The 121,896-nt window shown below is 50.1% G+C and overlaps 4 protein-coding genes and 1 long non-coding RNA gene across 14 annotated transcripts; 3 read left to right on the forward strand and 2 right to left on the reverse strand.

The window, feature by feature from the left end:
* Positions 1–38,785: 38,785 nt before the first annotated feature.
* LOC142360713 (uncharacterized) lies at positions 38,786–40,487 on the reverse strand. Of its 2 annotated transcripts, none has more exons than XR_012763307.1 (3): positions 40,139–40,487; positions 38,979–39,324; positions 38,786–38,892 (listed from the first exon to the last, which is right to left on the reverse strand). It is a non-coding gene; the product is annotated as an uncharacterized LOC142360713 (long non-coding RNA). The 2 variants fall into 2 exon arrangements; XR_012763306.1 differs by lacking the exon at positions 40,139–40,487 and adding an exon at positions 39,703–39,768.
* A 13,198-nt stretch (positions 40,488–53,685) lies between these two features.
* On the forward strand, positions 53,686–62,794 carry LOC104327980 (cytochrome P450 2H1). The gene is made up of 9 exons (XM_075415345.1): positions 53,686–53,923; positions 55,356–55,518; positions 57,161–57,310; positions 59,071–59,231; positions 59,614–59,790; positions 60,227–60,368; positions 60,658–60,845; positions 61,320–61,461; positions 61,951–62,794. Exons 1-9 carry the CDS (start codon positions 53,744–53,746, stop codon positions 62,130–62,132), a joined length of 1,485 nt encoding a protein of 494 aa, XP_075271460.1. The 5' UTR covers positions 53,686–53,743; the 3' UTR covers positions 62,133–62,794.
* On the reverse strand, positions 60,538–95,198 carry LOC104327981 (biogenesis of lysosome-related organelles complex 1 subunit 2). 8 transcript variants are annotated; one of them, XM_075415348.1, is made up of 7 exons: positions 94,840–95,198; positions 93,315–93,371; positions 75,680–75,789; positions 72,519–72,635; positions 71,532–71,651; positions 70,865–71,037; positions 69,733–70,389 (listed from the first exon to the last, which is right to left on the reverse strand). In XM_075415348.1, the coding sequence occupies exons 4-7, from the start codon at positions 72,559–72,561 to the stop codon at positions 70,312–70,314; spliced, it is 414 nt and encodes a 137-aa protein (XP_075271463.1). In that variant the 5' UTR covers positions 72,562–72,635; positions 75,680–75,789; positions 93,315–93,371; positions 94,840–95,198; the 3' UTR covers positions 69,733–70,311. The 8 variants fall into 8 exon arrangements, 6 of the variants coding, with proteins under 6 accessions (XP_075271463.1, XP_075271464.1, XP_075271465.1 ...); XM_075415349.1 differs by lacking the exons at positions 93,315–93,371; positions 94,840–95,198 and adding exons at positions 75,876–76,224; positions 76,603–76,658; XR_012763358.1 differs by lacking the exons at positions 75,680–75,789; positions 93,315–93,371; positions 94,840–95,198 and adding exons at positions 60,538–66,503; positions 73,453–73,713 and having other exon boundaries at positions 70,240–70,389.
* On the forward strand, positions 82,106–93,572 carry CCDC166 (coiled-coil domain containing 166). Its single transcript, XM_009939381.2, has 2 exons — positions 82,106–82,217; positions 91,930–93,572. The coding sequence occupies exon 2, from the start codon at positions 91,962–91,964 to the stop codon at positions 92,880–92,882; it is 921 nt and encodes a 306-aa protein (XP_009937683.2). The 5' UTR covers positions 82,106–82,217; positions 91,930–91,961; the 3' UTR covers positions 92,883–93,572.
* An 89-nt stretch (positions 95,199–95,287) lies between the features above and the next one.
* Positions 95,288–121,643, forward strand: MAPK15 (mitogen-activated protein kinase 15). 2 transcript variants are annotated; one of them, XM_075415343.1, is made up of 14 exons: positions 95,288–95,427; positions 98,210–98,308; positions 98,760–98,789; positions 101,448–101,538; positions 102,091–102,221; positions 102,378–102,541; positions 103,444–103,583; positions 104,926–104,983; positions 109,933–110,070; positions 110,316–110,421; positions 114,389–114,689; positions 115,152–115,303; positions 118,513–118,743; positions 120,122–120,202. In XM_075415343.1, the coding sequence occupies exons 1-13, from the start codon at positions 95,359–95,361 to the stop codon at positions 118,717–118,719; spliced, it is 1,686 nt and encodes a 561-aa protein (XP_075271458.1). In that variant the 5' UTR covers positions 95,288–95,358; the 3' UTR covers positions 118,720–118,743; positions 120,122–120,202. The 2 variants fall into 2 exon arrangements, with proteins under 2 accessions (XP_075271458.1, XP_075271459.1); XM_075415344.1 differs by lacking the exon at positions 118,513–118,743 and having other exon boundaries at positions 120,122–121,643.
* The last annotated feature ends 253 nt before the right edge of the window (positions 121,644–121,896 follow it).

Raw genomic sequence — 121,896 nt, forward strand, 5'->3', positions numbered from 1 at the left:
AGCCGCAGCCCGGCCACGGCTCCGCTCCTCCCTCGGCTCGCACCGGCGCCTCCACGGCCACCCGGGCCACGGCAGCACCGGGCCCTCCACCGGCAGAGGGAGGGGCCGTCGCCGTCAGCCCCGCTGCCCGCACCCGGGGCTCCCCCGGCCCCGGCCCACGGCTGGAGCCCGGCAGGAACAGGGGGCCGTCGCCCCAGCCCCACAGCCCGTCCCCTCCTCCCCTGGCCTCTGGTGCAGCCCCTCGTCCCGTGCAAACCAAGCACAAACGCAGCCGCGAGGGCAAAAGGGACCGCAGGTCTTTATTCAGTCACGCACCCAGCCAGTCCCAGGAGCCGCTCTGCGCCGGGGCTCGGGGCCCCCGACGCTCCCTCTGCCCCTCCGACACCTCGGCAGTCCTTCCCACAGCTGCGCCCGTTGCTCCAGCGGGGAACAGTCGGTCAGTCGGCTCCAGGAGCGACGCGCTGCTCGGCAGAGGCTGCCAAAAATGAGGAGCAGGGTGCAGGCCACTACAAGAGAGGAGAAGTGACAGATGGCTGGACAGCGGCGGTGTAACGAGAAAGCACGAAGCAGGGAAAGGGACAGCGAGGACCCGGACTGAGACAGACGGGGAAAGACTAAAAAAAAAGCTACAAAAACAGGGCAGAGAGGGTGGAATGAGACAACCTGGACGGGGAGCCGGGACCGCAAACGACGGAGGGAAGGGGCGAGGGCGGGCAGGACAGCACGAAACAAACCACATAGCTACACGCTACAGGGAAAAGAGGGAAGACTTAAGAAGTAGGGAGCGGGAGCTGAACAAAAGAGAGCCAGAGAGCAAAAAGCCCAAGAGCAATGTGTACAGAAAGAAAGGGGGGGATTCTAAAACAGGGTCATGAGGGAGACAGACACAAGTAAGAAGGACAAAGGACAAAAGCAACAGGCTACGAGGTGGAGAGGGAAGAGTCGATGAATAAGGACAGAGCGCTGGCCAGAGCGAGACCGAGAAAGGCAAAAGATGGCACGGGTGACAGGGCAGAGAGGGAGGAATTTAAAAACCAGGCACAGGGAGTTGGACAGAGGGAAAGGCAGAAATAAAAGGAGAAGAAGTGACGGGGCACGGGGCAGAGAGGGAGGAATGGATAAAGAGCAACAGGGGACCGGACAGAGCACAGTGGAGAATGGAAAAAAAGGAAAAAGCACGCTCCAGGCAAGACGGAGGGATTGAAGAACAGCGACCAGGAGCTGGACAGCGAGACACAGAGGAAGACCAAAAAACCAACGAAACAAAACCAGTGATGGGCTACAAGATGGGCTGGGGGAAACCAAAAACAGCGCCAGGGAGCTGGACACAGAGAGATGGAGACAGACAGACCAATAGCGTGGGGCTACAGGGGGCAGAGGGACGAATTAAACACTGAGGACGGGGAGCCACACAGAGAGAGATGGGGATCGCAGAGAACAGCGGTGGGTGCAGGAAGAAGAGGCAGGAGTTAATAAATGGGGACAGGGAGCCTCACAGGGAGGGACCGAGAAAGGCAAACACAGCAGCAGGGCACAGGGCAGAGAGGAAGAACTAAAAAACGGGGGCAGTGAGACACACGTAGAGAGATGGAGAAAAGAAAAAAGCAATGGGTGATGTGGCAGAGAGGGAGGACTTAAAAAACAGGCACGGCAAGCAAGAAAGAGTGAAGGGGGGGGGAGGGGCAGGGCTGAATCCAACAGGCAACAGGACGGAGAGGGAGGACTTAGAAGTGAGGGACGAGGAGCTGGGAAGACAGAGAGGTGGAGAAAGAAACAGAGTCACAACACGCTACAGTGCCAAGAAGGAAGAAGCTGAACAACAGGGACAGGGAGCCAGACAAAGAGAGCTAGAGAAAGAAAAAATACCGACGGGCTACAGGACAGAGAGGGAGGAATGAAACAAAAGGGATCCGGCGCCAGGCAGTCAGAGCGGGAGGAAGAAAAAATAGCCAGGGGCAGTAAGGCAGAGAGAGAAGGCGGCAAAAACAGCGATCTGGACCAGAGAGATGACAAAAGACAAGGCTATAGGGAGGAGAGGGAGGAATGCAAAGACAGGGACGAGGCGCCAGATGCGGAGCAAGGCATACGGGAAGTACAGCGACAGCTAGAGAGCAGAGAGGGAGGAATTAAAACACAGGGATAGGGAGCCGGGGAGGGAGCTGGAAAAAGGGGCGGGGGAGGGGAGACGAGGAGGAATTAAAAAATTGGGATCCAGAGCCCGAGAAAGAAGTAAAATTGCCACAGGCTAAAGGGCCCAGAAGGAAGAAATTGAAACCCAGGGAGCAGAAGCCAGCCAGAGAGAGACGCAGAAAGGAAAAACCACGGTGGGCTCCCAGACGGAGAGGGAGGAATTTCAAAAAGGAAGGCAGCGGGAGCCATGCAGAGAGAGACAGAAAAAGGGAAGATAGCAACGGGCCACAGGGCAGCGAGGGAAGAATTGAAAAGCAGGGACAGGAAGCCGGACAGAGCGCAATGGCGAAAGAAATGGCCGGGGGGGAAACACACCACCAACCACCTGCGACAGGCTACAGGGCTAGCCCAAGCTGGCCAGTGGAAATACTCCGTACCACAGACGTCACGCGCAGCTTAGGAATGGGGACTGGCTGCGGGGCAGGCATCGGCTCTTCTCGTTGCCGCGAGTTGGAACCCGCTCTCGTCCGGGAGGTCAAACTATTTTGGAATTTAGCGAAACTTGCGATTTCCGGGTTCCGCAATCGCTGCTCGGGGACTGCCTGTGCACCGGTCATCGGGTGGTGAGAGAAACTGTACTGCGTATAGTTTGGTTCGCATGTGCGTTGTTGCCATTATTGTTATTATCATCGTTATTAGCATTACCAGCAGTATTTCCTTTGTTGCCTTACTAAACTGTCTTTATCTCAAGCGACAAGTTTTACCTGTGGTCCATGTCTCCTCCGCGTCCCGCTGGGGAGGGAACGGGGCGGGGGTGGGGGCTGTGAGCGAGCGGCTCTCTAGTGCTTAGTTGCCGGCTGCCGGGTTAAACCACGACAGACAGAGAGGGAGGGATTAAAACAAACAGGACTGGGAGCAATCTACAGAGAGACGTCCGGGAACGAAAGTGTAAACAGCACCGCGTACGTGGCAGAGAGGGAGGAACTCAACAAAAATAATAAGTAAAGACAGGGAGCCGGACAGAGGGACACAGAGACAGAGAAAACAGCAACGGGCTACAAGACAGAGAGGGAGGGATTAAAAAATCCTGGCAGGGAGCCGGACCGGGAGAGACGGCAAAAGAAACGAAATCGCACCGTGGCACAGGGCCGAGGAGGACAAAATTGAAAACCAGGGCCTGGGAACTGGAAAGAGAGAGCCAGAGAATGAAAGAACTCCTGACGGGCTCTAGGGCAGAGACAGGAGGAGTGAAAAAACAGGGGCGGGGAGACAGAGAGAGAGAAATAAGAGGGGGGGAAAGCAACAGGCCACAGGCTCCAGAGGGAGGAAGTGCGAAAGAGGGGCTGGGAGCCGCACAGGGAGAGGGTGGAGAAACAGACCTGCAGAAGTGACAGGCTACGGGGCAGAGAGGGAGGAACTTAAAAAAATCAGGACCTTGAGCCAGACCGAGAGAGACAGAGAAAATAAAAATGGCGACGGGTAACAGGGCAGAGAGGGAGGACCTAAAAGATGGGGACAGGGAGCTGGTCAGATAGAGATGGAGAAAGCAGGTACACGGGAGAAGGGAGGGGGTTGGGGGAGGCAGGGAGAAAAAAAAAGAACAAAAATCACAGCAGTGTGGGAAAGAGAGGGATCCAGGGGAAAGCCTGGATGCAGAAGAGGGGCGACGGGGCCCCGAGGGCCCGGCACTCACCGCAGCTCTCGCTCTCGGCGCTGCCGGGAGACTCTGCCGCTTCAGACACTTCTCTCTCCTGCTCTCCTCCACTCCTCTTCCGTACCTCCGGTCGCTTGGCTGTCCCCCACCTAAGAGAAAACGTCCATGTCTCGCAGCTCTTACGAGACGAGGCTCCCTAGGCACGTAGCCTCGCTTGCTCGCGCACTACGCGCAGGAACAGGACAGAGGGAAAGAGAGAGAGACAGAGAGAGAATGACGAGCGGGCAGCAGAACTGACGGATCGAGAGAGAAACTGAATCAGGGGAATAAAGAACGCTGGAGGGAGACACAAGTAGAGGGAACAAGCCAGATGGACGGGGGCAGGAGACACACAGATCAGGCCAAGGAGGTGGAGAAAGTAAAATCAGTGATGGGCTAGAAAAAAGGCCAAGGAGCAGGACAGAGGAGAATAACGGGACAGCAAGCTGGACACGGGCATATAGCGAGAAACAAAGGGACAGGCAGCAGTATGGAGATACACAGACAAAGAGTTACGGGGAGGATGGAGGACAGAGAGAAGAAGAGAAAAGGGACAGGGAGGGGGCACAGATGGAGAAAGAAACACTGCCCAGAGAGAGAGGAAGAAAGCGACAGGACAGAGGCAGAGAGGTAGAGAAAGGAAGAAAAAAGTAGCGACGAGTAGGAGGCCAGAAGGACAAGGAAAAGACAGGAGGAAGGACAGAGTGACAGAGAAAACAGGTGAGGGACAGGACGCCAGAAAGAAAGGTACTGTGAAAGAGAGAGCACGACAGGGAGCAGGACGCTGGGACAGACAGCAAACGAGAGCAACAGAGAGAACGGCAGCGAGGCGGAGCACGAGAGAAAACAGGGACTGAGAGCAAGACCGAGGGGTGAAGCAACAAATAATGGGGCTGGGGAGCAGGACAGCAGAAAAGAGACACAGAGAAGGGGGACACATAACACAACTCCAAATTGAGAAGGAGAAGAAGAGCACAGAGGGTCACAGACAAAAAGAGAGGGATGGCAGAAAGAGAAAAAACAAGACGAGGGAGAAGGACTGAGGAGCAGAGAGAAAAAGGGTACAGGGAAAAGGACAGAGATGCAGAAAACAAGGAAAGACTGGAGCCAGAGCACAGGGCAAAACTGACAAGGACAGGGAGCGGGACAAAGGGACGGAGGAGGAAAAAACAGCGATGGGCCGCAGCACAGAGGAAGAGAGAGAAAAAGAGCAAGAAGAGCAAGGGAAGAAGAATGACAGAAGGGTGTTGACAGGGACACGTACAAAGGGGGCTCGGGGGACACACACATCGGAAGGGTAGAAAGGAAAGGGAGGGATGGGGAGCAAGACAGCGTGATAGAGCAAGACGGAGGAAGTGGAGTGCAAGGACACAGAAAAGCAGAGGTACTGGGAAGAGGACAGAACGTCAGGGAGAGAAAGGCAAGGGTGGGGAGCAGGAGAGAGAGAGGTAGAGAATGAAAAAACAGCCATGGTCAGAAGAATAGAAATGCAGAGAATAAAAAATTACTTCCAGGCAGCAGGACAGAGGGACAGAGCAAGAGGAAAAAAAAAAAAACAACAGGGAGAAGGATGGGTAACACACAGCAGGACACTGCGAGAGTGAGAGGACAGAATACACAGAGCAAGGCAGAGGAATGAAGTGAGAAAAAAAAAAAAAAAACAACCCAGCAAACAGAAAGGGAACTGGACAGAACTAGGCAGCAGGGCAGAGAGATGGAGAAAGAAAAAACAGGGACAGAGGGACAGAGAGGCAAAGAGAGGGATGGGGACCAGGACGGTGGGATACAAACAGGGAGTAGGACGCGAGATTGCAGAGAGAGTGAGGTCCAGGGAAGCGGAAAGAATGACAGAGAGAAAAAGGAGGGAGGGACGGGGAGCAGGGCAGAGAAACGGAGAGAGAAAATAAGCGATGGGGAGCAGGGCAGAGCACGAGGAAGAGGAAAATAAGACAAGGGAGAAGACCGAGGAGCTCAGAGAGAAAGAAAGGTCGAAAGAAAACGCCAGAGAGGTAGAGAAATCAAGAAAAACAGGGACGAGGAGCCTTGCAGAGACGGAGCAAGAAAGCGTAGGGCCGGTGAGCGCGAAAGAGGGAGAGAGAGATGGGGGCAGGGGGAGGAGATGAAGAAGAAAGGAGAGACAAAGATGGCAACAAAGCACACGACACAGAGACAAAGAAAGGGTCAGATCTAGACAAAGAGACCCAGAAGGGGTGTGGTGGTGGTGGGGTGCCGGGGAGGGAACCCCAAAACAAACCAGCAAGGAGCTAGAGGACAGAGAGACAGAAGAAGAGAAGAAAGGACAAGGAAGCAGGACAGAGGAGGAGAGAAAGGCAAAAAGGGAGAGCCGGCTGGACAGGGATGTCTAGCAAGAAACAACCAGACAGGCAGCAGGACAGAGAAACAGAAAAACCAGGGCACAGGAACCAGGACAGAGGGACGGCGAGAGGAAACAAGGGCCAGGGAGCAGGACAGCGGTGGAGAAAGAAGCACTGCGGCAGCAGGGTAGAAAGAGAAGGAAGAAAGGCCAGAAGAAGGATGGGGAATGAGAGAGAAGGGAAAGCGAAGGACAAGGAGCAGGACAGATTGTCAGAGAAAGGGAGTGGGACAAGGTGATACTGAGAGAGAAAAAGGGGACAGGGAGGCAGGATAAAGAGAAAGACAGGCAAAAATAAGAGACAGGGGAGCAGGACAGAGATGGAGGGGGAAAAGCCTCAGTGGGCAGCAGGAGAGAGAGGCGGAGAAGGGAAAAAACAGCACCGGGCTGAGGGACAGTGAGGGAGGAATTAAAAAAACAGACACAGGGAGCAGCACAAAATGACAGAGAGAGAAAAGGGACAGAGAGCAGGACAGCATGGGCGGGCGGGGGGGGGAAGTGACCGTGACGGGCAGTGGGAGAGAGGTATGGAGACAGAAAAAAATACCGAGGAAGAGAGAAAGGAAAGAAGGGACAGCTATCTGCACAGGGGGATAGAGAAATAAAGGATGGGAGAGGGAATGGTGCAGAGAGAGAAAGGCAGAAAAAACAGCAAGAGGAAGCAGGGCACCAGGACAGCAAGAAGAGAAAGGAAAGGGACAGGAATCTGGACAGAGATGGGGAAAAAAGCAGCGGGGACACACGAAGAGAGACAGAAAGAGAAGGGCATAAAAGGATAGATCAGGACAGCTGCAGGATGGAGACGCAGAACAAAACCTGGGAAGGTCAACCAGGGTCGGGGGGGAGCAGGTCAGAAAGCTGGAGAAAGGAAAAACACTGCTGTGGAGCAGCAGAGGGGGATGGAGAAAGAGACAGAGGGTGGGGGAGCAGGGCAGAGAAACGGAAAGAGAAAATAAGCGATGGGGAGCAGAGCAGAGCACTAGGAAGAGGAAAATAAGATAAGGGAGAAGACCGAGGAGCTCAGAGAGAAAGAAAGGTCGAAAGAAAATGCCAGAGAGGTAGAGAAATCAAGAAAAACAGGGACGAGGAGCCTTGCAGAGACGGAGCAAGAAAGCGTAGGGCCGGTGAGCGCGAAAGAGGGAGAGAGAGATGGGGGCAGGGGGAGGAGATGAAGAAGAAAGGAGAGACAAAGATGGCAACGGAGCGCAGGACACACAGACAGAGAGAGAAAAAGGACAGCGAACAGGAAAAAAGGGACCGAGAAACAAAGAAAGGGTCAGATCTAGACAAAGAGACCAAGAAGGGAGCGGGGGTGCAGGAAAACCCCAAAACAAACCAGCAAGGGGCTAGAGAACAGAGAGAGAGAGAAAGACAAGAAAGGGCCATGAAGCAGGACAGAGAAGGAGAGAAAGGCAAAAAAGGGAGAGCCGGCTGAACAGGGACGTATAGCAAGAAACTACCGGACAGGCAGCAGGACAGAGAAATAGAGACAGGGAGCCAGCTAGAGAAATTCTGGAGAGACAAAAAGAGGGAGAGGGAGCAGGACACAAACACAGACAGAAGGCGGGAGGTACAGGGAAAGGAAAAGAAAAAGAAAAAAAAAAAAATCACAGCAGCGTGGGAGAGAGAGGGATCCAGGGGACAGCTCGAGACGCAGAAGAGGGGCGACAGGGCCCCGAGGGCCCGGCACTCACCGCAGCTCTCGCTCTCGGCGCTGCCGGGAGACTCTGCCGCTTCAGACGCTTCTCTCTCCTGCTCTCCTCCCTTCCTCTTCCGTAACTCCGGTCGCTTGGCTGTCCTCTACCTAAGAGAAAACACGCATGTCTCGCAGCTCTGACGAGACGAGGTTCCCTACGCACGTAGCCTCGCTCGCGCGCTCCACAACCGTACCATGCTGCTGCTGGTGACACATACAGACCCTGCGGGGCACACTGGCGGCCTGGCCTGCTGCGGGCTACCGAGAGGGAGCCTTCCTCACCCGCAGAGGCAGGCTCTCTCCTGCCTGCAGCGCCAGGCAGCTGCCAGCCTGGTGGCCTTCCATTTCTTCTTCAGCCTTCTCGGGACTCTCCAGCTTCAGCCACGCCAGCTCCTGTCCGCAGCCACTCAGCGCTCCGCCTCTCCCTTTTCGCCACCAGGAGAGCGAGGCCCGGCACACGCAGCCCACACAAGCCTGGAGCGGGCGCAGCCAACGGCATCCCCAGGGCAGGAACGGACAAACGCGTCCTCAGCGCGGCCCCTGCCACACAGAAAGAAGCAGCGGCGACCGCGTTAAGGGAGACTGAGGCACGCTCGAGGGCCAGCGTGCCGCCCGCACCACGGGCCTTGGGAGAGGCCGGGGGCTCCGGGACAGGCTTCAGGGGACGTGCTGGAGCTGGCGGCGGCTGCGCGGGGCGAGCGGGGCCGGGGGAGCGCTGCCGAGCTGCGGGGGGTGCCCGCCTCCTTCCCCTCTTCCCTTCCATCACCTCCCGCCTCTGGCCCCGGGGCTGCCCGCACCCGGCTCGCCTCCAGCGCACCAGCAGCCCGCCGCAGCGGGCGGCTCGAAGCTTCCCGTCCCACCACCCTCGGGCAGCCACCATGCACCCCCGCACCCGCCGGAGGGGAGCCCGCGCCTCACCGCTGGCCTCTCTGCTCCCCCGCCGCCCTAGCACCCGCTACCCGGCCGCCGCCATGCCGCTCAGCCGCACCGCGCATGCGCCACGCGCCGACGGCGCGCCGGCGGGGCCAGTCCCTGCGCGGAGCGCCGGGCTGCAGTACCGCATTGCGGCCAGAGGGCGGCGACAGCGGGTACGGCGCGGCGCCGCCGCCCGGCTCCGGCTCCGGCTCCGGCTCCGGCACCGGGCAGCCCGCGCCGCCGCCACGGGGCGGCACCCCCGCACGGCTCCGGGCAGCGCCCTGCCGCGCGCCTCCCCCTCCGGGCAGCCCCCGACTCGCGGCTCCGACACGGCGCCGCACCCCCGCCGCTCCTTGCCCCCGACACGGATCCCGCCCTCCCGGGGGCTTTTCCCCGGGACCCGCCGCTCCATCCACCCCTTCCCACACCCCGCGCTCACCTTCTCCCTCGCTGCAGCCGCAACCCGGCTACGGCTCCGCTCCTCCCTCGGCTCGCACCGGCCCCTCCACAGCCACCCGGGCCACGGCAGCACCGGGCCCTCCACCGGCAGAGGGAGGGGCCGTCGCCATGAGCCCCGCTGCCCGCACCTGGGGCTCCTCCAGCCCCGGCCCACGGCTTGGAGCCCACGATGCCGTCATTGGGCAAACACAAAGACTCTCTGAAGCCGTTTGGGCATTTCAGCAAGCAGGCAGGCGTTCTTTATTGCAGCGCCGGACACACGGGGCACGGCTCCTCTCAGCGCGCACAGCACCTGCGCCACTCGAGCGGCAGTACCGAACTTTGCTCACCGGGTGGCAGCAGCGAGCGCTTGACACGGCGCACCGCGCATTGGCGCCTCCCGAGCCGCAGTACTGAACTTTGGTCACCGGGTGGCAGCAGCGAGCTCTTGGACTCGGCGCCACCGCGCATTGGCGCCACCCGAGCCGCAGTACCGCACTTTGCTCACCGGGTGGCAGCAGCGAGCCCCGCGGCACGCGCTCTCCAGGCGCGGCCGCACCGCTTTCCGGGGACCGGGCGCAGCGGGAAGGATGCAGAAACACACGGAACCGGCCACAGAACTACCCTTCGTCCCGCGCAGCGGGGGCTGTGGCGGGACCAAGGACGACGCTTCGCCGCACATGCCCGAGAGCACTGCGGCTGCCCGCCAGCCGGGTCCCTGAAAACGACACCTCCCGGCATGCCCTGGCCAGCGCGGCTCGGCCGCCCGGCAGCCCGAAGACTACACCTCCCGGCATGCCCCGGGGAGCAGCGCGGCCGACCGCGCGCCCCGCGCCCCAGCACTACAGTTCCCAGCACGCCGCGGGAGCTGCGGGCCTCGGCTTGCGGGGTCACCGTGCCCGAAACGGAGCCGGACCCCCGCCGGCTCCTCGCCTCCCACACGGACCCCGCTCGGCAGGTATCCCCGCCCGCCTCCCGGAGGCTTTCCCCGGGACCCGCCGCTCCATCGGCCGCCCCGCCCACCCCACGCTCACCTTCTCCCTCGCTGCAGCCGCAGCCCGGCCACGGCTCCGCTCCTCCCTCGGCTCGCACCGGCGCCTCCACGGCCACCCGGGCCACGGCAGCACCGGGCCCTCCACCGGCAGAGGGAGGGGCCGTCGCCGTCAGCCCCGCTGCCCGCACCCGGGGCTCCCCCGGCCCCGGCCCACGGCTGGAGCCCGGCAGGAACAGGGGGCCGTCGCCCCAGCCCCACAGCCAGTCCCCTCCTCCCCTGGCCTCTGGTGCAGCCCCTCGTCCCGTGCAAACCAAGCACAAACGCAGCCGCGAGGGCAAAAGGGACCGCAGGTCTTTATTCAGTCACGCACCCAGCCAGTCCCGGGAGCCGCTCTGCGCCGGGGCTCGGGGCCCCCGACGCTCCCTCTGCCCCTCCGACACCTCGGCAGTCCTTCCCGCAGCTGCGCCCGTTGCTCCAGCGGGGAACAGTCGGTCAGTCGGCTCCAGGAGCGACGCGCTGCTCGGCAGAGGCTGCCAAAAATGAGGAGCAGGGTGCAGGCCACTACAAGAGAGGAGAAAAGTGACAGATGGCTGGACAGCGGCGGTGTAACGAGAAAGCACGAAGCAGGGAAAGGGACAGCGAGGACCCGGACTGAGACAGACGGGGAAAGACTAAAAAAAAAGCTACAAAAACAGGGCAGAGAGGGTGGAATGAGACAACATGGACGGGGAGCCGGGACCGCAAACGACGGAGGGAAGGGGCGAGGGCGGGCAGGACAGCACGAAACAAACCACATAGCTACACGCTACAGGGAAAAGAGGGAAGACTTAAGAAGTAGGGAGCGGGAGCTGAACAAAAGAGAGCCAGAGAGCAAAAAGCCCAAGAGCAATGTGTACAGAAAGAAAGGGGGGGATTCTAAAACAGGGTCATGAGGGAGACAGACACAAGTAAGAAGGACAAAGGACAAAAGCAACAGGCTACGAGGTGGAGAGGGAAGAGTCGATGAATAAGGACAGAGCGCTGGCCAGAGCGAGACCGAGAAAGGCAAAAGATGGCACGGGTGACAGGGCAGAGAGGGAGGAATTTAAAAACCAGGCACAGGGAGTTGGACAGAGGGAAAGGCAGAAATAAAAGGAGAAGAAGTGACGGGGCACGGGGCAGAGAGGGAGGAATGGATAAAGAGCAACAGGGGACCGGACAGAGCACAGTGGAGAATGGAAAAAAAGGAAAAAGCACGCTCCAGGCAAGACGGAGGGATTGAAGAACAGCGACCAGGAGCTGGACAGCGAGACACAGAGGAAGACCAAAAAACCAACGAAACAAAACCAGTGATGGGCTACAAGATGGGCTGGGGGAAACCAAAAACAGCGCCAGGGAGCTGGACACAGAGAGATGGAGACAGACAGACCAATAGCGTGGGGCTACAGGGGGCAGAGGGACGAATTAAACACTGAGGACGGGGAGCCACACAGAGAGAGATGGGGATCGCAGAGAACAGCGGTGGGTGCAGGAAGAAGAGGCAGGAGTTAATAAATGGGGACAGGGAGCCTCACAGGGAGGGACCGAGAAAGGCAAACACAGCAGCAGGGCACAGGGCAGAGAGGAAGAACTAAAAAACGGGGGCAGTGAGACACACGTAGAGAGATGGAGAAAAGAAAAAAGCAATGGGTGATGTGGCAGAGAGGGAGGACTTAAAAAACAGGCACGGCAAGCAAGAAAGACTGAAGGGGGGGGGAGGGGCAGGGCTGAATCCAACAGGCAACAGGACGGAGAGGGAGGACTTAGAAGTGAGGGACGAGGAGCTGGGAAGACAGAGAGGTGGAGAAAGAAACAGAGTCACAACACGCTACAGTGCCAAGAAGGAAGAAGCTGAACAACAGGGACAGGGAGCCAGACAAAGAGAGCTAGAGAAAGAAAAAATACCAACGGGCTACAGGACAGAGAGGGAGGAATGAAACAAAAGGGATCCGGCGCCAGGCAGTCAGAGCGGGAGGAAGAAAAAATAGCCAGGGGCAGTAAGGCAGAGAGAGAAGGCGGCAAAAACAGCGATCTGGACCAGAGAGATGACAAAAGACAAGGCTATAGGGAGGAGAGGGAGGAATGCAAAGACAGGGACGAGGCGCCAGATGCGGAGCAAGGCATACGGGAAGTACAGCGACAGCTAGAGAGCAGAGAGGGAGGAATTAAAACACAGGGATAGGGAGCCGGGGAGGGAGCTGGAAAAAGGGGCGGGGGAGGGGAGACGAGGAGGAATTAAAAAATTGGGATCCAGAGCCCGAGAAAGAAGTAAAATTGCCACAGGCTAAAGGGCCCAGAAGGAAGAAATTGAAACCCAGGGAGCAGAAGCCAGCCAGAGAGAGACGCAGAAAGGAAAAACCACGGTGGGCTCCCAGACGGAGAGGGAGGAATTTCAAAAAGGAAGGCAGCGGGAGCCATGCAGAGAGAGACAGAAAAAGGGAAGATAGCAACGGGCCACAGGGCAGCGAGGGAAGAATTGAAAAGCAGGGACAGGAAGCCGGACAGAGCGCAATGGCGAAAGAAATGGCCGGGGGGGAAACACACCACCAACCACCTGCGACAGGCTACAGGGCTAGCCCAAGCTGGCCAGTGGAAATACTCCGTACCACAGACGTCACGCGCAGCTTAGGAATGGGGACTGGCTGCGGGGCAGGCATCGGCTCTTCTCGTTGCCGCGAGTTGGAACCCGCTCTCGTCCGGGAGGTCAAACTATTTTGGAATTTAGCGAAACTTGCGATTTCCGGGTTCCGCAATCGCTGCTCGGGGACTGCCTGTGCACCGGTCATCGGGTGGTGAGAGAAACTGTACTGCGTATAGTTTGGTTCGCATGTGCGTTGTTGCCATTATTGTTATTATCATCGTTATTAGCATTACCAGCAGTATTTCCTTTGTTGCCTTACTAAACTGTCTTTATCTCAAGCGACAAGTTTTACCTGTGGTCCATGTCTCCTCCGCGTCCCGCTGGGGAGGGAACGGGGCGGGGGTGGGGGCTGTGAGCGAGCGGCTCTCTAGTGCTTAGTTGCCGGCTGCCGGGTTAAACCACGACAGACAGAGAGGGAGGGATTAAAACAAACAGGACTGGGAGCAATCTACAGAGAGACGTCCGGGAACGAAAGTGTAAACAGCACCGCGTACGTGGCAGAGAGGGAGGAACTCAACAAAAATAATAAGTAAAGACAGGGAGCCGGACAGAGGGACACAGAGACAGAGAAAACAGCAACGGGCTACAAGACAGAGAGGGAGGGATTAAAAAATCCTGGCAGGGAGCCGGACCGGGAGAGACGGCAAAAGAAACGAAATCGCACCGTGGCACAGGGCCGAGGAGGACAAAATTGAAAACCAGGGCCTGGGAACTGGAAAGAGAGAGCCAGAGAATGAAAGAACTCCTGACGGGCTCTAGGGCAGAGACAGGAGGAGTGAAAAAACAGGGGCGGGGAGACAGAGAGAGAGAAATAAGAGGGGGGGAAAGCAACAGGCCACAGGCTCCAGAGGGAGGAAGTGCGAAAGAGGGGCTGGGAGCCGCACAGGGAGAGGGTGGAGAAACAGACCTGCAGAAGTGACAGGCTACGGGGCAGAGAGGGAGGAACTTAAAAAAATCAGGACCTTGAGCCAGACCGAGAGAGACGGAGAAAATAAAAATGGCGACGGGTAACAGGGCAGAGAGGGAGGACCTAAAAGATGGGGACAGGGAGCTGGTCAGACAGAGATGGAGAAAGCAGGTACACGGGACAAGGGAGGGGGTTGGGGGAGGCAGGGAGAAAAAAAAAGAACAAAAATCACAACAGTGTGGGAAAGAGAGGGATCCAGGGGAAAGCCTGGATGCAGAAGAGGGGCGACGGGGCCCCGAGGGCCCGGCACTCACCGCAGCTCTCGCTCTCGGCGCTGCCGGGAGACTCTGCCGCTTCAGACGCTTCTCTCTCCTGCTCTCCTCCACTCCTCTTCCGTACCTCCGGTCGCTTGGCTGTCCCCCACCTAAGAGAAAACGTCCATGTCTCGCAGCTCTTACGAGACGAGGCTCCCTAGGCACGTAGCCTCGCTTGCTCGCGCACTACGCGCAGGAACAGGACAGAGGGAAAGAGAGAGAGACAGAGAGAGAATGACGAGCGGGCAGCAGAACTGACGGATCGAGAGAGAAACTGAATCAGGGGAATAAAGAACGCTGGAGGGAGACACAAGTAGAGGGAACAAGCCAGATGGACGGGGGCAGGAGACACACAGATCAGGCCAAGGAGGTGGAGAAAGTAAAATCAGTGATGGGCTAGAAAAAAGGCCAAGGAGCAGGACAGAGGAGAATAACGGGACAGCAAGCTGGACACGGGCATATAGCGAGAAACAAAGGGACAGGCAGCAGTATGGAGATACACAGACAAAGAGTTACGGGGAGGATGGAGGACAGAGAGAAGAAGAGAAAAGGGACAGGGAGGGGGCACAGATGGAGAAAGAAACACTGCCCAGAGAGAGAGGAAGAAAGCGACAGGACAGAGGCAGAGAGGTAGAGAAAGGAAGAAAAAAGTAGCGACGAGTAGGAGGCCAGAGGGACAAGGAAAAGACAGGAGGAAGGACAGAGTGACAGAGAAAACAGGTGAGGGACAGGACGCCAGAAAGAAAGGTACTGTGAAAGAGAGAGCACGACAGGGAGCAGGACGCTGGGACAGACAGCAAACGAGAGCAACAGAGAGAACGGCAGCGAGGTGGAGCACGAGAGAAAACAGGGACTGAGAGCAAGACCGAGGGGTGAAGCAACAAATAATGGGGCTGGGGAGCAGGACAGCAGAAAAGAGACACAGAGAAGGGGGACACATAACACAACTCCAAATTGAGAAGGAGAAGAAGAGCACAGAGGGTCACAGACAAAAAGAGAGGGACGGCAGAAAGAGAAGAACAAGACGAGGGAGAAGGACTGAGGAGCAGAGAGAAAAAGGGTACAGGGAAAAGGACAGAGATGCAGAAAACAAGGAAAGACTGGAGCCAGAGCACAGGGCAAAACTGACAAGGACAGGGAGCGGGACAAAGGGACGGAGGAGGAAAAAACAGCGATGGGCCGCAGCACAGAGGAAGAGAGAGAAAAAGAGCAAGAAGAGCAAGGGAAGAAGAATGACAGAAGGGTGTTGACAGGGACACGTACAAAGGGGGCTCGGGGGACACACACATCGGAAGGGTAGAAAGGAAAGGGAGGGATGGGGAGCAAGACAGCGTGATAGAGCGAGACGGAGGAAGTGGAGTGCAAGGACACAGAAAAGCAGAGGTACTGGGAAGAGGAAAGAACGTCAGGGAGAGAAAGGCAAGGGTGGGGAGCAGGAGAGAGAGAGGTAGAGAATGAAAAAACAGCCATGGTCAGAAGAATAGAAATGCAGAGAATAAAAAATTACTTCCAGGCAGCAGGACAGAGGGACAGAGCAAGAGGAAAAAAAAAAAAACAACAGGGAGAAGGATGGGTAACACACAGCAGGACACTGCGAGAGTGAGAGGACAGAATACACAGAGCAAGGCAGAGGAATGAAGCGAGAAAAAAAAAAAAAAAAACAACCCAGCAAACAGAAAGGGAACTGGACAGAACTAGGCAGCAGGGCAGAGAGACGGAGAAAGAAAAAACAGGGACAGAGGGATAGAGAGGCAAAGAGAGGGATGGGGACCAGGACGGTGGGATACAAACAGGGAGTAGGACGCGAGATTGCAGAGAGAGTGAGGTCCAGGGAAGCGGAAAGAATGACAGAGAGAAAAAGGAGGGAGGGACGGGGAGCAGGGCAGAGAAACGGAGAGAGAAAATAAGCGATGGGGAGCAGGGCAGAGCACGAGGAAGAGGAAAATAAGACAAGGGAGAAGACCGAGGAGCTCAGAGAGAAAGAAAGGTCGAAAGAAAACGCCAGAGAGGTAGAGAAATCAAGAAAAACAGGGACGAGGAGCCTTGCAGAGACGGAGCAAGAAAGCGTAGGGCCGGTGAGCGCGAAAGAGGGAGAGAGAGATGGGGGCAGGGGGAGGAGATGAAGAAGAAAGGAGAGACAAAGATGGCAACAAAGCACACGACACAGAGACAAAGAAAGGGTCAGATCTAGACAAAGAGACCCAGAAGGGGTGTGGTGGTGGTGGGGTGCCGGGGAGGGAACCCCAAAACAAACCAGCAAGGAGCTAGAGGACAGAGAGACAGAAGAAGAGAAGAAAGGACAAGGAAGCAGGACAGAGGAGGAGAGAAAGGCAAAAAGGGAGAGCCGGCTGGACAGGGATGTCTAGCAAGAAACAACCAGACAGGCAGCAGGACAGAGAAACAGAAAAACCAGGGCACAGGAACCAGGACAGAGGGACGGCGAGAGGAAACAAGGGCCAGGGAGCAGGACAGCGGTGGAGAAAGAAGCACTGCGGCAGCAGGGTAGAAAGAGAAGGAAGAAAGGCCAGAAGAAGGATGGGGAATGAGAGAGAAGGGAAAGCGAAGGACAAGGAGCAGGACAGATTGTCAGAGAAAGGGAGTGGGACAAGGTGATACTGAGAGAGAAAAAGGGGACAGGGAGGCAGGATAAAGAGAAAGACAGGCAAAAATAAGAGACAGGGGAGCAGGACAGAGATGGAGGGGGAAAAGCCTCAGTGGGCAGCAGGAGAGAGAGGCGGAGAAGGGAAAAAACAGCACCGGGCTGAGGGACAGTGAGGGAGGAATTAAAAAAACAGACACAGGGAGCAGCACAAAATGACAGAGAGAGAAAAGGGACAGAGAGCAGGACAGCATGGGCGGGCGGGGGGGGGGAAGTGACCGTGACGGGCAGTGGGAGAGAGGTATGGAGACAGAAAAAAATACCGAGGAAGAGAGAAAGGAAAGAAGGGACAGCTATCTGCACAGGGGGATAGAGAAATAAAGGATGGGAGAGGGAATGGTGCAGAGAGAGAAAGGCAGAAAAAACAGCAAGAGGAAGCAGGGCACCAGGACAGCAAGAAGAGAAAGGAAAGGGACAGGAATCTGGACAGAGATGGGGAAAAAAGCAGCGGGGACACACGAAGAGAGACAGAAAGAGAAGGGCATAAAAGGATAGATCAGGACAGCTGCAGGATGGAGACGCAGAACAAAACCTGGGAAGGTCAACCAGGGTCGGGGGGGAGCAGGTCAGAAAGCTGGAGAAAGGAAAAACACTGCTGTGGAGCAGCAGAGGGGGATGGAGAAAGAGACAGAGGGTGGGGGAGCAGGGCAGAGAAACGGAAAGAGAAAATAAGCGATGGGGAGCAGAGCAGAGCACTAGGAAGAGGAAAATAAGATAAGGGAGAAGACCGAGGAGCTCAGAGAGAAAGAAAGGTCGAAAGAAAATGCCAGAGAGGTAGAGAAATCAAGAAAAACAGGGACGAGGAGCCTTGCAGAGACGGAGCAAGAAAGCGTAGGGCCGGTGAGCGCGAAAGAGGGAGAGAGAGATGGGGGCAGGGGGAGGAGATGAAGAAGAAAGGAGAGACAAAGATGGCAACGGAGCGCAGGACACACAGACAGAGAGAGAAAAAGGACAGCGAACAGGAAAAAAGGGACCGAGAAACAAAGAAAGGGTCAGATCTAGACAAAGAGACCAAGAAGGGAGCGGGGGTGCAGGAAAACCCCAAAACAAACCAGCAAGGGGCTAGAGAACAGAGAGAGAGAGAAAGACAAGAAAGGGCCATGAAGCAGGACAGAGAAGGAGAGAAAGGCAAAAAAGGGAGAGCCGGCTGAACAGGGACGTATAGCAAGAAACTACCGGACAGGCAGCAGGACAGAGAAATAGAGACAGGGAGCCAGCTAGAGAAATTCTGGAGAGAGAAAAAGAGGGAGAGGGAGCAGGACACAAACACAGACAGAAGGCGGGAGGTACAGGGAAAGGAAAAGAAAAAGAAAAAAAAAAAAATCACAGCAGCGTGGGAGAGAGAGGGATCCAGGGGACAGCTCGAGACGCAGAAGAGGGGCGACAGGGCCCCGAGGGCCCGGCACTCACCGCAGCTCTCGCTCTCGGCGCTGCCGGGAGACTCTGCCGCTTCAGACGCTTCTCTCTCCTGCTCTCCTCCCTTCCTCTTCCGTAACTCCGGTCGCTTGGCTGTCCTCTACCTAAGAGAAAACACGCATGTCTCGCAGCTCTGACGAGACGAGGTTCCCTACGCACGTAGCCTCGCTCGCGCGCTCCACAACCGTACCATGCTGCTGCTGGTGACACATACAGACCCTGCGGGGCACGCTGGCGGCCTGGCCTGCTGCGGGCTACCAAGAGGGAGCCTTCCTCACCCGCAGAGGCAGGCTCTCTCCTGCCTGCAGCGCCAGGCAGCTGCCAGCCTGGTGGCCTTCCATTTCTTCTTCAGCCTTCTCGGGACTCTCCAGCTTCAGCCACGCCAGCTCCTGTCCGCAGCCACTCAGCGCTCCGCCTCTCCCTTTTCGCCACCAGGAGAGCGAGGCCCGGCACACGCAGCCCACACAAGCCTGGAGCGGGCGCAGCCAACGGCATCCCCAGGGCACGAACGGACAAACTCGTCCTCAGCGCGGCCCCTGCCACACAGAAAGAAGCAGCGGCGACCGCGTTAAGGGAGACTGAGGCACGCTCGAGGGCCAGCGTGCCGCCCGCACCACGGGCCTTGGGGGAGGCCGGGGGCTCCGGGACAGGCTTCAGGGGACGTGCTGGAGCTGGCGGCGGCTGCGCGGGGCGAGCGGGGCCGGGGGAGCGCTGCCGAGCTGCGAGGGGTGCCCGCCTCCTTCCCCTCTTCCCTTCCATCACCTCCCGCCTCTGGCCCCGGGGCTGCCCGCACCCGGCTCGCCTCCAGCGCACCAGCAGCCCGCCGCAGCGGGCGGCTCGAAGCTTCCCGTCCCACCACCCTCGGGCAGCCACCACGCAGCCCCGCACCCGCCGGAGGGGAGCCCGCGCCTCACCGCTGGCCTCTCTGCTCCCCCGCCGCCCTAGCACCCGCCACCCGGCCGCCGCCATGCCGCTCAGCCGCACCGCGCATGCGCCACGCGCCGACGGCGCGCCGGCGGGGCCAGTCCCTGCGCGGAGCGCCGGGCTGCAGTACCGCATTGCGGCCAGAGGGCGGCGACAGCGGGTACGGCGCGGCGCCGCCGCCCGGCTCCGGCTCCGGCTCCGGCTCCGGCACCGGGCAGCCCGCGCCGCCGCCACGGGGCGGCACCCCCGCACGGCTCCGGGCAGCGCCCTGCCGCGCGCCTCCCCCTCCGGGCAGCCCCCGACTCGCGGCTCCGACACGGCGCCGCACCCCCGCCGCTCCTTGCCCCCGACACGGATCCCGCCCTCCCGGGGGCTTTTCCCCGGGACCCGCCGCTCCATCCACCCCTTCCCACACCCCGCGCTCACCTTCTCCCTCGCTGCAGCCGCAACCCGGCTACGGCTCCGCTCCTCCCTCGGCTCGCACCGGCCCCTCCACAGCCACCCGGGCCACGGCAGCACCGGGCCCTCCACCGGCAGAGGGAGGGGCCGTCGCCATGAGCCCCGCTGCCCGCACCTGGGGCTCCTCCAGCCCCGGCCCACGGCTTGGAGCCCACGATGCCGTCATTGGGCAAACACAAAGACTCTCTGAAGCCGTTTGGGCATTTCAGCAAGCAGGCAGGCGTTCTTTATTGCAGCGCCGGACACACGGGGCACGGCTCCTCTCAGCGCGCACAGCACCTGCGCCACTCGAGCGGCAGTACCGAACTTTGCTCACCGGGTGGCAGCAGCGAGCGCTTGACACGGCGCACCGCGCATTGGCGCCTCCCGAGCCGCAGTACTGAACTTTGGTCACCGGGTGGCAGCAGCGAGCTCTTGGACTCGGCGCCACCGCGCATTGGCGCCACCCGAGCCGCAGTACCGCACTTTGCTCACCGGGTGGCAGCAGCGAGCCCCGCGGCACGCGCTCTCCAGGCGCGGCCGCACCGCTTTCCGGGGACCGGGCGCAGCGGGAAGGATGCAGAAACACACGGAACCGGCCACAGAACTACCCTTCGTCCCGCGCAGCGGGGGCTGTGGCGGGACCAAGGACGACGCTTCGCCGCACATGCCCGAGAGCACTGCGGCTGCCCGCCAGCCGGGTCCCTGAAAACGACACCTCCCGGCATGCCCTGGCCAGCGCGGCTCGGCCGCCCGGCAGCCCGAAGACTACACCTCCCGGCATGCCCCGGGGAGCAGCGCGGCCGACCGCGCGCCCCGCGCCCCAGCACTACAGTTCCCAGCACGCCGCGGGAGCTGCGGGCCTCGGCTTGCGGGGTCACCGTGCCCGAAACGGAGCCGGACCCCCGCCGGCTCCTCGCCTCCCACACGGACCCCGCTCGGCAGGTATCCCCGCCCGCCTCCCGGAGGCTTTCCCCGGGACCCGCCGCTCCATCGGCCGCCCCGCCCACCCCACGCTCACCTTCTCCCTCGCTGCAGCCGCAGCCCGGCCACGGCTCCGCTCCTCCCTCGGCTCGCACCGGCGCCTCCACGGCCACCCGGGCCACGGCAGCACCGGGCCCTCCACCGGCAGAGGGAGGGGCCGTCGCCGTCAGCCCCGCTGCCCGCACCCGGGGCTCCCCCGGCCCCGGCCCACGGCTGGAGCCCGGCAGGAACAGGGGGCCGTCGCCCCAGCCCCACAGCCAGTCCCCTCCTCCCCTGGCCTCTGGTGCAGCCCCTCGTCCCGTGCAAACCAAGCACAAACGCAGCCGCGAGGGCAAAAGGGACCGCAGGTCTTTATTCAGTCACGCACCCAGCCAGTCCCGGGAGCCGCTCTGCGCCGGGGCTCGGGGCCCCCGACGCTCCCTCTGCCCCTCCGACACCTCGGCAGTCCTTCCCACAGCTGCGCCCGTTGCTCCAGCGGGGAACAGTCGGTCAGTCGGCTCCAGGAGCGACGCGCTGCTCGGCAGAGGCTGCCAAAAATGAGGAGCAGGGTGCAGGCCACTACAAGAGAGGAGAAAAGTGACAGATGGCTGGACAGCGGCGGTGTAACGAGAAAGCACGAAGCAGGGAAAGGGACAGCGAGGACCCGGACTGAGACAGACGGGGAAAGACTAAAAAAAAAGCTACAAAAACAGGGCAGAGAGGGTGGAATGAGACAACATGGACGGGGAGCCGGGACCGCAAACGACGGAGGGAAGGGGCGAGGGCGGGCAGGACAGCACGAAACAAACCACATAGCTACACGCTACAGGGAAAAGAGGGAAGACTTAAGAAGTAGGGAGCGGGAGCTGAACAAAAGAGAGCCAGAGAGCAAAAAGCCCAAGAGCAATGTGTACAGAAAGAAAGGGGGGGATTCTAAAACAGGGTCATGAGGGAGACAGACACAAGTAAGAAGGACAAAGGACAAAAGCAACAGGCTACGAGGTGGAGAGGGAAGAGTCGATGAATAAGGACAGAGCGCTGGCCAGAGCGAGACCGAGAAAGGCAAAAGATGGCACGGGTGACAGGGCAGAGAGGGAGGAATTTAAAAACCAGGCACAGGGAGTTGGACAGAGGGAAAGGCAGAAATAAAAGGAGAAGAAGTGACGGGGCACGGGGCAGAGAGGGAGGAATGGATAAAGAGCAACAGGGGACCGGACAGAGCACAGTGGAGAATGGAAAAAAAGGAAAAAGCACGCTCCAGGCAAGACGGAGGGATTGAAGAACAGCGACCAGGAGCTGGACAGCGAGACACAGAGGAAGACCAAAAAACCAACGAAACAAAACCAGTGATGGGCTACAAGATGGGCTGGGGGAAACCAAAAACAGCGCCAGGGAGCTGGACACAGAGAGATGGAGACAGACAGACCAATAGCGTGGGGCTACAGGGGGCAGAGGGACGAATTAAACACTGAGGACGGGGAGCCAGACAGAGAGAGATGGGGATCGCAGAGAACAGCGGTGGGTGCAGGAAGAAGAGGCAGGAGTTAATAAATGGGGACAGGGAGCCTCACAGGGAGGGACCGAGAAAGGCAAACACAGCAGCAGGGCACAGGGCAGAGAGGAAGAACTAAAAAACGGGGGCAGTGAGACACACGTAGAGAGATGGAGAAAAGAAAAAAGCAATGGGTGATGTGGCAGAGAGGGAGGACTTAAAAAACAGGCACGGCAAGCAAGAAAGACTGAAGGGGGGGGGAGGGGCAGGGCTGAATCCAACAGGCAACAGGACGGAGAGGGAGGACTTAGAAGTGAGGGACGAGGAGCTGGGAAGACAGAGAGGTGGAGAAAGAAACAGAGTCACAACACGCTACAGTGCCAAGAAGGAAGAAGCTGAACAACAGGGACAGGGAGCCAGACAAAGAGAGCTAGAGAAAGAAAAAATACCAACGGGCTACAGGACAGAGAGGGAGGAATGAAACAAAAGGGATCCGGCGCCAGGCAGTCAGAGCGGGAGGAAGAAAAAATAGCCAGGGGCAGTAAGGCAGAGAGAGAAGGCGGCAAAAACAGCGATCTGGACCAGAGAGATGACAAAAGACAAGGCTATAGGGAGGAGAGGGAGGAATGCAAAGACAGGGACGAGGCGCCAGATGCGGAGCAAGGCATACGGGAAGTACAGCGACAGCTAGAGAGCAGAGAGGGAGGAATTAAAACACAGGGATAGGGAGCCGGGGAGGGAGCTGGAAAAAGGGGCGGGGGAGGGGAGACGAGGAGGAATTAAAAAATTGGGATCCAGAGCCCGAGAAAGAAGTAAAATTGCCACAGGCTAAAGGGCCCAGAAGGAAGAAATTGAAACCCAGGGAGCAGAAGCCAGCCAGAGAGAGACGCAGAAAGGAAAAACCACGGTGGGCTCCCAGACGGAGAGGGAGGAATTTCAAAAAGGAAGGCAGCGGGAGCCATGCAGAGAGAGACAGAAAAAGGGAAGATAGCAACGGGCCACAGGGCAGCGAGGGAAGAATTGAAAAGCAGGGACAGGAAGCCGGACAGAGCGCAATGGCGAAAGAAATGGCCGGGGGGGAAACACACCACCAACCACCTGCGACAGGCTACAGGGCTAGCCCAAGCTGGCCAGTGGAAATACTCCGTACCACAGACGTCACGCGCAGCTTAGGAATGGGGACTGGCTGCGGGGCAGGCATCGGCTCTTCTCGTTGCCGCGAGTTGGAACCCGCTCTCGTCCGGGAGGTCAAACTATTTTGGAATTTAGCGAAACTTGCGATTTCCGGGTTCCGCAATCGCTGCTCGGGGACTGCCTGTGCACCGGTCATCGGGTGGTGAGAGAAACTGTACTGCGTATAGTTTGGTTCGCATGTGCGTTGTTGCCATTATTGTTATTATCATCGTTATTAGCATTACCAGCAGTATTTCCTTTGTTGCCTTACTAAACTGTCTTTATCTCAAGCGACAAGTTTTACCTGTGGTCCATGTCTCCTCCGCGTCCCGCTGGGGAGGGAACGGGGCGGGGGTGGGGGCTGTGAGCGAGCGGCTCTCTAGTGCTTAGTTGCCGGCTGCCGGGTTAAACCACGACAGACAGAGAGGGAGGGATTAAAACAAACAGGACTGGGAGCAATCTACAGAGAGACGTCCGGGAACGAAAGTGTAAACAGCACCGCGTACGTGGCAGAGAGGGAGGAACTCAACAAAAATAATAAGTAAAGACAGGGAGCCGGACAGAGGGACACAGAGACAGAGAAAACAGCAACGGGCTACAAGACAGAGAGGGAGGGATTAAAAAATCCTGGCAGGGAGCCGGACCGGGAGAGACGGCAAAAGAAACGAAATCGCACCGTGGCACAGGGCCGAGGAGGACAAAATTGAAAACCAGGGCCTGGGAACTGGAAAGAGAGAGCCAGAGAATGAAAGAACTCCTGACGGGCTCTAGGGCAGAGACAGGAGGAGTGAAAAAACAGGGGCGGGGAGACAGAGAGAGAGAAATAAGAGGGGGGGAAAGCAACAGGCCACAGGCTCCAGAGGGAGGAAGTGCGAAAGAGGGGCTGGGAGCCGCACAGGGAGAGGGTGGAGAAACAGACCTGCAGAAGTGACAGGCTACGGGGCAGAGAGGGAGGAACTTAAAAAAATCAGGACCTTGAGCCAGACCGAGAGAGACAGAGAAAATAAAAATGGCGACGGGTAACAGGGCAGAGAGGGAGGACCTAAAAGATGGGGACAGGGAGCTGGTCAGATAGAGATGGAGAAAGCAGGTACACGGGAGAAGGGAGGGGGTTGGGGGAGGCAGGGAGAAAAAAAAAGAACAAAAATCACAGCAGTGTGGGAAAGAGAGGGATCCAGGGGAAAGCCTGGATGCAGAAGAGGGGCGACGGGGCCCCGAGGGCCCGGCACTCACCGCAGCTCTCGCTCTCGGCGCTGCCGGGAGACTCTGCCGCTTCAGACACTTCTCTCTCCTGCTCTCCTCCACTCCTCTTCCGTACCTCCGGTCGCTTGGCTGTCCCCCACCTAAGAGAAAACGTCCATGTCTCGCAGCTCTTACGAGACGAGGCTCCCTAGGCACGTAGCCTCGCTTGCTCGCGCACTACGCGCAGGAACAGGACAGAGGGAAAGAGAGAGAGACAGAGAGAGAATGACGAGCGGGCAGCAGAACTGACGGATCGAGAGAGAAACTGAATCAGGGGAATAAAGAACGCTGGAGGGAGACACAAGTAGAGGGAACAAGCCAGATGGACGGGGGCAGGAGACACACAGATCAGGCCAAGGAGGTGGAGAAAGTAAAATCAGTGATGGGCTAGAAAAAAGGCCAAGGAGCAGGACAGAGGAGAATAACGGGACAGCAAGCTGGACACGGGCATATAGCGAGAAACAAAGGGACAGGCAGCAGTATGGAGATACACAGACAAAGAGTTACGGGGAGGATGGAGGACAGAGAGAAGAAGAGAAAAGGGACAGGGAGGGGGCACAGATGGAGAAAGAAACACTGCCCAGAGAGAGAGGAAGAAAGCGACAGGACAGAGGCAGAGAGGTAGAGAAAGGAAGAAAAAAGTAGCGACGAGTAGGAGGCCAGAGGGACAAGGAAAAGACAGGAGGAAGGACAGAGTGACAGAGAAAACAGGTGAGGGACAGGACGCCAGAAAGAAAGGTACTGTGAAAGAGAGAGCACGACAGGGAGCAGGACGCTGGGACAGACAGCAAACGAGAGCAACAGAGAGAACGGCAGCGAGGCGGAGCACGAGAGAAAACAGGGACTGAGAGCAAGACCGAGGGGTGAAGCAACAAATAATGGGGCTGGGGAGCAGGACAGCAGAAAAGAGACACAGAGAAGGGGGACACATAACACAACTCCAAATTGAGAAGGAGAAGAAGAGCACAGAGGGTCACAGACAAAAAGAGAGGGATGGCAGAAAGAGAAAAAACAAGACGAGGGAGAAGGACTGAGGAGCAGAGAGAAAAAGGGTACAGGGAAAAGGACAGAGATGCAGAAAACAAGGAAAGACTGGAGCCAGAGCACAGGGCAAAACTGACAAGGACAGGGAGCGGGACAAAGGGACGGAGGAGGAAAAAACAGCGATGGGCCGCAGCACAGAGGAAGAGAGAGAAAAAGAGCAAGAAGAGCAAGGGAAGAAGAATGACAGAAGGGTGTTGACAGGGACACGTACAAAGGGGGCTCGGGGGACACACACATCGGAAGGGTAGAAAGGAAAGGGAGGGATGGGGAGCAAGACAGCGTGATAGAGCAAGACGGAGGAAGTGGAGTGCAAGGACACAGAAAAGCAGAGGTACTGGGAAGAGGACAGAACGTCAGGGAGAGAAAGGCAAGGGTGGGGAGCAGGAGAGAGAGAGGTAGAGAATGAAAAAACAGCCATGGTCAGAAGAATAGAAATGCAGAGAATAAAAAATTACTTCCAGGCAGCAGGACAGAGGGACAGAGCAAGAGGAAAAAAAAAAAAACAACAGGGAGAAGGATGGGTAACACACAGCAGGACACTGCGAGAGTGAGAGGACAGAATACACAGAGCAAGGCAGAGGAATGAAGTGAGAAAAAAAAAAAAAAAACAACCCAGCAAACAGAAAGGGAACTGGACAGAACTAGGCAGCAGGGCAGAGAGATGGAGAAAGAAAAAACAGGGACAGAGGGACAGAGAGGCAAAGAGAGGGATGGGGACCAGGACGGTGGGATACAAACAGGGAGTAGGACGCGAGATTGCAGAGAGAGTGAGGTCCAGGGAAGCGGAAAGAATGACAGAGAGAAAAAGGAGGGAGGGACGGGGAGCAGGGCAGAGAAACGGAGAGAGAAAATAAGCGATGGGGAGCAGGGCAGAGCACGAGGAAGAGGAAAATAAGACAAGGGAGAAGACCGAGGAGCTCAGAGAGAAAGAAAGGTCGAAAGAAAACGCCAGAGAGGTAGAGAAATCAAGAAAAACAGGGACGAGGAGCCTTGCAGAGACGGAGCAAGAAAGCGTAGGGCCGGTGAGCGCGAAAGAGGGAGAGAGAGATGGGGGCAGGGGGAGGAGATGAAGAAGAAAGGAGAGACAAAGATGGCAACAAAGCACACGACACAGAGACAAAGAAAGGGTCAGATCTAGACAAAGAGACCCAGAAGGGGTGTGGTGGTGGTGGGGTGCCGGGGAGGGAACCCCAAAACAAACCAGCAAGGAGCTAGAGGACAGAGAGACAGAAGAAGAGAAGAAAGGACAAGGAAGCAGGACAGAGGAGGAGAGAAAGGCAAAAAGGGAGAGCCGGCTGGACAGGGATGTCTAGCAAGAAACAACCAGACAGGCAGCAGGACAGAGAAACAGAAAAACCAGGGCACAGGAACCAGGACAGAGGGACGGCGAGAGGAAACAAGGGCCAGGGAGCAGGACAGCGGTGGAGAAAGAAGCACTGCGGCAGCAGGGTAGAAAGAGAAGGAAGAAAGGCCAGAAGAAGGATGGGGAATGAGAGAGAAGGGAAAGCGAAGGACAAGGAGCAGGACAGATTGTCAGAGAAAGGGAGTGGGACAAGGTGATACTGAGAGAGAAAAAGGGGACAGGGAGGCAGGATAAAGAGAAAGACAGGCAAAAATAAGAGACAGGGGAGCAGGACAGAGATGGAGGGGGAAAAGCCTCAGTGGGCAGCAGGAGAGAGAGGCGGAGAAGGGAAAAAACAGCACCGGGCTGAGGGACAGTGAGGGAGGAATTAAAAAAACAGACACAGGGAGCAGCACAAAATGACAGAGAGAGAAAAGGGACAGAGAGCAGGACAGCATGGGCGGGCGGGGGGGGGAAGTGACCGTGACGGGCAGTGGGAGAGAGGTATGGAGACAGAAAAAAATACCGAGGAAGAGAGAAAGGAAAGAAGGGACAGCTATCTGCACAGGGGGATAGAGAAATAAAGGATGGGAGAGGGAATGGTGCAGAGAGAGAAAGGCAGAAAAAACAGCAAGAGGAAGCAGGGCACCAGGACAGCAAGAAGAGAAAGGAAAGGGACAGGAATCTGGACAGAGATGGGGAAAAAAGCAGCGGGGACACACGAAGAGAGACAGAAAGAGAAGGGCATAAAAGGATAGATCAGGACAGCTGCAGGATGGAGACGCAGAACAAAACCTGGGAAGGTCAACCAGGGTCGGGGGGGAGCAGGTCAGAAAGCTGGAGAAAGGAAAAACACTGCTGTGGAGCAGCAGAGGGGGATGGAGAAAGAGACAGAGGGTGGGGGAGCAGGGCAGAGAAACGGAAAGAGAAAATAAGCGATGGGGAGCAGGGCAGAGCACGAGGAAGAGGAAAATAAGATAAGGGAGAAGACCGAGGAGCTCAGAGAGAAAGAAAGGTCGAAAGAAAATGCCAGAGAGGTAGAGAAATCAAGAAAAACAGGGACGAGGAGCCTTGCAGAGACGGAGCAAGAAAGCGTAGGGCCGGTGAGCGCGAAAGAGGGAGAGAGAGATGGGGGCAGGGGGAGGAGATGAAGAAGAAAGGAGAGACAAAGATGGCAACGGAGCGCAGGACACACAGACAGAGAGAGAAAAAGGACAGCGAACAGGAAAAAAGGGACCGAGAAACAAAGAAAGGGTCAGATCTAGACAAAGAGACCAAGAAGGGAGCGGGGGTGCAGGAAAACCCCAAAACAAACCAGCAAGGGGCTAGAGAACAGAGAGAGAGAGAAAGACAAGAAAGGGCCATGAAGCAGGACAGAGAAGGAGAGAAAGGCAAAAAAGGGAGAGCCGGCTGAACAGGGACGTATAGCAAGAAACTACCGGACAGGCAGCAGGACAGAGAAATAGAGACAGGGAGCCAGCTAGAGAAATTCTGGAGAGACAAAAAGAGGGAGAGGGAGCAGGACACAAACACAGACAGAAGGCGGGAGGTACAGGGAAAGGAAAAGAAAAAGAAAAAAAAAAAAATCACAGCAGCGTGGGAGAGAGAGGGATCCAGGGGACAGCTCGAGACGCAGAAGAGGGGCGACAGGGCCCCGAGGGCCCGGCACTCACCGCAGCTCTCGCTCTCGGCGCTGCCGGGAGACTCTGCCGCTTCAGACGCTTCTCTCTCCTGCTCTCCTCCCTTCCTCTTCCGTAACTCCGGTCGCTTGGCTGTCCTCTACCTAAGAGAAAACACGCATGTCTCGCAGCTCTGACGAGACGAGGTTCCCTACGCACGTAGCCTCGCTCGCGCGCTCCACAACCGTACCATGCTGCTGCTGGTGACACATACAGACCCTGCGGGGCACGCTGGCGGCCTGGCCTGCTGCGGGCTACCAAGAGGGAGCCTTCCTCACCCGCAGAGGCAGGCTCTCTCCTGCCTGCAGCGCCAGGCAGCTGCCAGCCTGGTGGCCTTCCATTTCTTCTTCAGCCTTCTCGGGACTCTCCAGCTTCAGCCACGCCAGCTCCTGTCCGCAGCCACTCAGCGCTCCGCCTCTCCCTTTTCGCCACCAGGAGAGCGAGGCCCGGCACACGCAGCCCACACAAGCCTGGAGCGGGCGCAGCCAACGGCATCCACAGGGCACGAACGGACAAACTCGTCCTCAGCGCGGCCCCTGCCACACAGAAAGAAGCAGCGGCGACCGCGTTAAGGGAGACTGAGGCACGCTCGAGGGCCAGCGTGCCGCCCGCACCACGGGCCTTGGGGGAGGCCGGGGGCTCCGGGACAGGCTTCAGGGGACGTGCTGGAGCTGGCGGCGGCTGCGCGGGGCGAGCGGGGCCGGGGGAGCGCTGCCGAGCTGCGAGGGGTGCCCGCCTCCTTCCCCTCTTCCCTTCCATCACCTCCCGCCTCTGGCCCCGGGGCTGCCCGCACCCGGCTCGCCTCCAGCGCACCAGCAGCCCGCCGCAGCGGGCGGCTCGAAGCTTCCCGTCCCACCACCCTCGGGCAGCCACCACGCAGCCCCGCACCCGCCGGAGGGGAGCCCGCGCCTCACCGCTGGCCTCTCTGCTCCCCCGCCGCCCTAGCACCCGCCACCCGGCCGCCGCCATGCCGCTCAGCCGCACCGCGCATGCGCCACGCGCCGACGGCGCGCCGGCGGGGCCAGTCCCTGCGCGGAGCGCCGGGCTGCAGTACCGCATTGCGGCCAGAGGGCGGCGACAGCGGGTACGGCGCGGCGCCGCCGCCCGGCTCCGGCTCCGGCTCCGGCTCCGGCACCGGGCAGCCCGCGCCGCCGCCACGGGGCGGCACCCCCGCACGGCTCCGGGCAGCGCCCTGCCGCGCGCCTCCCCCTCCGGGCAGCCCCCGACTCGCGGCTCCGACACGGCGCCGCACCCCCGCCGCTCCTTGCCCCCGACACGGATCCCGCCCTCCCGGGGGCTTTTCCCCGGGACCCGCCGCTCCATCCACCCCTTCCCACACCCCGCGCTCACCTTCTCCCTCGCTGCAGCCGCAACCCGGCTACGGCTCCGCTCCTCCCTCGGCTCGCACCGGCCCCTCCACAGCCACCCGGGCCACGGCAGCACCGGGCCCTCCACCGGCAGAGGGAGGGGCCGTCGCCATGAGCCCCGCTGCCCGCACCTGGGGCTCCTCCAGCCCCGGCCCACGGCTTGGAGCCCACGATGCCGTCATTGGGCAAACACAAAGACTCTCTGAAGCCGTTTGGGCATTTCAGCAAGCAGGCAGGCGTTCTTTATTGCAGCGCCGGACACACGGGGCACGGCTCCTCTCAGCGCGCACAGCACCTGCGCCACTCGAGCGGCAGTACCGAACTTTGCTCACCGGGTGGCAGCAGCGAGCGCTTGACACGGCGCACCGCGCATTGGCGCCTCCCGAGCCGCAGTACTGAACTTTGGTCACCGGGTGGCAGCAGCGAGCTCTTGGACTCGGCGCCACCGCGCATTGGCGCCACCCGAGCCGCAGTACCGCACTTTGCTCACCGGGTGGCAGCAGCGAGCCCCGCGGCACGCGCTCTCCAGGCGCGGCCGCACCGCTTTCCGGGGACCGGGCGCAGCGGGAAGGATGCAGAAACACACGGAACCGGCCACAGAACTACCCTTCGTCCCGCGCAGCGGGGGCTGTGGCGGGACCAAGGACGACGCTTCGCCGCACATGCCCGAGAGCACTGCGGCTGCCCGCCAGCCGGGTCCCTGAAAACGACACCTCCCGGCATGCCCTGGCCAGCGCGGCTCGGCCGCCCGGCAGCCCGAAGACTACACCTCCCGGCATGCCCCGGGGAGCAGCGCGGCCGACCGCGCGCCCCGCGCCCCAGCACTACAGTTCCCAGCACGCCGCGGGAGCTGCGGGCCTCGGCTTGCGGGGTCACCGTGCCCGAAACGGAGCCGGACCCCCGCCGGCTCCTCGCCTCCCACACGGACCCCGCTCGGCAGGTATCCCCGCCCGCCTCCCGGAGGCTTTCCCCGGGACCCGCCGCTCCATCGGCCGCCCCGCCCACCCCACGCTCACCTTCTCCCTCGCTGCAGCCGCAGCCCGGCCACGGCTCCGCTCCTCCCTCGGCTCGCACCGGCGCCTCCACGGCCACCCGGGCCACGGCAGCACCGGGCCCTCCACCGGCAGAGGGAGGGGCCGTCGCCGTCAGCCCCGCTGCCCGCACCCGGGGCTCCCCCGGCCCCGGCCCACGGCTGGAGCCCGGCAGGAACAGGGGGCCGTCGCCCCAGCCCCACAGCCAGTCCCCTCCTCCCCTGGCCTCTGGTGCAGCCCCTCGTCCCGTGCAAACCAAGCACAAACGCAGCCGCGAGGGCAAAAGGGACCGCAGGTCTTTATTCAGTCACGCACCCAGCCAGTCCCAGGAGCCGCTCTGCGCCGGGGCTCGGGGCCCCCGACGCTCCCTCTGCCCCTCCGACACCTCGGCAGTCCTTCCCGCAGCTGCGCCCGTTGCTCCAGCGGGGAACAGTCGGTCAGTCGGCTCCAGGAGCGACGCGCTGCTCGGCAGAGGCTGCCAAAAATGAGGAGCAGGGTGCAGGCCACTACAAGAGAGGAGAAAAGTGACAGATGGCTGGACAGCGGCGGTGTAACGAGAAAGCACGAAGCAGGGAAAGGGACAGCGAGGACCCGGACTGAGACAGACGGGGAAAGACTAAAAAAAAAGCTACAAAAACAGGGCAGAGAGGGTGGAATGAGACAACATGGACGGGGAGCCGGGACCGCAAACGACGGAGGGAAGGGGCGAGGGCGGGCAGGACAGCACGAAACAAACCACATAGCTACACGCTACAGGGAAAAGAGGGAAGACTTAAGAAGTAGGGAGCGGGAGCTGAACAAAAGAGAGCCAGAGAGCAAAAAGCCCAAGAGCAATGTGTACAGAAAGAAAGGGGGGGATTCTAAAACAGGGTCATGAGGGAGACAGACACAAGTAAGAAGGACAAAGGACAAAAGCAACAGGCTACGAGGTGGAGAGGGAAGAGTCGATGAATAAGGACAGAGCGCTGGCCAGAGCGAGACCGAGAAAGGCAAAAGATGGCACGGGTGACAGGGCAGAGAGGGAGGAATTTAAAAACCAGGCACAGGGAGTTGGACAGAGGGAAAGGCAGAAATAAAAGGAGAAGAAGTGACGGGGCACGGGGCAGAGAGGGAGGAATGGATAAAGAGCAACAGGGGACCGGACAGAGCACAGTGGAGAATGGAAAAAAAGGAAAAAGCACGCTCCAGGCAAGACGGAGGGATTGAAGAACAGCGACCAGGAGCTGGACAGCGAGACACAGAGGAAGACCAAAAAACCAACGAAACAAAACCAGTGATGGGCTACAAGATGGGCTGGGGGAAACCAAAAACAGCGCCAGGGAGCTGGACACAGAGAGATGGAGACAGACAGACCAATAGCGTGGGGCTACAGGGGGCAGAGGGACGAATTAAACACTGAGGACGGGGAGCCACACAGAGAGAGATGGGGATCGCAGAGAACAGCGGTGGGTGCAGGAAGAAGAGGCAGGAGTTAATAAATGGGGACAGGGAGCCTCACAGGGAGGGACCGAGAAAGGCAAACACAGCAGCAGGGCACAGGGCAGAGAGGAAGAACTAAAAAACGGGGGCAGTGAGACACACGTAGAGAGATGGAGAAAAGAAAAAAGCAATGGGTGATGTGGCAGAGAGGGAGGACTTAAAAAACAGGCACGGCAAGCAAGAAAGACTGAAGGGGGGGGGAGGGGCAGGGCTGAATCCAACAGGCAACAGGACGGAGAGGGAGGACTTAGAAGTGAGGGACGAGGAGCTGGGAAGACAGAGAGGTGGAGAAAGAAACAGAGTCACAACACGCTACAGTGCCAAGAAGGAAGAAGCTGAACAACAGGGACAGGGAGCCAGACAAAGAGAGCTAGAGAAAGAAAAAATACCAACGGGCTACAGGACAGAGAGGGAGGAATGAAACAAAAGGGATCCGGCGCCAGGCAGTCAGAGCGGGAGGAAGAAAAAATAGCCAGGGGCAGTAAGGCAGAGAGAGAAGGCGGCAAAAACAGCGATCTGGACCAGAGAGATGACAAAAGACAAGGCTATAGGGAGGAGAGGGAGGAATGCAAAGACAGGGACGAGGCGCCAGATGCGGAGCAAGGCATACGGGAAGTACAGTGACAGCTAGAGAGCAGAGAGGGAGGAATTAAAACACAGGGATAGGGAGCCGGGGAGGGAGCTGGAAAAAGGGGCGGGGGAGGGGAGACGAAGAGGAATTAAAAAATTGGGATCCAGAGCCCGAGAAAGAAGTAAAATTGCCACAGGCTAAAGGGCCCAGAAGGAAGAAATTGAAACCCAGGGAGCAGAAGCCAGCCAGAGAGAGACGCAGAAAGGAAAAACCACGGTGGACTCCCAGACGGAGAGGGAGGAATTTCAAAAAGGAAGGCAGCGGGAGCCATGCAGAGAGAGACAGAAAAAGGGAAGATAGCAACGGGCCACAGGGCAGCGAGGGAAGAATTGAAAAGCAGGGACAGGAAGCCGGACAGAGCGCAATGGCGAAAGAAATGGCCGGGGGGGAAACACACCACCAACCACCTGCGACAGGCTACAGGGCTAGCCCAAGCTGGCCAGTGGAAATACTCCGTACCACAGACGTCACGCGCAGCTTAGGAATGGGGACTGGCTGCGGGGCAGGCATCGGCTCTTCTCGTTGCCGCGAGTTGGAACCCGCTCTCGTCCGGGAGGTCAAACTATTTTGGAATTTAGCGAAACTTGCGATTTCCGGGTTCCGCAATCGCTGCTCGGGGACTGCCTGTGCACCGGTCATCGGGTGGTGAGAGAAACTGTACTGCGTATAGTTTGGTTCGCATGTGCGTTGTTGCCATTATTGTTATTATCATCGTTATTAGCATTACCAGCAGTATTTCCTTTGTTGCCTTACTAAACTGTCTTTATCTCAAGCGACAAGTTTTACCTTTGGTCCATGTCTCCTCCGCGTCCCGCTGGGGAGGGAACGGGGCGGGGGTGGGGGCTGTGAGCGAGCGGCTCTCTAGTGCTTAGTTGCCGGCTGCCGGGTTAAACCACGACAGACAGAGAGGGAGGGATTAAAACAAACAGGACTGGGAGCAATCTACAGAGAGACGTCCGGGAACGAAAGTGTAAACAGCACCGCGTACGTGGCAGAGAGGGAGGAACTCAACAAAAATAATAAGTAAAGACAGGGAGCCGGACAGAGGGACACAGAGACAGAGAAAACAGCAACGGGCTACAAGACAGAGAGGGAGGGATTAAAAAATCCTGGCAGGGAGCCGGACCGGGAGAGACGGCAAAAGAAACGAAATCGCACCGTGGCACAGGGCCGAGGAGGACAAAATTGAAAACCAGGGCCTGGGAACTGGAAAGAGAGAGCCAGAGAATGAAAGAACTCCTGACGGGCTCTAGGGCAGAGACAGGAGGAGTGAAAAAACAGGGGCGGGGAGACAGAGAGAGAGAAATAAGAGGGGGGGAAAGCAACAGGCCACAGGCTCCAGAGGGAGGAAGTGCGAAAGAGGGGCTGGGAGCCGCACAGGGAGAGGGTGGAGAAACAGACCTGCAGAAGTGACAGGCTACGGGGCAGAGAGGGAGGAACTTAAAAAAATCAGGACCTTGAGCCAGACCGAGAGAGACGGAGAAAATAAAAATGGCGACGGGTAACAGGGCAGAGAGGGAGGACCTAAAAGATGGGGACAGGGAGCTGGTCAGACAGAGATGGAGAAAGCAGGTACACGGGACAAGGGAGGGGGTTGGGGGAGGCAGGGAGAAAAAAAAAGAACAAAAATCACAGCAGTGTGGGAAAGAGAGGGATCCAGGGGAAAGCCTGGATGCAGAAGAGGGGCGACGGGGCCCCGAGGGCCCGGCACTCACCGCAGCTCTCGCTCTCGGCGCTGCCGGGAGACTCTGCCGCTTCAGACGCTTCTCTCTCCTGCTCTCCTCCACTCCTCTTCCGTACCTCCGGTCGCTTGGCTGTCCCCCACCTAAGAGAAAACGTCCATGTCTCGCAGCTCTTACGAGACGAGGCTCCCTAGGCACGTAGCCTCGCTTGCTCGCGCACTACGCGCAGGAACAGGACAGAGGGAAAGAGAGAGAGACAGAGAGAGAATGACGAGCGGGCAGCAGAACTGACGGATCGAGAGAGAAACTGAATCAGGGGAATAAAGAACGCTGGAGGGAGACACAAGTAGAGGGAACAAGCCAGATGGACGGGGGCAGGAGACACACAGATCAGGCCAAGGAGGTGGAGAAAGTAAAATCAGTGATGGGCTAGAAAAAAGGCCAAGGAGCAGGACAGAGGAGAATAACGGGACAGCAAGCTGGACACGGGCATATAGCGAGAAACAAAGGGACAGGCAGCAGTATGGAGATACACAGACAAAGAGTTACGGGGAGGATGGAGGACAGAGAGAAGAAGAGAAAAGGGACAGGGAGGGGGCACAGATGGAGAAAGAAACACTGCCCAGAGAGAGAGGAAGAAAGCGACAGGACAGAGGCAGAGAGGTAGAGAAAGGAAGAAAAAAGTAGCGACGAGTAGGAGGCCAGAGGGACAAGGAAAAGACAGGAGGAAGGACAGAGTGACAGAGAAAACAGGTGAGGGACAGGACGCCAGAAAGAAAGGTACTGTGAAAGAGAGAGCACGACAGGGAGCAGGACGCTGGGACAGACAGCAAACGAGAGCAACAGAGAGAACGGCAGCGAGGTGGAGCACGAGAGAAAACAGGGACTGAGAGCAAGACCGAGGGGTGAAGCAACAAATAATGGGGCTGGGGAGCAGGACAGCAGAAAAGAGACACAGAGAAGGGGGACACATAACACAACTCCAAATTGAGAAGGAGAAGAAGAGCACAGAGGGTCACAGACAAAAAGAGAGGGACGGCAGAAAGAGAAGAACAAGACGAGGGAGAAGGACTGAGGAGCAGAGAGAAAAAGGGTACAGGGAAAAGGACAGAGATGCAGAAAACAAGGAAAGACTGGAGCCAGAGCACAGGGCAAAACTGACAAGGACAGGGAGCGGGACAAAGGGACGGAGGAGGAAAAAACAGCGATGGGCCGCAGCACAGAGGAAGAGAGAGAAAAAGAGCAAGAAGAGCAAGGGAAGAAGAATGACAGAAGGGTGTTGACAGGGACACGTACAAAGGGGGCTCGGGGGACACACACATCGGAAGGGTAGAAAGGAAAGGGAGGGATGGGGAGCAAGACAGCGTGATAGAGCGAGACGGAGGAAGTGGAGTGCAAGGACACAGAAAAGCAGAGGTACTGGGAAGAGGAAAGAACGTCAGGGAGAGAAAGGCAAGGGTGGGGAGCAGGAGAGAGAGAGGTAGAGAATGAAAAAACAGCCATGGTCAGAAGAATAGAAATGCAGAGAATAAAAAATTACTTCCAGGCAGCAGGACAGAGGGACAGAGCAAGAGGAAAAAAAAAAAAACAACAGGGAGAAGGATGGGTAACACACAGCAGGACACTGCGAGAGTGAGAGGACAGAATACACAGAGCAAGGCAGAGGAATGAAGCGAGAAAAAAAAAAAAAAAACAACCCAGCAAACAGAAAGGGAACTGGACAGAACTAGGCAGCAGGGCAGAGAGACGGAGAAAGAAAAAACAGGGACAGAGGGATAGAGAGGCAAAGAGAGGGATGGGGACCAGGACGGTGGGATACAAACAGGGAGTAGGACGCGAGATTGCAGAGAGAGTGAGGTCCAGGGAAGCGGAAAGAATGACAGAGAGAAAAAGGAGGGAGGGACGGGGAGCAGGGCAGAGAAACGGAGAGAGAAAATAAGCGATGGGGAGCAGGGCAGAGCACGAGGAAGAGGAAAATAAGACAAGGGAGAAGACCGAGGAGCTCAGAGAGAAAGAAAGGTCGAAAGAAAACGCCAGAGAGGTAGAGAAATCAAGAAAAACAGGGACGAGGAGCCTTGCAGAGACGGAGCAAGAAAGCGTAGGGCCGGTGAGCGCGAAAGAGGGAGAGAGAGATGGGGGCAGGGGGAGGAGATGAAGAAGAAAGGAGAGACAAAGATGGCAACAAAGCACACGACACAGAGACAAAGAAAGGGTCAGATCTAGACAAAGAGACCCAGAAGGGGTGTGGTGGTGGTGGGGTGCCGGGGAGGGAACCCCAAAACAAACCAGCAAGGAGCTAGAGGACAGAGAGACAGAAGAAGAGAAGAAAGGACAAGGAAGCAGGACAGAGGAGGAGAGAAAGGCAAAAAGGGAGAGCCGGCTGGACAGGGATGTCTAGCAAGAAACAACCAGACAGGCAGCAGGACAGAGAAACAGAAAAACCAGGGCACAGGAACCAGGACAGAGGGACGGCGAGAGGAAACAAGGGCCAGGGAGCAGGACAGCGGTGGAGAAAGAAGCACTGCGGCAGCAGGGTAGAAAGAGAAGGAAGAAAGGCCAGAAGAAGGATGGGGAATGAGAGAGAAGGGAAAGCGAAGGACAAGGAGCAGGACAGATTGTCAGAGAAAGGGAGTGGGACAAGGTGATACTGAGAGAGAAAAAGGGGACAGGGAGGCAGGATAAAGAGAAAGACAGGCAAAAATAAGAGACAGGGGAGCAGGACAGAGATGGAGGGGGAAAAGCCTCAGTGGGCAGCAGGAGAGAGAGGCGGAGAAGGGAAAAAACAGCACCGGGCTGAGGGACAGTGAGGGAGGAATTAAAAAAACAGACACAGGGAGCAGCACAAAATGACAGAGAGAGAAAAGGGACAGAGAGCAGGACAGCATGGGCGGGCGGGGGGGGGAAGTGACCGTGACGGGCAGTGGGAGAGAGGTATGGAGACAGAAAAAAATACCGAGGAAGAGAGAAAGGAAAGAAGGGACAGCTATCTGCACAGGGGGATAGAGAAATAAAGGATGGGAGAGGGAATGGTGCAGAGAGAGAAAGGCAGAAAAAACAGCAAGAGGAAGCAGGGCACCAGGACAGCAAGAAGAGAAAGGAAAGGGACAGGAATCTGGACAGAGATGGGGAAAAAAGCAGCGGGGACACACGAAGAGAGACAGAAAGAGAAGGGCATAAAAGGATAGATCAGGACAGCTGCAGGATGGAGACGCAGAACAAAACCTGGGAAGGTCAACCAGGGTCGGGGGGGAGCAGGTCAGAAAGCTGGAGAAAGGAAAAACACTGCTGTGGAGCAGCAGAGGGGGATGGAGAAAGAGACAGAGGGTGGGGGAGCAGGGCAGAGAAACGGAAAGAGAAAATAAGCGATGGGGAGCAGAGCAGAGCACTAGGAAGAGGAAAATAAGATAAGGGAGAAGACCGAGGAGCTCAGAGAGAAAGAAAGGTCGAAAGAAAATGCCAGAGAGGTAGAGAAATCAAGAAAAACAGGGACGAGGAGCCTTGCAGAGACGGAGCAAGAAAGCGTAGGGCCGGTGAGCGCGAAAGAGGGAGAGAGAGATGGGGGCAGGGAGAGGAGATGAAGAAGAAAGGAGAGACAAAGATGGCAACGGAGCGCAGGACACACAGACAGAGAGAGAAAAAGGACAGCGAACAGGAAAAAAGGGACCGAGAAACAAAGAAAGGGTCAGATCTAGACAAAGAGACCAAGAAGGGAGCGGGGGTGCAGGAAAACCCCAAAACAAACCAGCAAGGGGCTAGAGAACAGAGAGAGAGAGAAAGACAAGAAAGGGCCATGAAGCAGGACAGAGAAGGAGAGAAAGGCAAAAAAGGGAGAGCCGGCTGAACAGGGACGTATAGCAAGAAACTACCGGACAGGCAGCAGGACAGAGAAATAGAGACAGGGAGCCAGCTAGAGAAATTCTGGAGAGAGAAAAAGAGGGAGAGGGAGCAGGACACAAACACAGACAGAAGGCGGGAGGTACAGGGAAAGGAAAAGAAAAAGAAAAAAAAAAAAATCACAGCAGCGTGGGAGAGAGAGGGATCCAGGGGACAGCTCGAGACGCAGAAGAGGGGCGACAGGGCCCCGAGGGCCCGGCACTCACCGCAGCTCTCGCTCTCGGCGCTGCCGGGAGACTCTGCCGCTTCAGACGCTTCTCTCTCCTGCTCTCCTCCCTTCCTCTTCCGTAACTCCGGTCGCTTGGCTGTCCTCTACCTAAGAGAAAACACGCATGTCTCGCAGCTCTGACGAGACGAGGTTCCCTACGCACGTAGCCTCGCTCGCGCGCTCAACAACCGTACCATGCTGCTGCTGGTGACACATACAGACCCTGCGGGGCACGCTGGCGGCCTGGCCTGCTGCGGGCTACCGAGAGGGAGCCTTCCTCACCCGCAGAGGCAGGCTCTCTCCTGCCTGCAGCGCCAGGCAGCTGCCAGCCTGGTGGCCTTCCATTTCTTCTTCAGCCTTCTCGGGACTCTCCAGCTTCAGCCACGCCAGCTCCTGTCCGCAGCCACTCAGCGCTCCGCCTCTCCCTTTTCGCCACCAGGAGAGCGAGGCCCGGCACACGCAGCCCACACAAGCCTGGAGCGGGCACAGCCAACGGCATCCCCAGGGCAGGAACGGACAAACGCGTCCTCAGCGCGGCCCCTGCCACACAGAAAGAAGCAGCGGCGACCGCGTTAAGGGAGACTGAGGCACGCTCGAGGGCCAGCGTGCCGCCCGCACCACGGGCCTTGGGAGAGGCCGGGGGCTCCGGGACAGGCTTCAGGGGACGTGCTGGAGCTGGCGGCGGCTGCGCGGGGCGAGCGGGGCCGGGGGAGCGCTGCCGAGCTGCGGGGGGTGCCCGCCTCCTTCCCCTCTTCCCTTCCATCACCTCCCGCCTCTGGCCCCGGGGCTGCCCGCACCCGGCTCGCCTCCAGCGCACCAGCAGCCCGCCGCAGCGGGCGGCTCGAAGCTTCCCGTCCCACCACCCTCGGGCAGCCACCATGCACCCCCGCACCCGCCGGAGGGGAGCCCGCGCCTCACCGCTGGCCTCTCTGCTCCCCCGCCGCCCTAGCACCCGCCACCCGGCCGCCGCCATGCCGCTCAGCCGCACCGCGCATGCGCCACGCGCCGACGGCGCGCCGGCGGGGCCAGTCCCTGCGCGGAGCGCCGGGCTGCAGTACCGCATTGCGGCCAGAGGGCGGCGACAGCGGGTACGGCGCGGCGCCGCCGCCCGGCTCCGGCTCCGGCTCCGGCTCCGGCACCGGGCAGCCCGCGCCGCCGCCACGGGGCGGCACCCCCGCACGGCTCCGGGCAGCGCCCTGCCGCGCGCCTCCCCCTCCGGGCAGCCCCCGACTCGCGGCTCCGACACGGCGCCGCACCCCCGCCGCTCCTTGCCCCCGACACGGATCCCGCCCTCCCGGGGGCTTTTCCCCGGGACCCGCCGCTCCATCCACCCCTTCCCACACCCCGCGCTCACCTTCTCCCTCGCTGCAGCCGCAACCCGGCTACGGCTCCGCTCCTCCCTCGGCTCGCACCGGCCCCTCCACAGCCACCCGGGCCACGGCAGCACCGGGCCCTCCACCGGCAGAGGGAGGGGCCGTCGCCATGAGCCCCGCTGCCCGCACCTGGGGCTCCTCCAGCCCCGGCCCACGGCTTGGAGCCCACGATGCCGTCATTGGGCAAACACAAAGACTCTCTGAAGCCGTTTGGGCATTTCAGCAAGCAGGCAGGCGTTCTTTATTGCAGCGCCGGACACACGGGGCACGGCTCCTCTCAGCGCGCACAGCACCTGCGCCACTCGAGCGGCAGTACCGAACTTTGCTCACCGGGTGGCAGCAGCGAGCGCTTGACACGGCGCACCGCGCATTGGCGCCTCCCGAGCCGCAGTACTGAACTTTGGTCACCGGGTGGCAGCAGCGAGCTCTTGGACTCGGCGCCACCGCGCATTGGCGCCACCCGAGCCGCAGTACCGCACTTTGCTCACCGGGTGGCAGCAGCGAGCCCCGCGGCACGCGCTCTCCAGGCGCGGCCGCACCGCTTTCCGGGGACCGGGCGCAGCGGGAAGGATGCAGAAACACACGGAACCGGCCACAGAACTACCCTTCGTCCCGCGCAGCGGGGGCTGTGGCGGGACCAAGGACGACGCTTCGCCGCACATGCCCGAGAGCACTGCGGCTGCCCGCCAGCCGGGTCCCTGAAAACGACACCTCCCGGCATGCCCTGGCCAGCGCGGCTCGGCCGCCCGGCAGCCCGAAGACTACACCTCCCGGCATGCCCCGGGGAGCAGCGCGGCCGACCGCGCGCCCCGCGCCCCAGCACTACAGTTCCCAGCACGCCGCGGGAGCTGCGGGCCTCGGCTTGCGGGGTCACCGTGCCCGAAACGGAGCCGGACCCCCGCCGGCTCCTCGCCTCCCACACGGACCCCGCTCGGCAGGTATCCCCGCCCGCCTCCCGGAGGCTTTCCCCGGGACCCGCCGCTCCATCGGCCGCCCCGCCCACCCCACGCTCACCTTCTCCCTCGCTGCAGCCGCAGCCCGGCCACGGCTCCGCTCCTCCCTCGGCTCGCACCGGCGCCTCCACGGCCACCCGGGCCACGGCAGCACCGGGCCCTCCACCGGCAGAGGGAGGGGCCGTCGCCGTCAGCCCCGCTGCCCGCACCCGGGGCTCCCCCGGCCCCGGCCCACGGCTGGAGCCCGGCAGGAACAGGGGGCCGTCGCCCCAGCCCCACAGCCAGTCCCCTCCTCCCCTGGCCTCTGGTGCAGCCCCTCGTCCCGTGCAAACCAAGCACAAACGCAGCCGCGAGGGCAAAAGGGACCGCAGGTCTTTATTCAGTCACGCACCCAGCCAGTCCCGGGAGCCGCTCTGCGCCGGGGCTCGGGGCCCCCGACGCTCCCTCTGCCCCTCCGACACCTCGGCAGTCCTTCCCGCAGCTGCGCCCGTTGCTCCAGCGGGGAACAGTCGGTCAGTCGGCTCCAGGAGCGACGCGCTGCTCGGCAGAGGCTGCCAAAAATGAGGAGCAGGGTGCAGGCCACTACAAGAGAGGAGAAAAGTGACAGATGGCTGGACAGCGGCGGTGTAACGAGAAAGCACGAAGCAGGGAAAGGGACAGCAAGGACCCGGACTGAGACAGACGGGGAAAGACTAAAAAAAAAGCTACAAAAACAGGGCAGAGAGGGTGGAATGAGACAACATGGACGGGGAGCCGGGACCGCAAACGACGGAGGGAAGGGGCGAGGGCGGGCAGGACAGCACGAAACAAACCACATAGCTACACGCTACAGGGAAAAGAGGGAAGACTTAAGAAGTAGGGAGCGGGAGCTGAACAAAAGAGAGCCAGAGAGCAAAAAGCCCAAGAGCAATGTGTACAGAAAGAAAGGGGGGGATTCTAAAACAGGGTCATGAGGGAGACAGACACAAGTAAGAAGGACAAAGGACAAAAGCAACAGGCTACGAGGTGGAGAGGGAAGAGTCGATGAATAAGGACAGAGCGCTGGCCAGAGCGAGACCGAGAAAGGCAAAAGATGGCACGGGTGACAGGGCAGAGAGGGAGGAATTTAAAAACCAGGCACAGGGAGTTGGACAGAGGGAAAGGCAGAAATAAAAGGAGAAGAAGTGACGGGGCACGGGGCAGAGAGGGAGGAATGGATAAAGAGCAACAGGGGACCGGACAGAGCACAGTGGAGAATGGAAAAAAAGGAAAAAGCACGCTCCAGGCAAGACGGAGGGATTGAAGAACAGCGACCAGGAGCTGGACAGCGAGACACAGAGGAAGACCAAAAAACCAACGAAACAAAACCAGTGATGGGCTACAAGATGGGCTGGGGGAAACCAAAAACAGCGCCAGGGAGCTGGACACAGAGAGATGGAGACAGACAGACCAATAGCGTGGGGCTACAGGGGGCAGAGGGACGAATTAAACACTGAGGACGGGGAGCCACACAGAGAGAGATGGGGATCGCAGAGAACAGCGGTGGGTGCAGGAAGAAGAGGCAGGAGTTAATAAATGGGGACAGGGAGCCTCACAGGGAGGGACCGAGAAAGGCAAACACAGCAGCAGGGCACAGGGCAGAGAGGAAGAACTAAAAAACGGGGGCAGTGAGACACACGTAGAGAGATGGAGAAAAGAAAAAAGCAATGGGTGATGTGGCAGAGAGGGAGGACTTAAAAAACAGGCACGGCAAGCAAGAAAGACTGAAGGGGGGGGGAGGGGCAGGGCTGAATCCAACAGGCAACAGGACGGAGAGGGAGGACTTAGAAGTGAGGGACGAGGAGCTGGGAAGACAGAGAGGTGGAGAAAGAAACAGAGTCACAACACGCTACAGTGCCAAGAAGGAAGAAGCTGAACAACAGGGACAGGGAGCCAGACAAAGAGAGCTAGAGAAAGAAAAAATACCGACGGGCTACAGGACAGAGAGGGAGGAATGAAACAAAAGGGATCCGGCGCCAGGCAGTCAGAGCGGGAGGAAGAAAAAATAGCCAGGGGCAGTAAGGCAGAGAGAGAAGGCGGCAAAAACAGCGATCTGGACCAGAGAGATGACAAAAGACAAGGCTATAGGGAGGAGAGGGAGGAATGCAAAGACAGGGACGAGGCGCCAGATGCGGAGCAAGGCATACGGGAAGTACAGTGACAGCTAGAGAGCAGAGAGGGAGGAATTAAAACACAGGGATAGGGAGCCGGGGAGGGAGCTGGAAAAAGGGGCGGGGGAGGGGAGACGAGGAGGAATTAAAAAATTGGGATCCAGAGCCCGAGAAAGAAGTAAAATTGCCACAGGCTAAAGGGCCCAGAAGGAAGAAATTGAAACCCAGGGAGCAGAAGCCAGCCAGAGAGAGACGCAGAAAGGAAAAACCACGGTGGGCTCCCAGACGGAGAGGGAGGAATTTCAAAAAGGAAGGCAGCGGGAGCCATGCAGAGACAGAAAAAGGGAAGATAGCAACGGGCCACAGGGCAGCGAGGGAAGAATTGAAAAGCAGGGAGAGGAAGCCGGACAGAGCGCAATGGCGAAAGAAATGGCCGGGGGGGAAACACACCACCAACCACCTGCGACAGGCTACAGGGCTAGCCCAAGCTGGCCAGTGGAAATACTCCGTACCACAGACGTCACGCGCAGCTTAGGAATGGGGACTGGCTGCGGGGCAGGCATCGGCTCTTCTCGTTGCCGCGAGTTGGAACCCGCTCTCGTCCGGGAGGTCAAACTATTTTGGAATTTAGCGAAACTTGCGATTTCCGGGTTCCGCAATCGCTGCTCGGGGACTGCCTGTGCACCGGTCATCGGGTGGTGAGAGAAACTGTACTGCGTATAGTTTGGTTCGCATGTGCGTTGTTGCCATTATTGTTATTATCATCGTTATTAGCATTACCAGCAGTATTTCCTTTGTTGCCTTACTAAACTGTCTTTATCTCAAGCGACAAGTTTTACCTTTGGTCCATGTCTCCTCCGCGTCCCGCTGGGGAGGGAACGGGGCGGGGGTGGGGGCTGTGAGCGAGCGGCTCTCTAGTGCTTAGTTGCCGGCTGCCGGGTTAAACCACGACAGACAGAGAGGGAGGGATTAAAACAAACAGGACTGGGAGCAATCTACAGAGAGACGTCCGGGAACGAAAGTGTAAACAGCACCGCGTACGTGGCAGAGAGGGAGGAACTCAACAAAAATAATAAGTAAAGACAGGGAGCCGGACAGAGGGACACAGAGACAGAGAAAACAGCAACGGGCTGCAAGACAGAGAGGGAGGGATTAAAAAATCCTGGCAGGGAGCCGGACCGGGAGAGGCGGCAAAAGAAACGAAATCGCACCGTGGCACAGGGCCGAGGAGGACAAAATTGAAAACCAGGGCCTGGGAACTGGAAAGAGAGAGCCAGAGAATGAAAGAACTCCTGACGGGCTCTAGGGCAGAGACAGGAGGAGTGAAAAAACAGGGGCGGGGAGACAGAGAGAGAGAAATAAGAGGGGGGGAAAGCAACAGGCCACAGGCTCCAGAGGGAGGAAGTGCGAAAGAGGGGCTGGGAGCCGCACAGGGAGAGGGTGGAGAAACAGACCTGCAGAAGTGACAGGCTACGGGGCAGAGAGGGAGGAACTTAAAAAAATCAGGACCTTGAGCCAGACCGAGAGAGACGGAGAAAATAAAAATGGCGACAGGTAACAGGGCAGAGAGGGAGGACCTAAAAGATGGGGACAGGGAGCTGGTCAGACAGAGATGGAGAAAGCAGGTACACGGGACAAGGGAGGGGGTTGGGGGAGGCAGGGAGAAAAAAAAAGAACAAAAATCACAGCAGTGTGGGAAAGAGAGGGATCCAGGGGAAAGCCTGGATGCAGAAGAGGGGCGACGGGGCCCCGAGGGCCCGGCACTCACCGCAGCTCTCGCTCTCGGCGCTGCCGGGAGACTCTGCCGCTTCAGACGCTTCTCTCTCCTGCTCTCCTCCACTCCTCTTCCGTACCTCCGGTCGCTTGGCTGTCCCCCACCTAAGAGAAAACGTCCATGTCTCGCAGCTCTTACGAGACGAGGCTCCCTAGGCACGTAGCCTCGCTTGCTCGCGCACTACGCGCAGGAACAGGACAGAGGGAAAGAGAGAGAGACAGAGAGAGAATGACGAGCGGGCAGCAGAACTGACGGATCGAGAGAGAAACTGAATCAGGGGAATAAAGAACGCTGGAGGGAGACACAAGTAGAGGGAACAAGCCAGATGGACGGGGGCAGGAGACACACAGATCAGGCCAAGGAGGTGGAGAAAGTAAAATCAGTGATGGGCTAGAAAAAAGGCCAAGGAGCAGGACAGAGGAGAATAACGGGACAGCAAGCTGGACACGGGCATATGGCGAGAAACAAAGGGACAGGCAGCAGTACGGAGATACACAGACAAAGAGTTACGATGGAGGACAGAGAGAAGAAGAGAAAAGGGACAGGGAGGGGGCACAGATGGAGAAAGAAACACTGCCCAGAGAGAGAGGAAGAAAGCGACAGGACAGAGGCAGAGAGGTAGAGAAAGGAAGAAAAAAGTAGCGACGAGTAGGAGGCCAGAGGGACAAGGAAAAGACAGGAGGAAGGACAGAGTGACAGAGAAAACAGGTGAGGGACAGGACGCCAGAAAGAAAGGTACTGTGAAAGAGAGAGCACGACAGGGAGCAGGACGCTGGGACAGACAGCAAACGAGAGCAACAGAGAGAACGGCAGCGAGGCGGAGCACGAGAGAAAACAGGGACTGAGAGCAAGACCGAGGGGTGAAGCAACAAATAATGGGGCTGGGGAGCAGGACAGCAGAAAAGAGACACAGAGAAGGGGGACACATAACACAACTCCAAATTGAGAAGGAGAAGAAGAGCACAGAGGGTCACAGACAAAAAGAGAGGGATGGCAGAAAGAGAAAAAACAAGACGAGGGAGAAGGACTGAGGAGCAGAGAGAAAAAGGGTACAGGGAAAAGGACAGAGATGCAGAAAACAAGGAAAGACTGGAGCCAGAGCACAGGGCAAAACTGACAAGGACAGGGAGTGGGACAAAGGGACGGAGGAGGAAAAAACAGCGATGGGCCGCAGCACAGAGGAAGAGAGAGAAAAAGAGCAAGAAGAGCAAGGGAAGAAGAATGACAGAAGGGTGTTGACAGGGACACGTACAAAGGGGGCTCGGGGGACACACACATCGGAAGGGTAGAAAGGAAAGGGAGGGATGGGGAGCAAGACAGCGTGATAGAGCGAGACGGAGGAAGTGGAGTGCAAGGACACAGAAAAGCAGAGGTACTGGGAAGAGGAAAGAACGTCAGGGAGAGAAAGGCAAGGGTGGGGAGCAGGAGAGAGAGAGGTAGAGAATGAAAAAACAGCCATGGTCAGAAGAATAGAAATGCAGAGAATAAAAAATTACTTCCAGGCAGCAGGACAGAGGGACAGAGCAAGAGGAAAAAAAAAACAACAACAGGGAGAAGGATGGGTAACACACAGCAGGACACTGCGAGAGTGAGAGGACAGAATACACAGAGCAAGGCAGAGGAATGAAGCGAGAAAAAAAAAAAAAACAACCCAGCAAACAGAAAGGGAACTGGACAGAACTAGGCAGCAGGGCAGAGAGATGGAGAAAGAAAAAACAGGGACAGAGGGATAGAGAGGCAAAGAGAGGGATGGGGACCAGGACGGTGGGATACAAACAGGGAGTAGGACGCGAGATTGCAGAGAGAGTGAGGTCCAGGGAAGCGGAAAGAATGACAGAGAGAAAAAGGAGGGAGGGACGGGGAGCAGGGCAGAGAAACGGAGAGAGAAAATAAGCGATGGGGAGCAGGGCAGAGCACGAGGAAGAGGAAAATAAGACAAGGGAGAAGACCGAGGAGCTCAGAGAGAAAGAAAGGTCGAAAGAAAACGCCAGAGAGGTAGAGAAATCAAGAAAAACAGGGACGAGGAGCCTTGCAGAGACGGAGCAAGAAAGCGTAGGGCCAGTGAGCGAGAGATGGGGGCAGGGGGAGGAGACGAAGAAGAAAGGAGAGACAAAGATGGCAACAAAGCACATGACACAGAGACAAAGAAAGGGTCAGATCTAGACAAAGAGACCCAGAAGGGGTGCGGTGGTGGTGGGGTGCCGGGGAGGGAACCCCAAAACAAACCAGCAAGGAGCTAGAGGACAGAGAGACAGAAGAAGAGAAGAAAGGACAAGGAAGCAGGACAGAGGAGGAGAGAAAGGCAAAAAGGGAGAGCCGGCTGGACAGGGAGGTCTAGCAAGAAACAACCAGACAGGCAGCAGGACAGAGAAATAGAGACAGGGAGCCAGCTAGAGAAATTCTGGAGGGAGAAAAAGAGAGAGAGGGAGCAGGACACAAACACAGACAGAAGGCGGGAGGTACAGGGAAAGGAAAAGGAAAAAGATAAAAAAAAAAAAATCACAGCAGCATGGGAGAGAGAGGGATCCAGGGGACAGCTCGGGACGCAGAAGAGGGGCGACAGGGCCCCGAGGGCCCGGCACTCACCGCAGCTCTCGCTCTCGGCGCTGCCGGGAGACTCTGCCGCTTCAGACGCTTCTCTCTCCTGCTCTCCTCCCTTCCTCTTCCGTAACTCCGGTCGCTTGGCTGTCCTCTACCTAAGAGAAAACATGCATGTCTCGCAGCTCTGACGAGATGAGGCTCCCTAGCCACGTAGCCTCGCTCGCTCGCTCACGCGCTCCACAACCGTACCATGCTGCTGCTGGTGACACATACAGACCCTGCGGGGCACGCTGGCGGCCTGGCCTGCTGCGGGCTACCAAGAGGGAGCCTTCCTCACCCGCAGAGGCAGGCTCTCTCCTGCCTGCAGCGCCAGGCAGCTGCCAGCCTGGTGGCCTTCCATTTCTTCTTCAGCCTTCTCGGGACTCTCCAGCTTCAGCCACGCCAGCTCCTGTCCGCAGCCACTCAGCGCTCCGCCTCTCCCTTTTCGCCACCAGGAGAGCGAGGCCCGGCACACGCAGCCCACACAAGCCTGGAGCGGGCGCAGCCAACGGCATCCCCAGGGCACGAACGGACAAACGCGTCCTCAGCGCGGCCCCTGCCACAGAGAAAGAAGCAGCGGCGACCGCGTTAAGGGAGACTGAGGCACGCTCGAGGGCCAGCGTGCCGCCCGCAACACGGGCCTTGGGGGAGGCCGGGGGCTCCGGGACAGGCTTCAGGGGACGTGCTGGAGTTGGCGGCGGCTGCGCGGGGCGAGCGGGCCCGGGGCAGCGCTGCCGAGCTGCGGGGGGTGCCCGCCTCCTTCCCCTCATCCCTTCCATCACCTCCCGCCTCTGGCCCCGGGGCTGCCCGCACCCGGCTCGCCTCCAGCGCATTAGCAGCCCGCCGCAGCGGGAGGCTCGAAGCTTCCCGTCCCACCACCCTCGGGCAGCCACCACGCAGCCCCGCACCCGCCGGAGGGGAGCCCGCGCCTCACCGCTGGCCTCTCTGCTCCCCCGCCGCCCCAGCACCCGCCACCCGGCCGCCGCCATGCCGCTCAGCCGCACCGCGCATGCGCCACGCGCCGACGGCGCGCCGGAGGGGCCAGTCCCTGCGCGGAGCGCCGGGCTGCAGTACCGCATTGCGGCCAGAGGGCGGCGGGCGCGGCGGCAGAGATGGTTTATGAGTTTGAGACAAAAAGAGGAATCGATAGGAGCCCAGCCACTTTCAGGGAGATTGGATGCCGTGGTGATACTGGTATTAACTGCCGTTAAGAAAAACAAAGATGGAAAAAGCAAGATGTTGGACCTTCGCAAATCCCCGATTCATGGCAGACGAAAATCCCAGCATGGCCAGTACCAGCCAGGAGAGGACACAGGGATCTCATAACACGTGGAGGAGCCTGAACACCTCACACGATCAGTGGTGGGACCCAACAGGAAAAGGCCATCCTCTCTCCTGCATCGTCCCATTCTGATGAGAAATTATTAGCAAACTAGCCAAGCAGCAGATGTTGTCAATTTCTCAAAATAATACAGTATCAGTTAACACAGAGGATTCCACCAATGGTAGTTTGGTTTTATTTTTGCCACTCGCACCTACCAGCCTTTCAATGGGCTGTTTAATAACAACACCATTTGCAAACACTGTTCCACACTATGTCTCCTCTGGCAAGGAGAATGCATTGGCAGTGGGCAGGAACCCAGCCACCTCCCATAAATTACCTCTGCAATTGTTCTGCAATCCCCCAAGACATGCCTGTCTGATTCCAATAACTCCAGTGGGCATATAGGCAGTCATCTAGGATATAGATGTACTGGCTGTGGAGCCTGTTATTTTAATTTTTGAGACATAAGGGAAAGGCCCATAGTTTTTGCCAGTGGAGAGTTGAGGAAAAAGTGGAGACAGGTCAGAGAAGAAGCATGTAAAGAAAGAAATTTGTATTGCTTTTCTGATTTTTCTTAACTTTTTGCCAAAAATTTGCTTAACTAACCCAGCACAGCCATAAGCAATTTATCATATTATTACTTACCAGATTATCACACTGACAGAGTGCAACTATATATCCATGACACCACTAGGTGATATATTTCCATATGCATCAATAAAATTATGTGAAAAAACAATGGGTGAGGCAAGTAGTTTAAAATCCTTTTAAAATTTGTATAGCATGGTTATAAATTATCCAGATAGCTGTATTTGGTTTTATAAATATTTGCTTTATCTCATCTAAGTTTTTTCATTGCTTTCAATTGCTCTTTATATCAGCCAAGATTTGTTTCCATTCATGGCAGAAGGGGAAATGCCTCAGAAGTGCCTGCTTGACCTTTGTAAATCCCTTGCTTTCCAGCAGCAGAGTGTGGCTGGGTCTAAGGAACTAAATGGAACCCCTTGACTGGACACCTACCAGTATCTCTCCCTATTTCTTCCTCCTTTGCAGACCATAGTCCCCTGCAGGCTCTCAGAAGTGGAGCTACTACTACCCTCTTCCCAAGAGACCTGCTGCGCACAGGCTGCATCCTCATCCTGCCTTTATTGTGCCGCATACTGTCTTTTAACCCTGCCTATCTGCTGTCCCCAGATAGTTCTTCCTTACTGGCCAGGTTTTTGTGCTGATGTTTCCTGCCAACAGCACCCAGAGACCTCTGCCTCTGACACATCTTCTTCGAGGAAAGATGACAGACCCATGCTGCTTGGAGTTGCTTTTCTGGGGAAATATTTTACATAGAGCCCTGTCATGGTTTAACCTGACAGGTGGCAACTAGGCACCAGACAGCCACTTGCTCACCCTTCCCCCCTCAGTGGGATGGGGAGGAGAAATGGACAAAAGGGGAAACTCACAGGTTGAGATAAAGACAGTTTAGTAAAACAACAAAGGAAATAATAACATTCATATAATAATGAATATGCAAAACAAGAAACACAATAAAATTTTTTTCTCACTGCCCATTGACCAGTTCGTAGCCAGTCCCAAAGTAGCGATCGCAGGACTCATGGATTTCGTGGAACTCCTGAAAAAGTTTGAACTCACAGCAAAGACCAAATTCATGGAAAAAAAGAGACGATTCCTGCCCTCCAGCCAACCCCCATTCATAAACTGAGCATGGTATATATGGTAAGGAATATTTCCATTGGCCAGTCTGGGCTAGCTGCCTGGCTATGCTCCCTCGCAGTTCTCGCACACCTGCTCATTAGCTGAATATGGGAGACCGCAAAAAAATCCTTAATTTCTTAGCAACAACTGAAAATATCAGTGTTACCAACTTTCTTTTTGTACTAAATCCGAAACACAGTAGCTACAGGGAAGAAAGTTAACTCTGTCCCAGATGAAATCAGGACAAGCCCCCTCTCCTCTCTGCCTGTGAACCATTCAAAATTCAAGACCTGCACTTAGTGGTTGGGCTGATGATTTTCTGCCTTAATGTCTCATTTTCCCAAAGGCAGCAGTCTGCAGTCTGCAAAATACATTCAGATGGACCCATGGAAAGCAAAACTAATTATTCTGCCTCTAATAGTGGCACAAACCACAATGTCATAAGCATGAATCCAGTATTGAGACCAGGGCTTGGGGAAACTCAATTCAGACTTACAACAAACACTTTATTATTTAAAAAGAGGGTGGTGATGTTCCTTTTTATTTTTTAAATTTTATTTTATTAAGGCGGATGTACTTTTGGGAAAGCATTCACTCTAACTTGATCTATAGGTCCTCTCAGGTCCACCTGGATCAAATAATAAATTGCAGTCCTTCCTTAATAGTTTCTAGTCTGAAGGGTCAATGTTCCTTACATTGAAAAGTACCTTGAAAGATGTCATGAAAGTTCAGTCTTCGTGACGTTTAAGTCTTTCAGCTGATGCATGGATTAACTGAGTTCATTAAGAAATATTTAACCAATCCATTTGCAATGATAAATCAAATACCCTTCTTGCCAAGTCCTTGTGAAATATCAGATATGCTTTGCAATGTGTCTGGTTAGTTCTTATTTATACATTATTTTGCTTCCAGCAGCTGTATTATCTGAGCTATTGAACACTCACAGAATGTATTGTACTATACTATGTGTGCATCACTGTGCATCTTTTGCTATAGCACTACTGGGAAGTTTACTTCAGTTAATAACTCTATCTGAAAGTCACACAGAGAGAAGGAAGGGGTACATATCCAGATTTTTTTTTTTTTAATTGACAGCTTTTCTTTGAAATGTCATATATTTCGCACCTCTCAAGTGCGGAAAGTAAATCATAGTTGATATTCTCCTCTTCCGCTATTCCAAATGAGTTTAAGCCAAAAGCTAGGGGACAACTTCATGTTTATGAGAGACAATGCATTAGGCACCATCATTTCCAGAGGAGGTGATATATGCAGGAGAAGATGATGGCTAAGAGGAGGGCATGAGCCATGCCTCACACTTAACCGAGGCAGGGACAAGAGCTGCAGCAGAAGAGTCTTTACATGGGCCCTGTTCACCCAGTGGGCCCATGCATGAAACCTGCAGTGGGGGAGGAGTGGAAGAGCTTGTCACATACATTGGCTATGGGATGGGGCAAAAGAATCAAGATCCGAACCTGGACAGCTGCTACAGAATAGAATGGTCCCTATGGGTTCTGAACCAATCCCTAGCAAACATTAAGTGAAACTCAAATACAATTACTAGCTTAGAAACTACGACTTCAGCACAAAGTACACACATTATTTTGCTTTAATCAGGTGAACTCTGTCTTTAGTTCATTGACAAGTTCATCTTTTATGTAACCTTCCAAGCCATTGCTGCTTATGTCCTGCCAGGAAAGCACTGTCCGTTCATCTGCTGCTCAGGTACTGGTTGAGAGGTCATGCAAGTTCTTGTTCCTCATGGGATGCAGGTCATGAAAGGTCAAGCTGTGTCAGTTCACCATTTACTGCCAGAGCTTTTCATGGCTGGTTTCCACCGCAGTGAGTGGAAAAGACATCACAGAAACTCCACCTCGACCCTGCAAATTCTCCTTTTCCCTGTGTCACCAGGCAGCTGGAATTTATATTGTCAGTTGGGGTATTTTTCCATCATCATCATTTTTCTTTATGATATGCACTGTTTTCAGCACATATAAACTATTAACTTTTTAAAGTTGCTGAATATCTCTAGTTAAGGGCCTAGCCCGAGTTTCAGCAGGTCTATGTTCAGGTCCTCTTCGTACTGCAGATTCCTGGCTCAGCCTTTGGAAAGGCAGGGTGGGCACTCTGCTCTGTGATGATGATGTCGCTGTTGGGGACATCTGATAAAGTTGCCTCTTCTTTATCTCCCAGGGCATGGACCTTTCAGATGACCTGTAGTCTATGGTGGTTCTGCAGTTGGTTCAGGAGGAGCTCCACTGCCCATACAGCCAGCTGGGAGCAGCAATCCCAGGAGCCCTACTAAGCTCATCCATCCTCTTTGCAATTTGGCAGCGTTCACTCCTGTGCTGCTCTTTACCACGTGTAGCACTGGGACAGACTTCCCATTTCCTGAGTTTTATCTGCCTGGCATGAGGAAGGGTCTGTTCGTTCTTAATACTGACCATAGTCTAGAGCTAAGCATCTTGGCTTTATTCAAAGATCACGGGTTATAGCAGCAAGATAGTGATTTACTGTTGGAGTCACAGTACAGGTCACAGGAAGGCTGTTATCCGCTTAACTTCCTTGCCCTTTTGGAGACTAAACAAGCAATTTGCTATGTATTGCAAATGACTGATGAACTCAAAATCTGCATGTGCGACCTGGGTAAAATTGCATCATTTCATTCCAGAAATGGAGGTGAAATGCTTAGGAAGAACGTGGAGTGATGTCCTTTTTCAACTCAAACACCTCCTTCCACTGTGCTCAGATACTAGAGTGGCTGGCAGATGTCAACCTATGCATGAGGGCAAACAGCAAGAGTTTAAGCATATACATAGCAGCTAGGCTCTAAATATTTCTGCATTTTGAGTTTGTTAGACAGAACTAGAACATGATTTCTTTAGTCCCACATAAATGATTACTCAAAAGAACACAAGCTGAAGAGGTAAAAAGTCAGTATGCAAACAAGGAGTTCATCCCTAGTGCAGATTAATCAATAATCTCATTTCTCAGCAGGAACAGGGAGACACTACTGGCTAATTTCCCCCATGTGCTTTGGCATCACAGCATATAAATAAGCATTGATTTACAGGTCCAACATCAGGCTCTTCTGACACTTGACTTCTCTTCCTCAGACCACCATGGATCTCTTGGGAATGCCCACTATTTTCTTGCTGGTCTGTATCTCATGCCTTCTTCTCTTTGCCACATGGAGAAGCATATCACAAAAAGGGAAGCAGCCTCCTGGTCCCATCACACTCCCCATTGTTGGAAACATACTCCAGCTGAACCCGTGGAACTTGCCTGAAAGCTTGAAGAAGGTGAGAGACTGTCTCCTTTCCTATGTTGTCTCCATTGCATATAAGCCAAAGTCCACTCCAGACTCTTTCAGCTTAATTCACGAGCTTAATTTCCATTGATCAAATGTCAGACTCAAACAGAAACGAAAGGTTTCCCAGAAATACCTGCTTCTGAAGTGTATATACTGCAATAATCTATATATCTAAATCTCAGTCCAAGTCTATATATTGCAAGCCTAAGTCTATATATTTGCAATAAGCATACTAGTGATGAGTCCTGCGCTGACCTCGTGTCACTACTGCAATTTGAAGTCGATTTGCTATCAAGGTACTGATGCTATTGACATATTCACTGTACTCCTCCTGTACCCAACTCCTCACCACTTTGGCAATATGACCTGGCCCTTTTCTGGGGAGGATCCTGATCCATTTTGCTGCCTCTGCTCCCCAGCAGATAGGCAGGCTTTCCTGGGAGTGGAAGTAGCGAGTGAAGAGGTTGAAGCATAAAAGTTTGGAGGTGAACTGCGCTGTCTGTGTCCCTCCCTTGGCTGATGTCATGCATCTGTCAAACAAAACCTGTGCATTGCAAGGCCTGGATGGGGATGAGTCGAGGGAGTTCAGATGGAGTGTCTGGTCCTTAGGGGATTGCGAGGGGAGGGTGGCAGATGGATGGGAAGGGGGGGGGTGTCTCTGGGTTCTTCAGAGCAAAATTGTGGTGATGGCTGACACCACCGTGTGTATTGTCAGATGCACACATACCCATACGAGCTCCTTTTCACCTTTGTGCTTCTGAATATTGAAAATCATGAGCACCCTCGGGCATCTTGCTTTGTTTCAGAGTACTAGGTGATTCAGTTTCCCACCATAAAAAAAAAATGGGACTATATCTAGCTTGCTTTTACAAAGTGAGCTTGAGAAGAAGTGTTCCAGGTTGGACCAAGAATCCTTCTGCAACTGTAGCCAAAACCAGACGCCTAGGAAAGAGTTCACGATTAGCGCAAGGATTCAGTGACTCTCTGCTGATACACTCACCCAATTTCCAGAAATTTGTGTCCCACAAGATTTTAGAGACAACTGTGGTATGTTTGTGCTCAAAAACCCTTTAGGCACAGGCTTACACAAATGTATATAATTGCTTTTTGAGCCTGTTAAACTGTTATCCACTGTGCCCTATAGAAAGGCATACCAGACTGTTTTGTCATATGAAGAACTATTTTCTCGGATTTGGACTTGACAACTCACCATTTCCATTCATCCCCCTATTTCTTGTACAATTCCCTCTTCCCCTGGCTGTACTTCACAGCTGAAAGATCTCTGCACTGCTGCTAACCAATGCCCCATCTCAGCGATGCTGGGACAATGGCACATCACCCCTCAGATCCTTTCACTACAAGCTTCTTTTCACATGATGAACATTCAGATGTGTTGTTCTTTGTGTTCCTCTTTCCTACAGCTCAGCAAGAAGTATGGTCCTGTCTTCACAATATATTTAGGCCCACAAAAGGTTGTAGTGCTGTATGGCTATGATGTTGTGAAAGAAGCTCTGATTGATCAGGCAGATGACTTCAGCGGAAGAGGCAATCTACCACTGCTTAAAAAACTCTTGCGAGGCACAGGTACGTCCCTTGCAACGTCAGCATACAAAGCTGATGCTTTCAGAAACACAGCTGGGAGGGTAGCGGAGGAGGGAGTGGTGGATTCCATATGCTACTTTCATGCATACAAATTAGCAATAAAAGACTGAAAGCCCAACTTGTTACTTGAGCCCTTAAGTAAACTGGATGCCTGGAGAACCGTTAAAGGTCCCAGGGCAGCTTACAGAATCATAAAATGGTTTGGGTAGAAGGGACCTTAAAGAGCATCTAGTTCCAACCGCCCTGCCATGGGTGAGGACACCTTCCACTAGACCAGGCTGCTCAAAGCCCCATCCAGCCTGGCCCTGAACACTTCCAGGGAGGAGGCATCCACAACTTCTCTGGGCAGCCTGTGCCAGTGCCTCACCACCCTCATAGTAAAGAATTTGTTTCACATCTAATCTATCATCTTTCAGTTTAAAGCCTTGTCCTATCACTACCTGCCCTTGTAAAAAGTCCCTCTCCAGCTTTCTTGTAGGCCCTTTCAGGTACTGGAAGACTGCTATAAGGTCTCCCCGGAGGCTTCTCTTCTCCAGGCTGAATAGCCCCACCTCTCTCAGCCTTTCCTCCTAGGAGAGGTGTTCCATCCCTCTGATCATTTTTGTGGCCCTTCTCTGGACCCGCTCCAACAGGCCGATGTCTTTCCTGTGCTGAAGGCTTCAGAGGTGGACGCAGGACTCCACACGGGGTCTCACCAGAGCAGAGGGGTAGAATCACGTCCCTCAACCTGCTGGCCACGCTTCTTTTGATACAGTCCAGGATACGATTGGCCTTCTGGGCTGCAAGTGCACATTGCTGGGCCATGCTGAGCTTCTTGTCAACCAGCACTCCCAAGTCATTCTCCTCAGGGCTGCTCACAATCCATTCTCTGCCCAGCCTATATTTGTGCTTGGGATTGCCCTGGCCCATCTGCAGGACCTTGCATCTGGCCTTGCTGAACTTCATGAAGTTCATGCGGGCTCACCTCTCAAGCCTGTCAAGGTCCCTCTGGATGGCACCCCTTCCCTCCAGCATGTTGACTGCACCACACAGCTTGGTGTCATCGGCAAACTTGCTGAGGGTGCACTAAATTCCACTGTCCATGTCATCGATAACGATGTTAGACAGCACCGGCCCCTGAGGAATGCCACTTGTCACTGGTCTCCATTTGGACATTGCGCTGTTGACTGCCACTCTTTGAGTGCAACCATCCAGCCAATTCCTTATCCACTGAGTGGTCCATCCATCAAATTCACGTCTCTCCAATTTACAGACAAGGACGTCATGTGGGACAGCATTAAATGCTTTGCTCAAGCCCAGGTAGATGACATCAGTTGCTCTTCCCTTATCCACCAAAGCAGTAAGCCCGTCATAGAAGGCCACTAAATTTATCAGGCACAGTTTGCCCTTAGTGAAGCCATGTTGGCTGTCACCAATCACCCTCATTTTCCATGTGCCTTAGCATAGTTTCCAGGAGGATCTGCTCCATGACCTTGCTGGGAAGAGAGGGGAGACTGACTGGCCTGTAGTCCCCTGGGTCTTCCTTTTTACCCTTTTTAAAAATGGGGGTTATGTAGCTCCCATTAAGGAGGAAGAAAAAAAAATCTGTTTCCTCACGGAGGTCTATTTTTCCTTCCTGCGTTAGGCATTGTGACCAGCAATGGGGAAACCTGGAAGCAGCTCCGACGATTTGCGCTCACAACCCTGCGTGATTTTGGGATGGGGAAGAAGAGCATAGAGGAGCGAATCCAGGAGGAAGCTAATTTTCTGGTGGACAGGATCAGGAACACACATGGTAGGACATGGACTTTGTGCCTCCTGGGACACCCTGCGTATCTGCAATGAGACAACAAGAGGTGTAGGGCTGCTTCACCAAATCTATGATCCAAGAAGTGGGCATGTCGCTGTTGTTTCTAACTCCCTGCTGCAACAGTCAATGTTATCACAGCTGGGAGCAGGCCAGTCAAAAGCACTGTGATGATATGGATGGATAAATGTATGAGATTGGTGTTGGAAAGCATCCTTTAAACTGTTCTGCTTGAGGAACAAGACAGGAAGTGGCAAAGGGAACGGCTTGGCCCCAAAGCCAAAGGTTTGGTGGAATTCAGCCATAGAGACAGGGCTGGGCACTGCCAGGTAACCAAGCAGTACACACTTCCTCGCCTTATCTCCTGCAGCTCTAAGTAAACAGATCTTGAAGAAGTGGGTGACCAGAGAACTCATATACAGATATTTGGGTTTGAGTCTAGTCCATCTGAACACTAGACAACACCTCCCCGTATTGGTGAGGGGGTGCAAAGGCAACAGGGACTATAAGCTGCTTTTGAGGGAAAGGCGTAAGGTTTGGTTTCAACCTATCAATGCATTTTATGGTAGTATATAAACCAAAATTATCCCTAAGTACCCACCCAGACAGTGGCACAGCACCAGCTTGGACCACAGGTTGCCGTTCCACAGCCAGCCTTCAATGTGTGCTTATTCTGCAGGGAAGAAAAAAGATGCTGAAGCAGCACATTTTCTCAAGAGCCACTAGAAAATTCAGGCTGACTTCACAGATAAACAGTCCTGCTACAAATCAGAGAAAACACTCTCACCTGCATTGCTTTTATCCCTTCATTAGCACAGTAATATTGTATTTCCTACGCTCTACTGTAAGCCTCTGTCTGGGTCATCTGTTATGGCATTTTTACTGTGCACTAAAAGGCTTTGCAAGCAAGATACATACAACTGAAAAGTATAAAACAGTTATTTCCTCATTAAGAGCAAATAATACATAGCTAGGACTAGTTATCTACTAGACTTAGCATTAATACACTCACCACCTCTGATGAGACACCTGCCAAGTCTTTGCTGGCCAGGGAGTCATCAGTCAGGCAGAGAAGGGTTGGTGCCATTCCTCCTTGAAACAGGCTGATCCTCAATGCTGCCAAGTTGCCATTTTCTGACTCTTTGTTTTCCTTTAGGATTTTATACCCTTTCTTGTTGTTGTTTCTCTTCTGGAAACCCTGAGATGCATCCTATCACCATCTGCAATTATATCTTTCTTTTCTGCTTTTTCTTGCACTATTGTTCTCTTCTTAGAAGTTTGTGCAGCTGTGCTATCAAAACTAGACTTCAGTCACAGCCATCTGAACCCCTAGGAGAGGGTTATACAACTGAGGTTACACTAACAGAGTTCATAAACAGGGTGCAATAACCTAAAGACATGGCTTGAGGCAACATCCTTACAGTTCCATTGGGTTTTGGTGGGAATCTTTAGGCCATTTCTAATAAATAGTCTATAAGACAGACAGGTATGTGTCAGCTGAAGAGGAACCAAGCCATTCAGACCAGTGTTCTGTTGACAACAGGACGAAAGAGATACTTAAACCATTCAAACAGGGAAATTAGTTCACTTCGAGTAGAGAAGTATAAATTGGACAAGCACTTCACCATCCTTTCAAAGGACTGCAAAACTCTGGGTCTCAAGTGGACACAAAACTTCCCTGTAGCATCAAAGGACGGGATGATGACTGAAATACTAAAAGCAAGATACCAGGTTTTTTTTTGTTGCAGAGCGACCTGTCGACCCTGGCAATTTCCTAGTCCATGCTGTTTCCAACATCATCTGCTCCATCGTCTTCGGAGATCGGTTTGACTACGAGGACAAGAAATTTCTAAATTTAATTGAGCTGCTAGATGAAAACAGCAGGCTCCAGAATGCCATACAAACACAGGTGTGTACAGTTTCATTTAATTAATCAATTTGGGGTTTTTTATAATATTTTATTAATATTTCAGATAAATTTTTAATTGGGGTGGATTTTCTTCTTTTAAAGCCAAAAACGTAGTAAATAACAAATTCCTGTGCTTTTTTCTTACCTTATAGAATTGCCAATCCATGTCCAAAGAAAGATATCATTGCAAAAGTTGCTTAAGTGAAGTCTATCCCTGAATACAGTGAAACTATAAAGTAAAAGGCATTAAAATCCAGTTGAATAATAAAGACCTACTGTTCTAAACCAATTTAATTGCCCCATTTTCACAGTTACAGTGGGGGAACACTTTATTATATTCACATTAATCAGAACATGCTTTTCCAACATTTTATTTTTACAGCTATACAGTTTCTTCCCAACTATCATGGACTATTTACCTGGGCCTCATCAACAAATGATAAAAAATATTGAAAAAGTTGAGCAATTTACTTTAGAAATCATAGCAGAACACCAGGCAGCTCTGGATCCCACTTGTCCTCAAGACTTTATTGATGCTTTTCTAAACAAAATGGAACAGGTAATGTAAGAGTGAGAGATTTATTGAATTACAAGAAAACCACTGTTTGAATCCCAGCTTCTTTTCAGTTGTGGCAGGGCACTGGGCTTTTGCAAATACAGAGGAGAACTTGCTTTTCTTGGCACATCAGCTTCATTCTACTCTCTCTATCTTCTTATCAAGGATCTTTAAACACAGAATTAACAGCAATAGCCAAAGTTAGGAAAGCTGAAGACCAATCTGACTAATATAATTCAATGCTCCTCCCATATAAAACAAGGTTCATAATATTATTTCGTAAAAGTACCATAAATTCTGGTGTTCCGGAGATTGAGTGTCGTATTTTTGAAAGGACATCAGATGTGTCTAAAAACACACATTATGGCTACAGGATCTTCCTTTTTAAACAAGCTGCTTAGCTTTGTCATTCAAAATGTTCTACCAAATCTTCCTCCAGGAGAAAAGGAATGGTCACTCAGAATTCACCGTTGAGACCCTGAGCAGAACCACGCTCGACTTATTCCTTGCGGGAACAGGGACAACCAGCATCACACTCAGACGTGGACTTCTGATTCTCCAAAAATACCCAGAGATAGCAGGTAACAGAAAAGGAAATAAATAATTGAGAACTTTTTAATAGGTCATGGGATCAATTTGGACAATTCTTGTCAGTACCATACATGACAATTGTCCCCTGACTAAGGAAATGTATATGCAGTATGGAGATGTGTATCAGTCTTAGTTCTATTCACAGGAAAGAGACATTAGTACTACATATGTTCATTTATTCCTGGTGTGCTAAAAACAAGTTTTGCTGTAACTATGGGGAGAGGTTTAAGCAAACAGATGGGGGACTTGTCCATTCAACACTTACTTATTTCCTAACAGAGAAAATTCAAAAGGAGATTGACTGTGTGATTGGCCGAGACCGAAGCCCCTGCATGGCAGATCGGAGCCAGATGCCCTACACAGATGCTGTGGTCCATGAAATCCAGAGATTCATTGATTTCCTTCCACTTAATGTCCCACATTCTGTGATCAAAGACACCAAGTTCAGAAATTATTTTATCCCCAAGGTCTGTTCCACTGTGTCTGAGAAAGGTCATAATTTCTTGAAAGCAATGTTGTGTTCCATTCATTTTGTTTTCAAACATGCTGAAAAGTGATACAAAATTGGAATAACTGCATTTGGAAAGAGACTCTTGAGAGTTATTGAGTCCAACCCCTTGTATTTGGAAAAAAAAAAAAAAAAAAGACTTTTCATCCTCTATGGGAAGAGGAACATAGAGCTTTCTATTTTTTTCACATGAAAGTAAGCAATTAAAGTTCTAATTCATTTGGAAGCAATATTAAATACTCTAATCAGATTCTCCATTAAAATTCATTAGAAAAGATCTTTGCCATACCAATGGCAGACATTTTTATTCATTAAATGCTCATTTTAAACTGGTTAAACTTTGACTACCCTTCAATTCAGCTCTGTAAACTTGTCTAGGCCACTTTGGCACGTCTCTGTTTTCAACTTTCTTCTCCTCTCCTTGTTTATTCAGGACACTATGATATTCCCTATGCTGACTTCTGTCCTACATGACAGCAAGGAATTTCCAAATCCAGAAAAATTTGACCCAGGACATTTCCTGAATGCAAATGGTACCTTTAAAAAGAGTGACTACTTCATGCCATTTTCTGCAGGTATGAGCCCTTTCTGTTTCAGATCTTAAGACTGTCTTCTCCTAGAACCTCTTTGAAGATTCTAGTGGCTCCATCGCCATGGTCTGTACAGTGATGTCTGGTGATCTGCTAGAGTCACTTCCAGGCAGCTCTAAACTCTGCACCAGAGTTTCAGCTGGCTTCCTTTTTTAGCAATCACAAAAGCTCTTCCAATGCATTCTGCAAGAGATGTATGAAGTGGGATTCAGCCATGCAACTTCTCTCTCTCCAAACTTACCATCAAACAGTAGCAGAACATGAGAAACCAAAGCCTTAAAATTGCCTTTGCCCACTGAGCACTCTCTTTGTTCTAAACACTTAGCCCCTAGTCTAATTCCTTTGCTTCCCCAAAATGCTGCGGCGCTGCCTGTCTATTCTGAGATGCCTGAACTTTCATGGAACAGTGGTTAAAATAAGTTACCAGAAAAATAATCTACTGTCACATCACCTTTGATTATTTTTTGCTTGCAGGAAAACGCATCTGTGCAGGAGAAGGTCTGGCCCGGATGGAGATATTCATATTTTTAACAGCCATCCTGCAGAAGTTCACATTGAAACCTGTTGTGGATCGCAAGGACATTGACATTTCCCCATTAGTCAGCACTCTAGCAAATCGGTCCCGACCTTATGAGGTCTGTTTTCTTCCACGTTAGCCAAATAAAGACAGTTCTCAGCTCCTAAACTCATGAAAGTTCTGGCTGAATGACAGTCATTTCCCAATCTGTTGAGACTGAAACACTCAGATCATTTGCTAGATACTTTATGGAGAGAAACATGCTTAGAAAAGAAAATTGTATGATGCTTTTATAATCAGCACAGCCAGCTCTAAACAGAGACGGAGTAGGCAATTGCACAGGGAAGGAGACAGCTCCCTGTGCAAAATCATACAGGCTTTCCTCTGCACGTACCTTACCTAGCCCAGGTTTCCATCTAGCTTCTGACATCCTGATATGTCAGGGTGTGTAGACTAGTGCTCTGAGAGCCCTGCTGCTGCTGTCCTATCACTTGACCCTCTCAGCACTGCAGGAACAGAAGCTTGTACTCCAGGGTTTCCACAGACTCTGCTTGAGGTACCTCTCTCCTCTTCTGTTTTCAATTTGTTTGTGACGTATTTGTAATTGGAAGCATAAATCAGTGGGTTTTTTTTCTGTTAGAAGATGATCATCTACTGTATTCTTGCCTCAATATGTGTTGTCTCCTGCGATGGGGATAGAGTCTATGTATGTCTGGGCAGATGGGTCCTCTCCTGTGTGATTATAATGAAGGTTTGTGAAATTACAATTTATGTAGCAAAATAAAGAAGTAGTGCTCTGAACTGTTGTTTTTCTGAGATCCCAGAAGAACATCTTTTAGTGAAAAACCTGCCTCCATAAAGCTTATACTCCCAAATGTCTTCCAAGTCTTGTGCATATCTGACTGTTTCACTTCACTCATTTATATGAAATCTATTATGGCTTGAAGACTGAGCTGGCCAATGACTTATAAAACTTCCATTCTCAGTAACAATGTGGGAGAAGGCTGGACTGACCCTACAAGACCTACCAGAACCCCAGCTGTGGTTACAGAGCTGTCTATTGTGGCTAACGAGGACAAGTGAAATAATATTGGGATCCTCCCAGTGCCACCCATTTACTAGATGAATGGCAGTTTGCATCCTCCCAATTATTTTAAGAAATGTGTAAAGATCTCTACAGCAATGTTACAATCAGACAAAAAGAAGATAAAAGGAGTTTACATGAGTTGCCATGCATACATGTACAGATGTAGGACTGGCATTTCCTAACTTGATCACACTCCTTGCAAGGTATGATTTATGGTGATTACAGTGAAGACAGAGAGCTGAATCTGTGCTATGTTGAAAAAGACAGCAACTGTAATATTATCACTATGATACAAACTGTTTACATGAAACAGCCAAAACGTCTTTCCTTTCAAAATATTAAGCTTGATATACCACGAGTTGGTACCATGGCATTGCAAAGGCAAAAGACATATATGTCACAGAATCACAGAAGTATGAATGAAAGAACGAATTGCTATTAGCTCCCAAATACCTCTCATAGAACATAAACACCTGTGTGAGCTCAAGTTTCTAAGACTTTTTTAAGAAGCTGGGAAGCAGCTACAGAAGCAGCAGTTAGCTGGGCAAGCACTAATGGAGAACAGAACTGCCAAGTTCTCAAACCCACTAAAAGTGTCCCAAGTGAGGAACTCAGTGAAGCAATCCATGAAACAAACAGATGTACTTGAGCGCTTTCCTGAGCTACTATTATAAATTAACACTACATACATAGATTAATCATACCTCTGGACATTAAGGACAGATGTGACTGAAGGGAGATGGAGTGATCAAAAGTGAATACAAACAGTTTGGAGGAGCCAGGTAAACTCAATTCAAATATCTTTAAATTGTTTTGTTGAGGAGGAAAAACTTGTGGGCAGAGTGCGTACCAAAGCCTCACGTGCACATACACGTTACACACCCCTTGAAGCCTGCAAGGAAGGATGCTGAGACTTTTGTGAATTCCCACGCAGAAGCGGCATTTAAAAGTTACGAAAACTGTGTTCTTATTCACAGCTATCAAGGTTCTGAGTAATTCTCCCAGTTATAATTTCAAAGATGCTTTTTGACCTCTTGGGAAGCCAGTGCTCCCCTGATAACTCCATACAGTAGCATGCTAAACTATATATGACTATCATGAGGCCTATGAGGAAATGTAAACGAAAAACCCCCAAACCCTGCACAAGTGGATTCATTCCCTGGAAACGATGACCCTGAGACCCTCCTGTCCTGTGCTCACACTACAAGAAATACCAAGCTCTGAGCTACATACAGGCTAATCTGAACTCTGTTCATAGGCTAAAATGAGGACTTTTTTATAGGAAACAGCATATGATAACCACTAGAGACAGAAGAAAATGATTGTACATGCTGTAGGTTAGAAGCCTAAGTAACCAGCACAGGCAGCTAAGCTTCACCAAGGCTTTAGCTTGTACAGTCCAGGCAACATTAGCTGTAAGAAACTTCACAAGGTAAAAATGAACTGGTCTTTCCATTGGCTTCTGCCCTTCAGATGAAATTTGGCCTCTCTACTTAAGTAAGGTAGAAAAGATTTCTTGCCATAATTCCCAGGTTATTGCCTTTTAGCATCTTTCAAAGCAAACTTTACCTTTGAATTTGAACAGCTATTCACTCTTCTCACATTTATTCTTATTTTCATTTTATATTATACTTCAAATTGAAATAGTTCATACTATTTTATTGCCTGGATTTCCTGTATCATATCTGTATGGCACCGCTCTCTTTAACTACTCCCTATGCAGTGCCTTTAAGTAAAATTGTTTAACTTGCTATCATGTCAGAGAGGCACTTGGTTTCTTTATGGCAGCTTGCCTGAACTTCTTGTCTTCCTAGTTCAACTCTTTGGAGATGAGCCAGAGAGTGAGGGAGGGCAATGGCCCCCAGTGAAAAGCAGTCCCGGCCATCTTAGGATATACTTGTCCCACTGGGATGACATACCCATTTGCTAGTGTGAAAAGCTATCTGAGGATGCCACCGCAGCCACCTGCTCTCCAGGTCATAACCCAGACCTTATAAGGTGCAACAGCTATCATCAACAACAGCAAGAGACTAGGACCCTTTAATGCCAGTGAGCCAAAAGTCTCTCCAGACTCTGCCAGGCTTTGCTCCTATGCTAAAAGAAACACTAGCTCTTCCTACTTCTGACTTCTCTGCTTAGGGAGAATCTCACAGGAATGTACCTGTCCCTCTGGAGAACTTTTGTGAGAGTTACATAAATCCTTTTCCAGTGAACTGTACACCTTTGTCAATCAATCAGAGCTTATTTCACAACATAAGGTCCATTCAACACCACTGCACGTACTGAGCCCAAACATACTGTGAACATAGGACCATACTTCTTACCAAGCTGAAACAATTTACTGAAAAAGAACACAGCTTTTAAGTTACACTTACTTGCCTCAGGCAAGTTATTCTTCAGTTGCAGCATGTTTCCTATCAGAGGCAAAGGAAATGGCCCAGGAGGCAGCTTCCTTGTTTCAGACATCTTCCTCCATGCTGAACAGACAAGGAGGCAGACAAAGCAAACCAGCAAGAAAACTACTGTGGCTCCCAGACGTTCCACTGCAATGTGGAACGGGGATGTGGGATCAGGAAGGGCTGAAGCTGTGCCCTGGAAGCCTCACTTTATGAAGCCTACAGTAAAAACAACAGTGAAAATGTAATCAATAGCTGCTTTCCTCTCCTCTCGGTTACAAAAATGATTAGAAAAAAATCACTTGCTGCCAACAAACTTGGATGATCTGTTTTAAGTCTCTGTGAGCTTTTTTAAGGTCAGCCTTGTTCTAGTGTAATATCAGAAAGCAGGGACAAACATTAATCATTAACAAACCTTGCATTAACAAACCCTGTCATACTTTCATAGCACACTTGTCTTCTGCCTGTTACTATTGCTTCTATTTTGTCCTCTGGTGGGATGCTGCAAATACAACAATGTATTTATCTTCAGGCCATTATATACACTTGTGATTAACATCTCCTTGGATATCTTTTAACACTTCTATTGAACACAGAATTCCTGGTTAAAAAGTATGCTCCATCGCAGAAGAGTTGTTTTTCAGCTGTTGGACATGTTGCAGTTTCTACTAGTGATTTAAGAGCCCATTCTGAAGACTCTGGACATCTCCGCAGAGTACTGCTCTGAAAACTGGATGACTCCAGAATAACCTGTTAGAGCAGATGGGCAGAACTATCTCAAGGTGCCAAGGAAAACATCCTCCACTGGAACGGAACTCTTCTGGTTTTGTCTTTGCTAGGCTGATTTTCACCCCCTGGTTTGCAGCTGCAGTCCAAGTCCTCAAGAAGTGCTTCAGCTCCAAAGCAGTTGCATGGACCGCTTTGATCAGATACTTTGCCCCTTGACTTCATCTGTCAGCCCTCCTTTTCCTCTGTTCTCTTCTGTGTTCTCCCTTCAAGCACTCGCTTAACTTTCCATCAGGAAAGGCTGCAGAAAAGGAGAGAGAGATTTAGTCTCCCCTTGTACCTCTTTCTAGAACTCCTCATGGACTCTGCAGGTGAAAGGTTTGAGCAGCAACCAGGTTGTGCCTCTACTTTCGGACTATACATTTCTCCACTACAATGCTGTTCACGCACACCTAGCTACGTCTCTTCTGTGGTGCTACTACCCAAGGACCTGCCATCCTTGCCATGGTTTGGATTGTACCAGCCACACAGAGGGCCCTTAGATGGAGAAGTGAATGGTTACTCAGAGACAAAACCAAGAAAACGGCTGCCAGCTCTTGGCCTAACTGGGATGCCACTGTCACTCCATCGTCCAGCCAGCCAGGTAGTCAGTCTCTAAAATCTCCTCCCAGTAAAGAGCTACTTGTGAGACAAGCTCTTCTTCCCATTTCTGCTTCCTGGAGGTGGGATACTCGAGTTTGTGAAGGAATTTGCCATTTCTTAGCTTTCTTACCTGAAAACACCAACTGCTTGCTGGCAATGCATGGCTAGATGGACTTCCATCCTCAGAGTTCCTGGAGGTTTTCATTTTTATAGTATTAAAATAGGATTGCATTTTCTATGTGTAGAAAAGCATCTTTTCAACAGGAACAAGATTTAGAATCATAGAATCATAGAAAGTTTTGGGTTGGAAGGGACCCCTAGAGGTCATCTAGTCCAACCCCCCCGCAGCAAGCAGGGACACCGCTAACTAGATCAGGTTGCTCAGAGCCCTGTCCAACCTGGTCTTGAATGTTTCCAGGGATGGGGCCTCCACTACCTCTCTGGGCAACCTGTTCCAGCCATACACCGAGCCTCTGACTATGAAGAAGTGGGTCGGGACAGGCCAGGATGCTCCATGCAGACTGAGCACTCTCCAAGTAAGGCAAGTACAGAGGGAACAAGGTACAATGGTTTACTTTCCTGTGACCATACTTACCTGTCCACTGTCATTCAATCCCCTTGGCCTTGAGGGTTGAGGAGCAAAACCAGTTAACAACAGCTACATGGATGCTGTCTTAGAGGGCAGAATTCCAATTTTAGTCATGACTCTGACAGCATGCTCTGCTTTCAGACATGTCTTCAGAGACCTGAGAAGTGCTGATTAAGGCTTACAGCTAGTATGTGTGTACTCCAGAGTGGTGTCTTGTACAGTCACAATCTACTTAATTTCCAGTTCTCTGCTGAGCAGAGAAAAAACTCTAGCCCTTGCGCCCCTGAAAACGTGTTCTTGCTTAGCTAACACTAGCCTATCGTTGAATGCAACCCTTTCTGCCCAAACACTCTGCACCCAGCTTGGATCTGTGGTCTGTTTCCACTGAGGATCTGAGCATATGGTCCACATCCAACAAGGGAGTGGACCTGTAACTACACTGACAGCACGCTGCCATTAAAGCATGGAGCATGTCTGGGCCATGTTCCTTTCTATGTTCAACGCTTGATCTGCAGGCTATCTGCCATCAGCAGAATTGAATTGGCTTGCTGCCACGTGATGGGACAAGTCACTGGCACTTAGGCTTGATATTATTCTTACCACATGCAGATGATCACAACTCTCTAGACAGCAGATGGCCAGCTCTACTTTGTAATTCTTGGGATACAACTCTGTCACCCCTTCATCTTGGCCTCTGCACCTAGCCAGAGTGCAGGACCAGCTGTAGCCCTGCAGGGGAAAACAATCCCTTTGTGTGCCAGGATCCACTCCATGCCTCTAGCACCACCATGCTTGAAAGACCAGCGAATCAGAGATCACTAGGCTGGAAGATCAGTGGTGTTGCTTCAATCCCAGAAAAACCTGCCCTGATAAGCATTTCAGTGCTGGTCAGCTCTAGATGACATCCACCTAGCCAGAACCATTTGATCCAATATGAATCAGTAACTTGTCTGGTCATAGAGATGGGTAGGTGCTAGGGAGGGGATTTATCAGTGGATCAGGGACTAAGCTCCCAGCCACATGCAAGTACTATATGCTATAATGAAAATCCGCTTTCTTCCAGGGAACGGAGGAGCTCCGAGCAGCACCCTCAAGCTTTTACATCAGCAGCCAAACATCTGTGATTCTCCTCCACAATGACAAAGAGACAGGATGGTACTATCAAAAACACTGGCGAGTCTGGCTGAATCACATCGAGCTCTTGTATAATCCACAGATGCATGAAACACTGGAGAAACAGGACTTTCAGATTGTGGTACCACTTCCCAGCATCAGAGATCATCAAGCAGGCTATTTTTCAGACTGTTATTCAAATGCCAGTCTCAAGGCACAAAGATTTTAGATCTGGCTGGCTAGATCCTCTTGTCCACCAGAACTGCGAACACACTATGAATCCAGAGAAGATGGTGATCTGTCAGATGTTAAAACAGGCTGCTATTCTACATGGTGTAATTTCCTCCAACACAGAAATAACTCATCTGTTGGGACCTCTTCCTGTTGGGTTGGAGGATGTTGCTTTGATAACAATACTAAAATGTCTAACTTGCCTTCACAGGTAGAAAATTCATCAGTGAGCTAACTATGGATAAAAGCAATACAGATGCAAACAGCTGGATACCCCTGGGTGACTTAACCCCATTCTTTAAAGATGTCTATTACAAAAAGGCCTTTTCAAACTGAACTCAACCCTCTCTCAAATCCTACATCAAGCTATATAGATTAGTATTTTCTATTTTAAACCCAGGATTTTTAAAGTGATGATGAAGGCCTCAAAGGTCATCTGCCTCACTGCTTGTAAATACCACTGGGCAAAAGTGTCCATCTTGACTATTTACAGTGGCTGTACACTAACTGACAGCATTATGATCTTTACCACACTGGCACCTGACTAGACTTCTAAGCAGCCTGCTGGAAGTTTGAACGACTTCTTTCCTACACCAGCACTTGTACTATCCTCAACTGCAACTCAAAAGCCAGCTTTATGTAGTCAGGGTCAATAGATACGGGGGGGGAACCAACTTGGAGTAGGAGTACCTGTTCAGTAAGAAGGGCTCTGCTAAATTAGCAATTTGGAACACTGTTAATCTGGTAGAGAAGCAGCTTTTTATGCTGGGCATCCCTCTTCAAAAACTACTGGATCAAAATTCACTGGTAAAGTAGAGAAAGGATCTGCTAAGTTAACCAAGCATCTGAAAGCAAGACTTCCTGCAGTTTCACCTGAGGTCCAGACAGTCAAAGAATATAATTGCAGGAATACTTGATGCAGAGTTTAAAACACGTTCTCTTCTATGATCTCCAGTAGCTGGAAGGAGTTTGTCTTTATTAACAGACCCTTTGAAAAAAACAAAAAGACGACTTACATAATCTTTCCAACAGGAATTTGAGATTCCAGAGAGACAAATGCAGCAAGTTGTTTTATTGCAAATTTGTAATAATTAGTCTCTCTATTTCAAACAGATAAAGGTGGATACCAACATGAAGTGTTTCCAATGCCATGCTCATAACTCCAAAGGCCCGGGTATCCTCTCAGCGCAGAGCTCAATGAAGGAAAAAATTAAGTTTAGGTCCTGCTGCTACTAAGGGAAAATGTCTTTCTAGATTACAGAGGGCTTTTCCAAGCTAGAGTACTTCATGATGGACATAGGACTAACACACAGACAGCCAATATCAACATATGGGTTGGGAACAGGCTTCTACTTTTCACTGCAGAACAACTGAAGCAGCAGGACCTAGTCAGAAGAGGAGATTATTATTCAGCCTTAAGCCTGAATATAGCCTACTGTATTCAACAGACAGAAAAAGTTACCAGTCTCAGTGTTAGCTGTAACCAAATCCTCGTCCACATACAAGATTGCTGTTGTGCAGCTTAAAAGAGAAATCAGTCTGACTCATAGCCCAACTCCAACTTAAAGACTGTTGTAATTTCATCGTTTCTCCAGTTTTTTGTACTTGGCTTCTGCAGAAGGAAAAATAACAATATTTTAGGACCGGAGAGGTAAAAGCTTTAAACCCTGTAAGCTGCTATACATCTTAAAATTCAACTTAATTTACAGTATCGCTCAGGGTGATTTTTCACTAAAGCATTTAGGCAAATATAACTGTAAAATAAATTTTAAGAACCAGGTGCTTAAGTCAGATAACTAATATTAATTTAAGCCAAGGGGACTTGGGTGCCTTATGGAACTTTATGAATCCCTCTATCTGCAGGATTCAAGATCTGTCTTGAAAATTTGAGTTAGTGCATATTGTAAAAGAGAAATCAAGCCTCACTAATAAGTTGTAGTTCAATAATACCTGTATTAGTCCACCTCCATATAACTTGTTACATTAATCTTTTCCCAATGGTTACCACTTCACATACAATAATTGTCGCTCAAAAGCAGCCTAGGCAACTCCGCAGCTCAGATTTGTTGAATGGAGAAGGAACTTACTTTGTGTTTTTCAGTCCCTTTACAAGGGACTATGCTGCTAGGTAGTAACAGTAGAGGACAACAGTTACCAAGTTTTTTGGAATAGGCATCCAATTTATAAGCTGCTCGCTCCAAAGCTGCAACCTGTTCCTCAATTAGGTTGATCTGTTCCAGATACGGCTGAAGAGCAGCATCTTAAAAAAGCAGAAAAATCCTATCTGTCAGTTCTCAGTAATTCACTTCCAAGTAACAGTTCACACTTCAAACAAGAATTTCTCATGACGTTCTTCAGACAGAACAACTTAAAATCTCCTTCCTTCCCCTGCCCCAAAATCAGGTGGCGATACCAACAGCCATGTTCAGGAAAGTATAAAATATTTCAGAGCACTGGCTACACTTAACACAAGTTACAGTACAATGTGAATCAAAAGAAGCGTTATTTCCTGTCAGATCCATAATTTGGGGTAAATCAGGACATAAATTCATATGCGTTTTCTCTTATGCTAGTCTACATAGTCCATAGCTGTAAAGAAACACACAAGATTGGCATGGTACAGAAGCATGTCTATTTCAGTGAGTTTTCAATCCTTCAGCACCTAATGAAGTGTTAACTATCTGACTCTTCGATGCTTCATTTCCCAAACAAGCATACCATTCATTATACTCCCACCTTATTTGGTTTACTTACATTTTTGATTTAAATCCTTCAGATTTCTACTGATGTTTACAGCAATATCTTTCATTTCTAGGTACTTCAAGCTAGTCAGCTTATTCATGTTTTCCAAGAGTTTGTAGTCTTCACTGGTGGCTTAAAAAGAATAGAGTTTATTTTACTTCAAAGTTGATGTGGTTCGAATTGGGTGCGGGCTCTTCAAAAGTACAAGAGATTTCAAACCAGTAGCTAAATGCAACAAACAATAGTTTAAATGGTAACAGAGGCAGTAGTATAATGCTCTACAAAAACAGAGATGACATTTTGTGAATTGTAAAAGTCAACTGGACTGATGAATACTTACTCACTGGCAATCTTTTTTTTTGTTTTTTTTTCCAGAGAAAAATCGACTCATTCCCTACATTTCTACTCTTCTGTCAGTTAAACACTTATGTTTACAAAAATGAGAGCACAAATCCAAACTGGTAATCTGTACTGTATACCCTTCAAGTGTATGCAAATCAGTAGTGCTGTGGAATGCTTTCAAAATTAGAACCTATGGAATCCACTAACTTCTTGAGCAGTTTACTCTGCTGCAGTTAATGTTGCACAGCAGTTTATTCTAAAGCATGAATGTTGAAAAACGTGTATGATCCTTGCTCTCACTCAGAAACAAAATAGCTGCGCATTCCACTCTCAGTTGTGCTTCTTTTCTAGTCCTTCTTGATCTAGACCGCTTTTGTTTGTTTGTTTTTCCATGTAAAAGCTCCTGCAAGACCAAAAAGAATTTTTTTAAAGTTGCTGATATCATACTGAATTCTTTTAAAAAATATTTGTGCTATTCTGGGACTTCATTAATAAGACTAATGTTGGTATTGTTAGTAATCTAGCAACATGCCAGACAAACTGCCGGTCTTGCTACATATGATCTAAATAAGTATAGTTTCGACAAACTACACAACTGATTTCTTTACATGAAAAGAAACAAAAACTTCCTTGTGGGTCAGTACTGCAGTGCCTTACCTGTCAGTTCGCCTGTTAAATAAGCGGCCATTTTGTTGAACATGTCTTTACAGAGTTCATTGATGTCTGCCTCTGCTGGTTCCTTAGCTTCCTCAGCTGTCTCTACAGCGGGATCCTCTAATCAGGGTACAGACAATATAGGGTTAGGAGAAAGTTTGCAGGTACAGAAACACACCATAAAAATTAAATGGTTCCTTTTTTTTTCCCCCCTTCATACACACCTACTTTCCATCTAAGTCATCAACTTTAAACTAAGGGGTAACAAACCTAGCCAGCTTCCTTTAAGCAATATCAAGATTACTTCAAAATAATACATTACAGTGCACGTAAGGGACAGGCACCTGGCCAGACCCCATTCGCAAGTATCAGCCCCCGCCTGTGCTTAGACGACAGGAAAGGAATTTGGGAAGAACTTTTAAGTGACTGTGTACAATGGTACTGACGTTTATTTCTACTCACTGCTTTGGAACAGAAGAACAGCCCCCCCCCAAGCCCGTTTCAAGAAGGGCTACAACAGAACCCCACGTGTGGAAAGCGATAATCACCACTCTTCTTCTCCAAACCCATTTCTACCAAAATCGCCCCTTGTTCTGCTCTTCGCAGGACCAGGTCAGCACCCGGCAGCTTTCGCCGGCCTGAACACGAAGGCTGCCCCGAGACCCGCGGCTCCCGCCGGCCGAAGCAGCGGCGCGGGGCAGTGACAGGCACAGGGGGCAGGCAGCCGCCGGGCTCCAGGGCGGCACCCAGCAGCCCGACATACGCGAAGCCGCGCGCCCGCTCCGTAGCCGGCCCCCACCCCACCGCCGGAGCCCTTCCCGCCGCGAGGCGGCTACTGCCCCGCCGGACGCCGCCTCCTTGCGCCGCGAGCAGGCCGCGGCCTGGCCTGGCCTGGCCTGGCCACCGCCACGCGGCCAAGACGAACCCGAACCCTTACGCTTGGCGAGCTGCGCGCCAGCCTCGGGCAGCCCCTCCGCCGCAGTCGCCATGGCGACAGGCCCCCTGCCGCGGCGCCCACTTCCGCCTTTGACCCCGCGCGAGGCCGCAGCCCCACCCCTCGCCACCGCGGAGCATGCGCGATTGCGGGCGGGACGGTGGAGGAGAGGCGGGGGGGCGGCGGCGGGGGTCGGGGCAGGCCGCAACCGTCAGTGCTGGGCCCTGGCGTGGGTGCCAGCGCTGTGGTGGCCGTGGACTCGTCACGGCTGGATTACGCAGCAGCCGGCGCCCGGGGCAGCCGGCGCCCGGCAGCCGCCCCGCGCGTAGGTCCGGGGTCTGCCCACCGTCCCGCCTCGGCTACCGTGTGGCGCAGGTGTCTAATGGGTGACAGCTTCAGTTGCGGAAACAAGCAAGAACGAACAGCCTTCATCACAGCAGGAGGAGAAAGACAAATAGCTTGCCACGAGTAAACCGTGCCACGAGTTTACTTTTTACCAGCTGTAAAAAGAGGGATTATTTCCCTCTTTCCAGCACCGTGACTGAACCATTTATTGAAAGTGCACCAGAAGCACTTTCACACTGAAGGCCACTTTCAAGGGCTGCTGCTAGCCTGTCCCTCACAAACTCTCCAGCCTTATGTTTGAGGATGCTTTGCTTTGGCTTAGCTAGTCCACTTGCATCTGAGGGTCTTAATGCAGCTTAAAAGCAGCTCTGCTTTTGCTGATGTTGTGGTGAAGAGACAACTGCTAGCATGCTACAGTCTGTCTTGTGGTGACTGCAGCAAGCATTGTTGCTGTAGCTTCTACCGCAGTGTCTATGTGGGGTTTTTTCCGTCCATAGTGTAAGCAGCACTATATATAGGTGGTGCAGCTAAGCATCAAGTCTGTTAAAAAGATATGCGATTGCTAAGTACGGCAGAACTCAGAGGGTTGTCATCAGCAGCGCTGAGTCTAGTTGGAGGCCTGTAACTAGTGGTGTCCCCCAGGGGTCAGTACTGGGCCCAGTCTTGTTTAACTTCTTCATCAACGACCTGGATGAAGAGTTAGAATGTACCCTCAGCAAGTTTGCTGATGACACCAAACTGGGAGGAGTGGTGGATACACCAGAAGGCTGTGCTGCCATTCAGCGTGACCTGGACAGGCTGGAAAGTTGGGCAGAGAGGAACCTGATGAGGTTCAATAAGGGCAAATGCAGGGTCCTGCACCTGGGGAGGAACAACCCCATGCATCAGTACAGGCGTGGGGTGGGCCTGCTGGAGAGCAGCTCTGCGGAGAGGGACCTGGGTGCCCTGGTGGACGACAGGTTAACCATGAGCCAGCAGTGTGCCCTGGCTGCTGGGGGAAACAAAAAACAGTGCCAGAGAGCAGGACACAGAGAGATGGAGACAGACAGACCAATAGCGTGGGGCTACAGGGGGCAGAGGGACGAATTAAACACTGAGGACGGGGAGCCAGACAGAGAGAGATGGAGATTGCGGAGAACAGCGGTGGGTGCAGGAAGAAGAGGCAGGAGTTAATAAATAGGGACAGGGAGCCTCACACGGAGGGACCGAGAAAGGCAAACACAGCAGCAGGGCATAGGGCAGAGAGGAAGAACTAAAAAGGAGAAGCCTTACAGAGACGGAGCAAAAAAAATATAGGGCTGGTGAGTGCGAAAGAGGGAGAGAGAGACGGGGGCAGGGGGAGGAGATGAAGAAGAAAGGAGAGACAAAGATGGCAATGGAGCGCAGGACACACAGACAGAGAGAGAAAAAGGACAGCGAACAGCAAAAAAGGGACCAAGAAACAAAGAAAGGGTCAGATCTAGACAAAGAGACCAAGAAGGGGGTGGGGGAGGGGGTGCAGGGAAACCCCAAAACAAACCAGCAAGGGGCTAGAAAACAGAGAGAGAGAGAAAGACAAGAAAGGGCCATGAAGCAGGACAGAGAAGGAGAGAAAGGCAAAAAGGGAGAGCCGGCTGAACAGGGACGTATAGCAAGAAACGACCGGACAGGCAGCAGGACAGAGAAATAGAGACAGGGAGCCGGCTAGAGAAATTCTGGAGGGAGAAAAAGAGGGAGAGGGAGCAGGACACAAACACAGACAGAAGGCGGGAGGTACAGGGAAAGGAAAAGAAAAGGAAAAAGAAAAAAAAACAAAAAATCACAGCAGCGTGGGAGAGAGAGGGATCCAGGGGACAGCTCGGGACGCAGAAGAGGGGCGACAGGGCCCCGAGGGCCCGGCACTCACCGCAGCTCTCGCTCTCGGCGCTGCCGGGAGACTCTGCCGCTTCAGACGCTTCTCTCTCCTGCTCTCCTCCCTTCCTCTTCCGTAACTCCGGTCGCTTGGCTGTCCTCTACCTAAGAGAAAACACGCATGTCTCGCAGCTCTGACGAGATGAGGCTCCCTAGGCACGTAGCCTCGCTCGCTCGCTCCACAACCGTACCATGCTGCTGCTGGTGACACATACAGACCCTGCGGGGCACGCTGGCGGCCTGGCCTGCTGCGGGCTACCAAGAGGGAGCCTTCCTCACCCGCAGAGGCAGGCTCTCTCCTGCCTGCAGCGCCAGGCAGCTGCCAGCCTGGTGGCCTTCCATTTCTTCTTCTTCAGCCTTCTCGGGACTCTCCAGCTTCAGCCACGCCAGCCCCTGTCCGCAGCCACTCAGCGCTCTGCCTCTCCCTTTTCGCCGCCAGGACAGCGAGGCCCGGCACACGCAGCCCACACAAGCCTGGAGCGGGCGCAGCCAACGGCATCCCCAGGGCACGAACGGACAAACGCGTCCTCAGCGCGGCCCCTGCCACAGAGAAAGAAGCAGCGGCGACCGCGTTAAGGGAGACTGAGGCACGCTCGAGGGCCAGCGTGCCGCCCGCAACACGGGCCTTGGGGGAGGCCGGGGGCTCCGGGACAGGCTTCAGGGGACGTGCTGGAGCTGGCGGCGGCTGCGCGGGGCGAGCGGGGCCGGGGGAGCGCTGCCGAGCTGCGGGGGGTGCCCGCCTCCTTCCCCTCTTCCCTTCCGTCACCTCCCGCCTCCGGCCCCGGGGCTGCCCGCACCCGGCTCGCCTCCAGCGCACCAGCAGCCCGCCGCAGCGGGCGGCTCGAAGCTTCCCGTCCCACCACCCTCGCGCAGCCACCACGCACCCCCGCACCCGCCGGAGGGGAGCCCGCGCCTCACCGCTGGCCTCTCTGCTCCCCCGCCGCCCCAGCACCCGACACCCGGCCGCCGCCATGCCGCTCAGCCGCACCGCGCATGCGCCACGCGCCGACGGCGCGCCGGAGGGGCCAGTCCCTGCGCGGAGCGCCGGGCTGCAGTACCGCATTGCGGCCAGAGGGCGGCGACAGCGGGTACGGCGCGGCGCCGCCGCCCGGCTCCGGCTCCGGCACCGGGCAGCCCGCGCCGCCGCCACGGGGCGGCACCCCCGCACGGCTCCGGGCAGCGCCCTGCCGCGCGCCTCCCGCTCCGGGCAGCCCCCGACTCGCGGCTCCGACACGGCGCCGCACCCCCGCCGCACCTTGCCCCTGACACGGACCCCGCCCTCCCGGGGGCTTTTCCCCGGGACCCGCCGCTCCATCCACCCCTTCCCACACCCCGCGCTCACCTTCTCCCTCGCTGCAGCCGCATCCCACTAACACCACCTGAAAAGCCTTTGCCTCTGACCAGCAAATCCCACTCTAAAGACTAACCAAAAAATGCCTCACACAGCAGTCTGGACAAGAGTAAAACTTTGCAGCTAGGAAATGTTTTTTAATGATGTAAAATAGACATGTTTTTGTAATGCAAACTACTGAAGCGCTTGGCACGTACCTCAAATGCCCAGTGCCGGGTCCTGCACTTGTGTCACAACAACCCCATGCAATGCTACAGGCTTGGGGAAGAGTGGCTGGAAAGCTGCCTGGGGGAAAAGGACCTGGGGGTGTTGGTTGATAGCCATCTAAATATGAGGCAGCAGTGTGCCCAGGTGGCCAAGAAGGCCAGCGGCATCCTGGCTTGTAGCAGGAGCAGTGTGGCCAGCAGGAGTAGGGAAGTGATCATCCTCCTGTACTCGGCACTGGTGAGGCCGCACCTCGAGTACTCTGTTCAGTTTTGGGCCCCTCACTACAAGAAGGACATTGAGTTGCTGGAGCGTGTCCAGAGAAGGGCAACGAGGCTGGTGAGGGGTCTGGAGAACAAGTCGCATGAGGAGTGGCTGAGGGAACTGGAGGTGTTTAGTCTGGAGAAGAGGAGGCTGAGGGGGGACCTTTTCGCTCTCTACAGCTACCTGAAAGGAGGTTATAGCGAAGTGGGTGTTGGTCTCTTTCCCCGAGTAACTAGCGATAGGACGAGAGGAAATGGCCTCAAGTTGTGTCAGGGGAGGTTTAGATTGGATATTGGGAAAAATGTCTTCACCAAAGGGGTCATCAAGCACTGGAACAGGCTGCCCAGGGCAGTGGTGGAGTCCCCATCCCTGAGGGGGTTCAAAAAGCATGTAGATGTGGCACTTCAGGACATGGTTTAGCAGGCATGGTGGTGTTGGGGTGATGCTTGGACTTGATGATCTTAGACATCTTTTCCAACCTTAACGATTCTATGATTCTGTGCTGGGTATTGCACACCTCCTAATGCCTGCACCCAGTTTCAGCCTCCCAAAGCAAACTTCCAGCTCTCTCCACACAACATTTCCAACTAACAGCCAACTGCACTCCACCCTCTCAGTCTCACTCATGCAATGCAGCCCCAGGACATGACTATGCTCATGCTGCAAACCAGAGTTCATCATACATGGCCAGCTCTGCAGAGCTCCCAGCTGTGACACTCCTTCAACTGCCAGACTAGGCTTCAGCACCTGCAAAGAGAGGCCAGAAGAGTTTCTGAGAGGCCACAACAATGCACAGCCCTACCAGCAGCTCCTGCTCTCTGCATTACTTGGACAGGGTTACCCAAGAGGCAGTTACGGGTGTGTTTGGGAGCCTTGGGGCAGTCTTTGGGTCTGTTTGGGGACCAGAGGAACCTTTGGGGCAGCATCAGGGAGTGATTGGGGTCTCTGGGACAGGGCTTGGAGGGGTTTGCAGGATGGCAAAACCTGCCATTATTATTACATAAATCAGTTAGACCAAGCAAAGCAAGACAAAGACAAGTTAGGACACAGGTAAGCCATCTAGCCATCAAAAATCTTATTGTAGGTTGTTAGTGGCTGTTCCATCTAGAAAGATCAAAATAAAACTCATAAAAGGCAGATGAGACTTCATGCAGACATTGGGGTCCTGCTAGCAACGGCAAAGCTGCACTGACTCAACTACTGGTCACTGTTCTCCCTCTCCTGTGCTAGTCCGTGAATCATAGGTTATTACTCACAAGTCCAGTACAGATGCTATAAACCATCCTATGACTCCAGGCTCCTAACCGGAATCAAGCTGGGAACCTTCATGGAGGCGTTTGTGTTCTCCTTGCCACTGTGCTAACTTGTAAAGTTTTGAGGATGGCAGTCTGCAGTTCTTCATGTATAATTATGTATAGTTATTCCCTGAAGATTTAAATGCCTAGGATTAACACAATTTATAAACACACGGATACTGTTACACTAGGCTGTAAAGCCAAGCTAAGATTTCTGCAACTGCAGAAAACCTTTCTGAGTCTAAGAGTGAACCATATATATCAATGGCTACAGCTAAAGGCTATGAACTGCTACAGAGTGATGTTCTTCCGGCAGGCCGCACATCTCAAATCCTTGATCTTGCTTTAGAGTCTCCCTTGTGGCATTATAACTTTGTTAGCCAGCACTTGTCATGGAGTCATAGTGAAATCCTTCACCCTAAAAAAATATGAAACAAAGCATCCTGAGCTGTACAAGCAGATGTAAAACGTATTTGGTCCAAAGCACACATACCCAGCAACTGACTGCTCTCCACTTGCACTGAAGAAGCCACCTGTTCATGTGTTTGGCTGGCAGATTCCATTAGGAGAAAAATGGTCCACTAATCCACCTTTCAGTGTAGCTTAATGCATCTAAATTATACACAGAATAAACTAGACCGGGTGCAAATCTACAAACTACAAAAGTGTCTTTCTGCATTTCTCATGTGTTTATGTTTGACTACATGCAGACTAGACTCAAAACATTTCAGAAGACATTGGCAGACTGAGGTGGTATATAAGAGATGTAAAATTACTCACGAGCTGGAGAAAATGCTTTAAAATGAAGGACAAGTAAATCTGCTTTCAGAAAAAGACCCGGACACACAAATGCTGTACATAAAAATCTTCACGGGGAGAAAAGACTTAAGAGTAGAAGTGTGGGGGGATGGCAAGGCTCGACCGAATTGCTTGTTGTAGAAAATCCATTTTAAGCTTAGCACACGGTGTCCTTGACAGAACAAGGAATTTAACAAATCAACTCTGCGGTTAGCAAGAATGTGAAAAACAGGTTGCAGCTGGAGAAGAATGAGGGAGTATGGGCGGAGTTGACATTTAGCTGGCTAGCCAATAATGAGCTCTAACTTTGCAATATGTAGTAGCTAATTAATCACTCTATAAATTGTGTAACCAAACTGTAATAAACGAAGCTTGCTTATCACTCACATTGAGTCGGCTGCATTCTTCCGCCGCTTCTCCAGGTTCGCGACCCTCGGGGCAGGACTTAGCCGATCGCCCCGACATAGAAGGTTGTGGTGGGTTGACCTTGGCTGGTTGCCAGGTGCCCACCAAGCTGCTCTGTCATTCTCCTCCCCAGGACAGGGGGAGAAAATACAATGAAAGGCTCATGGCTTGAGATAAGAACAGGGAGATCACTCAGCAATTACCATCACAGGCAAAACAGACGTGACTTGGGGAAATTAATTTAGTTTACTGCCAATCAAAATCAGGAGGAAAATGAGAAATAAGAACAAATCTAAAAACACCTTCTCCCCACCCCTCCCTTCCCAGGCTCAACTTCACTCCTGACTTCTCCGCCTCCTCCCCCTGAGCAGTACAGGGGGACAGGTAATGTGGGCTGCAGTCAGTTCATAGTGCTTTGTCTCTGTCGCTCCTTCCTCCTCCCGCTCTTCCCCTGCTTCAGCATGGTGGGGTTCCACACATGGGAAACAGTCCTTCACAAACTTCTCCAATGTGGGTCCTTTTCACAGACCGCAGTTCCTCATGACCTGCTCCAGCATGGGTCCCTTCCACAGGCTGCAGTCCTTCAGAAAGAGACTGCTCCCATACGGGTCCCTTGCAAGGCCACAGGTCCTGCCAGAATCACAGAATGGTAGGGGTTGGAAGGGACCTCTGTGGGTCATCTAGTCCAATAAGACCTGCTCCTGTGTGGTCTCCTCTCCACAAAGCCACAGCTCCTGTCAGGAGCCTGCTGTAGCACAGGCTCTCCACAGGGTCACAGCCTCCTTTAGGCATGCCCCTGCTCTTGTGTGTGGTCCTCCACGGGCTGCAGGGTAGATATCTCCTCCACTGTGGACCTCCATGGGCTGCAGGGAGACAACATGCTTCACCATGGTCTTCACCACGGGCTGCAGGAGAATCTCTGCTCTGGTGCCTGGAGGACCTCCTCCCCCTCCTTCACTGATCTTGGTGTCTGCAGACTTGTTTCTCTCACATGCTCTCACTCCCCTCCCTCAGCTGCTGTATCACAGTGTTTTTTACCCCTTCTTAAATATGTTATCACAGAGGCGCTACCACCATTGCTGACTGGCTCAGCTTTGGCCAGCGGTGGGTCCTTGGAGCCACCTGGAACTGACTCCGTCTGACATGGGGCCAGCGTCTGGTGTATTCCCACAGAAGCGACCCTCGCAGCACCCCCACTACCAAAACCTTGCCACGTAAACCCAATAAAAGGGTGCTCTAATTTGTCAGGAAACCACCTACAAATCAGTAAAATCTGAAGCTGTAAAATTTTAATTCGAAAATGAAAATTTCACTTTCACATATTTTTATGTGAAACGATCAACCACTGCAAAAAACAATCAAAGGAAAATAGTGTATTCTCCATTATTATTGTATTCAAGTTTAGATGCCCTTCTAGAAAGCTGTACTTTAGTCACAAACAGCCAGGTTAGATGCATAAAGAAATCAGTGAAATTCCATGTCCTATGCCACAGAGATGACAAGTTTATACTGTTATACACCCAGAGAAACAAAATTTCTCATGTACAAGGATCAGTTCATTTTCCATACAAAATGCAGGAAATGCCTCCCAAACTATTCATTCCCTTTCCTAAACAAGAAACCCCTCCATCAATAAGGGCTACATTTGCAAAAATCCTTTCTAGCATCTGCCTTTCAAATGTCACAGACATTCCCATACACACACACCCCCTCCTAACTTTGTGGGAACTGGGACTTCTTGCCAACCTGTTGGAAAGAAAACCCAAATATATGGGCCAGAAATGCTTGAGCAGATACTGGCAACTAACTCCCAAGAAGGACCACATCTTAAGTCACACCTTTTACCTTTTCCTTCAGTGCATGCTAATAGCTATCTGAGGCTGTTTCCCTATTAATACAGCAGCCACTATAAATCATATTCTCATAAGCCAAACTGCCTTTGTGTTTCTGCTTAACTGACATCAATGGATAACAAAGCACGTCACAGTCAGGCCTCTGTGCTGGGAGCTGGGAACTGAAATGGTTCTGAGAATCTCACTGCACAGCTGCTCTTGTGACTTCACATGTTTGATCACCATGGACACGCACAGCTTACAAACACCACCGTTCTTCAGAGATCACAGGCTGGCTATCAGCAAATGCTGTTCAGTAAACCAGGAACAGCGAGACAGAAGAAGCTATTTTGAAAATCTGTGATGACCACAGCAGCAGAAAAGGTCAGTACTTTTTAAAAACCCTACATTTTGTATAATACCAACTTTAGCAAGGCCTATTTTTCCACAAAGATTTAGTAATTTCTCTAACATTCATACAGCTCTACAATTGCCTTTCCTCTGAAACTACACAATTAGTATTAACTCAGTTCTACTATTTGTCCGTTGTGAAACCCTTGTAGCTCTTTAAGTCTGTTTCCCGAAACACAACTGCACTGATTTCTACACAGATTCTTATGATAGAGGGGATCTTCGAATCACTTATGTCTCCCTATACCCACTCTAATTCTAATGCAGCTGCCACATTCCCAGCTTGGAACCTGTTCTGCTATTACTATACTATTAGTACATTTATTCTATTTTGTTCACTGATCTACTTGAATTTTGCATATTTTTATATAAAAAGGGCCACCAGTTGTATTAGCATACAGCAACTGTTTGTTACAAATGTTCATTAAAACCATTAGACTTATAAGACTTCTCTCCAGTTCTAAATCCTTGATTGCAGTGTTCTTTTGAATGAATAGTTTAGAAATTCAGCACACAAAGTACTAGTCACGTCTTTATTTTCCAATAATGGCTACAAGAATCATTAATACTGATGCATTTTTCCTTTAGTATCTGTTGTGGACTTAACGGTGTCTCTTCTATTGCAGGTATCTCAGCAGTTTTAAAACATAATGTTGCATGTTAAAAAAACCTGAATCCCCTCCTGAAATGAATGCTTACAAAAACCCCAGCAAATTCCTAATGTAGGATTGTAGGCATAGTGCTCACACTGTCTGAATATATATTCAAATAATTATATTACCACTTACTGTTATTTCAACAATTCCCTGCCTCACTCAGATCTCAAAAATTAAGTCTAATTACTAGGCATCCCTTTCCTATATTATCTTTTAATAACTTGATATACACAGAAGATGGATTTTTAAAAGCGCTATATAGGGCATCAACCATTATTCCATCACCTTCATGTGGTATCTCACAAATGTTACAAAACATGTCTTCTGACTTGTTTCTCAAATTCAGAAAGTGTTTAGCTATACTTACTAGTGTGAACCTGTGCCACACACAAGACGACCAACAAAAAAGATATTCTGAACTGAAAGGAAAAAGCATGGATTTCATACATGTACAGCTTCTATCTTGTTGCTGTGCTTCATCATTCATTATTCAGTAATGTTGGACCCTTCTGCAAAACAATCCTGTGCTCTGAAGGTGCATCTTACTGTGGCCTATTTCACTAGCAATGTGGTAAGACTTACCATTACTTGCACTACAGGTGTTTCTTCATCCCAGGCTCTTATCTGGGATAGCATTCTCCTGCCATGGAAACCTGAGTGTACATCTAAGAATAAGCACAGCGTTCCCTCAGCTGCTCCTCATGGGACTTGTTCTCCAGACCCCTCACCAGTCTCGTTGCCCTTCTCTGGACACTCTCCAGCAACTCAATGTCCTTCTTGTAGTGAGGGGCCCAAAACTGAACAGAGTACTCGAGGTGCGGCCTCACCAGTGCCGAGTACAGGAGGATGATCACTTCCCTACTCCTGCTGGCCACACTGCTCCTGCTACAAGCCAGGATGCCGCTGGCCTTCTTGGCCACCTGGGCACACTGCTGCCTCATATTTAGATGGCTATCAACCAACACCCCCAGGTCCTCTTCCCCCAGGCAGCTTTCCAGCCACTCTTCCCCAAGCCTGTAGCATTGCATGGGGTTGTTGTGACACAAGTGCAGGACCCGGCACCTGGCATTGTTGCACCTTACACAAGTAGCCTTGGCACATCGATCCAGCCTGTCCCGATCCCTCTGTAGACCCTTCCTAACCTCAAGCAGATCAACACTCCCCTCCAGCTTGGTGTCATCTGCAAACTTACGGAGGGTGCACTCGATTCCTTTGTCCAGATCATTGACAAAGATATTAAACAGAACTGGCCCCACTACTGAGCCCTGGGGAACACCACTTGTTACTGGCCACCAGCTGGATTTAACTCCATTCACCACAACTCCTTGGGCCCAGCCATCCAGCCATTTTTTCACCCTGCGAAGAGTATACCTGTCCAAGTCATTGCAGCCGCTTTCGCCAGGAGGATGCTGTGGGAAATGGTGTCAAAGGCTTTGCTAAGGTCTAGGTAGACAACATCCATAGCTTTTCTCTCACCTACTAAGTGGGTTACCTTGTCATAGAAGCAGATCAGGCTAGTCAAGCAGGAACCTACCTTTCATAAACCCATGTTGACTGGGCCTGATCACCTGGTTGTCCTGTACATGCCATGTCATGGCACTCAAGGTGAGCTGCTCCCCCAGCACTGAGATCAGACTGACAGGCCTGTAGTTCCCCGGATCCTCCTTCCAGCCCTTCTTGTAGACAGGCATCACATTTGCTAACTTCCAGTCAGCTGGGACCTCCCCAGTTAGCCAATACTGCTGATAAATGATGGAATGTGGTTTGGTGAACACTTCTGCCAGTTCCCTCAGTACCCCTGGGCGGATCCCATCCGGCTCCATAGACCTGTGTGTGTCTAAGTGGTGTAGCAGGTCACTACCCATTTCCTCCTGGATTACGCGGGCTTCATTCTGCTCCCTGTCCATGTCTTCCAGCTCAAGAGTCTAGGTACCCAGAGAACAACTGGTCTTACTGTTAAAGACTGAGGCAAAGAAGGCATTAAGTACCTCAGCCTCTTCCTCATCCTTTGACACTATGCTTCCCCTCGCATCCAATAAAGGATGGAGATTCTCCTTAGCCCTCCCTTTATTGCACATGTATTTATAGAAACATTTTTTATTGTCTTATGGCAGTAGCCAGATTAAGTTCTAACTGGGCTTTGGCCCTTCTAATTTTCTCCCTGCATAACCTCATAACATCCTTGTAGTCCTCCTGAGTTTCCTGCCCCTTCTTCCAAAGTTCATAAACTCTCCGTTTTTTCCTGAGTTCCAGTCAAACTCTCTGTTTAGCCACGCCAGCCTTCCTCCCACCTGGCTCATCTTTTGGTGCATGGGGACGGCCTGTTCCTGCACCTTTAAGATTTCCTTCTTAAAGAATGTCCAGCCTTCCTGGACTCCTTTGCGCTTCAGGACTGCCTCCCAACAGTCTCTGTCAACCAGACTCCTAAACAGGCCAAAGTTTGCCCTCCGGAAGTCCAAGGTGGCAGTTCTGCTAACCCCCTCCTTACTTCTCCAAGAACTGAAAACTCATTTCATGATCATTATGTGCCCAGGATGGCCTCCAACCATCACATCACCCACAAGTCTTTCTCTGTTGGCAAACAACATGCCCAGTGGGGCGCCTTCCCTAGTTGCCTCAGTCACCAGGTCTGTCAGGAAGTTATCTTCCACACGCTCCAGGGACATCCTAAACTGTTTCCTCTCTGCTGTGTTGTATTTCCAGCAGACATCTGGTAAGTTGAAGTCCCCCACAAGAACAAGGGCTAGCAATTGTGAGACTCCTCCCAGCTGCTTGCAGAATATTTTGTCAGCCTCTTCATCCTGGTTGGGTGGTCTACAACAGACTCCCACCACAATATCTGCCTTGTTGGCCTTCCTCCCGATTCTCACTCAACCCAATCATCACCATCATTAAGCTCTAGACAGTCAAAACACTCTGTAATACACAGGGCTACCCCACTGCCTCACCCTCCTTGTCTATCCTTTATGACAAGTTTATAGCCATCTATTGCAGCACTCCACTTGTGCAAGCCATCCCACCATGTTTCCATGACTGCAACTACATCAGTTTTCCCGCTGCACAATGGCTTCCAGCTCCTCCTGTTTGTTGTCCACGCTGCATGCATTCATATAGGTGCACTTCAGTTGGGCTACTGATCCCACCACCTTTTTGGGGGAAGAAGACCTAATTCTTATGTCACCATTCTCAGGTGCTTCCATGGTTTCTAACACATCAATAACCCTATGTTTTTGCTGCCACAGGGATGTCAATCCCCTACATCCACTGAGACAGCAGACCAAAGGACCTCACCAGCACACCGTCCCTCAAACATTGGCATGCTGGCCTCAGGCTTATCTCTAGTGAGCCTGGTTTTATCCTTTTCCCTATCCAAATCTAGTTTAAAGCTCCTTCAGTGAGCCCTGCTAACTCCTGTGCAAAGATCCTCTTCCCCCTTTGAGGCAGGTGTACCCCATCAGTTGCCAGCAGGCCTGATGATCAAAATGATCAAAAAAACCAAAATTCTGCTGGTGACATCAGGCTTGGAGCCAGGTATTGATCTACTGGCTCTTCCTATTTCTTCTCTCATCATTCCCTGCAACTGGAAGGATAGAAGGGAATTCAGTGGTGCCCAGTGACAGGACTAGAGGCAATAGGCACAAACTGAAACACAGAAGGTTACATCTGACCATCAGGAAATAGTTTTTTACCCTCACACAGGGTTCTTGGGCACTGGAACAAGTCACCCAGAAACGTTGTGGAGTTTCCCTCGTTGAAGATACTTAAAAGCTGTCTGGACATGATCCATGCCTGCTCTAGGTGGCCCTGCTTGAGCAGATGGGTTGGACCAGGTGACCTCCAGAGGTCTCTTCCAACCTCAACCACTCTGTGATTCTGTGAACTTAACACCAGACAGACATGATCTTGCAATCCCTCATACTACAAAATTACAGCGAGCTTTCCAAACAGTTCTTCCACACCAGTATTAAAAAGCTCCACCAAGCACTGCTGAAGTTGTAAAGGAAGCAGCAGGCCACAAGAATGCGGTTAACACTGCAAACACTAGCAAGAAGCCAGTTCCTGAGGGTTTATAACTTTATGGTAAGCCAGTAAAAGGACAATACGATCTCTATCCTGCAAAAGCACAGGCTTGGCTGAAGCTTCTGTGTATGTCTTCATTCCCTTGGTAGGGCTGCGAAACCCAGAGGAACTGGTGAGAAAGCTATCAGCCACAGTACCCATGCATACTCTAATAGTCACTGAGGACGTACGTTTTAGGGCAAGAGTGTCAGCCTGTACTACATGTAGAGTGTCAGGATTCTGGAAAATTCAGGTGTTGTATGCTTGGGTAGCATTCAAGGGTGCTTTTTTTAGCCTCCATCAAAGCACTGGTTAATGAGGGATAGAATGGATTGGGCCAAAGTCTAGGCCCACACTGTTATCTCAGGAGACAGAAAGAGCATGCCAGGTGAAGCAGCCTCATCAGCCCACATTCACTACAGTAAAGGAAAGAGCTATGATCCCATCTTCTACTACTACTGCATTGGTTTGACCCGTTATGTAAAGCATGGGTGGATCCAAGGAAATCCTCTATGACCAGCTTTCTGTCTAGGTCTCTACCCATGGAACATCAGAGGCCTCAACTCAGATCAAGTGACTGAGGGAGCATGTAGGTCTCCGTGTCTCAAGATGCTGGGAGTGTCTCGTGCCTCTTGCTCTTGCTGTGGCTGGGGCAGGGGAAGATGGTCTCCCTGCCAGCAAGAGGCGTGCAGTCATGGAGGATCTGTGTTGCCGAAAGAACTGCAGGAGGAGGTTGGCAGATTGCAGCATCAGAGAGAACAAGAAAGAGACTGACTGGATCTTCTGAGACCCTGCAGCTTCAAGTGCCCAAATCCCCAGCTGTATTTAGTCTGAGCTTATCTGGCTGGGAAATGCACACTCCCATGATGACAAGCCAGGAATCCTGTGTACTGCAGCAGCAGGAAGAAGGTGCCTGCTCCACCTGCAGTTCTACAATTACAGAACAGGTTGAGTGCTCTGGAAGCAGACAAGGGTCTGGGAATTCTCTCCCACGAAGCATCTGAGCTGACTGAGCCTGAGCCACACAGCAGCAGCAGGAGGAAGCAGCAAGTGACTGCAGTGGGAAGAGGCTCCCTCCCGTGGGGGATGGAGGCCCCCATCGGCCTACCTGACCTGCTGTCTAGGGAGGTTTGCCACTCCTCGGGAGCTCAGCTCCAAGATATCGTGGAGAGGCTGCCAAATCTTGTCTATTCCCCCAGACTATTATGCCCTGCTGCTTTTCCACATGGGCAACAATTATATTGTCAGTGGAGATCTGGAGCCTATCAAGCAAGACTACATGGCTCTAGGGACAAGGGTCAACAGGATGGGGGAGTCATGTGTTTTTCTCCTCTGTCTTGCTGGTGAGGGGGAAGTGCTTGAGTAGAAGTGGACTTATCCTCTGGGTCAACATCTGGCTGCGCAGCTGGTGTGGAGAATATTTTTTATGACCACAAGAACCTCTTTGAAGATCAAGAACTCATAGGAAGAGACAGGATATATAATACAAAGCAGGCAAAAGCATCCTCGCCAACAGACTGGTGGCAGTCTGTTCTCCTCTGCTGAGAACTTTAAACTAGGAACAAAGCAGGAAAGATGATGAACAACAATCAGATGAGGAAGTGGTGGACTAAGTCTGCAAGCAAAAGGTGCAGGGCGGACAGGAGAGACCTTGTAGTCAACAATTCAGTGCTGAAGGGGGACCACCTCAGACATACGGACATAAATACAGGAGTACATACAGGACAGCATGATGGAGGAAGCTCTCTCATCTTTTCTAGGAAATCAGCACAGCTGGGTAGCTCTCTGAAGTTCCTCCACATTACTGCATGGAGCATGGGGGACAAATGAGAAAATAAAGAGCATGTGTGCATCTGCAGATGTAAATCTCATTGAGATTTGGCGGTAAAGACACAGCGGGTTACCTTACAAGATCAGACTGCTGCTATGGATGGATACGAGCTCCAGGAGTGGGAAATGCCCTTCATGTGAGAGAGCAGCAGGAATGCATGGAGCTCTGCCCTTAAGTAGATGATGAGGGAGTTGAGAGTTTACGGGTTAGGATTAGAGGGCAGACCAATGTGAGTAATCTTGTGGTGGGTGTCTGGCACAGACTGCCTGATTAGGGGAAAGTAGAGAGGTTTCTGTAGTTCACTGATGATAAATTCCTGGCACAGGTGATTAAGGAGATAACAAGGAGAAGCACTCTCCTGGACCTAACACTTACAAACAAGGAAGTACTTGTTTGGGATGTGAAGGATGGGGATAGACTTGGCTGCAGTAACCACAAGATGATGGAGTTCAGGATTCTGAGAAAAGGAACAATTAAATAGTAGGATCACAATCCTGGACTTCAGGATACTAGAGTCTGAGCTATTCAGGGATCTGCTTGGGAGAATCCCATGGGACATGGTCCTGGAGAGGAGTCCAGGAGAGCTGGTTGGTTTTCAAGGAGCACCTCCTCCAGTCTCAAGAATGGTCCATCCCAATAAGCAGGAAGTCAAACAAGGGTGGCAGAAGGCCTACACCAAAGACCAAGATGGTCCTTACAAAACTCAAATGTAAAAATGAAACATACAAAAGGTAGAAGCAGGATCATGCAGCCCAGGAGGAATACAAAGACACGGTCCAAGCATGCAGGAATGGTGTCAAGAAAACCAAAGCCCATCTGGAATTGAATACGGCAAGGGATGTGAATGGCAACAAGAAGGGCTTCTACAGGTGTATGAGCAGCAAAAAGGTGACTGGGGAAACATGGCCTCTTAGCTGAAAGGGGCAGGGGACCTAGTGACAAAGGATGCCAAAAAGCCTGAGCTACTCAATGCATTCTTTGCATTGGTCTTTACTGGTAAGACTGACCTTCCAGAATCTCAGGTCCCTGAGGGCAGAGAGAAAGTCTGGAGCAAGGAAGACTTGCCCTCAATGGAGGAGGATCAGGCTAGGGAACATTTAAACCAAACAGACATACACAATTCTATTAGACCTGACAGAATGAACAGGATGAAAGAAAAAGTTTTTTACTACAAGGGTGGTCAAACACTCAGAAGGAACAGGTTGCCCAGGGGGTTGTGGAGTCTCCATCCATGAAGATATTCAAAACCTCACTGGACATAGTCTTAAGCAACCTGCTCTGGTTAACTCTGCTTTGAGCAAGGGGATGGACTAGACAATCTCCTGACATCCCGTCCAGCCTCAACTATTTGGTGGTCCTGCGAATCGTTCCTGTCAGTGGTGAACGAGTAACACAGACTGACTGGGATGTATGAGAACAGAATTCTTAGTGCATAGTGTGAAGTGGTGTCTATTTGTACACAATGCAGACTAACTGAAGCAGCATGCATGCTAGAAAGGCATTTCCAGTCAAGGACAAAAGAATGTGGCACAGTGCTTCCAGGCAAACCACACCTGCTGCCCCCCAGTATGGTCGTGACCTGCCCACCCAGAAAGTCCCTGAAACCTTGAGAGTTTAAAAATAAAACCAGGTCACTGTATTTGACTTGCTATGCAGTGCTTTTTCACATACCTGCCACAGGCAATAAATCCATAGTCTATTCCAGAAACACAAATAGATTATCTATGATAATATTGTGCTTTGCAATCATTTGACCAGTATAAATAGGAAATGACACAGGCAGAAAGAGAAACCTCTCATTCTGCCTTAATTAAACTGTATTTATTAAAAAACTGTTATCTTCTCAGCGAGACACCAAGACAGAACAACTAATAGCACAGAAAACATAGGCATCAGCTTGGATACCGATGTACTCCGATAGGGCTGTAACATCTTTCTCCTAATAGAGTAAAGCATTCTGCCTTAATAAGGCCAAAACACCAAAGTAAATTTCAGGTTACTCACCTGTAACAAAACCAAAATAGAACACAGCTAAAGCAGCCCAGATGAATAATCTCCAAATGAATAATCCAGCATGGTCTCAACACATGCTGAATTGATGTTCAGCTCATAATGTCCTGCATCTATCTCTCACCCACCATCTCCGAGGGAAGAATGCAGTCCTAGGCAACTGGGAAGATCACATCTGCATGGCACATTCAACATTCCATCAAAATCCATGGCACCCATTCCGTGGCTGGATCTGGGAGGATATTTCGTTAGCCCCTATCCCCTTTATGGCCATTGTTTCACTCTCTCTGTATTCATAAATATTTAGTTATCTGTGTCATATCTCAAATGACATTGTAGTTAAGATGATGTCCAAGAAGATACGAGTTTATGTTACCTCAGGCAGTGTAAGGGTAAGCATGTGGTCACTCTCCAAAGTGAGTAAATAACTTGATTGATCATTCAAGCCCTAGGATAAAACTGGTTGCAACATTTCCTTTTCTGCTCTCATTTCGTAAGACAATACTGACTTAACTTTCTAAATGCAGCAAAAGGATGCAGCTGTCTCTTCAAATACAAATACAGGAATCTAACTTTGATGGACAGGGCTTAATCTGTGCTACTGTCCATAACATTTTCTACAGCTAGCTTCCAGTTCCGCATGATGACTTAGCAGTTATATTTTAGAATTTGCTTTACGAATTTGTAAGTTTCAGGCATGCCTCTATTAGCACTTCAGTACTTGCCCTTGAAGTTTTACGGACAAGATCTACTGCCTACAGAAAGACAGTACACAATGTACAGCCATGCTAATTCACCAATGGAACTTGACTTTGTACTCCGAACTACAGAAATAATACAACATTATACAACAAAAAAATAACTCTTAAGAAGATGTGTATTTGTAGATTAGCAGAACTACTACTTCGCAGTTAACCAGGAGTGTAAAAATGCAAATACACATATGTGCATGTGTGCTTCAACTCAAGATATATGCCAGACATGAAAAATTTTAGGTCAAACATTTCAGCTGCCAGAATAATCAGTTGAAAATGTAAGAACGTAAGAGGGCATGACTGGGGAAAAAAGCAACAGTCATACATGTGGCATAATGCTCACTTAGAATTTGTAATTTTTCATTCTGTTACAGTTTGCCAGTGTTTGATACCCTTAGTGTGGAATATGGCATCCAAGACAAAGCAGATGAAACAAGACACCATGCGTGCTGGGAAAAATAATCAAGGAGTAAGAACTGACAATGGAGATCTATCCAAAGAAATAAGTGACATGGAAATACTTGTCAAAGCGAAGAAATCGTACTTGCAGAAGGAATACAAGATTCTAACTGAACATATGAACACATACATGGGAAGAGTGGAGCATTTCCTGCAGGAAAATAAATTCCTAGAAAAGAAAGCCAAACAGAATCAGGAAGAGAGCAACGCTTACCTCTCTTACATAAGAAAACACAGCCAGAGGTGCCAGAATCTGATAATAACATTAAATGACCAGAATCACACTGATCTGTCTCAAGTCCGGATGCAGAAAGAGAAGCTAATCGCACAGTACGCAGAAAAAGAGAAGGAGGTAAGGAGCAGTCTGATGAATATGGAGACAAAGTATGCTCTTATGAACAAGGAGGTTGAAGACCTGCAGCCTTTCAAAGATCCATCTGTCCAACTGGAACAGATGAAAAAGATTAAAGAGCTGGAGAAGGAATTGTTGGTCACAAAGATACAGCATTCAAATGAAATGCACAAAATCAAGAGCAGATTTCTGCAGGCCAAGACTGACTGTGAGATGGACTTTCATAAGAAGATCCAGGTTCTCACCAAGAGAGCAGAAGAAGCAGCGGTACAGTCTCTAATTCAGCATATCAAACAAGTAAAAGCAGAGAATTGTCATCTGCGCCAGGAATTGCTCAGACTCATCCAATACTCAAAAATCCTTAAAGAAACTAAAATTCAACTGAGAGACCAGCAGGAGCAGCTTCTTCGGGAGAACCAATGCATTCAGGACATGGCACACATGTGTCACTGGTTACACCACCATGAGGCACACAATACAAATGGCAAAACCTACAGCTCTCGCAGCCCGTTCTGATGTGTCCATTAATCTAAAAAAACACTTCTCCACTCCTCACTCATGCTAATGTATCAGTAGACATAGCTGGACTGTGAGATTTGCCACTATTAGTTAGGTAACAGAGTATACAGAAGTAAATGTTCTGTGGGTGGCTGAAAGGACTGATTTACATAGCTCATGCTCAGCCTGCAATCCAGACAACAGATCTTAAAAGTAACCTCAGCTTTAACTTTCATGACATCTGTAATAAGACATTTGAAACGGCAATCCCCTCACATCCCAGAATAATGACATTTTCTCTTTGAGATCAGACTTTGATGTTTCATTAATTAGCAATTTTCCATAGGCAAATTATATTCTTAGACATAGTGAGTCAATCTCTGTGTTACTTTTCACTGCAAACTACATCTACTGATACTATAGTAAGAACCAACATAGACTAGCTCTTACCTTCTGCAATATTCATTTTCCCAAATCTTCCACATGGCAAAGACTTTATTTTACCTTCTGCAAAGGAGAGAAAATAAATATGCAAAAACCCAAATCCTTTAAACAATATAAGCAGCTGAGGTATTTGGCCCTTGCTCACAGCTATCAATAAAATATATTCACTGAATATATTCATATCAATTTTTATTTTCTTCTCCTTGTCTTGCTTTAGTGTTTCACCTGAGAAGCAAGAGGAAAAGAGTTCGGTGTCTAATAGACCGCAGATACATTCACTTTATAAGTTGAATGCTTCTGGATTTCGATTACCTCACCAACGACACCAGAGGTCACCCTTACTCTAGGTTACATTGACACAGGGATATTTCATACAGAAACACACCTCAGTTGAGATTGGAAGAGACCTCAAAGAAGGGTCACCTGGAGCAGGGCCACTTTCAGTGGCTTCTGAGTATCTCAAAGGACAGAGACTCCACAGCCTCTCTGTGCAGCCTGTTCCAGTGTTTGACCACACTCACAGTGAAAAAGTTTTTTCTTATATTTAAACAGAACATCAATTCCACACAAATTTCAATTTCAGAACAGCTTGGCTCTGTCTTCCCCCCCTGCTCCACCTGATATTTAAACACATTAGTAAGATCCCCTGAGCCTTCTCCAGGCTAAACAATCCCAGCTCTCAGCCTCTTCAAGTATCACAGATACTCCAAGTCTTAATCATCTTTTTGGCCCTTTGCTGGACACAACCCTGTATGCCCACATCTGTCTTACACTAGGGAGTGCAGAGCTGTACAATATAGTCTAGGTGTGGTCTCTCACTGCTGAGGACCACCTCCCTCAAACAGCTGGCAAGGCTCTGCCTAGTGCAGCCCACGATGATGCTTGCCCCTTTGCTGCAAGAGTACATTTGCTGGCTCATGGTCAACCTGGTGTCCACTAAGACCTCCAGGTCCTTTCCTGGCCTGATAGCTGCCAGCATGTACTGCTACATGGGATTATTCCTCCCCAGGTACAGAACTTTGCATTTTCAGGGATCAAGTTCACAAGGCTCCTGTTGGCCCATTTCTCCAGCCTGACAGGGTCCCTCTGAACAGCAGCACGATCATCTGCTCTATCAACCACTCCTCCCTGCTTTGCATAATCTGCAAATGTGCTAAGGCTGTACTCCAGCCCACCATTCAGCTGATTAATGAAGAGTCTAAACAGTACTGGCACGTGTACTGACCCCTTGGGTACACCACTCATGACTGACCTCCAGCTGGACTTCACGTCACTGATGACAAACCTTTGGTTCCTGCAGTCCAGCAAGTTTTCAGTCTGTCTAACCCTGCACTTAACCAGTCTGTACTTACTCAGTTTATCAAGGAGGATGTTATGGGAATCAGCGTCTGCCAGAGCATACAGCTAGCAAGGAAAGATCTGCTTTGCAGGCACTAGCAGTAAGCTGCTAGATTTAAAAAAAAAAAAAGTAGGAATATTTTTTACAGCACATTCGAAAAATACCAGGTGCCGAGAGCAATGTCTGACATACCCCGCTGACCCAGTGCCTTCCGTTGAAGTGCGTCAGATGAGGGCACAGGATGCGCTACGCTGGAGAAGTCCTATACTCGGCCTGCGCCACTCCCCCGCCGCACCGCTGGCAGCGGAGCGCGTCACCGCAGCCACAGCCCGCCGCCGCCCGAAGGCAGTCGCCCGGTGGCAGCGGCGGCAGCGCGGGGCTCCCCCAGCAGCCGTCCGCTCCGCCAGCCAGCACGGCCGAGCCCACAGCAGCACCTCCGGCCGCGCAGCGGAGCGCCCGGCGGGGAGAGAAGGAAAAGGGAAGGCGGAGGCGGTAACACCACGCCTCAGGCCCCGCAAACGGCACCACGGCCCTAGCAGCCGCTATGTGCGGCGCACCTACCGTCGCGCCGTGCGCCTGCGCGGCCTTGAGCCGCTGTGCGCATGCGCTGTGCCGCGCGGCTGTTTCCATAGCAGCAGGCATCAACAGGGAGAGCGCCGCGCGCGGCCGTGCGTGCTGTGCGGCAGAGTGCTGTCCGGTGGCTCGGCCGCCATGAGCGTGCCGGAGGTGGAGGCGCACGTCTCCCAGAAGTACGAGATCAAGAGGCGCCTGGGCAAGGGGGTGAGTGCCCTGCGGGGCCGGGGCAGCGGGCCGGCGGGGCCTCCGTCTGCGGGGCCTCCGTCTGCGGGGCCTCCGTCTGCGGGGCCTCCGTCTGCGGGGCCTCCGTCTGCGGCCTGCCGGTCCTTGCCGCAGGCCGCTGACCTGAGCTGTGTTTAGTGCTGGAGGTCTGAGAGTTTATATACCTGAAAAAAAATGATCTTTGAAATATTTATTGTACCTAATAGAGAAAAAAATCATAAATCGTAGCCTGATAACTTCGTGTGACTTCTTATGGTTGTTTCACAACTGAGTTTCAGAGGAAGGTGTTACGTTGCAGCATGTAAAACTGAAAATACCTTTAAAATCCCCGTCAGGTTTTTTTTCCTGTAATTTACTGGAGATCAGCCACACAAAGCACTGACCTCGCGCGTACACCTGGTTTATAGTAAAATGAATCTGTGTCTCAAAGTATGTTCTGTTTGTGCCTGCTAAATTCTGTCGTATTTACTGTAACTCCATTACTTCAATATTATGCCGCATCAAGTAATTTTTCCCTATAAAATTAAGTGTTTTTATATGTGAGCCAACATTAATTTCTAAGATCTTGCTCCTCAGGCAGTCTCTAAACCTTTCCTGCTGATCTGCTTTTCTGTTCTGGCAGCTCTTTGCCATCGTTTAGTTGTGTTGATACTAGTAGTTAAGCATTTCATGTGCAATTACAAAGGGACACTTGAGAGAGGCTCATTTAAGACAATGTTTTGTTTTTCTCCTTTTGAATTCACAGTGGTCTTTCTTATGGCTGTGTTTCATTCTGTGTTTGCCTCTGACTTGAGGTTTGCTGCCATCTTGTTACTAGTGATCAGCTTTCTCCCTTAGACTAAATGTAATATATTGCACCTGTAATATGCTAGGTTCTTCGAACAGAATGACATTATTCTCCCATCTGAAATATCAAATTGTTTGAGAGTTCTATTTGGAGACTGTTTCACAAGCATAACTACATACATTCAGGTCTTTAAAGGACTTCAGTGGGTTCAGGTCCATCATCTAGGCATCACTGACTAGTCCTAAATACTTGTGTTTTCTGCCTCTTGAATGCAGAAAGTTCTGTATGTATTGTGTATGTACACAGCTGATGTACGTAACTCAGCATTTAAAAGGCTGTTGGAGTCCATGAAACAGGTGAAGACTGCTCAAAAAGTAGAGCAGAGAAGTGCAGCAGCTACGGAGATAAGCTGTTCCTGTACAATGAGGGAATTCAAACAGGTTTGTGATTTGGGGTGGTTTTTTTGGTTATTAAAAGCTGTGTTGTCTACCAAGGGAATGGGAACTTCTACCTGATTTTTCCCTGTTCTGGATGACTGTGTGATACTTGCAAATAGTTTACTGATTACTCAGTCACCCTTGTGGTACAGGTCCAGTTCTCTTATTTTTAGGTCATATTTGAATCTTAACTTTCCACTTTTTAGGAGATGCCTTACATCTGCACAGTGGGGTTATTTCTCACTCAGAAATGCCTGGTTAATGTTTAAATACTCGTACAAAATAAAGCAGCTGCAGTACGTGATATTGAGTGATTTTCATGCTTAAATACTCAGCGACGTTGAGGCAGACTTGCCAAGAATATATTTGGTTCTGGAGTATGGGTTCAGGTCCTTTACCCTGCATCAGGAAGTACAAACAGTTGGAGTATAAGTATCTCCAGTAAGTGCTATAATATTACACTGTTGGCAACTGGGATGTCTCTCTTCTTTTTTCCCAAGCAGCAAGTGATAGGACAAGAGGAAAGGGCCTAAAGTTGCACCAGGGGAGGTTTAGATTGGATATTAGGGAAAATTTCTTCACTGAAAGGGTCATCAAGCACTGGAACAGGCTGCCCAGGGAAGTGGTTGAGTCAGCATCCCTGGAGGTATTTAAAAGACATGTAGCTGTGGCTCTTAGGGACATGGTTTAGAGGTGGACTTGGCAATGTAAGGTTAACGGTTGGACTCGATGATTTTAAAGGTCATTTACAACCTAAATGATTCTGATACTGTCACTACAGGCCTTGGTAAAATGTCTCTTTCTTATAGGCCCTCTTTAAGTATTGAAAGGCTGCAATAACATCTCCCTGGAGCCTTTTCTTCTCCGGGCTGAACAACCCCAACTCACTCAGCCTTTCCTCATAGGAGAAGTGTTGCAGCCCTCAAACCATTTTCTTGGCCCTCCTCTGGACCTGCTGTAACTGGTCCATGCCTTTCTTGTACTGGGGACCCCAGAGCTGGACACAGGGCTGCAGGTGGGGTCTTATGAGAGCGACGTAGAGGGGCAGAATCACCTCCCTCAACCTGCTGGCCACGCTTCTTTCAGTGCAGCCCAGGATATGCTTGGCTTGCTGGGCTGCCAGCACACGTTGCTGGCTCATACCCAATTTTTCATCCACCAGTATCCCCAAGTCCTCCGCAGGGCTGCTCTCAATGCATTCCTCCCCCAGTGTGTACTGATGCTGGGGATTGACCCAACTCAGGTGCAGGACCTTGCACTTGACCTTGCTGAACTTCATCACTATGTACATCTGCTATTTGCTGCTTTGGGGGCCAGGATGCTTGACCTTTGGGACCTTTCGTCGGACTCAGTGTAGATGTTCTTAGTCCTTGACTCAACCAAGTATTGCTGATTGCTCATTGGCCCAATCTCTCTTTCTTCTAGCTAGCTGTTGTTTACCTCTTCTTTTGATCCCTCTGTTGAGTGCATTCTACTTCCATGTTGAAGGTCTGAACTGTGCTTAGGATGTGATAGTTCATGTGTCGTTTTTTCTCCCTAGGCTTATGGCATTGTATGGAAAGCAATCGATCGCAGGACAGGAGAAATAGTTGCTGTTAAAAAGATTTTTGATGCTTTCAGGAACAGAACAGATGCTCAGGTGAGAAGTCATTGTTCTAACATGTCCAGAAAGACGTGGTGGGAATTCATAGATATTTTCAGGATTTATGTCTCTGAAAGATGCTAGTTATTTGACAATTATGCATGTAATAATACATTCCATAGCTATATTAGGATAAAAATGAGCAATAAATGTCAAGCTTTGTATATCATGGCATCTACAAAATACTGTTCAATGTCCCTGAAGAAAAAGTGTCTTCATAGGCACGCACAATTTGATTCTCTCTTGTGTTGTTATGCTATAGTGTCTAAGCACAGAGAGAACACTTGTGACTCTCCAGTGAACAACTGGGTTTTTCCTAGCCTGCCTACCATATAAGGGTTTCCTCTGCTTTAGAGATTAGATGGGTTTAACCCTCTCATTGGAAGTTCATACTCTGTTCTGTCATTCTGTTGAGGTGATAATAAACTTCTTTTTTGTTTATTTCTAGAGAACATTTCGAGAGATTATGTTCCTGCAGGTAATGTCCATTTTTCCCCCACCTCTGTTTTTTAATTATCTCTCATGTTGTTCACATATTTTCTTCCCATTCTTTTTCAAAATGCAATAATCAGTGTTGACAACTCTATTAATTTATTTTCTGCACCATCTTGGCAAACAGTCTTTCCCTGACTGAAAAAAACACCTGAATGAAATGTAGTGTTGATCTTATTTTTTTCTTTGAGACATGCCCTGTTCTTTCACCATTTTTAGCAGTATGTCTACTCTAGGATCACCATATTGACTTGCACTTTCTGTCACTTCTTCTTTGTGGACAGAATGTTTTTCTTAAATTTTAAATGCCACGATTCAGAGGTGGGGCTGGGGTGTGGAAGAGATTTACAGGCCAAAATTTTTTTCCTCTGTCACGTGGGAAGCAACTTGAGTACTTGAAATAATCAAAGCAAAACTGAAAGGGAAGTTCTGTATGGAATTGATTTAGGCTGCTTTCATTTTGCTATAATTGACCACACACTACGCCTAATTATGTTATCAGCGGCAGTGGCATTAAAATTATCTGTCCATTCCTCCACAGACTTACCATGTAGAAACATCAATATTTTTGAATAGTCATAATGTTATAACTATCATTTTCTAAGGACACAAGCAAGGCAGGGCTCACAGGAAAAGGTATTTCCTAAGACTGTCAAGTTTAAGTAGGAAAGAAACGAGGTTTTTACTTTTTGATGATTCTTTAAGCCTGAAATAGCAGCCGCAAACTTAAGAGCTAAAAACATATGAGAAAAATTTCTTAGAAGTTATTTACCTCTAAGTTAGATCATCTCTGAAAGTATAGCACTTCTGGGGTATATGGGTGGAGGAGGAGTTGAGAAAAGAAAAAAAATAAAGGCTATTTCTCCTGAAGGAAAGTACGAGTCATTTTGTGGGAAGGAGGTTAATGTGCCATTAAGCCCTTACTTTCATGACTTTTGGTGCTGAATAGACTTAAGAATTTTAGTTTTCCCCTCCTATTTTTGAAGCAATTTTATGGCTCTTTCTTGAGGTTTGGGACTGAGAGATTAGAAAGGGAAAGACGTAAGAAATATTCGTTCATTGGTAACTGGATGTTTGTCTTACTTTGCTTGTCTGTGCAAATTTCTCCCTGTGCATAACGGTTGCTTAGTTTCATCTGTATGTTTATCATAAGGGCATTTGATGGACTGGATGCAGTTCATTGCAGTTGAGAAGTGTTGAGGTAGAATCTGGGCATTTTGATGATTCTCTTCTGGGTGATAGGTAGTAAGCTGGTCATTATGTTATTTGCAGGTTTTAGGTTTATTGTTCAGTATAGTTATGGATCTGTTTGGTGCATTTTGAGGCCACATTTTAGAATGTAATTTTTGATAATTACTTTAGTGAGAGCATTGTTCTTTAAGCAGAAATAAGTAGGGCTAGCTCTGACAAGAAGTTTTTCAAGGTAGGATTTTTTTAGTATAGATTAAAATTTTTTCATAACTTTCTGTTATCAGTTCCAGGGCAAGACAGTGTGAGACAATGGGTTTTTCCTTCAGTGTGAAGTTCTTAAACAGTGCTCAAGTAACACTGTCAAGACTGATCTGCATCTCTAGAAAAATACCCCTTCTGTGTAAAAATTTTCTTTAGTTTGTGTGGATGGGTATTCTGAATTCTGTCCTCAGAATAAATGCAAGGCTATTTGATGGCCTGGCTGTATATTAGTGCTTTGTAAGTGTATTTTCATGGGTTGCTGTAGGTGAGTGTGTTGGTTTGTGAATTTTTCTAGATACTGTACGTTACAACCAATTTTTGTCTTGGCCTCAGAGTCTAGGAAGATGATGCTGTTGTAAGACTATGCTAGAGATAGCTTAATATTATGATTTTTGATACTGTTTGTAACTGAATTTGTGATGGAAATAGATAAAGAGTCTGTATTACTGGTTCAAATAACAAAAAAAATATGTGTTTTAGATACAAGCACAGGTTTTATGGTGCAGGTATTTTATACTCAGGGTAGTTCATTAAAATGTTGGTATATTTTGAAGTGTTCACAGTGTGTTTAGCTGCGGAGAAGTGTTAGCTATAGGAAATAAAGGTGGTTAAGACTGAGGATGAAGTAAATGATCTTGACAGTATTGTCAGTCTACAAATTTGAGGATAGAGTTCACCTCCAGTGTAAGATATCTGTGTTTAGGTATCTCACTGTATGCTGACTGTCTGATCTCCTGTTACAGTCAGTTCAATTAATGCAGCCCATAGAGTGTTTCAGTCTACCTCAGATAGACACTTTCTGGTTGGCTGAGTTTTTTGATGAAGTGTGTTGATGGCAACTTTGTTCTGTTTTCACTGCCACAATAGTTCTTTGCCTTCAGTAGGAAATATGAGGTGCATAAAGTTGACTGGATTTTGTTCACAAAAGGTATAGAGAGATTTTTAGAACTAATGTCTCGGACAACAGAGATTTTTTTTTTTTTTTTTTTTTTTTAGATTAACTGGGTGGTTTCATACTGTGAAGCAAGCTCAAATGCTTTTTTAAAATTTATTTCAGTAGAAGCATAATGAAGGAAGTAGCATGTTAACATTTCTTCTAGACAATAATACAAAATGAAATAGGTTATTGTCCTTTTTTATGATTCACAAGCAAGACACTTGATTTTGACAGTTGGGTCTCTTTCCTCTGCAGGAATTTGGAGAACATCCAAATATCATCAAGCTGCTTGATGTTATCCAAGCTCAGAATGACAAGGACATCTACCTCATCTTTGAGTCCATGGGTGAGACTTAACATTGCATCAGCCATTTAAATACAGCCTTTCTTATGAGTTATCTTTGTTCCCTACTTTGATAGTAGCATGTTGATGATTTACATGAATATTCATGTAAGTAGACATATAAGTAGGAACAGTACAGGTTTTGTTTTTTTTTTTACCTGTATTGTTTGTGATTAGATGAGAGTAGCAGTGAAACTTTAAAGGGAGTAATAATTACATGAGAACTGGCTGGTTGATATGAAGGAAAGACAGCAGCGAGCAACAAATTAGAAGGCTTGTAGAGACAGAAGAGTTGCATATGGAAGAGACTATGTGCAATTTTATTTTAACAAAAGTATGCAATAATAGAACAGTTACTGTAGCATGAGCTGCAAGTCAAACTGATAATACAGAGATTGCAGTACTATTAGTAATTACAGTATTAACTTCTGTTGAGGATGCCCTTGAAAAGATTACAGTCTGGACAATGGTCTATTCTGGCCTTAGCTTTGAGGAACTTGTATTCACAACTTGGTAATATTGATGTAAATATATTACTGATGTAATATATTACAGAGACAGATTTACATGCTGTGATTAAGAAAGGGAATTTGCTGAAAGATATCCACAAATGTTACATTCTCTACCAAATCCTGAAGGCAACTAAATTCATCCACTCAGGAAATGTCATTCACAGAGATCAAAAGGTATGTTTCAGTCATAGTCTATCCTTCACTCAAGTTTTCTGTTAAACACTGAATGCAAAAGTGTGAAAAGAATGAGACTGTTAAAAGAATCTTGATAATAATCTTCTGCCACTCAGAGAGTAAAAAGCTTATTAATTTTCCTTTTGTTCAATTCAGCCTTCAAATATCTTGCTGGATGAAGACTGCTTTGTTAAACTTTGTGATTTTGGGCTGGCCCGTTCTTTATGTCAGATGAATGAGGACCAAGGCAACCCTGCTCTAACAGAATATGTGGCAACACGCTGGTACCGAGCCCCCGAGATCTTACTTTCCTCTCAGAGGTAACTGCTTAATATGAGCGAAGGGGTTTCTTCACTACTGGGAAAATTTGTTGTCTAGAAGTCTTAAATCTTTTTATTTTAGATGTCACCAGATGCAATGCTATGTCAGCAGTCCTTTTTTGCAATATGCATTCAAACTTTAGTTCTGCAACATAAAAATCTCTCATTACATGTACCTTTCCTTCCTGGCATCTTAGATTGTCTATTTTACATACGTTATCAGCTCATCTGTTTGTCATCCTTTCTCCCACTAGACTTATTCTTTCACCCCTGAAATCTGCACCTTACAAAATTTGGTGGCGTATCTTAGTCGTCTTTTCCAAATTTAAGGGCAGTTTTTTGATAGACCTTCACAAAATATTCTATAATCGAATGTTAAATCAGCTGCCTGTTAGCCAGGCTTAGTCGTTTTTTTGACTGAAATATACAAAATCTTATTAATCAGAAAAAAAATAAATATAGGCTGGGTTAGTGTCCCAAATTTGAAATGTGGATGTTTTGCAAACTGTCATTTACCCATTGTTTGGCATTTACTTTGCTGAAGTAACTGTAACTACTTTCTAGATACATTATGTCCTGAAAAGTGAGTTGTTTCCAAACAGCAGCTTGTATCTTCACTGTTGGTCACACGAAAAGTATGCATTACCTTGTCCTGGCATTTATCTTTATTATATTTCCTTTTATGGTTTCCTAGAATAGACTTTTAGTAGGATAAATCTTCTTTCTGTTTATGCTTGCCAGTTTTGATTCTTGAATCTCATTCACTTTATAGTTTATAACCTGTGAGTGAGTCATCAGGCTTGTTTTTCTAGCAAAATAAGCTAATGTAGGTTTTGTGAATACCAGGTACAGAAAAATGTTTCCCTGGTTTAGTCTTAACTCTGTTCTGTTGTTGTTTGTAGTTACACTAAAGGTGTAGACATGTGGAGCATCGGCTGTATTCTAGGAGAACTGCTACTTGGGAAACCTCTTTTTCCTGGAACATCAACAATGAATCAAATAGAGCAGATCTTGAGGGTCATTCCTGCCCCATCCCCAGAAGGTAAGACTCTTCGGTGGGGAAAGGTATTTAGAGAAGAGACTGAAAGAGTGAAAGAAAGCAGACCTGCTGGATCAGGGAAGAAGGTATCTTTTGTGAGTCATTCTACATCTTTCCAAGGAAATTAAAGACTTAATTGTGAGATGTCAGTTTTAGAGGAAAATAAGCCCGTACTTGATTAGATGTGAAACAAGAACCAGGCCTTCAAAACATTTTTGAGATTTATAAGGGAGTGATGGTTTAAAACAGAGTATCATACTTCAGTGGGACTTGCATAGTAAAGGTAAATTGGACTTTTGGTCTGGAAATCTAAACATAGAAGTGAAAGCTGGAGGAAATATATGTTTTAGGATAATTTTAAGGATTATTATTATTATGATTGTCTTCTATGAGTTCCAGTCTAACAAGTCCATACACTTCATAAACTTTTACAACATGTTGATGTCTTCCAACTGAGCTAGCAAATAGTTTTTAGAAAAATAATTACCTTCAGTTTAAGGACATCACCGTTTTGGAGAATTCCATCCCAACTTAAAGTTATTTATAGTTTTTATTGGAGATTTGGTTGCTGTGAATGAAATGTGAATGGAAATGTGTGTGTGAACACGAAAACAGGAGTTAGAAGAATAGGCAGCAGTAATAACAAAAAATACTATTCCATTCTCAGGAATACGGTTGAGGAATGTGTTGATAATATCATAACCAGAAGGTCTGCACTCTAATACAAGACCACAGGACAAATGACTCATTGGCAGGAGGTCCTATATCCTCACCACAGGACAATGGCTGCAAGGTTGCAGCATGTCACAGGCACAATTTCTTTTTCTTTTACCCAAGCAAGTGAAAAGAGACACTTGGTCAAAACATAACTGCAAACAGGGAAAGCCAGCCGATGAGCAGCAACTTTACCTAGGATTTATGGGGACCAAAGCAGCAAGATTCTGAAGCAAAAAAAACATTCCAGAGCAACTGTTGACTCTTTGAGAGTATGACAGATATATTTAGAAAACAGTTCATTGTCACCAATCAAAAAGAATCCCAGTGGATGTGATGAGGAAATCAATAGCTGGTATCCCTTGTTCTCTGTGTCCCATACAAGTGATCCTGGCCAGATCATTTGGCCGCAGATATCTTGATGCTTCTGCGTTTGTGGGTATAAGAGTGCAAGTTTATGAAATCTGTGATCGAATCAGTAGGAATTGAGAAAACCAGAAGTTTTGTAAACAAATACTCCATCCCCCTTCCATAAGATCTCCCACTGAATTTTATTAGGATAATTTTGTATGAACTGCGTAGCTCTGGTCATCCTAATCTTGGCATTAACGGTATCTTTTCATTATTGCAGATATTTTGGCTGTGCAATCAGATTACAGGGCCTCAGTTATTAACCGCATGAGTTCCGGGTAAGCCTTGTATGTTCAGTGTGTCTCAGAAGTCAACAATCTGCTGTATGGTGTTGATAAAAAGTTCCCCTAAAGTTCACCTTCCAGTGTTCACCAGTGGAAATGATATCTGCTCTCTGCAGATTCACCTACTTCTAGGGAAGGGGTGTAAATTTTTTTTTTTTTTTAGAAAAAGTCTATCTGAGAAGACCAATGACATAATCTGAGAATAACAAAACAAAATGAGGTTTGGCCTACATTCTAAGGTATTGTCATCTGTACTTTCTCAAAATTAGAATATTTTCCTATCCTGACTCATGTGGATATCTGATGTCATCGGTTCACATGTGGAAAGCCTGACAGCCTCATTCCAGCTGCTTAACGACTCTTACTGTGGGTTTGGGGGTTTTTTCCCCTTATGTCTGTCATGGTTCTTTTGGATCCTCCAGTTATGTACACAGACTACCACATAACTCTGTGTTTATTACATAACCTAATTAGTAAACATTAGTAAACTTAATGCTCTTACACCATCTTATGGCCATAGCAATTTATTCGTTAGTCTCTAAGTATTCTCTACTCATATGTCATCATGGTGGGCATCGCTTTTCATTGGGGAATCTGCAATACGCATAGCCCAGCTATGTGTGATATGAGTTCTCTGAGTGCTTACTGATATGTTTTTATAGGTTTCAGTTAGGGTGGCTCAAACCATAAGCTCTGGCAGGTCACTTGCTGTTCACATGAACACCATGTGTATTTTCATGCTGACTTTTGCTGACTTCTTCAGTTGCAACCTGGAGCATTATTCTCTTTCATGCAGGGATGCTAGGATTCCTGTATCGATCTATGCCAGGTAATTGAGGAACTGAGACCTTTTTGTCCGTGCTGATTCAACTGTCAGCACAGCATGTGTGTTTGACCTTGCCAGGGGGAAGTGGATGGCCACAGTATTCCATAGGAATTTCCCTTGATGCAACTTGGGAATGTTGCTTCTCATCCTTTTGCTGTGCACCTCTACTGAGTTTGATTGGAATGGAGTTAATTTTCTTCACAGCAGCTCGTATGCTGTAGTGTTTTATATTTGTGACCAAAACAGTGTTAATAACACAGCAGTGTTTCAGCCGTTGCTTAACAATGCTTGCATAGCAGCCATCGAGGCCGTCTCTCGCTCTGCCCCCACAGCAAGTAGGCTAAGGGTTGGCAAGAGACTGGGAGGGGACACAGCTGGGACAGCTGACCCTTCTGACCAAGGAGATATCCTATACAATATAGTCTCATGCTCAGCAGTAAAATGAGTGGGGAGGAATTTCTCCGAAGTAGCTGTTGCTCAGACGCTGGCTGAGTATCAGTCTGCTGGTAAGTGATTGCTTTTGCACAGCTTGGTTTTTTTTTTCCATTTTTCCCTTTTTTTCCCCTCCACTTATTGAATTGCCTTTATCTTGACCCATGAGGTTTTCTTGCTTTTGCCCTTCCAGTTCTCTCCCCCATCCTGCTGAGGGGGAGAGAGTGAGTGACTGGATGGAGTCTTAGCTGTCAGCCAGGGTCAACTCACCAGAGTCCTTCTTGGCACCCAACATGGGGCCAGAGGGGTTCGACATCACAATAGATTTGATTGGTGTGTACTAGACAGGAATTTATAGTAGTTACACTTGTTTAGCTGTTGCCAGTCATAATATTGATGTAGTTGTTCTCTAGTTTATTTGTTCCTTTACCTGTTCCATGGCATGCTCCCACTTTTGCTGTTAATCAAACTTGAGGGCTTGTTAATGGCTGCTTTCAGCTTTTGCAGTTTGCTGTGCTGTTGAGCACTTTTGTGTTTTGCCTGGGAGAGTTATGATAAAAGCAATGGCCTTGAGCCTAATCTGGTGTTTAGGCCCTGCACTGGTTCTGTCCCAGTACTTTGGGAACCATCTCATGGAGACAATTAACAATTTTTCCTCTTCTCATCCAAGAGCAAATTTGTAGAGGAAATGAAGAATGGCACCTCCCCTTTCCTCTCTCTCCTTGGGTAGATTTTTTTTTCTGCCTTGTTACAACAACTCTTCAGTTTCTTCAACATCCTTGGGTAACTAGAATGCTCATTGGTATATGTCAAGAATCTGATTCTGGCTTTTCCTAAGGATAACCTTTGTGAATGCCGCATGGGGATGTGCCCTGAGGTAGTTGGGTCGTGGGTCACAAGTTGCATAGGAGAATTTGGGCAGGTACCTGGAGCAATTTTCATGTCCAGTGGTGTGGGACTTCACACCTGTACAAGGGTGGCATCCTACTGAAGTGATAAAACACTTGAAGTAGGATTCTGTGTGTATACCAAAGAGACACAACTTCTCACACTGTGCCAGGGCCTGGCCTACAGCGATCTCGGCAGGGTGAAAGGGTCTCTGGATCTGAGGACATACAAATGGACACTGTGGCTAAGTCAGAGACACAACCCTCAACAATAACAGTTGCTCCTAAATAGCGGAAGAGGAAGTCAACTTGGTTAGTAAGGGGGAAAGAAGCTTCTAAGAGGGAGCAGGAGGAAGAACCAGACGAGGCAGCCTGTTCTGCCACAGAACAGCCACAAGAACAAGAGAGGGAAGAGACAGAAATCATGAACGAGTGCAGAAACCACACAGTCCCTATCCCTAAACAAGCCGCAAGATATGTGGAAAGATTACAGCTGTCATCTAGGTAAGCAAATTATCAGTTGGTTGCTCTGGTGCTAGGATACTGGGGCCAGTGCTGAGTCAGGAATTAGAGGGTAAGAAAGCCCAGCAACTAGGATCTCTCATTAAGGATCAGGGAACTGATAAATGGATTGGAAGAGGGGCAACAATCTGCAGCTTCTGGAGGTGACTTCTGTCCAGCATGAAGGCAGCGTATCCCCTCAAGGAAGATCTTGTAAACTACTGAGGCAAGTGGACCACCACTGAGGGAGATATCCAGCATTAGGGAATTGGTGGTGGAGGTGACCTAAAGCAACCTGGGCAATAACCAGGGCTCCATATATCCAGGTGAAGTCCAGTGCACAGGGTCAAAATTTGTACAGAGCACACCAACATTGTATGTCACCTCCCTGACAATAATTGTACAGACATTGAGGCACCTACTGTGGACAGACTGGCTGACCAGCTCTGGCAATACAAAGAGAATCTCTCTACCTCCCCAAGCCTATGGTCCTGTGTCTCAGCTGCAGAAGAGCTGTCCCAAAAGCTCCAGCAAATTCGAAGAGAGTATGTTTTACTCCTCACCTATATGGGTCAGCATCTTAGCTACCAATTGTCACATGGAGGCAGCCTTTCTCTGTTCAAAGGGAAGGGAACCGTACATGGCACCCTGTGGTTGTATCTGCATGACCATGGGGAGGACATATGGAAGTGGGAAGGTGCATCTATCTCAAGCCTAGAAACTTGTGTATGTGAATTGCAAGGAAAAACAGAAGCCAAAAAGGGTACGTTCAGGAAGATGACTGCTCCAGTTGCTGTTGAGCAATTCCCCAGACACCGTGGAAGGATTGATCCTACTTCTGATCTTGCTTTGCAATTACAGGAGTTGGGTAATGAATGCTCTGACCAGGAACAGAAGGGCCATGCCTCCAGCCAGGCAGAGGAAAGGCATAACCAGGTTTACTGTATGGATTCAATAGTCTGGGACATTGGACACACAGGAGTATAAGTTTCTGCCGGACACCAGTGCACAGTGACCCTAACGCCATCAAGATACAAGGGGATGGAACCCACTGGGATATCTGGAGTGACAGGATGATCCCAAATCTTATGTTGGGGGCTGAAGTCACTCTAACAAGCAATAAGTGGTAAAAGCATCCTGTTGTGACTGACTTGGTGGCTCTGTGCATCATTGGCATGGGCTACATCAGGACAGGCTACTTCAGGGGCCCAAAAGGGTACCAATGGGCTTTTGGTACAGATACAGAGAGGTATAAACAGCAATCTAGCTTGCCCAGCTGCTTATCAAATCCTTCTCTTGCAGGGTTCCTGCATGTCAAAGAGCAGCAGCAGGGCAGGGAGTGAGCAAGCAAGTGGGTGGAGGCTTAGCTGCCAGCCAGGGTCAGCCCACCACAGGACCTCTGAGAAGAGTGCTCTCATTTCTATAACCCTTCTCTGAGTAGTGGAAGACAGCAGTTGAAACTCTCCATTCATTCCTGGCTGAAATGCACTTTTATTTGACAGCCCTACTCTTTGGATGTTGCCTTCTTCGCCCCACAAAAAAATGTGAAAGTCGAGTGGCTAAGTTCTGATAGATGGCTCCAGCTAGGTAAAAGAGCAAGTGAAATCATAGTCTAAAACTGAAAAAAAATTTTTCTGAGCCATTCGGTCCAAATACTATGTTCAGTGATGGATCATTTTTGTAAACTAAAAGATGTTGTCATGGAGTAACAAAACTATTTCAAATGTAAGAATCATGTTTTAAAATGATTTTTCAAATGTATTAGATATTATGTTCATTGTGTTAATAATTAGGATTTCAAAATGCAGCAACAGATTTTTAAACTTCATCTTCTCATTGCAAATGATACAGAAATATATTTCTGTGGTCTAAGAGCTGGATTCGTGGGATCTTTAACAGTTCAACTGAAACATCCAAGTTAGGAGTTTGGGCTTCCTGCATTGTCAAAAGAACAAAAGAAGGACTCCTTATCCAGAGGACTCATTATTCCCCTGTGTCTGATACTGTCTGATATCTCTCACTCTTTCCACTGGAACAAGAGAAAGACTAGACTTGCAAGTCAGGCACTTCATATAGGTTCCTAGTGCGAGGAGGGACACATTCAAACCTAATCAAAGGAGTAAAAGAATTTATCATACTTACAAGCCTATGCTTTAGAGTGTTCCAGGATTATGACACAGTATTTGGGAGTGAACTCTGGAGCTGGGTGTCACCTTGATGTGATTCCCAGAACTGTAATTCATGCCTTCACTGTGAATTAGACACTGGAGCTTATATTGTTGTTTTCTGATTTCTAGGCAGCGAGTAACATTTGAGGAGATTTTACCATCCTCTACTCCATTGCCTGCCTTGGATCTTCTGAAGAAACTTTTAGTATTTAACCCTGATAAACGACTCACAGCAGAGGAGGCTCTGCAGCATCCTTATGTGGAAAGGTGAGAGTGAAACAAATGTACAGTTTCCCCCGATGTCTTCTGAGATGTTACAGACCTGCCGTTGGCACAAGATTTCTTTATATGAATGACAGAAAAAAAAAAGACAAAGCTAATTCTTAATTTTCTCTAACTCTATTTACACTAGAGGTCACGCTAGATGATTTAACGATCCTTTTTAATATTATATTAATCTGCAATGTTGTTTTTAGTCTTAGTTAATTACATTATGTGTTATAATCTCCTAGGTTTCACTGTCCTGCCAGGGAGCCCTCTCTGGAATATGATGTGATTCTTCCTTTAGGTGATGAAATCCAGCTGTCTGTGGCAGAATATAGAAATAAGTTATATGAGGTATTTTCTCTTATCCTATTTTCCAAAATCCTTACCCCCCAGGTAACCTGCAATTTTTGTACACACTTAATTCTGTCATTTTCTTCTATTTGCGTTCCCCTAGGCATTCTATACATGCATATAGTTACATCTTAGTGTTTCTTATCAGTCAGTTCCATGCTGTCATAATTTTTGAGGGGTCTTTAAATCTAGATTTCCTCTGGGAAAAATCTGTAAGGCATGATGTATGAGAAAGACTCTGTAAGAGGAAAATATATTATGCTGGATCCAACAGTCCAAGAGAGGCAAGGCTGCTGCCACTCCGTGTCTCCAGGTCCAGCCAGTAGCAAAGCTGAAGATGTGTTCTCAGTAGGCATACACACACAGAAAACACATAGAATCATAGACTTGTTTAGGCTGGAAAAGACTTTTAAGATCGAGTCCAACCGTTAACCTAATGCTGTAAAATCCATCACTAAACCATGTCCCTAAGTGCCACAGCTACATGTCTTTTAAATACCTCCGGGGATGCTGACTCAACCACTTTCCTGGGTAGCCTGTTCCAGTGCTTGATGACCCTTTTGATGAAGACATTTTCCCTAATATCCGACCTAAACCTCCCCTGGCATAACTTCAGGCTGTTTCCTCTCGTCCTATCACTTCCTACTTGGGGAACAGAGACTGACTCCCACCTTGCTACAACCTCCTTTCAAGTAGCTGTAGAGAGTGATGAGGTCACCCCTCAACCTCCTTTTCTCCAAGCTAAACAACCCCACTTCCCTCAGCCATTCCTTATAAGACTTGTGCTCTAGAGCTTTCACCAGCTTTGCCCTTCTTTGGACACGCTCCAGCATCTTCAGTGTCCTTCCTTGTAGTGAGGGGCCCAAAACTGAACATAGTACTCGAGGTGCGGCCTCACCAGTGCCGAGTACAGGAGGATGATCACTTCCCTACTCCTGCTGGCCACACTGCTCCTGATACAAGCCAGGATGCCGCTGGCCTTCTTGGCCACCTGGGCATACTGCTGCCTCATATTTAGATGGCTATCAACCAACACCCCCAGGTCCTTTTCCCCCAGGCAGCTTTCCAGCCACTCTTCCCCAAGCCTGTAGCATTGCATGGGGTTGTTGTGACACAAGTGCAGGACCCGGCACCTGGCATTGTTGCACCTTACACAAGTAGCCTTGGCACATCGATCCAGCCTGTCCCGATCCCTCTGTAGACCCTTCCTAACCTCAAGCAGATCAACACTCCCCTCCAGCTTGGTGTCATCTGCAAACTTACGGAGGGTGCACTCGATTCCTTTGTCCAGATCATTGACAAAGATATTAAACAGAACTGGCCCCACTACTGAGCCCTGGGGAACACCACTTGTTACTGGCCACCAACTGGATTTAACTCCATTCACCACAACTCCTTGGGCCCAGCCATCCAGCCATTTTTTCACCCTGCGAAGAGTACACCTGTCCAAGCCCTGAGCAGCCACTTTCTCCAGGAGGATGCTGTGGGAAATGGTGTCAAAGGCTTTTCTAAACTCTAGGTAGACAACATTCACAGCCTTTCCCTCATCCACTAAGTAGGTCACCTTGTCATACATACACACTACATATGTACATGTATACATGGATCATAAACAGGCACTCGGAGCCCTCATACAAACATAGACAGCATGAACAGTCTCATCCTGCTCCCTTGTCTGGCTGAGGAAGATGGAAGTCCACTTGTGAGAATATATATACAAGGTGGATCCCTGCAGCAGTTGATCTCTGACACTAAGTCTGCTCAGGAGCTGGCCTCTGGGTCCCAGTCTCCTCAGCTGCTGGCACTTGGGTATACAAGCTCCCATGGCTGCAGCCCTACTCCAGTTGCTGGTAAAGACTATGCAGACAAACAGCTGGCCTGGACTTTCCAGGTCCTGTAGCCAACCTCCATTCCCTCGCTCACAGTGCTCTCAATCCGAGAGGTTGCCCGGAGAGGTGGTAGATGCCCCATCCCTGGAAACATTCAAAGCCAGGTTGGATGGGGCTCTGAGCAGCCTGATCGAGTTGAAGATGTCCCTGCTTACTTCAGGGGAGGTTGGACTAGATGACCTTTAAAGGTCCCTTCCAGACCATTCTATGATTTTAAAGCCAAGCATATTCTAGGCTGCATTGAAAGAAGCATGCCCAGCAGGCCAAGTGAGGTGAAACTGCCCCTCTACTCCGCTCTCGTAAGACCCCACCTGCAGCCCTGTATCCAGCTCTGGAGTCCCCAGTACAAGAGAGACATGGACCAATTAGGGCAGGTCCAGAGGAGGGCCAAGAAAATGGTCTGAGAGCTGGGACGTGTCTGTTACGAATAAAGGCTGAGCAAGTTGGGGCTGTTCAGCCTGGAGAAGAGAAGGCTCCAGGGAGACATTAGTGTGGCCTTTCAATTCTTAAAGGGGGCCTACAAGAAAGATGAAGAGAGACATTTTACCAAGGCATGTAGTGACAGAATCAGGGGCAATTAAAACTGAAAGAGGGTAGGTTTAGATTAGACATAAGGAAGAATTTTTTTACGATGGGGGTGGTGGTACACTGGACCAGGTTGCCCAGAGTTGTGGATGCCCCATCATGGAAGTGTTCAAGGTCAGGCTGGATGGGGCTTTGAGCACCTGATCTAGTGGAAGGTGTTGCTACCCATGGCAGGGGGAGTTGGAATGAAATGATTTGTAAGGTCCCTTCCAAACCAAACCATTTGTTGATTCTGTGAACATTTGAGTAATGTCTAAAGAAGTGAAAGAAGAAGAGAGATAAACACAACTCCGAACTAATTGTAAGAGACATTGAACAGATCTGGATGATGATGTTGAAGCAGTAGGGAGAGGATAGCGAGAGTGAATGCTCTAACAATGAATTATGAGGAGCAGCAAAAGTGGAAGTAGATCAAGCTTTCAGGAGGAGAAATGGGTTTTGGTGTAGTTTGGGGGGGGCAGTGGGGGTGTCCCTTTTTACAGTGAAAGAAATAATGTAAATGCCATGTTATGAGGCAGAGGGACTGGAAAATGGTGAGAAGTGCAGGAGCTGGAATGTAAATGTAGTAAAAAAGGCATTGGAAAGAATGATAGTGGGAAAAGAAGATTGAAAAGAAAGCTTAGAGATCAGAAAACCCAAGACTGGGAAAGAGTGATAAGGGTGTCCATCTTCCCAGAGAGAGAGTAAAAATGTTATTGCTTCTATTAACAGTAATTAAAATTGAAGAAAGAAAAAATAAAATTTAGTTTTAGAAGTTGACGCTACTTAAAATGTGTTTTAAGGTTTTTAAGAGAAGGAAACTAATAAACTCTACTGTGATAGAGTGCTAGGAGTCATGAGCAGATGAATTAGTAAAATGAATACTGAGCACAGGTAGAAAAGATATTCTAAATGTCAATAGATTGGTCACAGATAATCCTGGTGCAAGGCTAAGAAACAAGTGAATAAGTTTGAATAATCTTACTGATAGGGTGTCAAATTTGAGAAAACTGTGATTACAGGAAGTTGAGAGCAGATTGTCTGCAGCAAGACCAAAAACCTTGGCAAGGATTCTGTTGCTAGATAATAGCGTGTAGAGGTAGGCAAGAATAATTATGAACTAACCAGAATGAATGTTTCTTTGACCATTAAGAAATCAGCTTTGCAAAGTTCTAGAAAGGGATGGTAAGAAACAACATAGTGTTAACCTTTTGGGCATATAGATTCTGTCTTTTCTAAAGCTGATGCCCATTTTATTTAGTGGTGTTCTCCCTCAGGATATATTGAAATTGCCTGTTCACCCAATCCTTTTTCTTAATGCTTCAGCCTATTCTTTCTTTGCACCGAGAATATTAGTTCTATCTTCTTTCCAACCCTAAAATAACTTTCAAATTATACTTGTTACCTATTTTGTGAAATAAATTGCAGTTATTTGTAAGTCTTTCTCTCTATGTTTTGTTCCTCTGCTCTGCTGTGTAGCTGTGTTAAGTCTAACTAACTTCTCCTTTCTGTAGATGATACTTGAAAAGAAATTAAATAGCCATCCAAAGGAGCAAGTGCGGAGAGAAGACATTCAACTAAGTCAGTCTGAATCCAGGCCACTTCTTCCAAATTCCAGTTCAGTGACTTTACCTACCAGGAAAGGCCAGAGAGAACCAACATCACCTCTTCTAAAAACTTCGCATGTGTGTGCTGGAACTACAACTAGTGTCCAACCAGAAGTATCCAGGCAGAGGGAAGATTTAGCAAGAACTTCATGTCACAGATCAAAGATCAATGTGATATACAATCCCATAACACACACTGCTGTGCAAAGTAGGTATTACCCTCCTAAAGTAGAATGTAATCCACTGTGAGGCATTATTGTGGGGAAGAAAGAAGAAAAGAGATTGAGTGGGGGAAAAAGAAATAAGAGGAATTTACATGGCAGAATGAGAGGGTGAAAACGTGGGAGGAAAATGACATAAGAACAAAACACTGCTGAATGAGTTTTGAGTGTATGATATTCTCTTTGGCTCTTTCCTGCATCAGTCTTGACTCTATGTTCCTTTCTGTTTTCTCTTTGCTTCTCTACTGCTGCTGTCTTTTCCCATGCCGTTTTGAACTGGTTTTGTTTGCTACTACATTCTAATTTTATTCTGAATATTTTTGTTCTGTTTGTGAGATGAAGTGAGGTGGCAGGGGCTGGCTCAGTTTTTATGTTCTGGCCCTGCCTCAGTCAGTGTATTCTGTGTCCTCATGTTCCTCCTACTTTCTCTCATGTTTTTTCTTCTGCAGGTAATGCAAATTCTGGTGTTGTGATCAGGAACTGTTCTGCACCACCTTCTCAACAGGCCAGAATCTCCTACAGTGGGAAACTGGGGAGACAAATCACATGGGCAAATGCAAATGCTCGGCTACCTCCTACAAGTGTACAGAACCTTTATAATGTGAGTAGCAAAACAAAAACAAGCAAACCTCTTAACTTTTAGGGACCAAAATGATATAGACACAAAATATCTTATTTTGCATCTTTGTAAAGATACTTAAATGAGAGGCAAGACATACTGCTCTGTGAGTGACTAAATAAAATTTTGATCAGTTAAAATTACTTATGACAAAGATATACACTGCAATTTCATTGCTTGTATGTAGTGTCAGTCAAATGGTACCATGTCTTGGTTTCGGCTGCCGCCGGCAACAAAAGCGCCACGCGGCCGCCCCTCCCCCCACCGGCGTGCGGAGCAGAATGGAAAGAAAGAGGCAGAAACCGGTGGGTCGGGATAAGGGCAGTTTAACAGAACAGCAAACAGAGGGAACAGGAACAACAACGGTACAGATAAGGAGAAAACACAACAACGAACCGCACGACCCAGACAGCCGCTCCCTCCAAGCCGCAAGTGAGTTCCTGCCGCGTTCCCCCCCCCCCCCCCCCCAACCCAGCGTGACGTCACAGGGTATGGAATACCGGGCTCTGTTTGGCCAGGTGGGGTCAGCCCCCACCCCCGGCTGTGCCCCTTCCTGGAGTCCGGTGAAAATTAACCCTGTCCTGGCCAAACCCAGGACATACCAGTAACCTAGTTTGGTAATACAGTTGGGCTTTATTTATAGAGTATGTTCCCTTTACTAGAGAACTGAAGAGTGTGCTAACTGAAGAGTTTCTGCTAGTAGGGGAAGTAACTAGACATAACTTGTCTCTAATATGGATTATATTCATATGGGAATTTGTATATTGCAGTCTTCCATGTTGTAATACCCACATTTCAGGTGCTTTGTCTACTAATGAAGTTTACAACCCCGAGTTAAGTTCTGTGCATGAGGCAGACTGTTGAGAGGAAGGCCATCTATAGTAATCACCAGGAAATGCCAAGGACATAGATGTGGCTTAAACCTTACACCTCTGGGATATGTAATGCTTATCTTCAGCTAGTCTAGGTTTATAAACACTAACTTTCTCCTGGAGTTTTAAGTCTAACCCCAGTCTTTAAAAAAAGTCCTATCACCTGTGACTTGAGCAGCAAGAATATTTTGGTGCCTATAGGTTTATGCAGGAGTTCTGTGAATTACTGTTGAATTTAAGTACAAGAATTAGGTACTTCAGAGAACATCAAGTAACACAGCCCTTTTGTAAATCTAGGTCTCTGTTTCGTTACTTCTTTCACAAAGATTAATTGTAATGGATCATATACGTCAGCTAACTGTAATCAAAAATATCACAGAATCACAGAATCACAGAATGGTAGGGGCTGGAAGTGACCTCTATGGGTCATCTAGTCCAACCCTCCTGCCGAAGCAGGGTCACCTGGAGCAGGTTACACAGGACCTTGTCCAGGCGGGTCTTGAATACCTCCAGAGAAGGAGACTGGACAACCTCCCTGGGCAGCCTGTTCCAGTGCTCCGTCACCCTCAGAGGGAAGAAGTTCTTCCTCCTGTTCAGCTGGAGCTTCCTCTGCTTCAGTTTGTGCCCGTTGCCCCTTGTGCTGTCGCTGGGCACCACTGAAAATAGTCTGGCCCTGTCCTCCTGACACCCACCCTTAAGATATTTATAGGCATTTATAAGGTCCCCTCTCAGCCTTCTCCAGGCTGAACAAGCCCAGCTCTCTCAGTCTTTCCTCATAGGAGAGATGCTCCAGTCCCCTAAGGGGATGGGGCCAGACTCTTTGCAGTGGTGCCCAGCGACAGGACAAGGGACAAGAGACACAAACTGAAGCAGAGGAAGCTCCAGCTGAACATGAGGAAGAACTTCTTCACTCTGAGGGTGACGGAGCCCTGGAACAGGCTGCCCAGAGAGGTTGTGGAGTCTCCTTCTCTGGAGACATTCAAGACCCTCCTGGACAAGGTCCTGTGCAACCTGTTCTAGGTGACCCTGCTTCGGCAGGGGAGATTGGACTGGGTGATCCACAGGGGTGCCTTCCAACCCCTACCATTCTGTGATTCTTTTTACGGTTGTGATTGATACGAAAATGCCTATGAATAACTGCTAAAAGGAGAGGTGATTGCCAGTAACTTCTAAGTACGTCCACATGCACGCTCACAACCCATCTTTCAGCCCCTCTGCATTGGAATGACATTCAAAATTTTTTGAGAGTGACAGGAACTATTTATTCCACAAGTGTGGAACCATTTATTCCACAATATGAGACTGTGGAGATTGCTGCATGTGCAGATGTACATATGAACAATGCGTTTTGAAGAATCTTTCGGTAATTGTGACCAACGTTCTGTTACTGGAAGAGGATGATAGGGAGAAGGTCACCCTACACATGCCCTGTGCTTTACATTTATTCCCTGAGAGGCTAATACTGACTAGTGTCAGAGACAGGATATTGTGGTAGGAGGTCATCAGCATTGTGGTTGATCTTACATTAAGTGAATGTTGACTTTTCCATTTTTCTTATTCAGCCTCAGCAGGAGCTGAAAAGTTCTGACATTCCAGTTTGCTCAGCATTCAGTCTGCATTCATTTTCAGTATCCTATCAGGCTCATGAAACTCTTCTTCTCAGCCATTTGACCAGGAAAGATCCCTATAATGGCTGGGGTGACAGCACACAGTGCCGCAATACTGAGTGAAAACACTTGCTTTTCAGTTAACTATAGAGGTTCACAAAGCATAAGCTGCAGTGGAACAGCTCTCCTCTTGAACTGCAGATTCAAATGTATTGCAATATATATGTATTGTAATGCGTTAATACAGTATTAGTAACTTTTCCCCACTGGGGCTGATAAACACAGTACCCCTACGTAGCTTTCAACCCAGAAAGTCACCAAGCCATTTGACTGGCAGAAGCCAGGAGGATATACTGGGGAATGATGATGATGATGATCTGTCTTTTGTACGTTTATTTAAAGCATTCACTACTGTTAAAAACAAGATACTAGCCAAACAGGCTTTTGGTCTTTTCCTCCAGTGCAGGATTAGTTTGTCGTATCTTGCTCCAGTGCCACTAGCTCATTCTTAATACACCCATTCTTAAGCCCTTCTCCCTCACATCATTCTCACTATCCTATTCTTGATCTTGCAAAACAGTCTGTTTTGTTTATTATTCATACAACATTCATGATCTGTCTTACTCCTCAGCTGAAGCAAAATCCATGTTCCTTGTTTGTATTTTAGAAAGCTGATTACAGGTTACTATCTTGGCTTTTCTTTCTCACACAGAATCCAAGAAATACTCAGTTTCACAGCAAAGATGTTAGTCCCCTCCTGAAGTCCAGTAAAAAGATGTTCCAGATTACTGCAAATATGGGAGCTGCTGGTGATCCAAAAGCATCAATGGGCAGTTACTCTCAGGCCTATGGAACCATATGTAAATCTGCACTGCAGAGTCTTCCAATATCAAAGTCCTCCCAACAACATGAGCAGTGAATATATGAGAAGTGTTATAACCAGGTGAAGTACAGCTCATCTCATCAGTCCCCTGACTAAGCCAGTAAGAGCAAAACATAACAGCCATTTGACAGTTAACCTCGGCTGGAGGGAAATGTTTCATTCATTGTATGGAACAATGTACTACTTTCCTCTGGACAAACCAACAGAAAAGAGAATCTAATCCCTTTGCCTTCCAGTCTTACCAGCCAAGGACACAGCACTATTTGCTCCCATACCATGTCAACAATGAATGCTGTCAGTTCATGTTCCGTGTCTGAATTATTGCAAAAAACTACACAAAGCTGCAATATTCTGATACATGAATGTATTTAGACATATTCAGACTATTCAGGGCCTTTAGACATATTCAGACATATTCAGGGCCCATCTGAATGTTGTGAAGTTCAACAAGGCTGAGTGTAAGGTCCTGGTCCTGGGCCGGGGCAATCCCCATTATCAGTACAGTCTGGGGGAGGAAGGTACTGAGAGCAGCCGTGCCGAGGACTTGGGGGTACTGGTGGATGAAAAGCTAGACACGAGCCACCAATGTGCACTCACAGCCCAGAAGGCCAACTGTTTTCTGGGCTGCACTGAGAGAAGCGTGGCCAGCAGGGTGAGGGAGGTGATTCTGCCCCTCTGCTCCGCTCTCGTAAGACCCCACCTGCAGCCCTGTATCCAGCTCTGGAGCCCTCAGCACAGGAAAGACATGGACCAGTTAGGGCAGGTCCAGAGGAGGGCCAAGAAAATGGTCTGAGAGCTGGGACGTGTCTGTTACGAATAAAGGCTCAGCGAGTTGGGGCTGTTCAGCCTGGAGAAGAGAAGGCTCCAGGGAGACATTAGTGTGACATTTCAATGCTTAAAGGGGGCCTATAAGAAAGATGGAGAGAGACATTTTGCCAAGGCCTGTAGTGACAGAACCAGGGGTAATGGTTTTAAACTGAAAGAGGGTAGGTTTAGATTGGACATAAGGAAAATTTTTTTTACGATGAGGGTGGTGATGCACTAGACCAGGTTGCCCAGAGAAGTTATGGATGCCCCATCATTGGAGGTGTTCAAGGTCAAGCTGGATGGAGCTTTGAGCAACCTGATCTAGTGAAAGATGTCCCTGCCCTAGGCAGGGGGTTTGGCCTAGATGATCTTTGAAGTTGCCTTCCAACCCATTCTATGATTCTGATTCTCTATCAGTTTCAGGTGCACTGCCTAAGTATTGGTGGGTTCTGCTACAATACTTTATATTTTACCTACCATGTAATATTGTAATATTGTAATAATAAATACTTTATATTGCACTACAGAAAATGTTTGTCTTTTAATGAATGTTTGCTGTGTGTGAAAGGGGGAAGAATACAGGGATATCTTGTTCAATGAACAATACGGTAATTTTTTTTTTTCCTTTCAGAAAGCAATGTTCCAAGAGATATTATGGCTGAAACGTCATGAAGTTGTTATCAGGCAACAGTAAGACTATAGTAAATTTTAAAATGATAAAACTATATTCCTGTTTTAATGCTGATTTTGGATACATCTCCTCATTAACTTCAATTTCTTACAAGAAATCTCCGTCCCTGAAATTTTACTTCACCTATGATAAATGATTGTTATTCCAGAACTTTGGGGCTACAGTTACAGAGTGGATTCAGGCAGTAAATTCCAACATGTGAGTACCACTGCCATTGATAGAATATCCATTTTATCTTTTATTAACAAAATACCAAAGGCTAGTTAAGTAAAAAAATAGTGCATTCACATGTGGTCACTTAAGTCTGGTAATACCAGTGTGCTCGGAACGCAGCTCACAGGGAAGTCATGGTTTATTCTGGTATATTCATAAAATAGGCATCTCCTGTCTATCTCAGGTACAGGCAGAATCATAGAATCGTAGGTTGGACAAGACCTCTAAGATCATCAGGTCCAACCATCCACCCAACACCACCATGCCTACTAAACCATATCCCAAAGTGCCATATCTACACATTTTTTAAACACCTCCAGGGATGGTGACGCAACCGCCTCCCTGGGCAGCCTACTCTAATGTTTGACCACTCTTTCAGTAAAGAAATTTTTCCTAATATCTAATCATGGATGAACATCATGTGTAGGTAGTGCTCTGTGCAGCGTACTGACTCTTGTGAGTCTAAGTTGCCAGTTCTCATGCATGGAAAAGGGAGCCTACTGCTTAATTCAGGGTTATGACTTCCACTGAAAGCCTAGCACCTAGCAATTTGACACTACAACGCAACATCTAAGATCCTCTGTGAACTTAGTCTCAGACTGAGAAGTGATGGGCTGTAATACTAACTTTTTATTCTTAAAATGGCTTTTGTTATTACCAAGTGAATTAGTTATTCTGCAATATTTGTATACACCTACAACACCTGGTAATCAACATATCCCTAAAAGAGATGAGTTATTCTAGTTCTGATCAGGAACATACTTTTACACTGAATGCACCATGCTGAGCAAGATAAAATTCTAAAAATCTAAACAAATATAGTAAAATTCTAAAATGTTAATGTAATCTGTGACTATAGAAATAATTACATTTCTAACTTGCCTGTTACAGAACAATGCTGGAGCATGGAGGTTTGGGAAAGACTGGGGAGGTATGGAATGATGTGAGTAAGAATTACACGAAATAGGGCTAGCATATATATATAAAATAGGATATATCTCTAGATAGCCTATCTTCCTCTCTAGAGTAAAATAATTGCTATATGTATTATCTGGCAGAGAACAAGTATTGGTCATTACAGTTTGTTTTGTGACACACCAATAACTGGATCTGAGTCATTACTAAGAGGAGACAAAATAAGTATACATATAGCATTCATTATAAATTTGTACGTATGTAACATTACGGGTTGAATCTGAAATGATTTACATTTCTACAATATGGAATAAATGTAAGAAATCTGTTTCAGCTTTTTTTCCCATTTTGGCCACTTCTTCCCTCCTTTTTTTTTTTCTTATTTTCCTTCTCTTAACTTTATTTCTAGGTTTACCTTCTCATGTTAAAAGGATGGTTCCTCTTGACTCTTGCAGATTTTTACCACCATCTGTATCAATATGGAAATCAGCTTAATTTTTTTTTTCAAATAGCCAGTCTAGCCGCACATTCATTTCCCAGGGTTTTCAGCAAACAGTAAAATAATCATGAATTGTTACAGATACGTA

The sequence above is a fragment of the Opisthocomus hoazin genome, chromosome 3 (genome assembly GCF_030867145.1).
Source record: "Opisthocomus hoazin isolate bOpiHoa1 chromosome 3, bOpiHoa1.hap1, whole genome shotgun sequence".
NCBI lineage: Eukaryota > Metazoa > Chordata > Aves > Opisthocomiformes > Opisthocomidae > Opisthocomus > Opisthocomus hoazin.

Bases quoted from the DNA above. Each gene is read 5' to 3' on its own strand.
- MAPK15 (XM_075415343.1), top strand. From the start codon at position 95,359: ATGAGCGTGCCGGAGGTGGAGGCGCACGTCTCCCAGAAGTACGAGATC. The intron at 101,539-102,090 runs GTGAGACTTAAC...AATATATTACAG, and splicing joins CCTCATCTTTGAGTCCATGG to AGACAGATTTACATGCTGTG. The intron at 110,071-110,315 runs GTGAGAGTGAAA...ATAATCTCCTAG, and splicing joins CAGCATCCTTATGTGGAAAG to GTTTCACTGTCCTGCCAGGG.
- CCDC166 (XM_009939381.2), top strand. From the start codon at position 91,962: ATGGCATCCAAGACAAAGCAGATGAAACAAGACACCATGCGTGCTGGG.
- LOC104327980 (XM_075415345.1), top strand. From the start codon at position 53,744: ATGGATCTCTTGGGAATGCCCACTATTTTCTTGCTGGTCTGTATCTCA. The intron at 57,311-59,070 runs GTAGGACATGGA...TTTTTGTTGCAG, and splicing joins CAGGATCAGGAACACACATG to AGCGACCTGTCGACCCTGGC. The intron at 61,462-61,950 runs GTATGAGCCCTT...TTTTGCTTGCAG, and splicing joins CTTCATGCCATTTTCTGCAG to GAAAACGCATCTGTGCAGGA.
- LOC104327981 (XM_075415346.1), bottom strand. From the start codon at position 73,504: ATGGCGACTGCGGCGGAGGGGCTGCCCGAGGCTGGCGCGCAGCTCGCC. The intron at 72,636-73,452 runs GTAAGGGTTCGG...TACCCTGATTAG, and splicing joins TGGCGCGCAGCTCGCCAAGC to AGGATCCCGCTGTAGAGACA. The intron at 71,652-72,518 runs GTAAGGCACTGC...ATTCTTTTTAAG, and splicing joins TTTAACAGGCGAACTGACAG to CCACCAGTGAAGACTACAAA.